Raw genomic sequence first — 144179 nt, forward strand, 5'->3', positions numbered from 1 at the left:
TTTTTCGATGGCAAACTTTAGCTCAGATTAAATTAAGAGGGTTATGGATTTGTGGTTACTTGCAGAGTAAGGCAATGAATATTAATGGTTCTAGACGTGGAAAGGTGTGGAAACCGTTGGTGATCTCAATAAGGAGGTGGCTGGTTTTTTTATATTGTCAACCCCGGGTTTGGTTTGAATGGAACGTATACGCAATTCGGAATATGTATAGACGTTTCTTTTTTGGGCCTAGTGAGTTGTATCGATTTGTCAATGCAAGTAGGCCGTTAATATCCTCAAAACGAATAGGTATTTCAAGTGTAAAAAATTGGTATTTTGGTGCAATAAACTGTTTTGCTGTAGATATTAACTGTGATGATGAAATTGATTTTCATGGGTATATAATAGTTGGATCTTGCGGTTCACGAGATTGCAGATCTCCTTTTGCTTATGAAACCGGTTTTACACTCTTATGGAGGATAAGTGATAACAATTGGACCATATTAGTGGTATCACTTTGGATTGTTATGGAATGGTTTGGATCACAAATAAAGGAAAATATTTGGAATGTGGATATAGGGTATCATTACACCCATAAACTAGGCTCTTCGGAGCACAAAAAGAACAATTTTTTAAATGCGGGTATTGAGTTGGAATTGTCGAGGAATGGGAAGTAAATGGACTTTAAGCTATTTGAGCGAGATAAGGCATAAACATAAGCCGGATTTTTTGTTTTTAGCAGAGACAAAACAAGAGCCAGAGTTTGTCCAAAAATGGCAAGCTCACTTTGGATATGATAATCTGGTCACAATAGACCAAGTGGGGAGAAGTGGAGGATTAGCGCTTTTCTATAATAATGAGTATCAGGTAAAGGTATTATATTCTAGCAACCGAATGATTGATGTGGAAGCGGAGGCACTGGGTAAAATGGTTTACCTTACCTTTGTATATGGGGACCCGGTTCAACAAATGCGGGAACACGTGTGGGAACGGTTAACTAGATATGGACTGGCGAGGTCTGAACCCTGGTTTATTATTGGTGATCTCAACGAGATTACTGGAAATCATGAAAAAGATGGAGGGTCTATAAGGAGTGCGGATTCTTTTATCCCTTTCAATAACATGATAAGGAATAGTGGTTTACTAGAATTTCCGGCTAAAGGAAATAAATGGTCCTGGCAAGGGAGAAGAGGAAAAGGAAAATGGCAGTGATGGTTAGATGTCGATTGGACCGTGCTCTAGCAAATGAAGAGTGGCATACTCTATTTCCATGTTCCTTTACAGAGTATCTTGGGATGGTGGCTTCTGATCATCGGCCAGTGGTGGCTTATTTAGAAGATAAAGTACCCAGAAGGAAAGGACAATTTCGGTTCGATAAGAGGTGGATTGGACAAGCGGGTCTCCTGGAATCAATAACAATGGGTTGGCTAGACCATAGCGAAGGAAGATCAGGAGGGGGAGCAGAGAGTATCGTAGGAAAAATTAGTAATTGTCGTCATGAAATTGCTAAATGGCGGAAAAATATTCCACCCTACGGAAAAGAAAAAATAAATGAGCTACAACAGGCACTTGAAGAGGTACAAATGGATAATAACAGATCTCAAGAGGATATTTTGGAGGTGTCTAGGAAATTACAGGACGCATACAAGGATGAAGAAGATTATTGGCACCAAAAAAGTAGGAACATGTGGTATTCTTCTGGTGATCTTAACACAAAATTTTATCATGCTTGGACTAAGCAAAGGAGGGTCCGTAATAGAATTGTAGGATTACATGATGCTAATGGGAATTGGATTACAGAGGATAATGGTGTGGAAAAGGTGGCAGTAGGCTATTTTGAAGATTTATTTAGTACCACCTCTCCATCGGAATTCGATAGTTTCCTGACAGAGATTACACCGGGTATCACTCCTCAGATGAATCAACGTCTATTAAGGATGGCGACGGAGGAGGAGGTTAAGGAGGCTTTGTTTATGATGCACCCAGGAAAAGCGCCCGGACCGGACGGCATGACAGCATTATTTTTTCAACACTCCTGGCATATTATTAAGAATGATTTGGTCGAGATGGTGAATAATTTTTTGGTTTCGGGGGCAATGGATGCACGATTAAATATTACTAATATCTGTATGATACCAAAAACGGAGAGACCTACAAGGATGACAGAACTGCGGCCAATCAGTCTCTGTAATGTGGGATATAAAATCATTTCCAAGGTTTTGTGTCAGCGATTGAAAATTTATCTTCCCTTACTCATATCTGAAACTCAATCGGCATTTGTGGCAGGAAGAGTGATTTCTGATAATATTCTTATCGCCCAGGAAATGTTTCACGGATTGCGGACCAATAAAGCATGTCAAGGAAAGTATATGGCAATAAAAACGGATATGAGCAAAGCATATGATAGAGTCGAATGGGATTTTATTAAGGCTTTATTGCAGAAAATGGGTTTTGATCTTCATTGGATTAAATTGATGATGGAATGTATTTCATCGGTTCAATATCGGGTTCTTATAAATGGTCAACCACGTGGCCTCATTGTTCCACATAGGGGTTTACGTCAAGGAGATCCTTTATCGCCTTACTTATTTATTCTTTGCACTGAGGCTTTAATTGCAAATATAAAAAAGGCAGAGAGAGGGCAACAAATTTCGGGAATGAAGGTGGCTCGAGCTTGCCCATCGATTTCTCATTTGCTTTTTGCGGATGATAGTCTTTTTTTTGTAAAGCTCAAAAGGAAGAGTGTCAAACTATTCTTCGGATTTTAAAAGAATATGAGGCAGTTTCAGGGCAGCTAATTAATTTTGATAAGTCATCCATTCAATTTGGATATAAGATTGAAGAATCTGTCAGACAAGAATTAAGGGATATTTTGGGTATTCAGAATCTTGGAGGAATGGGATCATACCTTGGTTTATCAGAAAATCTGGGGGGATCAAAGATTCAAGTTTTCAACTTTATACAAGATCGTTTAAGTAATAGAGTCAATGGGTGGACTTTCAAGTTTTTCACAAAAGGTGGAAAGGAAGTGATCATTAAAACAGTGATTACGGCATTACCAAATCATACGATGTCCTGCTATCGATTGCCTAAAGCAACGGTGAAAAAACTGACAAGCGCGGTATCACAATTTTGGTGGAGTCCAGGGGGAAGTACAAGAGGCATACACTGGAAATCATGGGACAAGGTCTGTGTAGACAAAGAGGATGGAGGTCTGGGGTTTAAAGATATCATTGATTTCAACACAGCGATGCTTGGTAAACAGTTATGGCGTTTAATAGAGAAACCAGACACCTTATTTTCTCGGGTTTTCAAAGGCCGGTATTTTAGGAATGCTTCACCCTTGGAACCGATTCGTTCATATTCTCCGTCATACGGCTGGCGGAGTATTATTTCTGCTAGATCTCTGGTTAGCAAAGGACTAATCAAAAGGGTGGGATCAGGGTCTTCTATATCAGTATGGAATGACCCTTGGCTCCCAACCACTCGCCCGAGACCAGCTAATAAAAATCAACATAATTTATACCCGGACCTTACAGTAGAGTCCCTCATTGACTCTACCTCGCGTACTTGGAATTCAGACGCAATTCGGGCTTTGGTGGACCCTCAGGATGCGAAACTTATAGAAAGTATTCCCCTAAGCAGGACTCAGCGGGTTGATAGAGATGGATGGCACTTTACAAAAAATGGAAAATATACGGTCAAATCAGGATATCAGGTAGAGCGGATTTATCCAGATAGAGAAAGAGTACCAATACTGATTGGTCCCACAGTGGATGTATTGAAGGCTTTCTGCTGAAAAATACGGTGTTCGCCAAAGCTAAAACATTTCCTATGGCAACTAGTGACAGGGTGTATAGGAGTGCGGAAGAATTTACAAGCAAGGGGGATTCAAGGGGATATTTGTTGTGCAAGATGTGGAGCTCCTGAGGAATCAATAAATCACGTGTTTTTTGAATGCCCTCCAGCTCTCCAAGTTTGGGCTCTTTCGAAGATACCATCAAATCCAACTATTTTCCCAACAAGTTCTCTCTTCACAAACATGGATCATATATTCTGGAGAGTTTTACCACAGATGGAGGATCACCAGTTTGTATGGATACTATGGTACATCTGGAAAGCTAGGAATAATAAAGTTTTCAGCAATTTGGATATGGACCCTATGGATACGCTTAAATTGGCGGAAACAGAATCGACATTGTGGGCTGAGGCACAAGTTGTGAATGACCAGAGGATGCCACCACCAATAATAGATATGATATTGCCGTCGATCCCAGGAAGATGGTGTTTCACAGATGGCTCGTGGAAAGAGGGGGTTACTTTTTCAGGGCAAGGTTGGCTTAGTACTTTGGAAGGTTTTAATGGATTGTTGGGGGCGAGGAATGTTCGGGCTAGTCTTTCGCCTCTTCATGCGGAGATGGAAGCGCTACTATGGGCAATGGAATGTATGAGGAATTTACGTCAATTTCAGGTCACGTTTGCAACAGATTGTTCTCAATTGGTGAAGATGGTTTCGGAACCAGAAGAATGGCCAGCTTTTGCAAATTATTTGGATGATATCAAGATCCTGAAAGAGAGTTTCTCCCGATCAGAGCTTATCTATGTACCACGAACGCACAATTCAAAGGCGGATAGTCTAGCACGCAGTGCTAGAAAGCAATCGTCTTTCGTCGTTCACATGGATGAGGATTACCCGGTTTGGTTTACAGAGTCAGTATGAGTCTGTATTGTTGATGACAAAAAAAAAAGATCACTTGTAAACTTGATTTTTTTTGTTTTTGTTTTTAAGCGACGTGGGATTGCATAACCATATCTTTGACATTCTTATATTATCACTTTTCATGAAAACATTCGGTTGTACATTCCTACACTTTGGGGATACATATTTAAATTAGTTTTCAGTTATTTGTACACGAGAAAAGAATAAAATGTTAAACTCATAAATTATAAAAATTAAAATTCAATATTATATATGTAAATATTGTAATATAAGACATTTAAACAGTAAATTTACTTACCATATATACCCCTATATACATCAGTATTGATAACTATACGGTAATTTGTCATCCGGCTAGCGTATAACGTATTTTAGACCACTACTAACAAGTAACAACGAAGTTTTTAAGAAAATTGAAAGAGTAACAAATAAACCAGATTAATCTAGGGTAAACAAGAAAGCAATAAACAAGAAAACAATTAAGCTTAGATAATCAATGATGGAAATTAAAGACCACTGACAATTAGGGATGTACAAAATATCCATAAATGTTTATTCAATTCCTCATACGTTTCAATCTAAACTGGAAATTTTGGATATTCCTAACTCTGCGAATCAAAGCAAATAAAATAATATAATACCTGTTAAAATGAATCAAATAACAAATATTAATATTTTTAGGAACAAATATCAGATCCGATTTATTATATGCATATATATACCTATAAAATATTATTATTTCATATTAGTTTTGGATTATTTTTTATATACATATATATATTATTATTTCATATTAGTTTTGAATTTTTTTTAACATTTTATTTTATTTGAATAGATTGAATGAAATATCCGGTTAAAAACATATAAATTTCCATATATTTGGACACTGAATATCTGAATGGTTAAATCGAATCGAATCGTATCAAATGGCTACAAATCAAATCGAATCATATCAGAATGTTGATAATCTCGACGAAACCAATCTGATCACGAATACCTCCAAAATCTAGATATTCTATCCATGCCCATATCTACTAGCACTCCGTTAAATAAAGGACAGAACTTAGGGGGTGAACCTTTAAATCCACCTCACCCTTTATGACCAATCAAAGTGACACATAGATTATTAATTAAAAAATATTAAATTAAACAAAAAATAGCTACAATAAATAAAAACGCTAATTTTAACGACGCTAACGCTTCAAGCTAAACCCTAAACCCTAAATCTTAAATTCTAAACCTTATACCCTAAATTCTAAATCCAAATTCAAACCCTAAATCCAAACCCTATACCCTAAACTCTAATCATAGACCCTAAACCCAAATTATATACCCTAAACCCAAAAACTAGACTATAAACCTAAACTCTATACCCTAAACCCAAGTCCTACACCCTAAACCCAAACCGTAAACCTTAAACTCTAATCCTAGATCCTAAACCCTAATCCTAGACCCCAAACCCAAATTATATACCTTAAACCCAAAAAATAGACTATAAACCTAAACCCTATACCCTAAACCCAAGTCTTAGACTCTAAACCCAAACCGTAAACCTTAACCCAAACCCTATAGCATCTAAGTTTGGGGTTTGAGTTTAGGGTTTACCATTTGGGTTTTAGGTCTAGGATTTGGGTTTAGGGTATAGGTTTTGGGTTTAGGATTTACGGTTTGGGTTTAGGATTTACCGTTTGGACTTATAGTTAATGTTTTGGATTTAGGATATATAATTTGGGTTTAAGGTTTACGGTTTGGGTTTAGGGTCTAGGACCTTGGTTCAGGGTATATAATTTGGGTTTAGGGTCTAGGATTAGGGTTTAGGGTATAGGGTTTGGGTTTAGGAGTTTGGATTTGGGTTTAGAATTTAGGGTATAGGGTTTAGAATTTAAGATTTAGGGTTTAGGGTTTAGCTGGAAGCGTTAGTGTCGTTAAAATTAGCGTTTTTATTTTTTGTAGCTATTTTTTTTTTAATTTAATATTTTTTAATTAATAATCTATGTGTCACTTTGATTGGTCATAAATGGTGAGGTTAATTTAAAGGTTCACCCCGGGTGAACTTAAGTTCTGTCCTTAAATAAATCATCCGATTAGTTTATGGTGAAAGGACAAAAAAAGAAGTTCTAAAACTTGACTAGCAAGAGCATCATTATCCCATATACCCATTTTAGGGGTTCTTAGTTATTCTTTAATACTTTTAAGTAGGAAAAGTGAGTTTAAAAAACTTAGTTAAGAGACTTAGTTAAAAGCATCAGTATCCCAAAAACCCTTTTAGGATCCCTTAACAACCTACATTGATAAGCTCTACCATGAAACAACACCTATCTAGTTCATGCTTGTCAAAAAAAAATATGAATACTAAGAAAGCTTCTTCGGTCTCATCAAGATGTGTTTGTCACTTACCAATTGACCTCTTCTTGGTTCTGAGTTTGTAAAAAGACCAACAAGATACACCTGCTGGAAACCCGTCAGCCACGGCTCATATCTGCTTGTCCTGCACCCATTGACGTTGTCATCCACAACTCGACCATTGCTGATCACTCTCTTACTGCAACATCCATGAGTGTTTACAAAGTATATTGGTTAAGTTACGCAAGAATACATAACAAATAAAACAAGTATGTGAATTATCTGAGAACAAAGCAGCACACACAAGTAAAATCCAAATACTTTCAATCATGTTCATCATCTTATCAAACACTCCAAGAACCAAACCTATTACTAACTTCACTCATACTCAAAACAATATTTGCTCATTCCAAAGAAATCGATGAACATAATAAAAAAAAGGAAACTTCAAATAATTCAAATCAACACAGTGGAAAATTCCTATTTATTTACAAAGAAGTATGAAACATCACTCAAACGCCGTACCTTGAATGGTATCTACAAGTTCCTTGACCTGAAAAACACACACACACACTGAATGATGATTCCAAAGTCTCAAATTTTAACCAAAAAAAAGACCTTTACTTACTGGGATTGATGGAAGTGAGAGCAGCGTTGTTGTTGAAACTACAAGCCTCGTCAGCGAGTCCGTTCTTCAAGTAATTGTTGTTGAAAACATACGAGGCCATCTTCTGGATATCCGTCGGGAGTTACAAGCTCCACCTCGCTGAATCTGACTGGAGTGGGAAGCTGAAGCTAGAGAAGCGTTACCAAGACGTAGCATGTAGGCCTTAATTATAACGAAGAAAGAATAGATCTTTTTGTTAGATCTCATCATTCAAAATCTGAGAATTAATCGCTGCAGAAGAGAGTCAGATTTATCATTCAAAATCTGAGAATTACAGAGGAAGGAGAGACGAAATAAACTCACATGGTCTGGTTTGGGCTTGTGGTGAATGGTTCCGACGATGATCAACTTCTCTTGCGTTTCAAATCTATACCAAAAGGAACGCAAGCTCAGTACAGCGATAGTAAAACGAAATTGAGGATTGATGATACCGGCGATGATTCACACCGGCCAAGAAAAACAGAGGAGAGATGAGAGAGAGAAGGACGAGTGTCCCATAAGAGACAGTCTCTTCCTCTCCTTAATTAAGCGACGGTTCTTCTGCTAAAAGATAATTTTTTTTTTAAATCACAATTAATTTAAAAAACTCCCTAAACAACCCCGATAATGATGCTCTAAACATATAATAACAAAGTAATAGTGCGTAATAAAATTTGTGTTAAAAATGCTTAATAGAAAGTTAGGGCTGGATCTAAGATTTATTTGCCATAAAAGTTTTGGTTAATTTAATATTTTTATTTGATAATTTTGAAAGTATGCGACTTATGTATAATAACGTTAATAAATGTGGGAGTAAAGCTAGTGTTTCATTCTGTTTTGCCACAACTAGTAATAACCATATGTCAAAAAAAAATTATGTTTCAATTTGTATATATTTTGCCGGATAGAATTGTAAATAATCTGTAGATTATAAAATGTATAATGTAGTAGTTACTCATTTATTATATCATATTTATAATATATATATTCTCTTGATTTTTTTATATTTTGTAGGAAATATTACTTTACATTTAATTTTATATATCTGTTAAGTCTTAAATTTAAAATAGTGATAAATCTTAGTTTCAATTATATAAATTATATTTTAATATAAATTTAATTCTAATATAAAAATGTAAATTATTTTAAGACTGTTGACATTTTAAATTAAAATCTATACAAAAAATAATGTAAAAATTAAAAAATGAATATTTGTATAAAATTTTATTGGTCCACGTGTTTAATAAACAAAAGTTGATTGAATGATAAAACAATGTTTTTTTTTAAAACTGAACCAAGTAAGACTTAAAACCCAGGTCATAAAGTATATCAATATTCAGAAAACATGCTAGTAAATACAATAAATATGAATATATATATAACTAATACAATCATCAATAAATTGTCTATTAAGTCAAGATTACATATACACTTTCAGTTGTATGGTACATATCTGCGACTAATCCATCAGTAAACGGCCCAGCCCATTAACAGTAGCTTGTCAAATTTTGATGACCGTTGTGCACAAAGTGAATCAAGCTGACTTCAAGTTCAACGATGAACTCAATTTTTTGTTTTTTATGTGCAGCTTTCAGTTGCAGAAGGCAATCAAATAAAGAGAAACCGAAGAGGTGTTTTGTTTCAATCAATAAGCCACCTCATATCAGTTACAAAAAAATTAAATAAGCCACATCACAGCTATTTCAAGAACACCGGTGCTAAGTGAGATGAGAGGGACGTTACAATCAGTAAGCATTATTTTGATGACTATTAGATATATGAACTTGATGGTAGCAATATTTTGGTTTCTATTGGCTTATTTATCTCCTAGTGGGTTCTTGACTTTCTATCGAATTAACACTTTGGGTTTGGGGTAGATGAAAATATGTAACTGTTGGTAGTAAATGAACATTTTGTTGCGTAGTTTAGAGATTCTTAGTCTCAGTTTTTGTTTTCTTGACGTTTTTTTTTAGTAACGATTCTTTATGTATGAAGCAACAATCTACAATGCGATCTTTTATTTGATGCAGATTTTGGTAGCTCCAACTATAGCCGCAAGTATCATCATTTTAGTTTAGACTAGTAGCTCCATTGTTGCAAGAAGGCATTCATTGTGGGTTAATAAAATTTTGCCAGTTTACTCATTTTCCAGAATTCGATTGATGTTTTTGACTAGTGTATCCAACAGATGTAAACTATGTGTATTATTGTATACATGTATAGAGGGAGATTTTAGATTGCCAGATTATATAATGAAACTTAATTGTTATACATAGTGTGGACACAACCCAAACATGGAGTCCCAAAAATTTCTAATTGATTGTTAGAGATGCCATGCACGTTTTGTTTTCACATCATAATGTAAGATAATTGGGTAAACGACCTATTTCTCTCTTAGAAGTATCATATAGTAACAGTTTCACACAATGTTTCACCCTCGTCTTAATTCCCCATTTATTGAATTTAAAAACGTATATCCCCATCGTTTGAATGTTCGAAACATATTTACACATAATAACTGGTTTGAATGGTTTAGAACAAAACCGTGATATGAAATCACTTATACCAAATATCAAACTAAATTAAAACATGACCCAGCTTTAATTTGATTTGTAGATCAACCAAATTGACAATAAACCGAACCTAACTGTTTCTCCTTTCCTGTGATGAATAAAAAAAATCACCTTCTTCTCATCATCTCTACCCAATATTTTTCTCTCCTCTGTGTGATGAGTAACAAAATTCACTCGCTTCTCTTTCATCTCTTCCACTTTGATTGATCAATGATTATTATTTGTTTCATTTCTTTCGCTTCTCTACATTTTTCATGAGTGATTTTCTTTTGAAGCAAACAAATGGGAGAAAAAAAAAACTGTAATCTCTGGTCTTTAGAAGAATCTGATGGAGAAATACATATAACAAACTTAACAAGAGAATGAATATCCAGCTTCATCATGTCTTACAGCTTCAAGTTCAAAGGTTTCTCTCCCTCTCTCTCTCTCTCTCTCTCTCTCTCTCTCTCTCTCTCTCTCTCTCTCTCTCTCTCTCTCTCTCTCTCTCTCTCTCTTCTTCCGCCTCTCGCCGTGGCGTTAATGGCGATATCGGACAAGAATCCCACTGCGTCGGCGTTACCGGTGCCGTCTTCACGAAGAATCCTCTTCGTGGTGGGGATATATGTTTTTAAATTCAATACATGAGGAATTAGGACGAGGGTGAAACATTGTGTGGAACTATTACTATATGATACTTTTGGTGGGGAAACAAGTCGTTTACCCAAGATAATTAGATTTTAATTAGTTTAGAATATAAAATATTATTGTCCCCCCCCCCCTAGTTAAGCAAGATCAAAGTCTCCTAGAATAAAAAAAGTAGTCTGTCGTAGATGTGTTTGATTCAATATTTATAGAGGAGGATTTAGATTTGTGGATTAAATAATGAAACTTAATTGTTAAGCATAGTTATGAAGACAACCCAAACATGAAGCCTTTTCAAGTCTAATTTTTTAATACAAAAATAAATCAAAGAGATTTAGTGATAAGCAGTAGGGGTGTCAAAATGATCTATAGGTCATGATCTGGCTCAGCTCAGCTCATTTTTTCATAAGCACGATCTCTATATTTTAAACTCATTTAATAAATGAGTTTAATGATCAAGCTTAAATTAGATCACGAGTTATATGAACGATCTTTAATAAACATGAGCTGACTCATGAGCTTGTTCATTTTTTACTTACAATAATATATTTTATATATTATATTTGGATAATTTCTATTTTTTATGTAAAAAAGAGATAATTTCTATATTTATCATATTTATCTTCTAAAATTAAAATGTCAAACCAAATCTTCTTAAAAGATAATATCTATATTAATCATATTTATCTTCTAAAATTAAAACGTAAAACATACATATAAGATATTGAAGATGAATTGGCTCAAGACTCTCACGAATAATAGGGATTTGGATCATTAGTTTTGTTTTAATTTAATTTATATTAGGTGTTGTATTTTTTATTTTTGTCATGTGTTGGTTTCTATTTAGTATTTAATATTTATGTTTTGGATTTTTTAATATTTAAATTTTGAACAATATTATAGAAGTTATTCTATCACTATTTTATTTTATAATTATTATTTTTATTTAGATCACGAGTTAAAAAAAAAACTAGACCAATCGCGGGTCGCCACGACACGTGGGACCGCTACAGTGATGAACTTCAGGAAAGAGGGGTTCAGCCCAGAGAGCTTTAGGAGAGAGGAGTTCATGGGATTGAATTATTTTTTTTTTCCTTGATTTCTGTGTGATCTCTCCCCATAAACCCTCAATGCGGATTCTCCGAGTACCCACGTTTTCTATAAGACAAAATTCAAACTATTTTAAATTTTTATTTTTTTTAAATAGTTTTTTTCCCAGTGGAGTTGAACCAATACCCCTTAAATTTTTACTAGATATTCAAGATAACAAGAACCTACATATGGGAAGACCAATTTACCTGTTGTGGGAAATCACCATTATCCAACTGTGAATTAATCAAAACTTTGGCAGCACGGTGAACAGGCAAAGGGTCTCTCTCCATTTGACCACCCATAATTAGAGCCATCATTGCTTGTCCTGTATTCACCACATTGGTCTTGTTTCCATCCAAGGGAGTATATTTCTTTCTGGGACAAGAGAGATAACTCTCTCCCCAACCACCTTCAATGTTCTGTGTCTCGATAAGAAACCGAACCGCTCTACGGATCGTCTCACAATTATGGTAAGTCTTGCCTGCAGCCACCAAACCTCGGACCGCAAAGAAGGTCCCATAAATGAAGCATACACCCCAGTTTCCATACCATGAACCATTAGGCATTTGCAAGTCCTCTATATATTTCACTCCTTTTGTTACAAACCCTTCGATTTCTTCCCGTCTATGGTCGGAAAACTGTTTCATAAATTGCATTAATGCCACTATGGCCGACCCCGTGCATTCTAGAGACCTTAAAAACGTTGTGTACCATACTTTAAATTAGTTTTAAAAAACACAAGATTTATTAACTAATAAAAATAGAAACAAGTAGGAAGTCAAGAAGGTTGCATACTCATGTTCGACGGTCGACTCCTCAACAAATTCCACAGGATTAAGCCACTGCATTTTAGTTTTAGGCATCGTTACATTATGCCCATTAGCCTCTTTTCATTTTTATCACAAAAATAAAACTTGAAACATATATTAAATCAGAACAATTAAAATAAATAAATGGTACCTCTAGCCAGGTTTTTCCAGGCGCTGGCTCCCATATTGCTATACCTCCGTTATTGCCCTGTTTGTATTTTACGCAAACAAATCGTTACTAACAAACTCTTAACATTTTGTTTAAGAGAAATCAAATGAAACCTTAATTAAAAGTTAATACTAATGATTTCTTTATCATAGATTTTTCTTGCATTAATTGTTAGTATAACGCATAGTATAGCTAACTATTGATTTTTTAATATAAAAAATTAAACTCTTTGTTAGAACTTAATCAAAAACTCACAAAAGTACCCTTAATGAGAAAAATAAAATAGCTACCTGCAAATAGAGAAGCATATTGATGGCATCATAAAGCCTCTCCACATCCATTTTCTCGCCAGTGAACTCAGACGGCATGCTTTCAAAGATCAGGCAACACTAGCCACATATATACATGATTTGTCAATAATCATGTTAAAACCTCATATAAGTACGATGGGACCAAAATATATTATATAGAATGTTTTGAAAAATCTACTCATCATTATCAATTAGTTTTGAATCAAAATTCCATTAGAAAATAGAAACAAAAATTGTATATCAGGAGTTTATTGACATCACAAATTTTGTTAGCTAAAGAAGGAATCCAAAAGAGATAAGACACACACCTTTAAACTCTCAGAAATACAATCACTAACATGCAACCCTTGATCTTTGTCTGAAATACTCCAACCTCCTTTTGATATGTCTCAAAACATTTTGATAAAGTCACCAGGAGGGTTCTCTAATCTGAGATTTCCTCAAGTAGGAGTATCCCTTTATAAGCGTTGACCTAATCTCATCATTAACATCAGCAGCTAACATCACTTGTAGCAAGAAGGCTGTATCCCATATTTGGCTACCAAAAGTCTACACAAGTATAATGTAGTATTAACTAAAAGAAAAATATTAATAGTGTGGAGAGTCTTCTTGATTTTGATTTGAAATATAGGAGTATGAGTTAACTAATTACCTGGATTTTCAGGCCATCCTCGCCAATCCATAAGAAGCCTGGGACTCTAGCGAGATGTTTCTTAAAATAATCACTCTTTGGGTCTTCAACCCAACAGGCAAGCATGTGAAATGGCTAGATATATCAAAAAGGAACATTTACAACTTGTTACACATAAAAGAAAATTATAACATCATACAAAAATGTTTACCTTTGGGATAGCTCCACCGGTTATGTATTGGGTGGCTTCGTCATGGTAGTGAATGATTTCCATTGTTTTCTGGAGAGCTTTATGCCTTATGAGCTTGTTGAAAGGCCAAAGGTTGAAGATATTCTCCGAAAACATATGAACAATGTTCCAAAACCAGTCTTGTACAAATGACTGTGGAAAGTAAAGATCTTCCTGCATATCATAATCACACTTTCATATATATCTGACATCGGAAGATGCATTTTACCCTAACACAACATGTACTTATGGTTTAAGTTACCTTTGCGCATAGATTGCGAGCTTGGCTCCAACAAATCTCTTCGTAAGGCTGATCATAAAACTCTTCACGGACCTGTAGAATGAGTGGTGTAGGTGTGGCTACGAACTTTTTACTATACAAGTCTGATAAACCCATGAAAACGTCCCGCAAATAAATCCATACAGTGCCTGCACGCATGATTATTTTATATATGAATACATTCTAAACAGCTACGCAGTAAAACTGAAATTGTATACATTGTTTGTTACTAATTCAATGGTAATCTGTCAATGCCATCATATATTAAGGGAGTCAAATTCAAACCTCCATTAATAGGAGAAGAATACGGAAGGAGCCAGAACTCAGGCGGGATGGGCTTGCAGCCAGACCAATGATACACTCCAAGAACCTAATTGTTAGACTTATTCTTGGGTTCACCTCCTAGGATGAACTTCTAGGTTTACCAACCAATAATATTGAGTTATTTCATATTCGATATCTTTTAAAAAAGGAAACAAAATATTGCCAAATTATATTATCTTTTTAAAATTAAAAGGTAAAAAAGAAATAAAAAAAAATAGTAGTAATTACAAAAATAAATATTTTTAACGTCGTCAGCAAAACATTAAACCCTAAATCCTAATCCCTAAACCCTAAACCCTTGGGTAAACCCTAAACTCTTGGGTAAACTCTAAACCCTTGGGTAAACTCTAAACCCTTGGGTAAATCCTAAACCCTTGGATAAATCCTAAACTCTAAATAAAAACACTAAATCCTAAAACTCTAAACCCTAAATCGTAAACCCTAAACCCTTGAGTGTTTTAGTGTTTAGTGATTTTGATTTAGAGTTTAAGATTTATCCTAGAGTTTAAAATTTATCCTAGAGTTTAGGGTTTACCCAAGGGTTTAGGGTTTAGGGATTAGGATTTAGGGTTTAGTATTTTGCTGACGACGTTAAAAATATTTTTTTAATTTTTTTTTTCTGTAGCTGCTATTTTTTTAATTTTTTTAATTTTAAAAACATAATATAACTTGATAATATTTTGTTTACTTTTTTTAAAGATATCGAATTTGAAATAATGAAATTCTATTGGCCGGTGAACCTTCATCCTAGGGGGTGAACCCAAGAATAACTCTAATTGTTATCACTTATAAGTAGCAATTAATATTAACAAATTAATAATGAGTGACTTTGAAAATATATAACCCCAGAGATAGAGAGTCGTAAATACCGAAAGCCAAGCTTTTCCGAGCAGTGGCGTATAGGTAGCACCACCATGGTCGAGGATCCATTTACGAGCCATTGCACAAGCACTCTTTATACCGTCATGATCTTCTTCTTCCCCAAATATTCTTAGGCAAATATAATTAAGGACCGTGCTGAACATAAAACTGTGGCTTTCTACGTGTATTCCCCAGCCACCATCCTCGTTCTAGATAAGAAGAATGAAATACTACTCGGTCAAAAAAAACAAGAATGAAATACTATTGACGTCACGTAGCGAATATTACTAAAATGGTGCATAATATGAGAATACCAATTTTTATATAACTTCAAAATAATCCCAAACATTAACTAATAAATACTCCTCTCTCTCTTCTCTGTTTCACTCTTTTTTTTCTTAGATTGTTTACCTTTTAATATAAGCACAAACAGTGTGATGTCTTTGATAAGAAATTTCAATCATTTAAATATCGATTAGTGATTCACCAATAACCAAAAAAATTACATATAAAGTTTTTGTTAACAGGGCGCATGCACAGTTCTATAGATGTTATATACGTCCTGATCGTTTATTCTGGAAGACAGCTATATGAACACACAACCTATGTCATTAATCAAATATCTGATGGTTATAGATGTAACGTAACAACATCTCTTTTCGATTGTTTGACTAAACTCAATATCTATCTATATATATAAAATCATGTTTACTCTCTCCCAGTGCAGCCACATAGGATGTCACGTCAGAAACTCAGCTCCTGTACGCGCGACACGTGTCCCTGTATGATGAAACTCATCGTTTTATTTATTCTGAAGTTTAATGGGCTTTCACGAGAGTCTTTGTTTTTGGTTAATTGGGCTGAAGAGATAAGCAAAAGCTTAGCCCATTTTTATCGTCACCTTCCTCAAGACGTCGGCACTAGATTTCTAGGGTTCTTTGTGTGTTTTGATTTTCATTCATCTCCGACGATGGAGGGAGATTCTGGAGAGTAATTTGTGATGAATCGTCATGTAAATTCCTTGGAGCGTGATGTTTTAGTGTCGTTTCGTCTCATGTTCTTCTCCAAGGAAGCGTTACAGGCTCAATTAATTCAATGCCATTAAAGAGGTTCTTAATTCCTTGACCCACTTCAACCACAATCTCTCATTCATTTCATCTTCCTCTCTTCCAAGCGGTGCATCTACAGCTATAAAAAGGTACATCTACATACCGTAAACATCATCCTCACAAATCTTAATAACAATTGAAACTTCTTTTATCAGTAGAATGGCGAATGCATCTCTCTCAGAAAAAAAGGAGGATGATACAGAGGAGTAATCTTGGGTTAAGAGCGATGGTGATAAAGAAATTTTTGATCTGAGACCTGGGCCAACTCTGAAGAATCTAAAGAGGGTTAATCTGAGGTAAATATTACACTGTAAAAAGCAACGCTTGATCTGAAATTAAGATATGTCCTTATAACCTTTCTCTTAAATCCTTTGGAATTTTTATTTTTGCTGCTTTAAAAGCATTAAGAGATTGGGACGGACCAGTGAAAAAATGCAAAAAAGTCAATGGAAAATGCTATATACTTAGATGAGATCATCATCATCATCATGTTCAATATCTCCAGAAGGCAAGTTGAGGCAAGTAATGAAACCATCATTCTCTGATTCACTATTTGCTTCAAATCTTAAGACTCTTTCTGATTTGGAAATTATAATTTTTACTGGAAATCCCTTTAAACGTTTCGATGCTATCACCATGAAACTGTGTATTCTGTTCTTCAGAGTTTAAGGGTGTGTGTTTCTACTTGATGTGTTTCAGGGTATTGTGAAACATCCTTTCAATGAGAAGTTATTGCTAGCTACAAGGAAGTTTGAAGAAACATTAGCGAGGTTTGAACTCATCTTCACTCTAATTACATGCATTACATATGGTCAAAACTGCATATCTCCAGGAAAACTATAATTATTTATGTAAGATAAATTCTTGGACCCGTATAATGTTGTTTTTGTTAGTTATCAAGATTTCTCTAGCCTTCAGTTTTAATGTCACTGTCTTGTTGTAAGTAAAATTGAAATTTGTTATGTTTGAAGTATTCAATATAGAATCAATCTCCCAGAATGAAAAATCTGAATCTATTTCTATTTTCTACTACAACTTACGAGACAAACGCCTTACTTGGAAGTGAGTAGCCAATAACCTAATCACCCAACATAATTATTAACTCTGACGCTATTAGGCAACACATTGTCTTTGCTTTGCTTTGGTAAGTCTAATCTGACTTGCTTTGTGTGTGTTAATAATTTCTAAGCTGGTTAAACAATATTTGAAGATATTATCATGAATTCTTTCAGGTACCAGTTGATAAGAGTACCTTCTAGAGGCTTCCGTAAACTACAAATTTGTAGATTTGTTTTAAGTTGTTAGGAAGGTTATGTTTACATTAAAAATATCTAACGTATATGGTGACCACTTTCGTGTGTATATATTATTTCACATTTATGTTAATTGATTAGAATTCAGTTTGGAGCGTTAATCTCTTCTTTGAACTTAACCATTGGAGCCCTTTGTAAAGTAACCATGACATTAAGCCTTCTAACCATCGAAAGTTCTAAACTGGACACTTGCATTACATACTAACAATTTTAACAGTCTACGGTGGGACCACCAGGAATATAATAACCAGCTCACCACAAATGTAACAATCCAAAAATCCCACTATTCCTTCAATCTATCAAACAAAACAACACATCCTTCCTACCTTTAATCGCTTCATTCATACTAATGATACTTTAACCTCTTTCTGGAGAGAACTTCTAACGTAAGCCTTTCTCTTTTCTTCTTACATGAGCTTCAAGACATTGGAGAACTCTGTGAAACAGTGCATCCTACGTGAAAGTATGCATGAGCTACAAACTTTATGTACTCCCCTAGCAACATGTAACACGAACTAAGAAATATTAGTTATTTATTGTTTTTCTTAATTTAGTTAAGGATAAAATAAATAAATCAATAAAATACTGTATTGAAATTGTGTAGAAAAAAGTTTTATTCTACAAAGAAATTAAATTAAAACAGAAAGAATACTTGATTAACTACATTCAGTAACCAAAACGTCTTTTATAAAACAGTTCTCTTTGAATTTTCCCTGCAGATACTATATGAGTTTACATAATAAAACCCGAGGAGAAAAATGAAAGCCAACAAAGAAATTTACATATTAGGGAAGAGCCGTACAAATAGAAGTTGTAGAATATAATATGCTCGCTGTAAAAAAAATATATATATAATATGCTCTTGATTTCTTTATTTTGATTTCACTTTGCAACATTAAAACAAAAGCAATGACATGATTCTCATGTATATTCCTCTTGATCATTATATCTTCCATTATTGTATAAATACAAATACTTTTTTTTTAGCAAAAAAAATACTTTTCTTTCCATCATTGTCTTAATATATAAATAAATCCATATAAGAAGACGTAAAAAGAGAATACGATTTCTAAAACCGCAATTAATGTTTTATAGTCAACCTTATGTATCATCGTTAGCTTAAAGGTCAAGTGATTACATAGTTCTATTTTATAAAATTGCAAATAAGAAACCCAATGATCCTAAAGCCGAGAACAAAAAGTTAAAGTGAGAATTCAAGTAGATAAAATAGAAGACTAATTAGATAACAATTAAATTTTATTTTAATTAAATTTATCTTTCACTAGCTGATGTATATGCTTTAGATATTAAAAATGATACTTCAAATTCATAAATTAGTTTTATTCTTATAATACAGTGGCAATATAAATGTATTATATACACTCAAATAAAATCATATATAAATTTAAATTTACTCAACAACCACAAAAGTAACGACATGATTCTAAAAATACAAAACTAGAGACGTAATACAAAACAACATAACATATAACATATAAACACATAAGTAAAACATATGCGCTAAAAAATAAAAGAGAACAATACCACCAAAATAAATATAACATAGTTTCATTAAACCAATCTCACAGTTGAATTATAGAATTCGAATATCATTTTTAATCGAAACGGATGGTCAAGAATGTTGAATCACATGAAATATATAACCAAACACTTTCAAATAACTTATTAAGTTAAATAAAATACTTAAATTTTCTGCACGTAGCGCGATTAATAATGAAAACCCTTAAATTCGTAAAATATGTTAGCCCAACACTTCTTCTCCAATTCAAACTATTTTTCAAAATCAAATTCACCAGTATTGTGTACTATAAATCATCTCCGGACGCATACGAAATAACTCATATCACAAAGTCAACCATGTTTGGTTCGAATGTAGGAACGAAAGTGAAAACAATGAATAAAGTGAAACACGATCTAGACATATTTAAATAGCCTATCTTGGTTGTATTATATTGTTTTGTTCTAAAATAAAAACCTCAGTTACATTCTGATTTAGTGCATTATCGTTTGACATAACAACTACGATATAAATAAAAACCACAACACGTGTTCAAAAAAAAATAAAAAAAAATTAAAAAAAAATAAAAACCACAACACAAAATTTGTTATACTCTGGTGATAACTTTTTTAATCAACATAAAATTTTGAAATGAAAATAGGATTATATATATATATATATATTATATAAATGGTGCATTTTTGATCAAAAAAATAATGTAAATGGTGTATTTACATCAAAACATACTTTGGACGAAGTGTAACAAAATTTTGAAAAGGTACATTTTCAAACATCTGTGAAAATAAGATAAATAATATTTAGATAATGGATCTGATTAGTTGGGTTATAAATGCAAAAATTTTATTGTGAGAACTCAGTTTGCAATTTTTAGTGACATAGTTGCAAGTTATCTGATCTTGAAAATAATACAATTTTAAATGTCTGATTTAGGAAAAAAACATAAAAATAAATAGGATTGTAAACTTAAAGGGAGAGAATCCATTAAATTAAGTACAGACTAATTGAAAACAAACGTTATAGTCTTATAGATGGTTTTAAGTGAAATGAAACATGTCCACAACTCAACCAATTAAATACCATAACGAAAATTTAATTAGTTTTTGTTTATTTTGCCTTTCACCTTATATATAATTTCAAATAACAAAAGAAAGTTAGATACTAAAGCTTTTGAATTGCGTAAGACAAAAGCAAAGAAATGATTTAAAATTATTTTATATTTTTCTAAGCTACTTATATTTTTATAATAGATTCTAAATTATATTTATATATATATATATATATATATATATATTAAAATAAATATGCTAAATATATAATCAAAATTAAAATTTAAACAGAAAACCCGGGCGTATATACATATATATTAGTTTTAAAACGGGACCATGCATCGTTTTATATATGTTATTTAGGGCATCGGAAGAAACTAACTTCAGTTTTTCAAAAATAAAATTAATATTTTGATTATATGGTTATGTTTTTTTTATGTGTAAATTGAATCTCTAATTAACACTTATGACATAGTCTATCTCACGAGAAATTGTCTTTGCTTTATTACCGAAAGAATCCTATGAGATATTCTCACCGGTGATGATCTTATGTCCTCGTTAGATTATCGATTATTTTAAAAGACAGATAAGCTATATTATAAAATAACTATATTATTAATCAAGAACCTGATGGTTGTACATGTAACGTAACATCTCTTTCCGATGTTCTTGAGAGAAGATTTTATCCAGATGGCCAGTGATATACAAGCATATGACCTGATATATTTTGAATTGTTGATTTGTTTTTATTCTCAGATAGACTTTTAATTATGATTTAGTTGTGAGAGTAGTAAAACATATAGCTCACAAAGGGGGCGATAAAGAACATGCAACCAGAGTTTTCAGCCGGCCAGTGTCCATCATCAGCCTGCAACGCAGCCATATAGAGTATCCCTCTTCTTAGTGCTTTCTCTGCGTCTTCATACGCTATTTTCTCTGCATCATCTATTACCACTCGCGGAATATTTTGCTCGAATTTTTTCTCTCTTAGAAACTTTTCAATAAATAAAAATATAAAAATAATATTATGCTCTACAACGTTACAGAAATTGATGTTAATGTGAAGGGTTTTACCTGCATACGCCATAGGAGATCTGCACTGGCCTTGTAGTGTGACCTATTGGCTGCGAAATTCCGTCGAGCCTCCTCGACCTCGGCTAATTCCTCTGCAGAGCCTGCGTCAGCATCGAACTCCCAAATTTGCCTCCCGAGATAATTGTTGGTGCTGAACAAGTAAGGGTCTTGTCCCGCCTCAGCTCCTATCCTCAGCTTCCACATTTTGTACCAATTCTTGTACCTACAAAGAACAAGTTAGTATGTACCAAATCTCTTGCCGAGGTGACTTTGTAAATCGTAACTCTTCAGCAACAGCTTGTCCTTTACTAATTAACTATATACTATATACTGTTCCAATATGAAAACTAATTGATGAGTTAAGTGATTCATATTCTTATATATTTTAACAAAGTTATGGAAAAGAAAGACTGTAAAAGTTAACCAACAAAGTCAAATTTGCGTTCTCAGATCCTCCTCTTTCACGTTTTAAATCTATTAATCTGTTTTTGGCTCTCAAATAAAATCAAAGGTTAGAGAATCCTCTGTAAATAACCCTTTTTTTGGAATGTAATATCTTAACCATAAAAATAAAACATTTTTAACTTTCAACATTATAAGTTAATATAGTAATTTAATGCATGATGATAAAAAAAGACAATAACAATCAGTACATATATGTAAAATGTAATTGCAAATCTATCTTAACAAAAATAAAACCAAGTCAAAATTAATAAAACATCTATAACTAGATTCTTATAAACACATTAATGAAAAAGGAAAATAAAACCAAGTCAAAATTAATAAAACATCTAAAACCAATTATTTGTGTAGTGATGATAACAAGTAAAGTGACACTATACAAATTCATGTGTTTTCTCGACATTTTTTCGCACAATGTCTTTGATCCTTTTGTAACACAAAGTAAATATTTGTTATCGTTAAAGGTGTGTTTATCATTGTCACATGTCATATTTGTGGGATTCCTAAAAGCACATTTGAATTTTCTTACAAGAATTCTCAATTTTTTTTTTATCATAATTAAACTGATCATGTAATTAAATTTTAATCAGACATAAAAGATTGAATCTTCCATTGATAGACATGTGTTTTCTAAAAACATTTTCAGTGGATAGTATCTTTAATTAAGTATCTCAAATACAAAATATCATTATTTATATACTAGGGTCGGTCCGCGTTACGCGCGGGATATGATTCACATGTGTTATGTATAACTATATCATTATATATTTTATTGTATGTGTTTTATGATAGCATTTACAAAAAAAAAGTGTACAATAACTTTCATGGTATTTAAGAATGTTTGGACGTAAAGGGATTAAATAAAAACGTTTTGCATTATTTATAGAATCAATTCGCAAAAATATATATGGCTACTCAAATTTTTGGAACTTTGTATAGAAATAGTTTTAAACCTCGTAGACATATAAACACAATTTTTTTTTGAATTATCAAATTAGGATTAATTTCAAAGAATCAGGTACTTTCACCCATCTTCATCATCACATTCTTTTTAGGGTGTAACTGGTAACAACTAAAAAGAATATGTGAAATGATAGGAATTACTATTTCTGGAATTTAATGGAATGAAATCAGTATTCCACTTATTCCAAAACGTTTTTGATTTGGAATGATTTTTCAAATGATAGTTAATTTTTTTCTGCAATGTTATGAAATGAAATGAAATACACATTCCACTTTTTAATTGTAACTGGTGAATTTTTTTTTGAATGCACATGAATTCTAAAAAATGCATTCCAGTTGCATCCTTAATCTCAAGAAATCTCTTTTTCAAGTTGAGGTTCTTTTTTATATAATACTTTTTTTTGTTACACTTCAAGATGAAGGTTCAATTTCATAATTTTGGCCTCGTTCTGTTCTACCAGAGATTTCAAAACATTCAATACCAAGTATTGTATATGTTTTTCTTCGATTAAACAAAATATCAAAATTATTAAGTAGTAAAAATTATTAAGTAATAACATTTTAATTAGTTTACATTTTTAAATCCACCAATATTAAAAATTATTAAATATTCTGAAACCTATTTTTTGAATACCAAGTATTATATATGTGTTTCTTCGATTAAACAAAATATCAAAATTATTAATTAGTAAAAAATATTAAGTAATAACATTTTAATTAGTTTAAATTATTAAACTCACCAATATTACAAAATAATGAAATATTCTGAAACTTATTTTTGACAAATCAATTCTTAAAATATCTAACAACAATATTTTTAAAATAAGATATTTACAACCAATATTATAGTTTTACCCAAAGACAACTATCTGATGATTTTGTTTTAAAGAAAATTGTATTAGCTATACTCTAAAATATAATCTTTCACATACAATAAGAAAATTTAAAACATCAATTATTCTTATTCGGAATGAATGAGTAATAGATTTCATTTTATATCCATAAAAGAAATTTATCAACCAAAAATTGAACAACAATCATCGATTTGGAAAAAGTTAAATATACATATAGAGAAAGAAATAACATGTTTACCTACCTAATTTATTTCAATATATAAAAGACTCAACATAAAATGTCATACATCCAAAGATTAGACAAAGACATGTGTGAATACACAAATCTGAATCCAGATCTAGTATCAAACGGACCTAAACAAACTAAATCATCATCACAGGTGTTCAGCTTTGAGCAGTCGGGCTGAAAGTAAAGTGAAGTAAAATTAATCAAACCATCAGAAGATTGTTGGAAACCGTTAACCGTGTATTCATGGTTTGGTCAAAAGCTAATAAGAGTCCCTTCCTTTTTGTTTTTTCAAATCGCCAAAAAAATCCAATAACCATATGCAGCTGGACAATGATGGACAGTTGGACACAGTCTATAAAATACGATAAAACTTTGATGCATAGTCTAACACAAAATAAATAATGGAAAAGAGATTTGCAAATTGCAAAGGTAAAAGAAATCTCATCCAAGTTCAAAACTTTTATAAAAAAGAAGTAAACAACACAACCGAAGGATATTACTAATCAAATGAACAATAATAGTAATCATGTGCGAACAAACTCAGAAGCCAAAAACTAAGTTTTAACTCTCTTCCTTTAAATACTCAAAACAACAGTTTAAGCTGATGAAGCCGCTGCCTTGTTCCTTGGCTTAGCTTCGGTACCTTCCCTGAAACTGGTCTTGAACCTGCGAGGCACATTGCGAAGATACCTCATCCTTCCAGTTCCTGTAGTCTTTCTACGGATTGTCTTCACACTCCAGTTGTAGGTCTCTTGCGAGTAAGCACAGGTGAAGCAACGGCTCTTCTGGATGTGGAAGCTGCGACGGCCACATCTCTCACACAGAGTGTGTGACTCTTGTTCCTCCTCTTTCCGAAACTCCCTGTTTCCTTCGTCATTGAAGCGGATGTGCGTTAACAAAACTTTAACAAAATAATAAGGTATAATATCCTGCAATCTAAATCAGAGTTGTCAGCAAAATCTAACACTCTTGAGCAAATTTATAAAAGAAAAATAATACAAAATGAAGGGTGTCAGTAAACCGTAGGTATGGCGACGGTAACATAAACAAAACCGGTCTCGTTTGACCAACTATTCATCTTAGCTACAAATTAACCAAGCGATCAAAAGGTGAAAGGTGGAAGTAGTATGGTACCGATTGAGTCTCAAAGAGTTTGAATTCTTGCATAGAGGCTTGAAGAGAAGATGATGATAATCCCGAGGAAGAGGAGGTGGAGCCTCCGTTCTCCATTGATGGCGATAAGGTTATTTACTAAATTCCCAAAAAATCAAATCAAAAGATGCTCATAAGAGATCAAAGGTCGTTACTTTTTTTCACTCAATACACGAATCTGGTATCAATGACTTACCCAATTCCGTGTTCGAGATCGACTGGGATGTGATTTTGGTTGATGGACTGCGTGTGTACGCCGGAGATTCACCGGGAAGGATGTCTCCGATTTTTAAGGCGATCGCGGTTTTGGCGAAGTATTACGGCGAGAAGAAGAGACGACAGAAAGAGAAAAAAAAAAGAGAACAAAGACGAAATGCAGTGTTTGAAAGAGGGACAGATGTCGCGACGTCAGGCTTCGAATTAGCGAGGTGGACGATGACGTGGATACCCTAGGAGCGAAGCAAACCTTCTTTCATATATATAGATAGATAGATAGATAGATAGATTTGTAATATACAATTAATTTCCACTTTTACAAAGATAAAATTAATATTAATAAATGGCTCAAAAATATCTATGGAGAGTATCCCATGAATTCTCATTTAATATACTTACAAAAAATCTACCTTTTGTAATTTCTAATATTTTTTAGAGATATCTTCCTACAAACTTTAGCATTGTATAAACGAAACAAGAAAAAAAAACTTTAGCATTGAAGATACTCTAAATTTTATTTAAAGATTTAGCCTATAAAAAACTCTTTTTACTCTTATTTTAATCACAACATCTAACAATGTCCACACAAATTTTTTTTCTGATAAACCCTATCGATCGGCTCCAGGAGGAACGCACTTAGTGCTACAAAGTGGACTAATCCGAAAGCGTACAACACTGCCTGACCCGAGTTTGGAATACCTTCCGACTAATGCCATGAGGTGGACCAATCATCTGTTATGACCCACCATGTAAACCACTTGGACCAAAACCCAAGCCCAGACTTGCCAAAAAGTGATAATTTAGTTTCCATGGCAAATCGAACCCATGACTGATGTGGATACACACCAAGCCCCAAGAGATTGCCACTAGGCTACCATCACTTGGTTATGTACACAACACATGTTCAAACTATAACAGCAGAAATTTTATTTATTTAATCAAAATGAAGGTTGCGTTGTGAAGTAATCATTGAGACTTGAGAGACAGCGCACGATGAGTTTCATGTGGAACGTTGAGATATTAATCATAGCTTTAGTGGTTGTGAGGATCAGCCAGTGGTTGTACCGATGGTCGAACCCAAACGTCAGGTGCAATGGCAAGTTACCGCCAGGTTCAATGGGTTTTCCTATCATCGGAGAGACAATAGAATTCTTTAAGCCTTGTGAATTGCTCGAGATCCCATCTTTTTTTCAGAATAGGATGCAAAGGTCAGATTCTAGTCCCTCTTTAAATACACACACATATATATATGTAGATTCTTTTTTAGCCGAGAGGAAATGTTGTTTATATCTACGTTTATTGTGTTTGCATGAATTTTATAGGTACGGGTCGTTGTTTCGGTCCAATATTATATTAGCTTAGCTTATGAACACTCAAGATTATATAAGAATTCTCTTCTTATTAACTTAGGAAAATCACTCAAAACCTAAGCTCTCACAAATAATCTCTAATCTCACAAGTTCATGACACATCTCACCATCTTCTTATATAGAGATATATTTATCCTAAACATATTAGTAAAACCTATTTTATCCTAAACATAACTCGAATAGGATTGTAATAACTTATTCTCTAAGTTATCTTCAAACTTCAAGTTTATCTCCAACAATCACCCCCTTAAACTTGAAGTCTACTTTCTTCACTTCTTCAACTCCGATAAGGTCTCGCATTTCTTTGAACTTAATCCTTCCAAGTGCCTTGGTTAGTATGTCCGCTTTCTGCTTGTTGCCAGGCACGTGAAGGACCTCTATCTGCTCGTTCTCGACGCATTCCCTTATGAAGTGATAGCGCTTGTGTATGTGTTTACTGCGTCCGTGGAAAATAGGATTTTTTGTCAATGCTATCGCTGATTTGTTGTCAATGTAGATGGTGGTTCTCTTGCACATCTCCTTACTGACCTCTTCTAGTAACTCCTGCAACCAAATCGCCTGTTTGGCAGCTTCGGTGGCAGCCATGAATTCAGCCTCGCAGGATGAGAGAGCTACGGTCTCTTGCTTCGTCGAGTACCACGAAATTGGACAGTCATCGAGATAGAAAATGTGACCTGTGGTACTTCTTCCATCATCCTCGTCGATATTGTGTCCACTGTCCACATAACCTTCTAGTTCTCTCCTACCCGCTTTCTTGTACGAGAGACCATAAGACATAGATCCCTTTAGATACCTAAGTACCTGCTTGAGGGCTCCTGCGTGAGATACTTTTGGTTCATGCATGTATCTGCTCAATACACCCACAGAATAAGACAAGTCTGGCCGTGTATGAATCAGATATCGTAAGCACCCTATTTGCCTTCTGTACTCCTTCTCGTCTACTGATTGCTCATCTTTGGCCATAGAGAGCTTCAGTCCCGAGTCCATTGGAGCTTGTACAGCGTTGCACTCACTCATACCTGACTCCTCCAATATCTTCTTTGCATATCTTTCTTGCACAATCTTAATCCCTCCATCGTATTGAATGACCTCAATACCTAGGTAATAGGTTAACAGCCCGAGATCACTCATCTCAAAACATGCTGACATTCCCGCTTTGAACTCCTCTATCATGTCAATACTTGATCCTGTGACCAAGAGATCATCTACGTAGACAGCAACGAGTAGGAGATGCTTTTTCTCCTGCTTTCGATACAATGATGGTTCTTTCGAACACTTGATAAACTTCATCTCCCCAAGCACCTTGTTTAACTTCTCATTCCAAGCTCTTGGAGCCTGCTTCAAACCGTAAAGCGCCTTGTGTAACTTGTAGACCTTGTGTTCACTACCTTCAACTACAAACCCTTCTGGTTGCGTGACATAAACGTCTTCTTTTAATTCTCCATTGAGGAAAGCAGTTTTAACATCTAAGTGATGTATCTGCCATCTGTGAGATGCAGCCAGAGCAATGAGGAAGCGAACGGTTTCAATTCGAGCTACTGGAGCAAATACTTCTTCGGAATCAATCCCATGTCTTTGGATATATCCCTTTGCAACAAGCCTGGATTTATATTTGTTTATACTCTCATCCGAGTTCCGTTTTATCTTGAATATCCACTTGAGTCCAATGGCCTTAGCTCCAGGTGGTAACTCGACTAAATCCCATGTCTTGTTCCGGAAGATCGATGATATCTCTTCCTCACATGCATCTCTCCACACTTTCTCTTCTACGGCTGTTCTAAACTCCCATGGCTCCTCGTTTATCAACAGCAACAGACGTTCTCCTTCCTCCTCTGCTAGACAAACGTAATCGTCAAGGTACCCTGGTTTCTTACTTACTCTTGTAGATCTTCTCAACTCACTTGTCTCAGTTACATCATCGTTACTCTTATCGGGTAGGTTGTGCTCTATTTCGGCTGTCTCATCATTGCCTTCCTCTGTTTCTTCTTTATCTTCATCTTTTCTTACTCCTCTGTTTCCATATTGACCAAACGAGATCACTAACGTTCCTGGTTTGTCTTCTTCGGAGCTTGATGATGTCCATTCCCACGTCTTCTTCTCATCAAAGCACACATCGCGGCTCACTACTACCCGTTTACGAGATGGATCATATAATCAGTAAGCTTTAGAGCCCGGCTCTGTGCCTAGATGAACCAAAGTCCTTGATCTGTCATCGAGTTTCTTTGGGAACGGAGTGTCGACCTTCGCATAGCCTATGCATCCAAAGATTCGCAAGTGCTCAATATTAGGTTTTCTCCCCTTTAGAGCCTCGTACGGCTTCTGATCAGTCAGAGACTTCGTACCAACTCGGTTGATGAGGTACGTAGCATGACGCACAGCCTCGCCCCACAGATGATTCGGTAATGACATATGCTTTAGCAGGGTTCTTGTCATCTCCATGAGAGTTTTGTTTCTTCTCTCGACGACCCCGTTCTGCTGCGGAGAGTACGGAGCAGTTAATTGTCGCACTATTCTTATTCCTCACAGAAACCATTGAACGCTGTGGATGTGAACTCACCACCCCTATCAGTTCTGAAACACTTAATCTTAGATTTAGTCTCAAGCTCCACACTCGCTTTGAATTTTTGAAATTTTTCAAACGCTTCTCCTTTTTCTTTTAAGAGAATAGACCACATGTATCTGGAATGATCATCTATAATCACAAAGATGTATCTGCTTCTTGATGCTGTTGACGGGGAGATTGGTCCACAAAGGTCGCCGTGCATAAGTTCCAAGATTCCTTTAGCTCGATATGAAGTTGTCAGCGGAAACGGTTGTCTTGCCTGCTTGCCAAGTAAGCATGATTTACATGTTTCCTTTTCAACGGTTAACTTAGGTAATGCGACGACAAGCTCCTTTCTAACCATAGTTTTCAATGATTCAGCTCCGATGTGACCGAGTCGTGTGTGCCAAGTTGTAGTATCATCTTGTCCAATGGCTTGGAGGCACTTACTTTCGACGATTTCCATCACAACTTTGTACAGACGATTCTGTGATCGTTTTGCCTTAGTGATCAAGTTACCATCCTTGTCATGCAGAGTAAGATATTCCTCTTTCATATGGACATCGCAGCCTGACTCAGTAGCCTGTCCTAGGCTGATAATGTTACTTTTAAGCTCGGGAATGAAGTATACATCTGCCAAAGTCTTTCGATCACCGTTCTTGGTACAAAATAGAATTGATCCCTTTCCTTTGATGTCAATCCTTGAGTCATCGTCGAACCTAACTTTTCCTGTAATGGTTTCATCGAGAGCTTTGAAGTAATGTCGATTACCCGTCATATGATTACTCGCGCCATTGTCCAAGTACCATATGTTGTCTCTACTCGTATATGTTTCAAACTCCTTTGGCTTCACGTTTCTTTCGTTCAGATATACCACTTCGTGCATCATCAATGCATCCTCTTCATGTGTGTCGTCTTCTTTAGTCTCATATGCCTCTTGTAGCTTAAGCAATCTGTCCGGGCAGCTTGATGCAAAGTGGCCCTTTTTATCGCATCGAAAACATGTGATCTTCGAGATATCAAAATCTCTATACGTTCTGCCACGGCCTCGTCCTCCTCTGTTATAATAACGTCCTCCTCGACCTCTGTTTCTTTAATCTCCTTGATAATCTTGATATGCTCTCGCAGGTTGTGATTGTGATGCCTCATTCGATGTATACATCAGTTTGTTTTGACTATCTGGAGCATCTTCTTCTTCTTCTGCACACACTCGCTCCTCGTATGCTTTCAGACGACCAATAATATCCTCAAAACTCGTTGTTTTGAGGTCCAAGACTTGTTCAAGTGAAGCAACTATGTGGATATACCTCTTTCATGGGAGGGAAGAAAGAAATTTCCTTACCAATTTTGTTTCTTCGATAATTTCTCCTAACGCGCTGGATTTTGATGCAATCTCTGATAGTTTCCCAACAAAGTTATCAATAGTGTCATTGTCTTTCATCTTTAAACGATCAAATTCGGCCATTAGGGTTTGAAGTCTAGCTTCTTTGACTCTATCCGCTCCTATATGTCTCGCTTTGATTGCCTCCCACACCTTCTTAGCATTGTCTATGTCTCCAACTTGTAACACCAGAGCTTCAGGTATCGACTGAAAAATCAATGCAATCGCCATGTCATTCTTCTCGATTTCCTCTGTTTCTTGCTCGATCACGTCCCATGCTTTGTGTACTTTCAACAGGGTTTTCATCCGGATAGCCCACACCGTGTAGTTAGTAGTGCTCAGCATTGGACAGTTGATCGAAGAAGTTCCTCCTTCTCGTGCTTTCACCGGCGAACCAGAAACTGTCGTGATATCTCCCACTGTCGTAATGGCTCTGATACCAAATATTAGCTTAGCTTATGAACACTCAAGATTATATAAGAACTCTCTTCTTATTAACTTAGGAAAATCACTCAAAACCTAAGCTCTCACAAATAATCTCTAATTTCACAAGTTCATGGCACATCTCACCATCTTCTTATATAGAGATATATTTATCCTAAACATATTAGTAAAACCTATTTTATCCTAAACATAACTCGAATAGGATTATGATAACTTATTCTCTAAGTTATCTTCAAACTTCAAGTTTATCTCCAACATATTATGGGTTAAAAAACTGTGATTTCTACGGACTCAGATGTTATCTTCGAGATATTCCGGCAAGAGAACCAGTCTTTTGAACTTAGCTATCCGGATGTTTTTGTCAGAGTTTTTGGAAAAGATAACTTGTTTTTCCAGACCGGAAACATCCACAAGCACATTAAAAAATCCACTATGCAGCTTATTGGCTCTGAAGGTTTAAAGAGAAAGATGATACAAAGCATGAACCAGGCGACCCGCGAGCAACTTAAATGGAAGGCTAGCGAAGGCACATTCGACCTTCGGGATGCAGTTTCAAGTGTAAGTTAATATACAACATACATGTTTTTGTTTTTGTTTTAACCAATATTCAGTTTTTAAACAAATAAAACTCTTCCCTTTTGTAGTTGATAGCATCCTACCTGACACCGAAGCTGATAAGTAACCTAAAACCAGAGACTCAAGCAGAACTTATAGACCATTTCAAGGCCTTTAATATTGATTGGTTTAGGTCACCCTTTGCTCCCTTCACCTGGAAGATTATCTACAAAGTCCTTAAGGTGACACCATTTCTCTGAATTTTCTATGATAGTAACTACTAAGTTAACTCACCCACTTATTGTTTTGTCTAGGCGCGCAGAGAAGCAATGCAGTTGATAAAGGAAGCTCTTAAGAAGAGGAAAGAGTCAAGAGAAAAACACGGAGACTTCCTAGACACGTTACTAGAGGACATGGAGAAAGAAGACAGCATTTATGACGAGGCGTCTGTTATAAACCTTCTATTAATTATTGGAGTCGTCTCTAAAGATACTACTTCTGTCGCTACTGCCTTGATGGTGAACTTGCTATCCAAAAATCCAAAAGTGCTTGCAGAGTTGAAGGTAATAAGATAAGGCCATGCATGGTTACTTTAAGCATCAATTTAACCTTTTCATTATTCCTTTATTCAAAAAAAAAAAGATAATTAAGGCCATGCATGGATGTTTGTAGTGCTAGGATGGTTTTTGGCTTTTTATATATTTTTTTAACCTTTTGCTTCTTGGATTAATTTTGGGTAAATTCTTAAATTATTTAAAATGAAAAAAAAAGTATTGAAAAGGACGATATTTACAATTCACTAAGTAAAATTTATTTTTTTTCAAATTCTTGAATGGGTATAAAAATTTACTTTTCAAAACTAAAACCAATCGAAAACTAAAAATATTCAAAGTGTAACTCTGCTTGAATTGATACGCTCATCCATGTAATGTCAGAGAGAGCATGGTGCGATCTTACAAAAGAGAAAAGATAAGGAAGCTGAACTTAGCTGGGAAGAATACGCATGATGTCTCACAATCTATATACGTTATGTGTGTGTAGGTTATCAATGAGTCGCTTCGATTGTCAAACTTGGGTTCCATATTATTTAGAAAGGCCCTGAAAGATGTCGAAATCAAAGGCGAGTTATTCGTACTCATATAACAACATATAAAGTCTCCAATCTCCTATATTATTGATTAGAAATTAGATGGGGACAATATTCTTGCCAACAGGATATACAATTCCCGCGGGATGGATCGTGGCCGTTGCACCATCTGTGGTTCACTATAACTCTGAAATATATGAGAATCCGTTGGAGTTCAATCCATGGAGATGGGAGGTATTTTATATTACTTAATGTAACATTTTAATACACGCCATTAGCAAAGAAGAATCACACAGTAGAGATTTGTCTGGCAGGGGAAAGATTTTGCGGTCAGTGACTAAAACTTTGATGGTGTTTGGAGGTGGAACAAGACAGTGTGTAGGAGCAGATTTTGCGAGGCTTCAAATGACAGTCTTCCTTTACCATCTTGTGACCACTTACGATTTCGTGGTGGTCCAAGAATGTGAGATGACTCGGACACCATTACCTTGCTTCACCAAGGACCTGCTTATTAACATTTCCCCGACTCTCTAAAATATATCGTTAAATAATGTTAAAACTTAATTAAGTTGGCTCCAAATTATTTAGTTATTTAACTTTTCCCTTGAATTTTTTTTGAAAAATTATTTGAACATGTGATAAATTAAACTCTTTGACTTCATAAAAATTAATACCCGATGCTAGAAATTTATAGAGTTTTTTTTTAAACCCGACCTTTTTTGTTAATGGATCTCTAACTAGTAACTATGTGCTTTATAAGAAAAACCAGAAAGCTAAAATCAGCAAAGAAAACTTGATTAATTCTGTGTGGCGGGGGGGATCTGATGCGTCAAAAGAATAATGTTGGGGTTTTAAATCATGCAAGATTCAAAGGAAACACTGAGAAAGATCAAAACAGCAACACGCACAATTAAGAAAAAGAAACATGGCAAACCGACTTTTAAAACAAATAGAATCCGTAAAGAAATGAAATTTGAAAAGAAAAAAATGAACAAGCAAATGTTTCAGGATCATTGGCCACGCGTGGTGATGCGACTGCTATCTGCATTTCTAATCGGGTTGAAATACGGATGTGCCTGTAAAACAAATCCACATATTCTCAACTCCAGTATTATATAATAATCTAACGAAACTCGTTAACTATAATATTAAAACGTGATTTATTACCATTGCTTCTTTAGCAGTTGGCCTTTCTTGGTGATCATATTTCAGTAACTTGTCCACAAAATCAACAGCCTTTCCAAAGGACAATAAACCAAAACAACTGGGTCATCACCAAAAGCTTCTTAAATATATAGAGAAAAGAAAAGTACGTATATACCTCAGGAACTGCCAAGTGCTGGTTTTCAGAATTGATGAACTTTGACCATGCCTTCCGGCTATGTCTACATAGAATCAACAAGGCAATCATTCAAAACTCTGAAATGGGAAGACTAAATAAAATAAAAACAAAAACTTTCTAAAACGGGGGATACCTCCCCACGAGGGATGCAAGATTAGGGTCCAACTCTATGCGGTATCTGTTTAGGTAGGTATTGAGTTCGTCTGTGCCAAGTACCTTCCATAGTTAACAAAAACACATGTTATTGTACCATTACAAGATTTATATGTACTTGTTAACTACAACTTAGAGGAACATGATGATTCAAAGATCTTACCTTTGCGATTTTGACCAATTGATCATAGTTGTCATGACCATAAAAGAAGGGTTCTTTGCGGAATATCTGCATAAAATATTCAGCATCAGACACCACGAATGTTGTATAAACAAAGCATGGTGAAATTAAACGAATCGCACCAAAGTTCTTATCAATAAACCACAAACCAAACTAAACACCTTAAAACGCGTACCATTCCTGCAAACATACAGCCAAGACTCCACAAGTCTAAGGAATAGTCATAGTCCATTAAATCTACCAGCAGCTCTGGACCTTTGAAGTATCTGTCCATCACATGAATATGAATATCAGGGAAATGCTTCATATCAGCTTAGATGAAGTATAAAAGTATATATTATGCAGAATCTCAATATACAAAGAAACCCATTGTTTAATAGTTACAACAACGAGAATTTTGCAGAGAACAGAGAGATTTGTAAATGACAAAGGGAATACCTTGAAGCAACACGAACATTGTATTCTTTTCCAGGATGATAGAACTCTGCCAAACCCCAGTCAATTAAGCGTAGCTTCCGTTGCTCGTGATCAATCATAACATTATGCGGTTTTACATCTCTGTGCATAATGCCACGCGAATGGCAGAAATCCAACGCCTGCAAACACATCATCAAAAGAAAAGAAACAATTAGAACTATCGAAAACAAATTAACAGCTTTCTTTACTGAAGAGTAGTGATTCACAAGTCAAATAACGTCGGACTATGTAATTAATCACTGTCTATGTAAGTAAAGATGAACACACCCACCCTTTCACAATGAAGCATGGATACATAAGCTACATTCATATTAACAAGCATCTGTTTGAATATTTGATTATTTTCTACATAAAGAACTGAGTTCTAAACACCAATACCTAAACTAAGTGGGCAGCACAAAACATAATAAAGAGGAAAAGACAATCAATTATAAGGTTGAAAAGGGCAAAGGCTGTGATAGTACAACGCATTCCTTACAAACATAAGACCACCTCAATAACATAATACATAGAACATTACTTGTCATTTTCACAAGCAAGAGAAAGCTTTTGCTCAAGTTTGACATAGCAAGCAAAACAGACATGAAATGACTCTAGGAAACGCAGTGAAAGATAAAACATGGAAGCTAAGAGCGATTGGAACCAAATAATTCAAGAAACTTAATAACGTACCTTCAGAAGTTCATAGATGTAATAACGAACATCATAGTCTGAGAGAGTTGGGTAGAGGACTTTAAAATCCTTATTGTTCACATGCTCAAATATCAAGCTCGGCGTCTTGGACTGCTGATCTCTAACGATGTCGAGCAACTTGACAATATTCGGCCCGCCGCAGAGGTTCTGCAGAATCTTAATCTCTCTCTTAATCTGCGCCAAAGAGGAGGGAAAAAACACATTAGAGATGAATCCGAAATGCAGCTTCATCCTGAGCACAAACCTTCTTCTTCTTGACAGGCTTCAAGATCTTGATAACGCATTTCTCGTTATCAGTGGCATGGATGCCTTCAAAGACCTCACTGTATTTCCCCCTTCCCACCTTCCTCACCACCTCATAATCATCCTGTGAACTGCATCATCATCAACGAAGCTAACTCAAACATCAACACACAAAACTCCAATTCAAAGAAACCTAAATCTACATTCCATAATTGACTCAGCCGTAACCAATCAATATTCCTAAATACCTAAATTTATATTCCACCTTGATTCTAGCAAAAATTGATGTTAATAAATGAAACAAATAAAATCGAAAGGTGAGAGAGAGGATACCCCCATTGAACAGCGAGGGACTCGTAATCCCAATAGTCCTTGGGTTTTATGACGTTGACATCGGCGTAAACCCTAGCCTTCGACGGCGCACCGGCACGCCGGATAGATTTACCGATCTTCTGCGCCAGCGTTTCCGATTTATTCACGCGGGATTGTTGTTGTTGCTGACGGTAGAGAGAGGCGAATCCGCGGAGAAAGGAGAGGAGGCTCTTCTTCGCCGGAGAAGAAGGAGAGATGGAGAGGAAGGAGAAGCGGAGGTCGTTGGCGGCGGAAGCGTTGCGAAGAGAGGAGATTGTGAATCCGATAGGCCTAAAGGCCATTTAACATTTTAATTAATTAAAAATTCTTAAGGAAATGAAAGACAGGGTAACGACTTGCTTCTCTCTCTCTCTCTTTTTTTTTTTTTTTTCTTTTTTTTTTTTTTGGCTGTTGTTATTATATAGAGTCGGTAATGTTTTGGACCTCTTTGTAAACTTTTTTTTTTTTTTTGAACTTAACCTCTTTGTAAACTTTCTATCAGATATTGTCTCTACTCTAGATTTAGGAAAATTACCGTAAAAATTGTTAGCAATTATTAGTACTAGTAAATCATTTTTGCTATTGTAAAATTTTCCGTTATTGTTCCTCACTAAGGATCGTTACCCGAGACTTGGCGCGGGGTTTTTGCATTTTAATCTATTTTTATCTCTTGCTTACTAATCTAGCATTCAGTTTTTCAATGCATTTTAGCTTCACCATCTCCTCTTGTCTTGTTTACATTTGTTTTCACGTTCTGTCGTTTGATTTGTCTTAGTTTTGGTTTGTGTAATAACTTAACCCTGCTCATTATTCTTTCATTCTTTATTGATTGATATTTTTATCTCGCTTAGCTTTGTGTTGCCACTAATTTGCTCGAATCATTTTTCATCATCTACTTCGTATTCTTTTCATATTCATTAACTATTGTCTCCAATCTCTTTAAATCCTAAAAATCCTACATGTTCTTTTGTTTATTAAATCACATATTAAATATTGTTGAAACTGTTTATTTATTATAATAAATCCTTACGATTATAACTAAGATGATATGGATAAAAGACTGATTATAATTTAGTTGAAATTAAAGTCTAAAGTAGAAGTTATTAAACTTGCAATCCTTCTTTTTGTCATCCAAAATAGCTTTAGTCAAATCAATTATATTAATTTAAAAAATCCATAAGCTATTTCAATCCCAAACAACAACAAAAACAGGCGCATTTGTTATTGACGCTGCAGCGGGTTTCCTTTACTATAAACATAATTGTTTGTCACAACTGTTAATAAACCCAAATGTGTTTACAAAAGCTACCCATATAAGAGTTTCATACTCATTTCTCTTTCTCTAGTCATCTCCTATGTTAGTAGCTATCATAATACAATCATCAAACAAATGACATATCTCTTGGTTCCATATAGAATATGCAAAAGGACTGTTTTCAGCAGACTCCATGATCACTGAGTATTATAAATATCAAACTCTGTCTATAGTCTATTTATATGTTGAGGAAATGCCTCGAAATGTAACTTCCAAATAATGATTTTCAGGTCAACACATTGCATGTTAACCTCCACAATGGGATCAACGGATTTGTAGATACCGCTACATGTCGAGTCGAACGCAGCTACACATATGTTCCCTGCTTGTGCCTTTCATTCACAATCTGCAATTCTCCCAAGAACCAGAATCAATGTTAAATGAGGTAAAAGCTTTAGAGTCACAACAGACTTTGTATAGCCAAGCCCAATAAACCAAGCACCCAACGTAACATCCCCACTTGCCTATTTGTGCAGAAAGTGACTTGATCAATATATAGTAGCAGCGAGAAGTTAGATGGAGAATAAGGTATGAATGCAAAGTAGACAAAACAGTTAAAATCTTACTGATTATGGGAAATATAAGAAATCAATTCTCTTGAAATGGCGTATAACTGTCCAATAGCGTGACAAAAGTACTTGTTCCTGTTCTCACCAAACTTCCAATTCTAAATGTATATATAAATCTATTAGAGTTATTGCCAGCACTCTGTTGCGATATTTGTTAGCTAAAATAATTCATCCAACATAATAGGAAAAAGAAACCAACGAAATTGTAAAGCTAACCATCAGCTGAGATGTTTTTGTTGTCCTGACACATTGCAAGCTTAGTGATTTCACTGTCAAAAGCAACAAACTAAGCAGTCATATACATCCGAGACATTTATTTACAAACGGTTCCTAGCACAGAAAAAACATATTATTATGTTACGGATGATAAGTTTGATGCATAAATACAGTTTAGAATTTTTTTCAACTGAGCATTTGTGCCTACTGAATTACCTTACAACACCCACTGCATTGTGATTTTGACATGTTAAAGCTGAGAATCAACATTGGAGCTTGCGTTAGCATTTGGAACATGAAATATAACACCATCAATTTTCAGTGTTAATTCCATTGACAATAGCTGTGCAAAAGAACTCTGCTAGTAAGGTAATCGTGATTAGTAATTCTTTACATCTTAGTGTCGTACAACTTCAAAACGATAGACACTTACAATCGACGGCTCTCAAAGATGGACCGCAAACCATCTAATGATATGCTTACCTCGTCGTATAAGTAATACATGTCACTTCCCTCCCACGGGTAACGTTGTTGGTGCAGATCAATTCCCTCCACCTCTTCCTCATCATTAGGATGCTCTGCAATATACCCTCTGTAAGGTTCAAATTTATGTCGCTAGAATTATTAGAGAAAGAAATATAAAGTACCCTCCAAATCTTCAGGAGCATCGACATTTTCTTTATTCAATGATCTTCATTCAACCTAACAACCATCAAAATAAAAAGAATGTGAGGCACAAAATCTTCAAAATTCAAGTTTAATGAATGGAAAAAAAAACTCAGGAAGACAGAAAATGTCAAACACTCACTGGCTTCTTCTTCTTTTACTTCTTGGCTCCCGTGAATGAACTGTCAAAGCTATCATTATTTGCAGGAAAAAAGATTAAACAAAGCAACTGATGAAAAAAAATAAATATGTTTCACAGCACATAAACTCTTCTTGAACAATCAGGCAACGAATCGTATGTCTCCCGTGTGACTCAGCTGAGTCCTCGATGGCATCCTGAACGACAAATGTCTTCTTCTTCTTCTTGGTTAGATCAAAGGGTGCAAGCTAAGGATGAGCAAAGAAAATTAAAACCACACAATCATGATTTATCAGGCAAAATAAAAGAACCGATGATGAATTTATTAAAGATGAGGAGATGTAGAGACTAAAGAAGAAAAAATGATTCATGAAACTCAAAGAGTCAATCTGTGTTTCTTAGATGAGTCATGAACCGATGATTAAAAATTGAAAGCCCTAAACTTCCATTGAAGAGAACGCTTACAGACCAAAGATGTTTATTGGCTTTTTTTTTTAACGAATCTCATTTCAAAACGTGAGTTATAAAGTATTTATTAAATCATTAGATAAAATAAATAAGTATGAGTCCCACAGAGAAAACCGAAGAAGCAAAGGTTTCCAACCTTCATAAATATATATTTGTTTCAGCCATCAATGTACAAAGTATCCTTTAGCTCAGTGGTATAAATGTTGTTGTTTAGATCTCAATAACCCGGGTTCGAGTCACACATTTGACACATTTTTCACACTTTTTAAAAGTGGAACCCACATATCGCTGACGTGTCGCATCAGAAGTGATGCAACTGCCCTATTATAATGTAGATTCAAGAAACAGTTAGGTTTAATATTTTTCAAAGGTGCTTGGATTTAGTTCAATTTGATTCCAATCTTTTAATTTATAAAAATATCAATTTAAAAAAAAAAACATATGTATTCAGTAAATATTTATGTATAATATGTTTTAAGGATTAAAATTGAAGTTATATAGTGTAGCAAGGGTTTATATAAAAAAGCTTTTTTCTTACTAATCTAGCGGCACATATATATGAATTCTTCCTAAAATTTTGGAAGATAGGTCAATGTGTTATTGTTGCGCAAAAAAAAAAAAAAAAAGGTCAATGTGTTATTAACATATACTCAAGATCGGCCCTGCAAAGATGGTCAGTTTGAATACAATTTAGTTTCAGTTCAGTTTTTTATTCACAAAAATAAAAATCACATTAAAAACTTTTGGTTTGGATATTCAGTTTTAGTTTTACTGGTTTTAAGTGAAATTTATATTTTATTTGATATAAGATCTTATGAATTATAATTCACTTGTTAGAATTTTTGGGTAATTCTATGATCTTAATGAATTTGATTTCTTATGGTAAAAATTTTGGTTATCAACACGTCTGTGACTGTTTTCCTAACATACAAGGATTCCAAATTTAATTTTGTATTTTTTTACTAACACTTGACTTCTACGAGAGAAATCTAGGTTAAGTGTGATAATCAATTGCTTCAATAAAGTGAAGTAGCTACTTTCACAAGTCTATTTTTTTATTGATCGAAATCAAAACTAAGATTTGAAAATAAAAGAATTTTAAGAAACCAAAGCACCAAATCAACTATTTTGACATAGAATATCATTTTCAATTAAAAGATTATTAAAATACAAGCGAAAGTAATTATAAGGTGATGAATAAATAAAAATATTAGAAAATGATAGTAGATGAGAAAATACATAATAAAGGCCACAAAAGAATAGAAAAATGTTTGCACATAGTACAATACTTGTACACTGTATAGAGATGTCATTAACTTACGACATCAATAAATTATCTCAAAGTTGCAAAACGCCTTTCAAGATCTAGCATTATGTGGGTGACAATAACATTTTCATGCACTATGCAGTTAAACTGAAAAATGGTTTTAAATAAGAGAAACATGGTTTGAAAGAATTATGGAGCATGGAAATGGTCACTGTGGATTTATCTTAATCCGATATGGTTTTCATTCTCTTTTGATCTTGATATTTATATTAAACGTTGTTTTAATTTATTTTGTCTGAATACTATGAAGATATTTGGGATTGAATGTTAAATTTGGAGAAGGTCATAGAGTTGGATCTTTTGAGTTGTTATATTCTCATCTTCACATATTCATGCAATCAATGAGGTAATATTTACTATACATTATTCTTATTGTAAAAGATATTTTTCAGAAAAAGAATAATGTATAATTATTGAACTCCGACGTTGGTTTCGAATTTTTAACGTTCCACCCTTTTTGGATCAATCTATTTATAGTTTTTATGATAGGATGGTCGAAACATTCAATGAGTTGTTCTTAAGCTTCCCACATCCCTCATCCGATCTCAACAACAAAGAAGCATGAATTATTGTCTTTAATGTTCTTCTTATGCCGAATGAATTTAGATAACATGAGAATACAATAATCTCACCTCAAGATGCAGATGGTGAAGTTGGAGGAGCTACTAGGGTTAGGAGAGCTACTGGGGTTGGAGGAGCTATTGGTGTCGGTGACACTTCTTTGGTTTCTTCATTTGTAGAGTATGTTTTGAAAGAATAAACATACGAGGCGTTAGAATTCTCAATATTGAACCTAGTTTGCTCACAAGAGGTGTTAGTTTTGGAATGTTTTAAACATTGACCAAATGTTCTTTTTCACTTGTTTAGATTCTTAAGATTTTTGTGGTTAACGTTATTTTCCATTTTTTAGTTATTAAGCTATTTTTATGTTTGACTAGAAAAGTTTAAATTTTTGTCATTTTTGAAAATATCAAGTTTGCTTGTTTAAATGATTTTCACATTTCAATTTCAAATTCAAAAGTTCACCGAATTCATGAACATTTAATTGCCCTAGAGGATTTACTCTCTTTAATGTGACTAATTTAGCATCCAAAATATAGTACTTCTTTCTTTCTACGAAGATAGTCATAAAAGTATTGAGTTTTTCGCGTATTTTTAATAATAGATTTGCAATGTCAAAAATAATTCTCATTAATACTATAATTTCAGAGAAAAAGAATCAGTTATTTCAATATTAGTTGTATTAATTAATATGAGTAAAATGGATAAACAACTTAAAAATTACCTTATCAATTTTAGGAAACAAATAAAAAATTTCAAAACTTCTATCTTGGTGGTTATTTGGCCAAAGATTATTAACAAACATCTGGTGCCAGTAACTGAAGTTAATTGGGCCTTTAAGATCGTGTACTGAATTGATATTAGTATTGGAGAGGGGACTATACTCCAAGAAGATTGGGAACTCTACGATGATGGCTCTTGGTGCTGTTTCTTTATTCACTGCATCTGGTTGTGTATGTATATTTATTTGAGACGATGGGGGAAGTCACCACACCAAGATTGGCACAAACTATGATTGCCCTTTTGGGACTTGTCCACTTAAGGGGAAGCAAGACAGGGCAAATCAAACATGTTTCCTAACAAAACTCAAGTTGGTTTGTGATCTTGTCTTAATGCTCTTGTAGTGGCAGCGTGAAGTGAGCAAACACACTAACCTCTGAAGCTCAGAAGATGCAATGAAAAAGTTCTTTTTATTTTGAAAGTAATTTTTTCAAATGTTACGAAGATCTTCTTTGGACCTTTTAGGACTTCAAATTATTGTTTTACTAGTAAATATGAATTCAAACTTTTCACGTTTTACGTTATATGATTGGTCTCTTTTCCAGTTGTAGCAACTCATTTCTCACCATTGAGAGATCTCTGCAACAACAAAAACCAAAACCAAAACTCAAGACTTTGCATGCATACAATAAGCTAGTCTTACAAAAAATATACTAGGAGTTTACCTGCACGATACGCAGAAACAATCATTTTTAATGTAATATTTTTTTTTTTGAAAGAAAAATTTAATTTACATTTGGACATAATTATTTTTATATTTTAACTTTAAGGGTTTGAAAAAAATCATAAAACGTATTTTTGTGATCTTATTTCTTTTGATTTAGTTTAACTACTTCAATTTGATTTTATTTAAATTTTAATAAAGTTAAAATTAAATTTTATTAAATTAAAATTTCATATTTAATTATAATTTATTTTAAATATTTCTCTTACCATTTAGTTTAATATATATATATATATATATATTAAACTAAATGGTAAGAGAAAATATATTAAACTATTAGTTTAATATATATATATATATATATATATATATATATATTAAAATTTATATATATTCTAATAAATTTTAGATTTTTGTTTGTTTTAGTTAAAATATGTTAAACTGAGAAAATTAATTTGTTAATTACCTAATGAACCGATAAATTTAAATAAATTTTAATCATTTACCAATAAAAAAGTATTTGATTAATGTTGCTTTAGTTTTGTATTTGTTGATCATTTACAATTTATTTTGGTGACATGTATATTTATATAAAATATGATATATAAGTTCGTGTAAAAAATTATATTCGCAACTATATATACTTTTAATAGTAATATATGAGTTATTAGTTTAATATATTTAGTAGTCTTACCAAAAATAAATAATTATATAGAAAATTAGCATTAATGATGATATAGAAGTTAATAGTTATTACCATATTAAAAAAAAAAACTTACCAAAAATAAATAAGACTTTATAAGAAAAATTGTACATGTCACAATTATGTTAATGTCATGTCACATTTTTCCAAAGACATGTTATCATTTTTTCCTTAAAGTGATTTTACTGATGACACATGTACAAATCACTTGGTAAATAATGTCTAAGGGATGATAGGCTATGACCGGTAAAATAGAAGAATAAAAGTGAGGGAAGAAAAAATAATATCTGGAGTAAAGATTACTATATCTCTCTTCTCTTTCAGCTATAAATACTTTTACTAACATTAGCTTTGATTGGAGAAATGTTCACTTATATATTTTTTGAGAATTATTATAACATTTTATTCATGTCATGTGTCATCATTAGAATTTTTTTTTAGAGTACTTGGAAAAATAAGTTGGTTCATCTAAACATATATTTCTTTAATTATTAATTTATAAAAATATCTTTCTTTTTCCATAAATAAAAACTACAGAATTACCTAATGTGGTTAAAATATATATCACAATTAATTATTTTGGATAAATAAAGATTTAATAATAATTTGTGCATCTTTTATTATTTTTTTGAATTTTATATTATTTAAATTAATTAAACAATTACATTAACCATATAATAAGAATTCTAATTTTTTCATAAATGTTATATTTTGAATTTTTAAAAAGACTATAAATTACTAAAATTAATAAAAAAATCCACACTAAAATTGCGATCAATGATTTAAAATTGTTTGTTAAAAATATATAAATTATCATAAAACCATATGAATAAGAAATCTCAAAAAAATAAATTAGTTTCAAAATTTACAATGAAAAATTATTGTGAACTTAATACTTTAAGTTCAAAATATTGTCATTGAATTTTTTAAAATAATTAAAATTACTATAATTATTAAAAGTCTCGTAATGAAAATTTTGTTATCAATAGTTTAATCTTATAAAAAAATACAAATGATCGTAAAACTATATAAGTAGGAATCCTCATTTAATAGATAATTATATTAAAATATATTATATATCTATGTTAGTATCATTTAAATTTAATTATATACCATATCAAATAGAAAAAGCAATTGTTTGAATTTATTTACCATAAAATGACTGTAAATAAATAAAAATACTTATTTAATATATGTGTTTGCGCCAATTTATTATATATAACCAGAGCCCCACCTTACGGGCGGGATGAAAATTTAAAAACAATTTAAACAGTTAGAATGAATGTTTAATATAAATTTGTATCATATAAAGATATTCATATTTGTTAAATATTGTACATGTTAATGTATATGAATACTAAATAGACTATGAAGCTACCAATACTTGCTTTGATTAGAGATATTTGCTTGCTTTGATTACTGTTGAATGAACTATGTAAATTAATTGGTTGGTAAGCTGTTAGTACAAAACTATATGTCATGTCTTGGGATTTTTGCTCTTATACCATCTTTTTTTTGAGGTTGAGACGTTCATCGGGTTTAGTTGTACGTGGTTATTGTTTTGATTAAGTTATTTAAAGTAGTTTTCTTTTCATGGTTATATACATGCAGGTTTCATTTTTCTTTATTTGGCCAAATATTAGAAATTATAAGTATACCCTACCACTAAAAATATTTCTATGTATATATAATTTTAAAAAAAAAATATTATTCAATGTTTATTCCACCTTGATTAGGACAATAAGTTGAATATATCTTAGACCACAAATCATAAATATTCTCAGTCTTATACATTTTGTTCTTCAAGTTATTGTTACTTTTATTTCCTTTTATACATTTCTCTTAATATTTATGTATGCATCCATAATATTTTTTAAAAAGGATTTTTCATTAACTAATGTATTTATTGTAGTTTAAATATATTATAGTTTTCGTGCACTTGATTTAATTTTTTTGGCATTGGTGGTATTTGAAGTGGTTGAGAACCTGAATGGATATTTACTTTCAGAAAGTTTTTGGTGTATGTTTAAAAATAAAAATTTGTAAAGTCTTTTAAATCATATGAATATAATATTCAACACACTACAGTTGACTGTTTATATACTTAAAATTCTGACGTAAGTAATTGCAAATTTGTTGAACTCATAGATTCGTTGCTACTTTATAAATTATCACAAGATGAGGTACATAGGGTAAATATTGCTTTGATGATAATATAACGTCCATATCGTAATGTGTGTTTTTTTTATGTACTATGTAATAAGAAATAATTAACACATTCAATAATATTAAAGAGTAAAAAGCTCTGTCAATTGTTCATAGTATAAGCCCAAAGTTAAACTCAAACCCAGCCAAAGAAATAAAACCCAGTACCAAGAAGCTCAAGTGATGCGCCGCTTTTCACAGAAGACGGACACGTGTCGGCCTGTCAGAGAGTGACTTTCCACGTGGATAGCTTAGGAGAGAGGCAAACATATTTTTATATATATAGATAGATGTTTTCTAAATTATTTAATATGTTAATTATTTTATTATTTTCACAATACGTAAAATAAATAATAGTATGTAAAATGTTATGAACTAGATTGTGGATGGCTCATAACCAAGAGATTATGATTTGTAATCTTTCCATTTATCTATGACGGTGTAATCTCCTATATAAGGAACCTCTATGTTATGAATAAAGATAGACTTTTTCATTACTTTTATAATACGTTATCAGCACGAAACTCTAAATCACTAAGCTAATGCCCAAATCGAAAAACCCTAAAACCCTAACCCTAGCTGGCGATCCGACGAACCCTAAACCCCGATTGCGTCTCTTGTTCCCGCATCTGTTCCAGCTCGCGTCCCCGATCAGCTTCAGCCCAAGGCGTTCCTGACCCTAGCTCAGACGTTCGCAATCCGAGAGCAGCTCCAGCACGCGACCTCTTCCTCGTTCACGACATCATCAGATAGCTCGCGTCCGACGATCAAGGCGTTCCCGATCAAGCAACAAAGGACGTCTGGGACCTGATAGAAGCGACTCGATCCATTCCAGCTCGCGTCCCGTTCGTGTCCAGCTCGCGGCTCTACTCCTTTGGTGGTCCGATTCAACAATCATCTAAGGTTAAAAGGTAATCCAAAACCTAAGAACCCATAATCGAACATGGATTGATTGATAAAGAATGAAACCCTAAAACCCTAATCTTTATGAATCAAAACCATAGGGTAATAGATCAAAAATCCTAATTGAGTAAATCGAAGCTCTAAAAGTTCGATACCCCAAACCCTAAATCATGTTCCTACATGATTAAAACCCCAAATCGGTTTTTACAAGTTAAAATCCGATAAACCCTAACCCTATATCTATAAATCCTAAATAATATAAGTATCAGAATTAATTATACTATAATTATCAAATCACATATTAAAACCCTAATCGAATATTTTGAAATCAAAACTGTTTTCGGTTTTGATCATTGAGGTTTTAAATCTGATTGAATCTAATGCTATGTTGCTAGAACTGTTTGACCGTTAAATTGATAGATTTATTTTCTCATCCTGCTTGGTTAATTGTTCATCTGATTTAAAATTGTTTAAACCGACCAGCCTGTTAAAACATTGATTGAATCCGATAGGTTGCTAGCTTGCTTTGCTTATATAATCCGATAGGTTGATAGATTGATTGAGGTTTACTTGTTTAAAATCCGAATGATCTGATTGCATGATTCTTGAGGTTTAATATCATCTGCTAGGATTGATAGTTTTGTAATCTGATCTGTTTTAAATAGAAACCCTAAATAATCTGTATGATAAGTTATATTGATCTGATTTGAATGTTTTTGGGAATTGAGAATCCGTATCCTAGGTTGATAGATTCATGATAAAATCTAATGTCTTGAGGTTTAAGATTGTATGCTAAGTTCGATTAAATTGATTGATCTGATTATATGTTTTTGAGGTTTGATAAATTCGGATACTAGATAAATTATTTACACACAGTTTATGCTAAATACCAATCAGCCTTGAAAATGATTCATTAAAATTCATGATTGAAATCTATATTCTAGTATTGCTAAAATCAGCCTTGAAACTGATTGAGTGATTATTAAATCTTTTTAATGTCTTGCTAAAATTCATTCATTGTTAAACCCTAATTGCATGATTAATTGAATCTGTTTTTGTTATTCTTGATAAACCATAATATTATGAGCACGTAGAAATAGTATTGCTGAGACTTGTTAGAAATTTACTGATTGATTAAATGCCTTTAATATTTATAGTTTCTGTTGTGGTCACGAAATCCATGGTTCAACCAGAGTCTCACCAAACCGTCCAAACCGGCCATCTAGGAGGTACCAGCGATCGAGGTTCAGTCCAACGCGTATATCTCCACAACCAGAAGGTCTTTCAACATGAAACTAATTTTATTGGATTCTACACTAAAGAAAGAGTCCATCCCAATTGGAATCGAGCCAAAATATTCACAGGGAAAGAAGTTATGAATTTTACAAGTCAGAGGTTTCCCAACCCGTCCATCTGCGAGTACCCGACTTTAGAAGGAGATTCCAGCCCAAGGAAGGAGCGGACTGAACCAAAGCCCATCATAGGATTCAATAGGGAGCCATCAGCCTTTCAGAAAGCCCTATATCAGGAGAAATTGACACGGAAATCAGAAGTAATGATCCAATCTCCAAAACCGGCCAAACCAGTTCTGCACTTAATTACCTCAATTGGAAGCTAACCAGTTCAATCAGCTTCAAACCAGACATTGGCGACCAGGAGATCATTTAAACCAATCAGGAGGTATTCTAGGTGTCCAGGAGGAGTTCTACATGTTCATACCATGCACCAGAAACCATTGGATCAGGAGGATTCTCATTTACTTTAACTTGCCTTATTTGGAGTCTTTGGCAATAACCCTCTAACAGCTACATTCTAAACAAGTTGTGCACGACTTCAGCACATATCAAGCCATCAAGAAGGTTCCCAGGAAGCTTAGTTATCCCCTCAAACCGTCCAGATACAAGAAGAACACCATCTACATTTATTTGGCCAAGATTCTCATCATTAAGCCTCCAACGGCTAGTTTTCAAGGAGCCATCAATTCCTTTGCTTCCAAGTTTATTATTTCGATTTTATTTCTTTCCTTATGTCATTTTATGACTGTTAGAGAGTCCCAGTAGTCAATCCTATAAATCTCAATTAGTTTGTCTTTGTAAAACACCATTGAACTTTTATGAATGAAAATACAGTTTTTCTAGTTTCTCAAAATTTTTGTTCTAAGTCTTAGAGTATTGTGAGAAGCAGCTCTTGAGCATCCAGACTTATCAAAGCCTCCTTTCACAGAGCTTTGTGGTGTCCATCATCCCATTTCCATCCACCAATCGATCTTGAGAGTGATATACATCCACCAAGACCGGTTCCATCTTCATTCATCTTCCATCCATCGATCCTTGTTGAGAGTGATACACGTCCAGCAACAAAGATCCCATATTCATCAATCTATCCCTTTTCTATTTGTTTTTATTCATATTATCATTTTGATTCATATTCATATTTATTTCTGTTTGCATCATAAAAACTCTAGAACTCATATAAATCGGTTCTCTTTGTTTTTAGGTTGAAACCTTGGTTCCACCAACTATCAATTCGTGGGTTACCCCTCCCTGTACCTACAACATTTTGGTATCAGAGCTGAAGTTCCTGAATCAGGTGATATCTATCCTTGCATCATATTTCATTTGGTTGCATTTGCTTTTTTTTCATCATAAACCGAAAATCCATAAAAACTGTTTCTTTGTTTCAAGTTTTGTTCATGCATTTGTTTTTGTGTTCCTTATGTTCATCCTTTTAAAAGCCACGAAAAAGAAAAGAAAAATTCTTGTTTGATTCATTAAAATTCGAAAATCCCAAAAGAAAATGTTTGTTTCCTTTTTTTGTTTTATTTCCATAATCAAAAACTGTCAAAAAAAAAATCTGCATTTAAATGGTTTCCTTTTTGCTTGCATTGCATATCAAGTCTGAAAAATAAAAAAAAAATCGTCCTAGTTATTTTGTTAGACCATATTTAGTTTTCCATTTCGTGCTTGCATCAGAAAAGAAAAAAAAAATATTTTTTTGAGCATAGTTCATATGATTTGCATATTGTTAGTTTAATTGTTTGCATCATAAGAAAATTCAAAAAAATATCATTGTTAGTTTGCTTTTCATATTCACTTCCCATTTGTGTTTATTATCATATCACATAGTTTCATTTCGAGATTGCATTGAGAAAACCAAAAGAAAAATCATTTTGCATAGTTTATTTTATATCAGTTCAAATTTGCATATTTCTCGGTTTAGTCTAAGTTTGCATTAATTCATTTATTTTCTCTGTTCGACCAGCACTTCCCTATTTTTCACTTGATATTTGAAATTGTTTTCAGGAAGATATGGCAGGAGAAACCCAGAGCCAACTTCTCAAGGAAAACCAAACTCTTTTGGCAGCTTTAAAGAAAGTAAAAGATCAGATTGCTCGGTTGGAGAAAAGACACAAGGCACAAGACCAACGACCACAACAAGGAGAAAGAAGATTTGGACATGCACCAGAGGCTGTCTATGTCGAGCCCACGCCACCAGATCCTTCATGGATCAATCAACATCCAACTTCTCAAACCCATACTCATCATATTGCTAATTCTCGGTTTGATTATAATTCTTTTGCTGATAAAATTGAACTCTTTACATTTTCAGGAGGAAGAATCTACTTAACATGGTAGAGGAACCTTGATGAATGGTTTCACTACAACAACATTCTGAAGGAAGAGAGGCTATCTTATGCCATTGATCAACTAAGACGTAATGCCTTTAAATGGTTGATACAAGAAGAAGATGATAGATGGTTTTACAAGGAGCCAGCTATCAAAACGTGGAGAGCTCTTAAGGAAGTCATGAGGGATGATTTGCACCAGAACTCACGAGTTCTAAGATCAAAAAGATATACCCAAGGAGGTATCTAACTCATGGTTCCAAAGAAAAATCAGAACCTGTTATTGTCCAAGTAAAGGCTAAGGTAAGTCCTATACTTGATAAATTTGTTTATAAATCATCTCCCACTGGTATGAGTCACTTGTCTTTGTCCAAGAATTTTAAGACAGGTCCTGAGGTTCAGAAAGATACGATCTCCCCATCCTTGTTGAGATCAAAAGTTGTCCATGATTTAAGTCCAAGAGACAAGGAGATTTTAAACCCAAATAAAGAAGAGCCATCAAGCCAAGGTAAGTCTTCTAACTCTGAGGATTTGAAATATCAGACATGTTATAAATATCATAAGAAGGGACACTGTGCTGTAGTTTTTTCTAATAAGCAAGCATTGATAGAAACATCACTAGAAAAGAAAACATCACTAAAACTAATAAAAACATGACAAATAAGCAAAATTATCTAAAATCATGGACAACGTGACAAATCAGCAAAATCAATTCATAAATAATAGTATAGATAGTATAGATACGAGAATAAGGAAATAGGAGAATTAGAATTCGTGTAAGAAAAGGAATCCCTAAGCTAGTATAAATAGAAGGCATCGCTGAAGGTTTTGAATTATCCGATTAGAAGAGAGACGAGAGCAATAAATAGAGATTAGCAATTAAGCCAGGTTTTGCTTTGGTTATTACCTTGTGATCTTTATTTTGTTCTTGAGATAAGTTTTGGTATCAAGTTTATTCCAAATTCGATAGCACAAAGTAGGTTTAAATCCTAACAGAGTTGTAGGTAAAGATGTCGAGTTCAACAAATAATGATGTGCAAATCATCGAGCCACATCCAGATTGCAGACTCGTGCTTGAGAGAACGGCACTTTTGGTTTCCAAAAAGGAGTTGGAGATGGAGAGGAGGATCAGGAACAGTAATTTTCGTAATGCAAAATTCAACTTCCTGAATAGCTCCGACCCTTGTCACCCTTTTTACCAGCAAAAGCTTACTGAATACCGTGAGGCTCCTCCGAATCAAGAACCTTATGCCCCAGTAGTAGTTACTACTGATCATCCCGAGTGTAAGGGTCCTCCATCCAGTTTTACTTTTGAACTTGAACCTCCTCACTGGATCACTCTCAAGGAACATGCTACTTTGAAGCTCACTGCGCAGTCTGTGGCCCTCTATGGGATGTCTTTTCTCGAGGCTTTGATCAACAAAGACTCTACCAACCCTCACCTGGGATTTATCAAATTCAATGATCCTAGGTGCTATTATTTTATTCACCTTGTTTCTGCTTATTCGCGAGTACTAAGGCCGAGCGAAACGGATGGTGCTTCTACCGAGACCTTTGTTAAGGGTTTTCTCGAGCAGCTTCAGATTCTACTGGAAAAGGATGATGAAGAAGGACTGGAGATGGCTATGAGTGACTTGGATGCTGTTGTGGGTTGTGTTGATCACATGGAGGATCAAGAGTCTTTTGCTAAGATGCCACTCCCTGATCACCTTTTAATGGGGATGTTGCAACTACAACATCACCAAAGAGAGCCAAAGAGACAATAACTTGTTCTTAGGTGGTAATGGTTTTTTCATTCTTTTTTTTCTTTTTTACATTGCAACTTCCTGATTCGAGTTATATTTGTAATGAAAGAGCATTGACTAATCTTATCAGATAAAAGGATATGGTTTCTAGGAACTTCACAAGCATTAACTTTCGTCTGATGTTTGGGACATCCTTTGTTCCCCACAGGATGATTATTTAGATAATATTGGCACTTATTTCGCAACATAGAAGGATCTCTCTTGCTTTTTCATAATAAGATTAGAGTAGACACCCACATGATGATTATTTATCCCTCTCCTCTTCTTGAATTTAAAAATGTGTAATGTTGGGTCAGGCTGATGGGCGGGAAGCGAATCTTGGATTGATATATCCGTGTTTCTTGGGATCAAGAATGCTTTGGAGTACAGTATTCCCGTGGCTTATGAGCGGACAATCACTGCTAAGGCTTGAAGATTGCTTAGTCTACATATACGCAACACTAGGGATTGTGTTTTCTGTACGAGCCTATGATTATCAGGTAACTTAATTGAGTAGAAAGCTTTAAAAGTCTCGTTGCTATTCATATTGAAGGCCTCACGCACTATATCTTGCAGGAAGTCAGAACTTAAGTAATACTTTTCTGCTTATTCCATGGCTTTGCTGGACTGGTACTGCCTTTGCTTGCAAGATTAATTAAGGACCATGTAATAATATGCCAAGGCTCTTATATACATTCATTCTGATGAATCTTTCATTCTTCTCTAGTGTAGTGAAACTTTTTGTTCTTATTTATAGGTATGTACTGAATACGTTGCGTGGAGGGATGATAAGCCTTTCTCATGTCCACGCTAATGCTGCTATCTTGTCTTGCTTTATGTCCCGTTAAAAACATATATGGCCTCTGTTTCGATCGTGTAACCACACCAAGATTGGCACAAATATGATTACCCTTTTTGGACTTGTCCACTTAAGGGGAAGCAAAACAGGGCAAATCAATATGTTTCCTAACAAAAATCAGGTTGGTATGTGATCTTGTTTGTCTTAATGGTCTTGCTTTTATTTTTTAATGGCAACATGAAGTGAGCAAACACACTAACCTCTGAAGCTCAGAAGATGCAATGAAAAGTTCTCTTTATTTTGAAAGTAATTGTTTTTTTCCAGTTCTTATAAAAAAAAAGGTCTTCAAATTATTGTTTTAATAGTAAATGTGAATTCAAACTTTTTCACGTTATATGACTGGTCTCTTTTCTAGTTGTAGCAACCCGTCTCTCACCATTGAGAGATCTACGCAACAACAAAAACCAAAACTGAAACTCAAGACTTTGCATGCATACAAGAAGCTAGTCTCACAAAAAAAAAACATGTAGGGTATGACTAGTAAAATAGTAGAATGAAAGTGAGGGACGAAGAAATATTATTTGGGGTACAGTTAACTAAGTAAAACTTTCATATTATATCATCTTGAGTAAAAATTTACACTATTTCTCTTCTCTTTCAGCTGTAAAATACTTTTACTAATATTCACTTGATTGGAGAAATAATAGCTCAACTAAACTAAGAGAAACAAATTCTGCTCTTTTTGTGTACTTGACAATATTTTCCAGTCAAGACATTCGAATCATAAAACCATATAAATATATTATATATTTGTAAACTAAAAAGCGGTGAAGAAGACTGATTTCGAAAATTCAACCAACTGGAAAAATAAGTATTTACAAGTAAGGTCGGTCTATTTACGTTTTATTCTTCTAACTGGAATAATTTACTGTATATATGTATTTAATTATAAAACAAAGTCACAAGTTCCGCTGTAGCACACTGGCTAAATTATCTAAGATGAGATGATGTTTCCGGGTTCGAAGCCCGGCAGCGGAAAATAAGTTTTGTGATATTTTTTTCACTAACGTCCCAGTTTTTTTTTAATTAATTAAATTTTACTAAAATTTCCAAAATTATGGTATCATTACGTTTACAAACAAATTAGGATTTATGTAAAAGACAATAATTGATAGCTTTAATTCATTGGACATACAACTAAATTATGTGTACAACTCCATATGCTTCCTTCATCACCATTGCTCCGGTTAATCCAGAACTTTTACAAGTAAGATGTATTAATCTAATATTCTTCTAAACGGAACAATTTACGTTATATTTATTCAATTGTATTTAATAATCACAAGACCTGTTGTAGCACACTGGCAAAAACTTCTCAGACGAGAATAATAATGCCCTAACCAAAAACAGTACAAACACATGTAATCAGCTTTGTTATATAGTCCATCAATGGTTACATATTCTCTCACTCAGTTCACATTCACAACTACAACTGTTTCCTTCAAAAAAACTTTATTAAAACGAAGATCAAAGAATGCAGAGAATCAACAAAATCTTGGGTATATGGAATTATTTGCAGATGAAACCTCTTCTGTACAAAATCACTACTTAGATAAGAAGAACAAACACAGAACAGGCACCAATGAGCCAAAATCTACTCATCATCAGTCATCCATCAGCCTCGCCCAGCATTTCCATGCCTTTGGTTCCTAAAGTAACTGAGCAATGCCTGTGCCTGAACAAAGTTACAACATCCTCCAAAAACGTTAGCACAAGACTGAAGATGAGATATATATATATATTATGAAGTTTGATACCTTTTCTCTGGCTCTGGGAGTACCAGACTGCGAGAGCGCGACAAGAGGAGGAACAGCACCTTCTTGAAGAACCATATTGCAGAACCTCCCACTGTTGGTCGAAAGCTGAAGCAAAGCAGCAGCAGCGTTCTCTTTCCCTCTAGGAGAACCCAACTCAACCACCTCAACAAGCAGACCTATCCCACCTTCTTGACCAATCGCATTTCTCCCTTCCGGGATCGTAGCTAGATTAGCCAACACAGCAACCGCTTTATCCACCATCCCAGCCGCAGGATCCATAAGATCTATCAGATACCTCACAGCCCCAGACTGCACGATCGTTCCCTTGTTCTCTTGATGTATCGACAGGTTAAACAATGCAGTAGCAGCGTCCTTCTTCCCACGTTGAGTACCGTTCCCTAGCAGATCCACCAGAGGCCCTATCGCGCCTGACTGACCGATCTTGATCTTGTTCTCTTCTATCACAGAGAGGCTGAAAAGAGTAGCAGCCGAATTCTCCTTAGCTTCCGAGCCACCGTTCTCAAGAACGTGAATGAGCGGCTCGATGGCACCAGCCTCAGCGATTAAACTCTTGTTGTTGTCGTTGATAGACAAGTTGAGAAGCGCTGTGACAGCGTTCTCCTGCGTAGCTGAGTCTGTTGAGCGAAGCAGTTCAACTAACGAGACGATCGCTCCGGAGTTCCCTATCACAATCCTGTTATCCATGTTGTGCTTAGCCAGCAGCCTTATCTCGGCTGTTGCTCGTCTCTGAACATCTAACAAACTGCTTTTCAACTCCTCCAGGAGTTTCTTGACTTGGCTTTCGACCTCGGCGAGATCACGCCTCGCCGAGTTCGAAGGCGCTGAGACAATCTTTGAAGAACGGCGCCAAAACTGGCTGCCACGGTTATGTCTATCCATAAACCTTGGGGAGTATTCAGACCGAGAAGGAGCTGCTGATGATGAAGTGGTGGTTGCAGCTAGAGGCCCTGATCTAATTTCTCCTGAAACATCACTGGTGTAAGGTGTAGCGTGAGCTGATTCTTCTGAGTTTTCGTTACCATCTGTTCTTGGAAACTCCTCATTAGAAACTGAGCTAGTACTAGCAGAAGGGGACCTATGATGGTGGTGGTGATTCTCAGATGTTTGTCCATTTTCCACTGACCCTCGTGTAGTTGAAGATACAGATAACCTACAAGGTGAAGCATGAATGGAGTCTGTACATGACAAGAGAGGAGAGAGCTCGTTTAAACTCGAAGATTGATTAGGATCAGGGAGCTTGACATCATTAGTATCACACCAGTTAGAGATTAAAGCCTTCACGGTGTAATTAGGTATCAGAGTGGTGTGAGTAAGAGTCTGCCTAGTCTTGGGACAAACTTTTAAACCCAAATCAATCCATCTCTTGATGAAGGCCTTCTCGTATGTTTGTCCTGACGACACAATCACTGGATCAGTCATGACTTCGAGGGAAAGAGGGCAGAAGAAGTCGGCGAGAATGGAGACGCTAGATGTCTGAGTCTGTTTGATCAGAAGAAGACGCTCGTGCATGCGGTTTACGATGACGATCAGCTGGTCGAGGAACTCGACTTCTGCATTGTTCTCGGACTGCTCGGCGATCTCTTTTTGTCTTTCTAGAGCTACAGCTTCGATCAGAATCTCTTGGTTTGATCTTAGACCGGTGTTTTCTCCAATTTTTACTAAGATCTCTGGGGTGGGTCCAACGCCGTCTCTCTGATCACTTAGAGCACCATCAATGACAGAGGATATTTCTTCATAAGTAGGATGTTTAATCTTCTCTAGACATTTCTGTAATCACAATTTTTTGTAAATGAACCATTAGCATCTCCTGAAAAAATGAGTCAATTGCCAATGCAGACAATACGCAAAGCAGTCTATTGCTCTGAAGAAAGCACAGATGTACACCGGATTTGTTACAAAGGAATATGATGCAAGATTCCTCTTTAATGTAAAGAGAAAGTACCTCGAGGGAAGCTGGACTCAGCTCATCAGGTAGGTCGCTCTTAGAAGACTTGAGAAACTGGAAAGTATCTACAATAGTGTCTCGCATCTTTGGTATCAAAGATTCAATTTGGAGGACCTAGACGTGGATATTAAAAGAACTTCAATATCAAGGAAGCGTGCAGAATAACGTACGTGATGGTCATCATTAACTGTATCCTAAAAGCATAAGACAACTTAGCTACAGTGTCTGGAAAGGATCATAGAGATGTATGTAATGTCTTGTATAGAGCAGAGTACTAATACATTGTTATAATAGGGATTCATAGAGCAAGCTAATCGACGCGGTTTCAAAACAACTTAGAGAGGAGACGTTATGGGAACTTACGAAATAGACTTTACTGGAGAAAGGGTGCCAACTCGTGAAAAGGTCTCTGGAGTGATCAACATCTTGAATCAATTCTTGAAATGATTTACAAAGCTTCTCCTCCAAAGCAAGATCAGAGTTGAGAACAGCGGCATCAGCTATAGGCTTCAAGACTCCTAACAACTTTTCGACTCTATTGTAGTATTTATCAAATGGGTCTAAATCGATATGTCTGGAAGACGACAGATTCAGAAACGAAGAGATACTGCCGACAAGAGCCGAGATTTCCATTTCCACCCTGAAAACCAAATGGGTGAGGAATGGGTCTATCGGAGAAGATGAGAGAGCGAGGAGAAACCCTAAGAAGATAGATCGAAACTAAGAGATAGACAAGGAACGGTAGATGAATACTCTGGGGGGAAGAAATCAATCTTTTCTCTTTCTCTCCGCAGATTATCGATTGATGATGATGAGCACGTATCTCCCTTCTCCTCTCTGTATTTTTATTTGTTTTCTTAATTTTCCAACAAAACAGAGGAAAAGATTCTAACAGAATCAGTATGACACTGTTCTCAGGAGAATATAATAAACTACTTCTTAATTTGTTAATAAAAGTATTTTTTTAACTTTTTAATTAAAATTAAAAAATATTTTTTTATATTTTCTTTAAGTTCTGTCCTAAAAAACCATAGATAATGATGCTCTAAAAAGTTTATCTACCGCTTATTCTCCAATTGGTCAGATGCTGGAAATCCCTTCAGCCATTTTTATTTATTTTAAAAAATCAAGACTCTTCTTTAAAAATATATCACAATCCTGAAAAAAAAATATATAGTAGTACTGTCTGTACATAAAATCATCTATGTGCCACGAGTGCGCAACCAGTTTGCTGATTTTTTAGGTAAAACTGCTAAAACATTTCATAGGAAATTATTTTTCATTGGTTGTTCTATTCCGATTTGGTTATCCAGACCACTTCAAGTTTGAGTAATAGAAAGGTCGTTCGGTGTCAAAAAAAAAAAAAACTAATACTCAGAATTTTTTTCTGAAATTTATTGATTAATAAAATTGTCACATTTTCTAATCATAGGGAATTATTGTATCCCCCATACGACCAATCTATTCCATTTATTCAACATTACGTTGACCAAAAATTCATTCCGTTTCCATTCCCGAATTAACTTCTCATATGAGAATGCATTTAATATCATACTTCAAATGGGACAAACAAATTCTACGAAATTAACCCATCTTTTTCATAAATGAGAAAATAAAGAAAGGAAAACAAAATTTCTCCATGGACCTGAAATACCTAAAAAAAAAAAAAAATCTCACTGTTGATTGTTACTATTACCGAAGTTAAAATCCACAACAACAACATCAATAGGAGATTTCTCGATGGTGAAAAGATATTCATTAATTTTCTTCTCTTAACCTACTTGACCTATCTACTAATACATAGGAAGATCTTCTTTAACAGAAGCAGAGCTGCATTCTGATGATACATAAGCTAAACATCTCATTTTCCTAATGATCAAACACACATAGAGTAACACAATACTGTCAGTCTTGGTCCCATTCTCATTGACTAGACTCCGCTTTAGAGCGTCACGGCGTGAATTTATGCCACAAGCAATGATGTCGAATATGAATGCAGCATACAAAGCCGTGAACAGTCACAAAACTGGTATAGATGATGCTATCAACCTCTGAGGAGGAGAACTCAAGCAGTATATAGCCGTTTATCATTATCACTAGAGCGGCAACGAGCCAAGTGATTGAAACTATCCATGTTTTGTTCTTTGGAGACCAAACATATTTGAATGTAGCCACTCGTTTAAGTGTAGCATCCCAATAAATCAAACACTATAGCAATGATAATAGTTGGAATGATTGCAGCTACGAGTGATCGATCAAAGCTCGCAGCCATTTTTTATCTTGAAATTTAGAAACCTGCCCATGATGAACTGTGTCCATCATAAGTAACCACAACCTTTTTCCTTCTAACATAAGTAGTCCACAAGTTTTGGCTTACAAAAACATAACTATATGAAAAAGTTTTTTTTTTTTTGGTTAAATGTTAAATATTATACCAGCTTTTCATTTTTTTTACAGAGATCACGAATACGTGAATAGCGGATTTTCAGAAAATAACTAAACAAAAAAACCTAAGTAGAGAGTAATGAACAAAGAAAATAAACTGAAACTGGGACTTAGAACATGACAGCACCGGAAGAGGACGAGCACGAGCACGCTGCCACAACACTGATCATGCACAAGCAAGGTAGAGACCATGCTACGAGAGTAGATGCTAACCCGACTGTTCATCACACTTTGTAATTGTCACCGAAGACCAGGGGTGTTCAATCCGGATATCGGTTCGGTTTAGGTTCGGTTCTTTTCGGTTTTCGGTATTTCGGTTAGTAAAATATAACTACCATTCTAAATCCATATTTACTTCGATTCGGTTCGGTTTATATACCGTCGGTTTTTGGTTTATTCGGTTTTATACCAAAAAACATAATTATTTAGTTTGAGATCATATAAAATGAATTTTAGAGTCATATTGTCAACTTAGTCATTTATTAAAAATATATTACATGTTCAAATAAATGAACAAAAAACTAAAAATGATTCTACCATCAAATAAAATAATCAAATCTATAATTAAAATCAGAGCCTGAAATTTTGAAAATAAAAATATGAAACAAAACAGAAACATGAAAGAAAAGTTTTTCCACTCTTCTATATTTAGTGTTCATTAAAGTCATGCTTTTTCGATTGAACACGAAACTCTGTTTGTTTATAGATAAGAAAAAAGTTATGAAAATTTTTCATTAATTATTTTCTATCAAATTTATAATCTTCATATTAATTTAGTGAATACTAAAATAAAGCAAAAAGATAAAAAAAAAAACTTAAAAATAAGATGTCTGAATTGCGATGTATTGTTATTTAATTATAGTTCAATTGTTTTACAAATTGTTCTTTATTACTATAACATTATGGTAATAGTTATTAACACAAATTTAACTTATATAACAAATAGATATTCATGTATTGTTATAAAATATATACAAATTTACATGTTTCTACTTTTAGTCGGTTTGTTCGGTTTATTCGGTTTAATCGGTTATATACCAAACCATATCCAAATCCTACGGTTTTTATAAAATTATATCCATTCGGTTTATATGGTATATACCAAAACCAAGGCTATTTCGATTCGGTTCGGTACGGTTCGGTTTTACCATATTGAACAGCCCTACCGAAGACTGCAACTCTGTTTGTCGAAAACTAGGGAAGAAGACAAGAACTCATCATTGGGTTAGTAACAAAGGCTTTTATTAGGCTTTTATTAAATCAAAAAAGTTTCTGTCGGTTTACAAATAAGGAAAGAAGCGGTGAAAGCTAATTCACCGAAAAAGTAGAAGTTGGCTAGAAGAAGAAATAAAACCCTAATTTTAGCCGCCAAGAGTGTGTGTGGTTGATTTCGGATTCCTTTCTTGGAGCTCTCCTTTCTCTTTATATAGTTGATCTCCGTCCATGATTACCCTAGGTCGCTCTATTTCATGGGCCTAGGTCCGTCGGGCTGAACGTTCAGGCCGTCGAGCTTGAGGCACTAAGTACTTTTAGTCGCTTGCTTCAGTCGGTTAAAAGTAGTCACGAACCGAGCTGTCTTTTCGTTGCTTAGCTCCAAGAGCCGAGCTGACACCGAATTGTGATGGGCCGGACCTACTATCTGATGGGCCCAATAGAGAGATGTAATCCACCTCCTACAAACTCTTGGTTAAATAAGCCAAGAAGCATAACTTTTCCACGTGCGCTTGCCAGTGAAGACCAGCGTCAAACCCTTACAAAAACATGGACAACTTTGGCTATGCACCACCACCTATAATAAGTCTATTTATATATGAAAACCAAATAACCTATGAACTATTAAAAATTATCAAGATAATTTTAACTAATTAAAATAAATACCAAACCAAATAATAAATTAGATACTTATGCTATTTGGATCAAATATCTATCTGCATCATTATATCATAATGCACTGCATCTCTGAATTTGCAAAGTAGTTCATAGGATATAATTTGAATTATATCAATCTTGAGTGAGGATTCCTGATTACGGATGGTGGTTGATTCAATCACCGAAGAAATAAGGTAAGTAGATTTTCGTATTGAAAATCTTGTCGGATATCAAATTTAAAATTGACCCGACTCAGACACCCACCATACAAAAAATCATGCTCCGTTCGGATTATTGACATGATTCTTACCCGACCCATACCGTTTTTATCGGATCGTGTTCTGTTCCAGGTTATTGGTTCGGTCCATTTGATTAGGCCTAGAACAAAATCCAGATAAAAACAAATTCCGAAAAACTATGCCAAAAGAAAACAAACAAAACAATAGTCAAGTAGAACTATTTAAAATATCTCAGAATTATTGACTGACCAGAGAGGCAAAGATCAGAGAGTGATGTTTAAACGGGACAAAAGACGACGACTTGAATAGTCACTCCGGTCTTCTTCCCTATCCTTCCACCAATAATTCCAATTCTATGTTTCTCCTTCAATCTCATCTTCTTCCTCGAAATCCTGTTCACATGCATCAACCACACACGTATCTTCATATATTTACCAACATCGAGTTGGTCCAGTGGTAAAGGGGTTGCGGCTGTAATTTCCGCCACCCGGGTTCGATCACGCTGGGAGAGACTATTTACAATGCTTGGGTTCCCGGCAAAGACGTGAAAACACCTTTTTTTTTTTTTTACCAAAAAAAAAAAGTTGACAGATCGATGCAGATGAATTCTTGGCGCTTCCGTTCATTACCAATATCCGCAGTTGCAGTCCTCAGTACTAGTAACAAATCATCTTTTCTTAAATTATTATTGTCAGTCATTTGTAAGATTCATAATTCCTAATTATGACTTGTATTGTTTCCCGTGTGTGGCTCTTAAATTTTCTGTGGCTCTTAATTTTCGAAAATTTCATTGTAAAAGGAGTAAAACCAAATTTGTGGAAAGTTGGCTATTCAACACAAAGCCTTTCACTCTCTTGCTTTAACGTGAATAACACGTCTCGTACAAAGACTAAATAGTGAGTACTAGTAACAAATCATCTCTTCTTGAATTATTTTTCTTTCTCGTCTGTAACTCTCTCAGTCCCTTGTGACTTGTATTCTTTTGTAGTATATTCTCATCTGATTCAAACAAGTTATCATTTACCGTGTTTGGCTCTTAATTTTCGAAATTTTCTATAATACAGAAAAATTGACAATTCAACACAAAAGAAGAGAAATGGTGATGCAAGCTGGGTGGATTTGGATCACTGTATCTGTGTATATATAAGGGAATGAGCATGAAACCATGTTGCCATCACAATTTCTTTTTTCCTTTGTACTTCTTCTTCATTATTGATATTCAAGAAGAAGGAAAATCTCTAGGAACTTAATGAGTACCATTCTTACTACTCTTTCTTTTCTCTTCTTTTTCAATTTTAACTTTCAAGACGTGTTTGCAGTTCCTTCTACTCATTTGTGCCACCCGGAACAAAGAGTTGCACTTCTTGAGATCAAGAAAGAGCTTGAGATTAGTGAATCTTCTTGTCAAGGTTACATTAATGAAAATGGTATTGTTAGCCCTTATCCGAAGACGGAGTCTTGGAAAAATAACACCGACTGTTGTTATTGGGATGGTATCACGTGTGATGCCAAGACCGGGAAAGTGATAGAGCTAAACCTCACTTCCAGCTGCCTCTACGGCAGGTTTCATTCTAATACCCTTCAAAATCTTGGCTTCCTAATCGTTCTAGACCTTTCGTTTAATGAGTTATATGGTCAAATCTTGCCTTCAGTAGCAAAACTTTCACATCTCACATCCTTCGATATTTCTAATAATAAGTTTTCGGGTCAGATTCCATATTCAATTGGAAACCTTTCACGTCTAGCCGCTCTTGATATCTCTGGTAACAATTTTGTTGGTGAAATCCCATCTACTTTTGGCCGTTTGAACCAGTTGACCTACTTACGTGTTGGTTCCAACAAGCTTAGTGGTAACTTTCCTATTGCAATACTAAATTTGACAAATCTGTCAGTTTTATCACTCTACTACAATCAATTCACAGGAACTCTTCCTCCAAATATCACTTCACTCCCCGACTTGGAGTACCTTTATGCAGATAACAACGATTTCGTTGGAACCCTCCATTATTCTCTCTCCACCATCCCTTCTGTGACGAATAATCAACTCGATGGCCCTTTACTTTTACCATCTAAGCTACTAGGGTTAAGTCTTGGCAGTAATAGATTCAGAGGCCCGATCCCAATATCCATTTCCAAATTAGTGAATCTTCAGGTGCTTGACATGTCCCATTGGAACACCCAAGGTCCAGTTGATTTCAATATCTTTTCGCATCTCAAATCGCTCATAACTCTGGACTTATCCTATTTGAACACCACCACCAAGATTGACTTGACTGCAATCTCATAATTTTCCAAGTCGCTCGATACATTAGATCTCTCAGGAAACCATGTTTTAGCCACAAACAAAAGTTCAGTTTCTGATCCTCCTTCGAAGGTTATAAGGCAATTATTATTGCAAGGCTGTGGTATTACCGAATTTCCGGAGCTTCTAAGAACTCAGCAGAATATGGCATTTCTTAAAATTTCTAACAACAAAATCAAAGGTCAAGTGCCTAGCTGGTTATGGACGTTACCAAAACTGTGGTACGTGGATCTTTCCAACAACAATTTCATTGGTATGGAAAGATCTATCAAACATGGAGTATCCTCGAACATTGTGACTCTAGACATTTCCAACAACGAAATCAAAGGTTATGGATGTTCCCAAATCTAGAGTACTTGATTTTTTCCTACAACAAAATTAACGGTCAAGTTCCTGGCTGGTTATGGAAGCTATCAAGTCTGTCGTCTCTGGATCTCTCCTACAATAATCTTATTGGATTTGAAAGATCTACGAAACATGGACTATCCCCTGAGCTACAAATTCTAGACATTTCTAACAACAAAATCAAAGGTCAAGTACCTGGCTGGTTATGGACGCTTCCAAGCCTGTATAACCTGGATTTTTCCAACAATAATTTCATCAGTTTCGGAAGATCACGGAAACTTGGAATATCCTCTGCCTTGCAGTACTTCCAGAAACAATTTCACTGGACATATTCCTTCGCTGGTATGTGAGTTGCGCTCTCTAATCATTCTCGATTTATCAGTCAACGACTTCAATGGATCAATCCCTCATTGTTTGCAAAATCTGAAGAAAAGTCTTTCATATCTCAACCCTCGTCATAATAATCTTAGTGGACGTCTACCGGGGAATGTGATTGAAAGTCTAAAGTCTATAGACGTCGGTTATAACCAACTGGTGGGGAAGCTTCCTAGATCTTTGATGAATTTCTCCTCGCTCGAAGTTTTAAATGTGGAAAGCAGCAGAATCAACAACGTGTTTCCATTATGGTTGAGTTCTCTACAAAATTTGCAAATTCTTATCTTACGATCTAATGAATTCAATGGACCGATACATCAAGCCTCGTTCAGTAAATTGCAAATCGTCGATATATCATACAATCAATTCAGTGGGACTCTACCATCAGATTATTTTGTGGGTTGGAGTGCAATGTCATCCCTTGGGACAAACAAAGATCAGTCGGCTGAAAAGTACATGGGAGATAAATCATCAGGTTATTACCAGGATTCAATAGTTTTGAAAAATAAAGGAAGGGAGATTGAGATTGTACGTATCCTAAAAGTCCTCACAGCACTCGACTTCTCCCAAAACAGATTTGAAGGAGAGATTCCAGAATCCGTCGGCTTACTGAAAGAGCTTCGTTCACTCAGCATGTCAAACAATGCCTTCACTGGACACATCCCCTCATCGATGGGGAATCTGACATCTCTCGAGTCACTTGACGTCTCTCAAAACAAGCTTTCAGGTGAAATTCCGCAAGAGCTAGGAACTCTCTCATTCCTTTCCTACATGAATTTCTCCAATAACCAGCTTGCAGGTCTGGTACCTGGAGGCACTCAGTTTCGAACGCAGTCTTGCTCTTCTTTCGCAAACAACTCGGGACTTTTCGGCCCTGCTCTTGACGAAGCTTGTAGTGATATCCGCAACAGTATAAAACACCAGAGGTTGAGGAAAAAGAAGAAGAAGAAGAAGAAGAGATGTTTAGTTGGATTGCAGCTGCAATAGGATTTGGACCAGGTATTGCGTTTGGATTGACGATTGGATACATATTAGTTTCCCACAAACCAGAGTGGTTCAGAAATCCGTTTGGCCGAAACAAACGCAGAAGCACCACAACACGTTAGAGAGGTAATATTCTGGATTTGTTAGAATAAAGACTATATATATTATAATAGAATGTTTTGGATGAATGAATACGTGAAATAACGTATTAATCTACTTTTCTTTGTGTAGCCTTCTTTACCCCCAAGTTGAAAATTTTTTTATAAAAAAAAATGTATAATGAAGCAAGCAAACCAAATGGACTGTCAAGAAGAAGCTTTGGAGAGGGAAACTCATCTATGTCCTAACGTGTGTTTTAGTGTGTTCTTGTTTTAGCCAATGTTTGTGGTTTCTCTGCAACTGAGCATTGAGCAACTCTGTTTTTAGTGGACATTAATCTACAAAGGACCAAAAAAAAATCTATAACCACCAAAACTAATCTCTTATGGGACAAATGAGTGTAAATTATGATTGTGCCCTTAATGAAAGCTTAATATCAACCATTAAATCTGATTTTTCACGTTATAATATGAGCCGTCCGATCTTTAAGGATGAAATATTTACAATAAGGCCATTAATGAAGCTTGTCTCTCAGCCGACGGATCTTATGAGTGTGTTTTAATCTTGGCCATCAGATTTCGCTTGGGTCCCATAGAAAATTTAATCACTCTTCTTCTTCATTTATTCCTCAACCATACCCAACCACTACGGAAATTCATTCACTTCACCAACCAAACCTCTCTTCTTCAACTCTTCACCCACAAACTTTTACCTCTGTTTCATAGGGTCTTTCTACAGACGTCGTGAAACATCCCATTTGCGTGGTCCTTGGTTCTGAAATCGATTTGTAAGTGTAAACTCTCTTCTTCTCTCTCTTTTGTCTTTCTCTCTTATGTTTTTATTGTTCTTTGTTTCGGTTAAGTCATATAAAATACATGTTAACCGTATTAGTCAGATTATAAGGTTTGATATAATGTTGTTAGAGTATGAAACATGAAATTGTAGAAGAAATTGTTTTTGTCTATGGTACAACCGGTACAACTTGTAACACAAAATTCTTTAACAATTGGTTTCACTGGTACAACTGATGTAGTATTACTGACATTTTTACAGAAAACGTATCATTAGTAAATCTGGTACAACTCGGTGTAACACATTGAATAGGTGGTATTGATACAACTCGTATAACTTATAATAGTCATGTGCAAAGTGAACGTCGTATAACCGGTATTACTAGTATAACTAATAACTACTGTGATATGTAAACCCGTCAAAGTGATAATATTAGTATAACCGATATTTTTAACAACTGTAAAACTCATATAACTTGTACAACTACTCAATGATATTGTTGTTTTTTACTCATTTCAGGAACTATGGATAGTAAAGGATCTGTGGTGATACATTTTGAACATGGTGTAGACCGACAGATTTCTACTTTGGTGATGAAAGGAAGATATGAGGAGATTACTTATTCTCATTTGGTTGATAGAATAGGCAAAAAACTGAAGATTGATGTAGCTGCGACCAAGTTTCAACTGAGTTACTTTCCGCTGGTCTTGAATAATAAAAATTCTTGTTATATCTTGGATGATGAAGATGTTTTAGGATATTTGTTGATGGTAGATAAGAAAAACCGACGTTGTGTCTTGCATGTGGAACTTACCAAAATCGTCTCCGAAAATCAGAGTAACGAGATGTTTTCTATGAATGAGGAAAATCTGAGTGATGCCAGAGCTAATGATGGCATGGTTGGAGTTGGAGAATTGGAAATTGTTCCTCATATTCAGGAGGATGAGTTTGAGCATGAGAAAATCAATGAAGAGGGTGATGAAATGGATGATAGGGAGGAGTTGCCGGCTGTTACAGCAGTTGAACCTCCTGTTGTCAATTCAGAGTGGGATGATGGCATTGATATGAGTTTTCATCAAGAATTTGCGACTAGAGAAGAAGTGAGGGATTCAGTGGACAAAGGTGTGCATTCCAATAGTTTTGAGGTTGATATAGTGAAGTCGAATCCTCGGGTTTACATATTGAAATGTCGTGGGGCTGGATGCATATGGTATTTACGACCTGGAAAGCTGAAGAACTCTGCTTTTTTCTCTATCAGAACTTATAGAAAGATGCATGCGTGCTCTCGTGGAGATGTAAGTGTCATGAAGAAGAAGAAAAGAGGCACACCAAGCTTGGTCGCATCAGTGGTCGCATCCCGGCAAATACAAGACTCTGGATCCAAAGACTCTCATAGATTTGGTGAAGAACAGACTGGGTGTTACGGTTTCATATTCTACGGTTTTGAGAGGGAAAATAAAGCTTTGAGTGATTTGCGTGGTAACCCGGAGGAGAGTTTTGCTAGGCTGCCATCTTACTTGTACATGTTACAAAGGATGAATCCTGATACCATTACACGATTAGAAGTGGATGAGAAGAACCAGTTTAAGTATATGTTCTTTGCGCTCGGAGCTTGCATCGAAGGGTTCAAGGCGATGAGGCAAGTGATAATAATGGATGGAACTCACCTGAAGGGTGTGTACAAAGGAGTGCTTCTCATTGCCACTGCTCAGGATCCAGATCATCATCATTATCCCCTTGCTTTTGCGGTAGTAGATGGTGAGAAAAATGCAAGCTGAGAGTGGTTTTTGACTATATTAAAAACTTTGATACCAGATGATCCTCAGCTTGTATTTTGTACTAATAGAAACCAAAGCATCATCAAGAAAGTACACGAGGTATACCCATTTGCGATCCATGGATATTACAATTATCACTTGTCTAATAATGTAAGCGGAGCTTGCAGCAATGTTAACAAGAAAGGGGTTGCCAAAAAATTTAGAAATATTGCTGGTATTTACAGTGAGGTGGAGTTCAGAAAATGCTACAACGATTTCAGGAAAATGTATCCTCAAGCGGCCGAGTATCTAGATGACAGTGTTCATGAGACAAAATGGGCAAGATGTAAATTTCCGGGAGAAAGGTACAACATAGACACAACCAACACTGTTGAATCTATCAATGGTGTTTTGAAGGAACCACGGAAATATGTGTTGTTGCCAATGCTTGATGTGATCGTGGAAAAAATAACAGAATGGTTCAACAAAAACCGTATATTATCTCTACACGTACCAGAGAGACAGATACTAATCCCACATGTGCATGGGATATTGCATCACATATATCCTACGGCTAAAAAGCTCAAGGTGACCGAGCTAAATACATTTGAAGGTCACTACAATGTGCTTGGCGAGGATGGTCATGGTTATTTGGTTGATTTGAGCAACATAACATGCTATTGTAGGTATTTTGATATTGATCGGTATCCTTGTGTGCATGCACTTGCTACCATCATGGCGTGTGGAGAAATGGCTGAACATTATTGTTCTAGGTATTACTGGATGGAGCAGTGGACTTTGGAATATTACAGGACAATATATCAAGTGTCTCATCATTCAACATGGGAAAGTTCTAAAATTCCTGAGGAAATCCGATCTCAGGTTGTCTTCCCTCCGTATGTGGAGAAAAAAAAAAGAAGACTATAAGTTACTAGATTCACGTCTGCCGGAAAATATCTGAAGAAGAGAAAGAAGAAGTTTCCACCATTGATTGAAAAAAGTGGCAGTGATGGCAGTGGCAGTGATAACAATAGCAGTGGTAGCAGTGACAGCAGTGGTAGCGAGGGAAATGGGGACGAGGGAGGTGACAACGAAGGAAGTGGTAACGAAAAAAATGATGAATGAGTCTTACTTGTTAACTTGCTTATGTGTTGTGGAACTTATTTATGTGTTTTAGAATTTATTTATGTGTTGTGTTGTTTCAATCAGGTAATACAGGTGCAACATGGTAAAACTTCATAAAACATAACACTCATATTTCTGTGTTGTCATACTGGTACAACTAGTAAAACTAAAATAGGTTCGACTGGTATAACTAGTACAACTATGTCTAGTTTACTAAAATAGGTTCTACTGGTATAACTAGTACAACTATGCAGCATCTGAAATTTAATTATTCTTTTGGGCTTTCCATATTAATAAAACAATCAAATAGTCTAATTTTAAGTGTTTGGATATGTTTCTTTGTGTTTTGTATTGGCTTTTTTTTTTTTGGATTTCTAACTCCATCACAAAAGTTTGCTTGATCTACCTTATACTTTTAAGGTTTGTTAACTTGTTTGTCCACATATTTTTTGTAAAACATACGTGACAAGTATTTTAACAATAGTGATGATTTCATTGTATCCGGGCAAACACATGTAAACATAATTAAATGGTACAACTTAGATAATAGTATTTTTTTCTTTGGTACAACTAATATTTCAGGTTTCACTGCCAAAGTACAACTCTGTACAACCTAGTATAACTAAATAACTAGTACAACTTTGTGCAAGCCAGTATAACTAATAAACTAGTACAACTTTGTAGAAACCAGTATAACTAAATAACTAATACAACTTTTTGTGCATAATGTGTTTCAGATAAGTGGATTCCCAGATAAGTCTTACACGTTTTAATTCAACACTAGTTTTTCTAGTTGTACTAATTTTATATTTTTTGGCATAGTTGATGCAGTTTTACTTGGTCTAGTTTCCCACCTGTAAATGCAACATGTTCAACCACCAAATCAATTACACACATACAAGTTTGGATTTAGGTTTTAAAACACACACATACAAGTTTTAGGTTTTAAAACACACACATACAAGTTTGGATTTAGGTTTTAAAACAAACACATACAGGTTCCAAAAACAACAACATAGTTTAGCACTTCGCCAAATCAGTTTGGCGTAAAAGGAGACCTCAACAAATGAGAACGCTTGGGCACCCTCTTTGGCATCTCATTAACTCCAACCGAAGCTGCCTCCTCTAAAGCATCATCAACTCCAACCTCACCTTCCTTCTCTAAAGCATCATCAACTCTAACCTCACCTTCCTTCTCCAAAGCATCATCATCATCTACAACCTCATTTGTCTTGTCCACAACAGCTTTTTCCGCAGCAGCCTTCTCAAATCTCTCTGCAGTGTCTGCCATAATTTGAAGTGTAGATTGCTCATCTCCATCATCATCAAATCTCTCTTCAGTATCTACATTGAACAAAAATACATCATGACTTAGATCATCATCATTAAAAATATAATTTGAACTTATATGTTATCATGACTTACCTTGCATCAACTTCTCAGCCTCTGATCTGTTTCTCACCATCCTTCTCAGCCTCTGCCTCAATCTGTTTCTCACCATCCTTCTCAGCTTCTACCTCATCACCATCCTTCTCAGCCTCTGCCTCATCACCATCCTTGTCACCATTGTCCTCACCCTCCTTATCAGCCTCATCATCATCCCAGCCCTGCTTCTCAGCCTCTTCATCACCCTCCTTATCACCATGCTTCTCAGCCTCTTCATCACCCTCCTTATCACCATGCATCTCAGCCTCTTCATCACCATCATTATCTCTTCTTCTGCCTCCTGAAGCATATCCGGTTTCAATTTCACCAAACTGGAATGACCAACTTTCTCTCTAAATCTTGTCTTGTTCCAACTCCTTTACTCTTGCTGCTAGAAGACGAATTGTTTCGTCTCTCAATGCAAATCCATCGTCCATTCTTTTGTTCAACTTCAACTCTAATTCTCTTAAACTCTCACGACCTGCCTCGCCCCCTGCCTCGCCTCCTGCCTCGCCCCCTGCCTCAACTCCTGGCTCGCCTCCTGCCTCGCCCCCTGCCTCAACTCCTGCCTCGCCCCCTGCCTCGCCTCCTTCCCGCCTCCTGCTTGCTCTTGTTGCTCTCGGGTTCTCACATCCATCTCGAATAGATCCGGGCAGAAAATTTTACTCCCTGGTTCTAGTAGGATCTTGTTCCAACTGTCAACAGCTATGTCTAGCGTATCCGAATCATCTATCAGCTTCAAGTCTTCATAAGTCCATTCATCCATTATTTCATACAAAAGGTCTGCTTCATATCCCTGTGGTTCCAAAATACTGATAATCTCCTGAAATATGACCAACAACAAATTACACATTTAATTAACTATGAACTTGAAGAAAATGACATAAACAACACTTAAAAAAATTATAAGCTTTTACCTTTGTGTTTCCTAGCGTCCGATAAATCATGTCAAGTGGAAATCATGTTGTTCCGGTCCTCTTGAACTTCCATTTGCACATTCTTGGACAACCATCAAGACAGTTTGGAACTGGCTCTCTGAATCTTTCTCTAAGGACAAGGATACATTTAAATGCTAATATCTGCACATCATTTCACACAATCACATTAGTTATATTATAACAAATATGCTTATGAAAAATACAATTCATATACCTCCAAAGGGTTGATAAACCCAGAAATACCCACTCTGCCTTCTCTGGGATCCCATCACGAAACTGATCCCTCACATGAAAAATCTCCTTCATGCAATCATCAAATGTGTAACGGCCCCATGGAAATTCGGTGCAAAACCTCAGATCTTCTGCTGCTTGGAGAGTGAAATACTCAATGAAGTATCCTCCTTTTGACCTTCCTCTTAAAACTCTAGCAAGAAAGTAAAGAACCGCCATCCTCAGACGATCGCCACTACGATCAAACTTCATCTTCTGAAGTTTCTCTAAGACATCCGCTTATGTCACTTGCAGACCCTTTTCCTTCCCATCCTTTGTCTTCTTCACCTTAAAATGCTTTCTCGCAAACTTCATGCTCCCTATGCTCAGATAGTTTTCTGGATATGAGTGGCAGTATAAACCAGAGAGGAGGCTATGTTCCGTGATGGAGTATCTAATTGGAACACCGTTTTCCCCAAACCAAGCTTGTCGACCCTTTCCTGTATGCATAGTACGAAGTAGCAACATCCACAATCCCATCACTTTTCTTGTTGGGGTACAATCCATGTGAAATATATGCTTGAACTGAGGATGATCCTGAAACCAACTCTTCTCTGAGGCCTCAAACTTTTCAACCGTGTTCAGAAAATCGTGTTGATGACACCTTGAGGAGAGCTTGCAACCCTTTCCATAGTCGTTCGGTTTGAAGAAAAAACCAGCAAGTCTGTCAGCTTCTACGGTCATATCATCCCTCTCAACCTGAAAAACACAAACAAAATACACTGAATAAATAACTGAGTTATACAACACAAAATCACTTAGTTGTACCAGTTACACTAATTGAATTAAAAATAATATTACTAGTTCTACCAGCAAGCCTAGTTATACAACGACAACACCATCTCATTAAATAGTTATACAAAATACTTCTCTAGTTATACCAGTCAGACTACGTATAAGAAGCGTAGTTGTACCAATTATATTACTTATAAAAAATGTGGTTTTACTAGTTATACTGAATCTGTTTACAACATATTATTACCAGTTGCACCATTTTCACTCTTTTAGTTGTGCTAGTAATTCAATACTCAGTTGTATTAGTTAGACTAATTATACTTTTCATAATTATACCAGTTATATTAGTTATAAGAAGTGTGGTTGTACTAGTTATAATAGTTCCATTGATTATGTTTTACAACATATTATTACCAGTTGAATTAGTTTCATTCTTTTAGTTATACTAGTTATTCAATACTCAGGTGTATTAGTTAAAATAATTATACTTTTGATAGTTGTACCAGTTATATTATTTATAAGAAGTGTGGTTGTACTAGTTATACTAGTTCCATTGATTATGTTTACAACATATTATTACCAGTTGAACTAGTTTTATTGTTTTAGTTGTACTAGTTACACTACTTATATAATTACTACATATTTCTTAGTTCAACCCTATCATAAATAATTCTAAAACCATTTTAAATGGACTTGTTTACCGTTCTTGGCGAGTCATTATCAACGGCAACCTCGGGTGCGTTTGAATCTCTGTTGTTAGATCCAATCTCCTCATCGTTCTGCTCGTCTACACGATGTGAAGGACTCTTTGTGGAAGAGCCTGAGGTTACTCGAGGTTGTTGTGGATTCTCGGCCTCACTCGCTGCATGAGTTGGTGTTGGCGATTTTTGTGGCTGACTCGGAATCACTGGGCGTGGTGTACCCTCGCTATCGCCCTGAGAAGGCAATTCTGCTGCTGGTGTGGGGGGGGAATGAACGCCTTGATGTTCCGGTGGTGATGTTGCGGTTTCTCTCACACGGCTCCGAGCCCTCTTGGTTGGATTTGTAAATAAGTTAAAGTTTCTTGGTTACTTAGTCTTTTTCCCTTATTTTTGATTTTTTTTTGAAAAAAATTTAATTAAAAATAGAAGAGGTCCGTTCTGAATTTTTTTGACCTCCTTTGTCCCATACCAACATTTGATCCGTTTTTAGTCAATGTTTATGTTTCTTTGTTTTCTTTTGTATTTAAATTTCATGAAATCTTCTTATTATCCTATTTTTCGTTTCAGAATTTATTGGAAATACATGGGATTATCTTAAATTATATTTTTATTAAATATATTAATTAATAAGCATGTGGTTCAACTACTAAAATTAAATCCCGGTTATCGCCGGTTAAAAACAATAATTCTTAAACACAACTTGTGATATAGCCAATGAACGAGTCCAGATTCTGAGCCGATGAACCACCGGGTGCCAACGCCAATCTCGCCGCTTGCTTCAGCTCCGTCGCTCTCCTCCTCATATCCTCCGCTGAAGGTCCTTCCATCACAGCCTCAATACATCTCTCAACCTCCGCAACCTTGAGCTGGCCGTCAACTTCATCGTTCCTCATCCTCACTCCGATCCCAAACACATCCACAAGCAATCTCGCGTCAAGCGGCTGATCGATCCAACTCGGGTACGCCACCACCGGAACACCAGTCACCACCGTCTCCATCGTCGAGTTCCATCCACAGTGCGTGACGAAACAAGAGATCGCCACGTGGCTCAATATCCTCTCTTGAGGACCCCACTCGATAACAACCCCTTGTCCTTCTTGAACCATCTCCTGCAAAACGCCGACGTTTTGAGCCATCTCCTTAGGCCTAATCACCCAGAGAAATGAAATTCCTCTGTTTCTCATAGCCGTTGCTATGCTCTCCACTTGATTCACAGACCATTTGAGCAAGCTTCCGAAAGATATGTAAACGACCGAAAACCTAGCTTGCGTGTCAAGCCACTTTATACAATCACCATCAGATCTCCATAGATCAAGATTTTTCTCATCTAGGGTTTTGTCTTCATCAGCTCGCAATAGAAATGGAGAAACCAGAGGACCCACTGGGATTATTGGCTTTAAATGAGACATCGAATCGATTATCTCTGATTCTAGTTCGTAAAACGAGTTAACCAAAACCCATTTCACATTTTTCAAACAATCAACGAAGTCCAACATTAGGTTATTAAAGTTACTTCCCGAAGAAGGTAACATAAACGAAGGAAGATCTCTAACTTCCAACAATGGTAAAGCTGGTAGATCAACTGTCTGATTCAGATCTTCTAGATCCTCGGGGAAAGTGTTCGTCGCCATGTAGTAACGGTAGTAAACCGAGTAAGCTCCACAAGCTTGGATCCAGAGGAGCGCGCAAGGGATGTTATATGCAGCTGCAACACCTGGAACCCAAGGAGCAAAAGGCACGGTGACAATACAAGAGAATCTATTTGATTCGATGATTTTAGACAAGTTCTTGGCTCCGACATTTCTCAATGACACGAGGAGAGAATCATCGGCTCTTGGGTGGTCTTTTGGTAGCCCATCAGGGAAGAAAGCGAGGTCCACTGGGCTAAGGTGTTCTTCGTCGGCCGTGTTGGCGGCTGAGAGGAGGTCACGGGCTTGTTCGGTGGTGGCGAGAGTGAATCGGAGGTTCGGTCGTGAGAGAAGTTTGGCGAATTTAAGCATTGGATTGAGGTGGCCTTGGACTGGTAGTGCTACCAATAGAACATGCGTTTCTTGACCCACAGTACTTGCCATTATTTAGTAGATAATAAGTTAATAGGTATTAAATTTTGAGTTTTGGATGAAAAAAATTGAGTTGTAAGTGTAGTGTTATATATAAGTAGATAATAAGTCTATGTATAGTAATTGCTAACACAATGAATACTGGTCACTGGTCAATTATAAATAACCATTATTACCAAAAAAATTTAATGTCATTGGTCAATTACATTTACAATTAAGTTTTTTAATTATAGCAAGAACTTTATCAAGAAGAAAAAATGTGGTATAACAAAATCAAAAGTTTTCTAAATCTGTGGAAAATAGAAATGTAATTCGCCAAAATATAAATACATTGTGTGTTGTTTGAGATGCTGAGCCATTTAGCAGACGACATATGCATTTGTTAAAGTTAGCATCCCAGAATATAGAGACTATGGTTATATACTTTAGTCAATTAATTAGCTACTAGTATAGGCTAGCATTGTTTCTTTCTTAATAAAATCCTTACAAAAATACACAAAAAATTATTCAAATACAAAACTTTATATGTGAGATATATACAACTGTAATTTGGTCAAAGATCATATTTCGTAACAAATAAGGAATAAAAATAAAGAGTGTTGAAGTGGCACATATTAATTCGAAAGTCAATTTTCACAAATCTTTGGAAGCAAAGTAATTGGCCAAATATAAATTCACTATGTGTTAATCAAATCACTTAACCATTTAGATAATTTACATGGATTTGTATGCCACGTATCATTTGACTAATGGTCGGGAATATTCTGTGATATATCGTATGAAACCTCCTGAGTTTTTTTTTTCATCCTGTGACACTCTAATGTAAACAAACACAATTAGATAAATGTATTAATACATGATATAAAACGTTTATCTACATCAGTTCATCATATAAGTATACTGTATACAGTGAATAGTGTTCATTCTTGAGGTCATGCGTCTTTCAACCATAGCATCTTCAATGAAACTGTTAAACGGCTCAGGCCATGATGTCTCAAGCAACAATTGAGACGACGTTCTACTCCCAAAGATTCAAGGAATTTGCTGCCAATGCCTAAATCAGAACATCCGGAGAATAAATATTTTTCTCTGCTTTAAACATGAACTTAAATAATAAAGAACAATTTTTGTTAATATAAATTAATCTATGAGCAATTTTCTGAGTTCGAATAGGACACCGATCTCCGGCTTACACGTTTTTGGCTTCCAGTCTTCGGATCAAGTGCTTCTCGTAATCTAAATTTCACCAACGCCTATATAAGAAAGCTCTAAACCTTAAGAAGAGATGATATGCAAAATACACAGCTTTTACTATAAACAGGCAGCTCGATTTAAGGTTTATACTCCATACATTGTACTCATGCTCAAGATCAATAAAACACTGATTTTGATCTTCTAATTTTATTATTTCCTGTTTCTGTAGTTACAAAGAATTCAACACGTTATTTTTCCCTAAAAGTTTACATAGTTTTTTAACATAATAAATATAAATATGGTGATTTCTTTAGATTTTTCAATTAAAAATCACAATAATTTTAATGAATTATTGAACTAAATACAAAAGTAAAGTTAATTTACATATATATATATATATGGTGAACTATATAATTCAACACCTACTGCTTAAAATATATAAGCAAGCTCTAAATTTGTAAGAACATCTTAAATGTATATTTCTATATTTTTCGTTAAAATTAAAAAAAAACTCTATTATAAAAATATATATTGGAGAAAATTCACTTCAAAAATAAAGTTTCTTTATTTAAAAAAAAAACATAGAGATGAATATAGATGTGGGTTGGAAATGGTTTTATATAACTAAATTTTGTTTCTTCAAGAACAACTAAAATATTAACAAAGTGATATGTGTACGAAAACATATTTCATGGGGTTTTAACACATTTCTCAAATATCACTTTCCTTAGATTTTTATTTTTCTAATTATTTATTATTGAGATATCTATATTATTAAAAGAGAAATACCCATTTGAAAATGTCCTTACTTCATTAATTAAACTTTCTATTTTTTTTTTTTTTCAGTTACATTAATGAAATATCCTTAAATAAATTTAAATTACCTATTTTATTTCTTGTCTTTTTAGTTATATTAATGAAATATCCTTAAATGAATTTAAACTACCTATTATATTGAATGTCTTTTTCAGTTACATTAATGAAATATCTTTAAATAAATTTGGACGTAATGTCATTTAATCAACAAAAAAAACTCATAAGTTATCTTTACGTGCATAATTTTAATAATGGAGATTTTTTAAAACGTGCATCATTAAAATGTTATCTAAAACTTGCAGCACTAATATATAACATGCATCAATAAAACTAGATTTTAACCCACATAATCGTACGAGTATTATTTTTCAATTGATTAAATTAAAAAATTATTATTTATTCAAAAAATATTTAAGAATGGATATGTTTTTTAAAAAATTATATGGTATTTGCTCCTATCGGTAGTATAAATTTAAACAAAAATTTAGCATAATATAACTCATTTGTCATTTGCTAAATTTATGGCTTTTATTTATAATTTTTATTATTTAATTTTAATATTTTCATTTTATATTTGAAAGATGAATGAATATTTCTTTCTAACAATATTTTTTTATTTATATTTTTTTTAAAAAAAAAATCAATTTAAATTGTTATTATCATTGAATATAATTATTTTTGACATAATTTTAGTTTTCGTTTACATCAAAACTAATCATATTTTAGGATAATTATAATTAAAAATGTTAATTTTCAGATTTTTCAAAAAACATCTAAAAATATTTTCAAAGATTTTGTTATAATTGTTTTAAAAAAATATTGAGTTGCATTTCAAATAAAAAGGTAAAGATATTTAAAAATATTCTAATTAAAATATGTACAATTTGATATATTTTTTACGAAATGATTCAAATAAAAAAAAATCACGCATGAAAGAAATCATGATTTCTGTTAACTGGGCGGGTCATTGTTTATATGATATCGCACACGAAAGAAAAAATTATATTTTTACAATTTTCTAATTAACTCTATATACTTAATTTTTTATATGATATCGCACATTCGTCAAAAAATAAATAGTTTAAGATGCAAAATAATATGATCAAATATTGCAAATAGATCATTTAATAAATTAAATAATCAAAAATCGAAAATTCATTACCGCGCTGGCGCGCGGATCAGGGTCTAGTTCACCTAAGATCACCATTACTGATAAAATACATTCAAGAGTCTCTACCTAAATAAAATATTAGTATTTTATTAATATTTCATTATTCAAATGTTTTAAAACAAAAATAAAATTATATCAGAAAGGTGAAATATGTACATGGGCAGGGGCGGAGGCAGCCGTAGGAGGTCACCTGACCCCTATAGATTTCGGTCAAAAAAATTTACTTGCATTTTGGAAATGATATTTGGTAAAATAGTGTATAATTAGCATACTGACCCCTATGATATTTTAGAGAACGCGACTTGACCCCATGATTTTTTTCCAAAAACTCTTTTTGTTCATTCAACTCAAAAACTCTATTACATGTTTTTACTTTGGTCAAAGCCGAAAGATACTCGTAATTCTGTAAATATTATTTTCATTTATTTATCTTAATTATTTTCTGTTAATTTTTACAGCTGTCCAATATTGGTATCAACTAAAGAACAATTGATATAACTTTATTTTACACATAAACATTTTTTCTTTCATTCTTTATCATAATTTTGTTTACTTTTTAACCATTTAATTTAAAAAATTGTTTTAAATTACTACTTATTTTTAAAAAATATCAGAATAATAACAATTTTATAAGTCAATATGAATATATATATTTTTCCCTGGGAACTAAATTATCACTACTTGACCAGTCTGGGCTTGGAGTTCGGTCCAAGTGGTTTATATGGTAGGCCATAACAAATGATTGGTCTATTCCCTGGCATTAGTCGATTCCAAACTCGGATTAGGCAGTGTGATACACTTTCGGACTAGTCCACTTTGTAGCACTAAGTGTGTTTCTCCCGGGACCGACCGGATCAGCCGGTTAAACTTATAAAAAAAAAATGAATGTATACATATTACTTTAACCTATTCAATATTTATATTATTTAAATAATTTAATAAATATTAATATTTAATTAATATTAATTAATATTTTTGTTATAAATATAATTAACCCTAGTCAAAACTTTGGCTGGCTCCACCACTGTACATGGGTTTATCAAGTATTTTGAAGTATCTATATGTTTTTTTTGTCATCAAGTTATACAGATTCATACTGACTTTGTGAACCAAACCGAAAGATCTGCATCCATGTCAACGACAAAAGACGGTTGCTTCTTGACACTGCGTGCTAGGCTATCCGCCTATGAATTTTGCGTCTTTGGTAAATAAATGTTCTCTGATCTATATGTTTCTTCCCATTTTACATTTTACAATATTTTATTTTATTTTTAGTGTCTTGTATACTCTAAGAAACATTCGATGACGGTCATAAAGATGAAAGTGATCTAAGTTGGTGGTTACCGCTTAACTTATAATATCAAAAAACCAAATTGTAATAATCTGATAAAAAGATAGGTAAATACCTATTTGTAGTACTTTTTAATATATATTATACTGTTTGGGATTATATTTAAAAAGGAAAACTATTTCTTTTTAAAACATCAAACTTATTTTTTTGTAAATTTTCCTTTTTATGAGTTAATATATATATATACACTAGGTGATTCTCCCGTGCATAAAATTAATATATTATAATTAATTGTTATTTACTTTTGGTTTTAAATCAATTTATAATTTGGTATAATTTATATTAATATTATATTATTTTAATTAGACATATGATTTTGGATCTAGGCGGTTTGGTTTTTTTGGGGTCAATAATTGATTTGTTTATCACTTGGATATATTGGATTGCATTTATTTCTCTGAATTCAACTATAATATTTTATTCTAAATATAGTTAATTTTGATTAAATTATTATTTGCATTTAGATTGGTTATTTTCTTAGATATGTAAATATATTTTAATAAGATTATGTATAACATAATATATCTTGGGCTTAGAATTAAATTAAAAATAAACAGAAGTGTTTGATTGAAAATAACGATAATATTCGGAAATCTTAAAAAATAAACAGAAGTGTTGATTAAAATAATGATAATATTCGGAAGTCTCATGCATGTATATAAAATTATATTGTAACAATTAGATAATATTTTATTCTAATTTATTAATATGTTTTGAGTCATCTTGTAATTTATATGTATAAAAATAAATAGATTCTTTTTTTTGTCATCATAAATAGATTTTTATTATAAAATTATATTTTGTTATTGTAGTTAGATCTTTGATTGGATATAAGTTGGAATATTCGAGTCACTCATGTTGTGAGTATATTGAGTAACATATATTCTTTCAAATTCAAACACAAGTATAATTATTTTTATTCTAATTACGTCAAATCAAATTAGTTTTATTTCTAGGCTAAATTTGCATGTATTTTCATAATATTTAATAAAATTATATGTTGGTATTTTAAAAAATATTAGAAAATAAAGAAATGATCAATAGGAAATTACATACATAAGTGTAGGTGATAGATATTTATAAGCTCATGAACTAATATCAATATTACAATAATTAAAATATTTTATAACTTCTAAATAATTGTATTAGATTAATTGAAAGAAATCTTAAAAAATAGAATTCAGATTTGTTTGGATATTTTAATTATAGGTATATTAAGTTCCAAAAACATAAAGAAAACATAAAACTAAAAAGAAATTAAATATTAAGAAAAAATATTTTTTTAATAATGATAAATAATATACATATATACCTCATTTATAGTATATGCAATTTTAAAAAACATTCTGTAATTATTTGATCAAAATATGCTTATCATAAAAAATATTCTTAGGTTCTGTTTTTAATATCTCTTAAAAAAATATCTCTTAAAAATCATATTATATAATTAAAATATAATAAAAATATATACCTCATTTATAGTATATGCTACAACTGTGATTGTTTCTGTGAAATCATATTATATAATTAAAATATAATTTAGGGTTTTTTGCAAAATTGATCTACAACTCAATGTCAAACACAAAATTAACCTCTTTTTTTGGAAATTAATTTTGCTCTATTCACCCCACAAGTTCATATAATTCACGAAAATGCCATTAATTTTTTTTTTTTTCGAAAATGACATTTTTACTCTCTCACCCTCATCATCTTCAAGTAATTACAAGATTGTCATTGTCATCAATAACCAAACCACCATGAACAACCAATTTGAAGCTCTTAATGCTCCCAAAATCGATTTACTCTTCTTCTTTATTCATTCTTATGAACTAAATACAACATCTCTCTCACTTTCTCTCCACATTAAGCTAAAAAAAACTCAAGATTTTGATTCTACATTTTTTATGGTTCATAGAGTCAAAGAAGCTAACGATTCTGGGTGGGTCACTTTCTTTTGAGATTTTGTGTTCTTGAAGAAGCCTTATGTGTGCTAAAGAAGTTATCTCACCAATTTAAGGTATGAAATCGAATTTTTTTTCAGATCTGTTCGTCCAGGTAAGTCGTCTGGCTGTAGACGACTTACCTGGAAGTCGTCTAGTTAACGCAGAGGTTATTTTTGCAATTGACTTTGAAATTTATTTTCTGAGACGACTGAAAGTTAAGTCATCTGATTTTGTTTGGTTACAAAAAAATCTCCAAAGAACCTAGACGACTTACATTTCAGTCGTCATAGGTTAGTTTTGCATTTGACTGGATTATTTCAGAAGTTTGACTTTCATGGACGACTTACATTTCAGTCTCTGGTGAAAATTGAAATATTAATATTTTATTAAAACTAGACGACTTACAATTAAGTCGTCATAGGTTAGTTTTGCAATTGAAAAAAAAAACTTCAATATTTAATTATACCTAGACAACTTACAATTCAGTCGTCCGCCCGACGACTTACATGTAAGTCGTCCAGGATTTTATTCCAAGATTCTGGTCAAACCTCGTAAATCCTGGACGACTTACATGTAAGTCGTCTGACGGATGACTGAATTGTAAGTCGTCTATATATAATTAAATATTGAAGTTTTATTTTTCAATTTCAAAACTAACCTATGACGACTTAATTGTAACTCGTCTAGTTTTAATAAAATATTAATATTTCAATTTTCACCAGAGACTGAAATGTAAGTCGTCCATGAAAGTCAAACTTCTGAAATAATCCAGTCAAATGCAAAACTAACATATGACGACTGAAATGTAAGTCGTCTAGGTTCTTTGGAGATTTTTTTGTAACCAAACAAAATCAGACGACTTAACTTTCATTCGTCTCAAATAACAGATTTCAAAGTCAATTGCAAAAATAACCTCTGCGTTGACCAGACAACTTATATTTTAGTCGTCTGGAAGACTTAGATTGAAGTCGTCCACGTCGACCTAAATGGAAGACTTCTCTGCAAATCTACTAGATGACCTCCGTGGATGTCGTCTGCGTCAATGTTTAATAAACTTGCATTTTCTCTAAAACTATAAAGACTTTTTAATATTTTCTTGTTAATTCATGTTTATTAATTAATATTTGGGCTACTGAATGAAATTTATAACTTAATTGGTGATATTTATGAGGTTACCAACATTCACTTTAATTAAAGTTTCTAACTGATCCGAGAAGACTTCCGTGCTAGTTTTTGAATAACTTGTATTTTTAAGAGTGATAAGCAACTTCAAGATATGTAAAACTCATATTTTCAAAATATGTTCTCTCCCTTAGTTTTACTAAATTTGACTAAGTTTTTCCACACAAACTTATAAAAAATATGATATGCTTTGGCTAGTTACTATTGTTTGTTTCCATCTCTTAAGTATTATTGTTATAGACACTAATAATGATTATTGTTATGAGTTGGAAGAAGGGTTAAAATGCTTCTTAAAATGTTGTATCAGTATGAAGCTACCAACATTCTTGTTTATTAAGATGAGAAAAAGGCCATTGGAGTTTATTATTGCATATGAGAGATCCAAAGATAAGAAAAAGGCTGATGGAGTCTATTGTTTCATTGATTTGTAAATGTGTAAACACATTGTTAGCACATGTATTATTGTTATAGATTTTATTACTGATTTTACAAAAAATTCACAACTAAAAGAGTAGACATGCAACACAAAACAGACCACAAACAAAACTATTATAGATAATTCATCTACAAAGACAAGCTTGGACTCCACTTGATATGGAAAAAGACTTTGTCAGAAAACTTCCAGGAAGTCCAGACGACTTCTAGGAAGTCCAGACGACTTCTAGGAAGTCCAGACGACTTCCAGGAAGTCCAGACGACTTTCAGGAAGTCCAGACGACTTTCAGGAAGTCCAGACGACTAAAATAGAAGTCGTCTGGAAGACTTCCTGGAAGTCGTCTGGAAGACTTCCTGGAAGTCGTCTAGTGCATTATATTTTAGACGACTAACAGGTAAGTCGTCCCAGAAGTCCTCCAGATCTGAAAAACCTGCATATTAAATCCAGATCTGAAAAACCTGCTTATCCAAAAACGTTCAGATAACTTAAAAACAGAAAAAAATGAGTGGAAGATTAGATAAATCTACCTTTATAGAACACATAAAAATACATATCTAAAATTAATAGAACTACCTTTAAATGAGTGGAAGATGAGTATCATCTGATTAAAAATCTGCAAAAAAGATAGATTAGTAAGAAAGACATGAGACAAAACTGAAGAATTCATATAAATTTTGGTGTTTTCAAGTCAAAGAGATTAGAGTGGGTTTGGAGAGTTTTAGTTTGGGAAAAAAGAAAGAACTTTATACAACAAGAAGTTACCAAATGAAGAAAAATCAGACATAAAAACTTACCAAAACGCTCAGATCTATTATGAAAGGGAGACTTCTTCAGAAGACTTCCATGAAGTCGAGACGACTGAAATGGAAGTCGTCTAGAAGACTTCCTGGAAGTCATCTAGTGCATTATATTTTAGACGACTAAGTCGTCCCAGAAGTCTTCCAGATCTGAAAAACCTACATATCAAATCCAGATCTGAAAAATCTGCATATCCAAAAACGTTCAAATGACTTAAAAACAGAGAAAATGAGTGGAAGATTAGATAAATCTACCTTTATAGAACACACAAAAATACATATCTAAAATTAATAGATCTACCTTTAAATGACTGTAAGATGAGTATCATCTGATTAAAAATCTGCAAAAAAAAGATAGATTAGTAAGAAAGACATGAGACAAAACTCAAAAATTCATATAAAGTTTGGTGTTTTCAAGTCAAAGAGATTAGAGAGAGGTTGAAGAATTTTAGAATGATGAACATTACATTTTTTTTGCAGCAATTTGAGAGGATGAGAGAGAATGTGCAAATTTTTCTTTATATAGGGAGACAAAAAATCCAATTAGGTTAAATATTTTTGGTTCAGACGACTTCCTAGACGACTTACTTGTAAGTTGATCTAAAAATATTTTATTTGATCTAAAATTTTATAAATATCATTTATATTCATAATTTTGATGAAAAATACACTATATTAAGTTTATATATTCTATTTGTGTGTTTTATACAATCTTAAACATGAAAATGTATTAATGTTATACACAATTAAAGATTAACATGTTTTATAACACAGTAAACCATCTAAAAATTCCGCCCCGCATAATTTCCGATTAATCCCCGATTTTCTCTTTAGGCGCTAGGCCCAACCCGACCGCCCGACTAGCGCCTAGCGCGTTCCCGAACAGGGGTAAATACTAGTTAACTAATTTTCAAAAAAATCACTATTACATACCTAGACCAACAAGGTTAGTAGGTTGCAAAAACAAATTTCTCCAGTGCAAACAAAAATGTGTAGCACTGAAATGATCGATGAGACAGGGATTTACTTCAAAAAAAACTAGGACACAGATGGCATTCATTTACTAAGGGTTCAAATGGTGACTAACCAGAACGTACCGCGGTTAATATTAACAAAAAATTCTTTTTATATATATCCATATGTTGAATAATTTTTTTGCCCAAAAAAAAAAAATATATATATCCATATGTTTTTGTTACTATTAGAATCTTACTAAAGTTATTCCGCAGTTGTTTTGTATGTTATCATTTGGAAAGACATATTCGTACCAACACATTTGGGAACAAGTCAGATGTGGGATGCCTTATAATCCTAGTCATCCTATTCACACCAACCCTTGAGTTCACCGTGGATGTCATATTATCATGTTAGATGTCTAAAGTGTGATACGATTAAGTATATCATTGATGTTATATTAGATATGTTTAAACCATATGATTCAGTCTACTTAATTTAATAATTTATACAATCTAAACAAACAAAATGACATATTTTCTCTTATTTACAATGATATGGTAAAAAATACAAAAATGAAATGTTAGTATTATAGATAAGAAATTTGTTTTTACGAAAGATTTGTTGCAGAATTGCGACAAAGTAACAAGAGATGTGTGACAAGAACGCGTTGGTCCAAGTGGTAAAAGGATTCCGGCTGGAAAAACCGTCATCTGGATTAGATTCGCATTGAAAAATTTTATTTACAATATTGAGTTTTCGGCAAAAAAAAAGGTGAAACCACCATTTATTTTACCAAATAAAAACAAGAGATGCGTGGAAAATTAGTTGAAGAGATGTTTGCAGAGTAAGAACGGAAATTATGCAAAGCCTTATCAGTTTTTATTTTGACAAATATTTGTATACACGCGTAATTGTATAATAATAATATAGAAAATAAAAACAAAATAACGTTGCTGCTATAAGAAATTAGATGCATCCGCATATTGTTTTGAAGAATACCTCTTTCCATATTAAAATTTAATTATAACCTATTTTGAGCTAATATTTCTATAAATAATACAAACAAAATTCTTCGTAAAAATAGCATAAAATAATATGCACTAGAATTTGAATTCCAAATATTTTATAGTTTGCATCGAAAAGTCTGCTCCAAACAATGAGAGGGAAAAATCAATGATTTCTTCATCCAGGAAAAGAAAATCATCTTCATTCCTCCTTGATGGCTTTTCTATTGATCCACATGTTTTAAAATAAGGCGACTAAAAGAATAAGTAAGAGGCAACCTCGGTATTTTACCAGGAAGTAGCGTTGTGTTGAATTATAAACTTATGGAGTGAAAGCTGATAAAATTCAGACTTTCTCCTTTCCTTCAAGGCTCTCCATACTGCTATATAATCCAACTCCAACTCCAAGTCCACAAACTCCTCACAATTCACAACAAATTTTCATCATCTCGATATAGACTAGTGATAAATTCAGACGTTTTCTTTTTATTTCTCTAAAACCGCTAAAAGAAAATGATGGTAAACAAGGCTATTTTGGGTTCGATTCTGTTTTTCATATTGGTGGGCTCAGTTCTTGTAGTGGAGGCTCGTCCGCTGAGTTTAACGAAGGCCGAAGAGAAGCAAGCAGCGAAATTCTTTGATGGTTTGTCACTTGGTGCGATCAAGGACTCGGGTCCTGGCTCTGGTGGTGAGGGTCATAAATTCGTGGATCGAAGTGAGCCGGTTGTATATGGTAAGCACTCTGGTCCCAGTCCGAGCGGACCGGGTCACTAACTAAGGAACCAGTGGTTCCGAGTTCTGACCGAACTGGTTAAGGTGGCCGCTTCGGTGTAGCTTCAGAAATTGATTATTTCTTTAGTTTCTTTTATTTGTCATACCTTTCAGATTATTTAATAAGGATTTTTCTCCACCTCCACCATACAAATACAATGATGGAGAACAAATTGGAGGAAACCAAGAATTGGTAGAATGTCATTCTTTTCTCTGTAGTATTGTTTTGTTTGTTAATGGTTGTAGTTTATTTGGAAACAATAAACAATCTAATAAAATTCATTGATTATTTTGTTTAATATATAACTTCATTTTTCATTTTTTGGATATTTTAATTTTATTACAAATTATAACAACAATTAATAACACACAATTTCTGAATTAACAATCGTACTCTTTTCACAAAGATTCACAATATGCAGAATTTACATGCATCATTCTCTGATAGGATATGTATCCTTAGATCTTAATATACGGAATTATGATAAATGGTTCTAGTTTAGAAATTTCATGTATAGTTGTTTTTATTAGTATAAAATTGCATCTGAGAACCAAACTCCAAATTTTATGGTATAAAACAATTAACTATTATGTTAAACCATTATATTAAAAGACTTCCACAACTGATATATAAAATTCATTTAAGTTTAATCTGTAAAAGACTAATGCGCACTTAAATATATAAACCTTGGAAACAAAAGTATATCAAGGGGCAGATTCATGTTAAACCAATGTCCGAAATACAGTCAACAACAGTAATATGCAATCCCACAGGTAGATTGATAGAAATGGCTGGTGAGATTGGCACTCAAAAACTTGGTATTGAAACGTTGGCTTTGATTTGTGATGTATGGGATGGAGATCGCTGGGCGTTTCGTCGATGTCGTGACGTTAGGATGCGAGACACTATCCACATGATCGAGAATCATCGCTTGGCAGAGGACCGTACAGCAGATGATATTGTCTTATGGAGGCATAATGAAACTGAGTTCCGTAACTTCTTCTCAACCTCAGCGACTTGGCATCAGCTTCGTACGCACAGGCCAGCAACATCTCGGAGCAAAGTGATTTGGTTTTCTCTTGGAGTGCCTCGGTTTGCTTTCATAACTTGGCTGGCAATAAGGAATAGATTATCTACTGGAGACCGTATGTGTACCTGGGGTCTAGCTCATGGGTGTTTGTTTTGTGGAGAACCAAATGAGTCTAGAAACCACTTATACTTTGCTTTCCCTTATACCTTCACGCTCTGGAGGTAGGTAACCTACTGAGTAGAGACCCCGACCCACTCTTGATCACTTACAGACTGGTAAGTTTGAACAGCTTCGCTTCATCTTGTTGCGTTTGGTGTTTCAAGTCACAGTTTATATGATCTGGAGGGAGAGAAATGATAGAAAGCACTTTAAGAAACCCAAACAAGTTCATTAGCTGGTAAAGGTCATCGACAAGACAGTGCGGAATAGGCTTTTGTCTATTAGATATTGGAAGAAACCTCGTTTAAGGGGACTAATGCAATGTTGGTACTAGGCATGGGCGTTCGGGTCGGGTTCGGTTCGGTTCTTTTCGGGTCCTAAACATTTAGACCCAATAGGTTTTTTAGAAATTTACGGTTCTGGTTCGGTCCGGGTCGGTTCGGGTCTATAATTAAAATACCCATAAAATACCCATAATTTTTCGGATTCATTTCGGGTTCAGGTATTTAAGATCTGAAAAGAACATGACATACTTAACTTCATCAAATTTAGTCGATATTTGTCATATATATCTAAAATTTTACAAAATAACTTAAATGAAACTATTAATAATTAAAATATAACATTTCAAACTCTAATTTGTTTTGTACATTTTATAGCTTCATATTTCTTAAAAAATGTTATAAAATAATAAAAAAATTTGTTAACAAAATATATTTCAACTAAATCATAAAATAATATATACATAATAGAACACATAAAAATTATAGTTTTGGATATATATGTTTTTAAGTTGGGTACAAACCAATTCTTATCGGGTCGGGTCTATTCGGTTCGGTTCTTTTCGCGTCTGAGTCTATTCGGGGCGGTTCTTTTCGGTTCCGGTTCTTTCGGGTAAAAGAAATTTAGACCCATAAAGTACTTGTAAATTTTCGATTCGGTTCTGAATCGGGTATTTTTAAATCGATTCCGGTTCGGATTTTCGGGTCCGGATTAAAATGCCCAGACCTAGTTGGCACCAAGCACACAGCTAGATAGATAGCTTATTCTTTATTCATGTACATAAACTCTTTTTTATGATGATCAATATATTTAACATTTCATAAAAAAAAAACAGTAATATGCAACCTAAATTGTGTTAACTTGGTTGATCTCTGTTTCTCAAGTTCTAATTCGAATGGTTTGGTTTATTTACGCCTTAAACCGAGAACTGCTACAAAGAGCTTGGCGAGAGTGTTTTTTCTTAGCAAAAAAAAAAAGAGCTTGGCGAGAATGAGAAATTGATTTACACGGACTTTTTTTTGTCAACGATTTACACGAATTAAGTGAACAAATCTCTCTTGTTACCTTTAGTTTCCATGATTTTTTTTTTTAAATGTTGCACTTGCTGAACCATCTAGCTTTTGATGAATATAATTTTACATTCATTCAAAACAAAAAGGTTATGATTCCATCAATTTTTGAAAGCCCATGACAATTATCGAAGCTCCCAATGCTTCTGCAAGTTTCCAACATTTTCGTCCAACAATTTCAGAAAGCTTCCAGAACTTCTGGAGGATTAAACGGTTTCAAAAAAAATGAAAGAAGTCGATGAGAAATCCACTGAATATAATCATGATCTTTGGATAAAATGAGAAAAACTGAGTACAATAAAAATGGGCCGATAAGGAAATTAGGTTTTGATGCGAACTTATATAACGAGAATTTGGGAGCAAGCTGAAGACAAAAGAAAAATACTTACAAAAGCGTCCATGTGCACAATGTAAACCTGATCTCTTCTGCTTTTGATTTCTTCAAAAATTCTTAAATTCTTAGCGGCTTTAATCGAAGCTGTTTTTATTTGTATATAGTTTTTTTTTTGTGGTCAATATTTGTATATAGTTTATGCATGTGGATTGCCAAGTCTATCAAGGTAATGCAACCATAATGATTAAGCACTTGACTGGTGAACTGAAGCCATTTAAATCAAAAGCTGTAGACAGAGTGCCCGGTGGTGCAGAATAATTGTGAAGTTATCTTTCTTCGATGGACTATCATAATTAGGCTACAAAGGCATGGAGTGAATCGACGAAACAGGATTCTACAGTTCACTGAGGAAGCAAACTCTATAATAAACTCTACAGAGATGGCTGAATGAGTTTGGTGAGATTTACAGCAAGACTGTGGTTGTTTTAGCAGTTGCTATTGCCTTACTTGGTCCGATTTTGTTCATATGGCCCTTCCTTGCCATCGCATGTATAGCTGTCCTTTCCTTATTTTGTTAGATGGGTTTCGAGTATTGACTAAGTCTTTAATATGGTTGATGTTTGATGATTATATACAGCATGTAGAGGACCGGTTTGCAGTGCATTGGAACTTATGGTGGCGGAATCACAGTGTGCCTTGGCAGTTGCTTATGCTCCTACTGCTATTAGCTTCTGCTTAGCTCTTTTACTTTCTTGCTACTTGTGATTCTATTTCAGTTCTGAGCGGTGGTTTGTACACATCTGATTATGTCAAAAGACAAACTGAATGATGTCAAAAACATCTCGAGAGACTCAGGTAGTCAGATGAAGTTATTTTTCTTAAATAAGATTATGCTAGAAGAACCATAATAGGCGTAAAAGCTCAGGTGATTGTTATTTGTTTAGGTGGGGGATTAATCTTGGAGGGTGAAGGAATTAACAATGGCCCGGCCTTGCTGATGTCATGCTGCTTCGAGACAACATCACTAGAGTTCAGTTCTGTGTCATGTAAGAATAAAACTCTTACACCATGATTAATCCGGGATTCTTAGAGTGAGGTTGTTAGCGGAAGTTAATCATGCTCTTAGTATTATTAAATTTATCTCACTACTCGATCTTCACAATTTCAATAAAGTTTCTAAACCCTCCTCCGCCTCAGATTCCTAGCTGTAACTCCGCCATGTAACTCCTCACCTCCGTCTTAATCATCTCTTGCACCACCTTCATGAAGTCCCCACTAAATGTTCCCCTCTCCTCCTCTTGTTTCCTCGCTGGAAACAGCTCCGCCGTGTCTCTTCCTTGAGTTGACTCGTTGACCCAAGGCAGAGACAAACTCAGAGAAATCGCCGGATCTTTCACCGCAGATTCAATCACCACACCACCAGCTCTTGCCTTAGGCTTATAAACATGCGAAACTGGTCCGCTAGATTGCTCGCTGACGTCAGATCCCGATGGACTCCCGGGATTCATAAACAGCCCGGTCGACACAACTCCTCCGCCGCCGCCGCTCGCCGTCCGTTTCAACGGCTGTTCATCAGTTAAACTACCATCATACCCTCCGTTTCCACCGTCGTTGGACGTCCAACCGCCGCCACCGCCGCTACATTTCCGCTTCAGCGTGGAGTTCCAATGATTCTTGATGGCGTTATCGGTGCGACCATTGAGAAGCCGAGCGATAGTCGCCCACTTGTTACCGAACCTCGCGTGCGCGAGTAAGATCGTCTCGTCTTCCTCCGGCGAAAAAGCGCGGTGCTCAACCTCCGGAGAAAGCTGGTTGCACCACCGGAGACGGCAAGATTTACCGGAACGTCCAGAGATGGGTTTGCTTATCAGAGACCAGTTTCTTGGTCCGTGCTTTTGCACTAGCGTCTGCAAGAGTTGGTCTTCTTCGGGACTCCATGGACCTTTTATCCGATCCGTTTCTTTTCGGGTCGAACCAGACATCGTCGGATCTCTTTTTTTTTTCCTTTGAATTTTGTCGGAACGTTTTAAACGCGTTCTCTTTGTTTTGGAAGAAGAAACGATTTTGAGAGGATAAGTGAGAGAGGAGTGGCTATTTATACAAGATGTGATGGTAACCGCTCCTACCGGTAATTTTTTTCTCGGTTTTTAACAGCAAATTATTCTTTCAGTTTCAAAATTAGCTGATTTACATATTTTTCTTCTTTTTTTGCCAACACTAATACAGTATTTGTTTTAAAGAGTGAAATGAATTATCTGAATGGAAAATTTAGACTAAATAAATAGCAAAATTTCAAACTAAAACTTCACTATTAGAATTTAAAACTTTATGGTTTAGAACTTAAAATTTTGAGTTTTAAGGTTTAGTTTAAAGTTTCGAGTAAAAATAACAATTTTAATTTTAATTTTAATTAGTTTGTTAAATAAACAAGGGACATCCTCGGAAAAAACAACAAAATAATTTTTTTCTAACTAAAACAACACATAAAGCAGAAAATGACCAAAAAAATCTCATTGAAATCGTAAAAAAGTCTTTTACTTTTAATTTATAGATTTATCTTATTTTATAGATTTATAAACATAAATAATTATTTTTATTTTTGTAATGATTTTTTTTCATGATACATTTTTGAATTCAAAATTTTTTTAAAACAAAAGAAGATTGAAATTTTCTATATTTTCATAATTTTATTTAGAAACCTGAAAAAAAATTAAACTAGTTTAGATTTTTTTTTAATATTTTTTTAAATCTTAAACTTCACCCCTCAAATCTAAACTCTAAGTGTATATTAGGTAATCATATAAGTATAAATGTATATTCATTTTTTTACTAAATTTTCTTGGTCATTTTGATTCTTATTTGCTATATTTATGATAAAATAAATTTATTGGCATCCTACATAATTTCTCAATACACAATTGTATACAATATATTTTCTTAATTTTGGTAAAATAGTATGATTTTTCTTTTTTTTTTTATAAATGACTTTTCTTCTACAAGACTAGAAAGTCTTAATCTACAATAACCTAAAATGAGACAAAAGTTTAAGAGAAACCTCATTTTGCAAGCACTTAAGAACATTTTTAATGGAGATGTTTAAAGGAGTGTTTAGTGGTGGGGTCCACCATAAAAAGGGAAAAAATGGTGCCAAAAACGCCAGATTTAGCATCGATGCTTGTACTGTTTTGCGGGCTCCACTGACACATAGCGATCCGCGATTGGTTCGTTTTTAATTTTTTTTTTTTTAATCAGAGAAAAAACCAAAAAAAAAATATTAAGCATTCCACTTGGGATGCTAGTGTTAATGGTGCTTTGACAAAAATTCAAAATTCGTAGGAGACAATTATTTAATTTTACGTAAACTAGGATAGTTATGTGCGTGATTATGCTTTTGAAGATGTAACGTGAGAAGTCTGATAACACAACGGCTTGTAATGATTGTTACATATTTGAATTCTTTTTTTTTTCAGGACGTTAAAGTTAACTTTTAAATTTGATTTTAAAACAGGTCAGAGATTGGCGGTGCGATTGGTAAGGGCGTCTGTATGTGACGTTAACATCAAAAGAGAATCTTCCAAGAAAACGGTTGGGGATTTGGAATACAGCTGTAAGTGGACACGTGGCAAATGAGAGCGTTTCAGAAGTTGAGCGTTTTCACTACAATCATTTCGTTTTTTTCTCAAAAGTATTAAACCAATTTAAAGAGAGTGTTGAGTTATGGTGTAACAGCTTTTGAGGAATCTAAAACCAATTTGGTTTTTTGAAAGATAAGCGTATATGATTTTTGTTGGATTCTTCAGAGACGTTCTGACTTGTGGAAGCCATAATTATTTAAAGGGGAATTAAAAGAAAAATACTATGATTAATTAAGAGTTTCTGTTATTTTGGATTAAAACCAACAACAAAACGTACAAAATAAGTCGCGATCAGATAACCGATCATAAATAAATATTTCCTATGTTCCTAAATATATGATGTTTAGAATAGTTTTTATGTTTCACAATATGTAGGATGTTCTCATATTTCTAGGTAGTTTTAAGTTTATCAAAAACGGTGTAACCAATCAAATTTAATAGTTCTATTTTGTAAGTGGTTGAATAGTTTTTAGTTTAAAATTTTAATGATACTTTTTAGATAAAAATTAATTTTCTTAATAAGTGTGTTTTACCTAAAAAATCTTATATTTAGGGAGTACTAAGATTTCTTAAAAGAAATTTTGTTACAAAAAATAGATTTTATATATTTTAAAGTATTTTGTATACTTTAAAAAATAATACTATTTTAAATTAATTAAATTAATTAATTGATAATTATTATAAAATAGGTAGTAAAATAAATAATAAATTTTTGTAAACATTCATTTTATTTTTAATATGCATAAATATTTTATAATAATTTGTAAGAAAAGTACATTTTAAAGAAACTTCAGCCCCCTTTTTATTATTTGATGAGCATTTTTATTAAGTAATCTTAATCAATTAACAAAAATGTCATTACTTAGATGTCATTATGAGAACATTTCTCGTACTTTTTTTTAAAAAACTCTCTATTGCCTAGAATAATTACATGTAATGTCATTGCTCATTAAAACTATACATGTATTTTATTTTATATTATGAAAGGCCATTCGTAAATGAATATACAAACATGACGATACGTACATAAATATAATAGAAGTTTCGTTTATAACTTTATATATGAATAACTGTAGAATACATATTATATATGTATATACCCTTCTTATTATTTGAGGAGAACTTTTAATAATAAACTTTGCCGTCATGTATGGTTAACAACTTTACCAATGCTTATGTGTCCTCATTAAAATCCATCTCACACTCTTTATTGAATAATCTTCTATTTCCTAGACTAATTACGTGTCATGCCATTGCCAACTAAAATTAGTAAAAGATTATATTATATGTTTCATTTTATGCATTTTATTCAACTATAGTAAGTATATGTTGCCATATTCAAAATGAATTTCGGTTTCAATTATCACAAATGGAAATAACCATTGATTATAAACAATGAAGTAGAGTTTATGAATATTTTTTGTTATTGGAAAATGCAAATACATAAGGTCCAATCGTCCGACCTATATCTCTAACTTATTGCAACATGTATACTTTAAAAAGTATACTTTAAAAACTATAATTATATTTTTTATTTTTTTTGTAACATCTATACGATTATAATAAACAATTCAAAACCGTAGACAAAGATGGATATCAACCATGTTTATGTTTCACTGCCTGGTTGGTTTTATTTTAACAAAATGTAAAATATTAAAACCAAATTTGTTTCCATGATATTTAAATTTCATTTTGAATCGATGGTTTTTGTTTAAAACGTGAGTAAATCATTCTAAATTGGTTTAAATATATAACGTATACCAAACTAATTTACATTGTGAATATTGATTTCTCTTATAATACATGACATATATGTGAATTGTTTATGTGGTTTATGGTTTACAACGTGGGTAAATCAAACGAACATGGTTTAAATGGCATAAATATATCGAACAATTAACTTGGTGAAATGGATAGCTATTAATACATGTGATATATATGGTTTAAATCTACTGTGGAATATTCGGAATGTAATGTTGATCGTCTATCCTTAAGAAATTTATAGAATATTATGCTACCGCAATTATAGAATTGCATTTAATTAGTGAATGAATCACGAGTATTCGATTTTCCATTCTTCCCAGTCATATCTTTTGATTTATATTATCTTTAATAATCATTTAATTAGGAATGATTCACGCACATTTAATATTTTCTTACCGCAATTGCTGCGGGATCTTTAAATATTTGAACATCAAATATTCATTTTACATATATAAGAAACAAACACTACAATTGTGGGTATTGTTACCGTTTCAATTTAAACCCCATAATATCTTTCTCATAGATGCTTCAATTGCTTTTCGTATCACTATATAAGACCACAATGTGACGTGAATCGAAGACCACAACTACCCAGTACAGAGTCATCTTTCCTTTAGTTAAAATGGCTACATACATCCTATTTCATAGTTGAAGCCTTACAAATCCATGCAGAATATTAATGTTAAGATAATTAAATTTGGAAACAGTACTATGCGGCTGGTGGTCTAACCATTGAGATGATCCTTATTGATTTTAATGCGAAATTACTTCTGTATACATTTTTCTTTTTCTATTTTGTATGATTTTTATTGTTTTATCACACTATATTAAAACCGATTACCATATATTATATCACATAAAATATACTCGATGTCATTTTAATGTAAACTCTATATCACACTATGTCAAAACCATTTATATAAAACCGGCAATTTAAAGATATTCATACGGCAATTATGGCATTGATTCACTTAATATATAATTGTAAATATTTCTGTATTTTTCTAATAATAATTTAAAAATATAAGTTTCCAAAGATCATAAGGGGATTGTCAGTCACGCAATACTTTGTGACAATGCATGATCTTCTTAATATTTCAAATTAGGAATGTATAAAGATAAATATGACACTAATTCTGGTTATATATGTACTCATTAATATTAGACGAATTGGTAAAGGAAAGTCACTCTCGAAACCGATTTATATAGACTTATTTTTATCGTCACTGATTAATTTAAAATTTAATTTCGTTGACCAAATTCTCAGTTTATTTCCTATAATAGTCCAATCAATTCGCATAGCAATGAATAAGGCAAACTTTTGAAATTCAATATTAATTTGAATTATTAATATATATAGTTTTAAAGTTATAATCTCTTTTTAGACCATAATCCTGTGCAGGGCGCGGGTTACCCACTAGTTATACGTAGTATAATAGAAGATCTTATATGGTTTTATAATATAATATTCTATGTATTATATATGTTTATCATTAAGTCGTATATGACTTTTATCTTGGTACTTAACTTCTAATATATGTTTCTTTAATTACCTACATAATATATGCTTTATACATATGCTCTGCTATATATATATCTAAATTAACCAGTCACGTATTATATATGAAAGTGAAGTCTGAGTCATTTGCAAGTTCACATGTAAACAATAGAAGGGTAAATAATATTTAACTTATGGGTTTGACTTTGACCAGTCAAATCAGACTGTTTTTTGAAAATTAAATTTGATTAGTTTCAAAAGAAAATTTTCTACGGTTTTATTATATAGTAAATCAAATAATCTTTTTTTTAATGATAGATAGGTGAAAAATATATGACTTATTAATTTGCCCAGTCAAACTAGTCGGTTAATATGAGGATTACTGTTTATTGGAAATTAATTCGATTTGTTTCAAAAAAAAATAATGGTTTTAATGAAGCAGTATTGAAACAAATATATTTTTTGTATTTTTTATTATTTCAAAAAATAAATTTTGAAGTTGGTTATGTTATATAGTAAGTCAAACAATTTTTTTTTGAAAAGACTATCCGTAGTTTTTGATGAATGCAACATATTTTTTTGTTAACGAAAGGTTTTGTTACTATCCACTACTGCATATGTTACTTGTTAAAACCTTAGTTTATGTTTCTTATAATTCAAATTCAAGTCTAATTAGCTAATAGAGCTGATTTCTTGACTGATTGTACGATATTTAATAATATTGCATGCAATCCCTTAATTTAAGCACCGAGACTTTGTGTTTAAACAATTAACATAAATGGTGACGGGGAGTCATTATCCAATATCTAATATTCAATTCTCATAGTTAATATTGTTTTCTATTTGTTGATTCCTTAATTTACATTCCAAAAAAAAAAAATTATAAAAGTTAGTGATTATTAGAACTAATTATCCGTGATGGAATATTTGTTTTGTCAACAATTTTGATGTATTCGGGAAACAGTTAAAATTTAATAAAACTATAACAAATCAAATATATTAATAAAATTATTATTGTTTGTTGTCCATAACTAGATTGTTGGTTCCCGGATAATCCACTAAATTTCCAAACCCAAATTGTATTTTTTTTTTCACTACTCTTTTTATCAAACGGTACACCTTTTATTCTCTAACATGTATGATATGTGACTATAGCCTTTACATTTTAATATGTATTGATTAAAGAGAAAAAGACAAAAATAGCACTAAATCAAATTTTTGTTCTCAAACTAGCATTCAAGATCAAAAGTCACAAACTTAGGGTTTAGAGTTAAAGAGTGGGGTTTAGGATTTAGGGTTTAGAGTTTAGGGTTTAAGGTTTAGGGTTTAGGGTTTAGCATTTAGGGTTTAAAGTTTAGGGTTTAGGGTTTAGGGTTTAGCGTTTAGCGTTTAGGGTTTAGGATTTAGAAATGAGGTTTTGGGGATAAAATTTCAAATTTCGAAAAATAAAAAAATTAAAATTTTCAAAAGATAAACTTAGAAATGTGCTATTTTGGTTATTTTAGTTTTTGAGTGCTATTTTTATGATATAAACTTAAAAAAATGCTATTTTGGAGATTTGGCCTTGATTAAATGTTATAACTTCTTTTAGTCTATTTACTATGCGCAGGACGGTCACCATCTAATTGTTTATTATTTCAAATGAGAGAATACATGGTGTCTAAACTTAGAGCATTCGTTGAAAATATTTAGTGGATTTTTACCCTTGGAATTTTGAAAATAAGAAAAACAAAGAAAGAAGAAGATGACTTTCAAAATGAGGAACTCAGGGTATTTGCATTAAAGATTTTCAAAAAGAGTTTCTCAAAGCGATAACATTTTAGTGCGAAAAAAAAAACTTATGCTATTTTTTATTTGAGAGACTTTTTCACTGATCTTTCAAGGTTTCGAAAAAAAATTTCACTAAAATTATTATTTTTGATGAGAAAATCTTCTAATTTGGATGACCTCAACAAAAGAATTTAAAAGACTCTTATGCACTTGACATTATACGAATAGCCTATGTTTTTTTATAGTCATAAATTTTATTAAACTGCTAAAATATTTTTTTTTTAAATTATATTGGTGAAATACTTATGTAAACTTTTTTTTACCTTTAATGATGTTTATGTTCTGTTTCTTCAGAATTCAGTTTTCTGCGTGTCAATAACCCACCCACTCCTCTTTTAATTTTTTTTTATCTTTTCTTTCACTAATATTTATAAAACAGAAATGGATATACATATCATATGCCAAATAAATGTATTGTACTGTTTTAGTTTTTACTTATTCTTGGGTTCAACTCCTAGAGTGAACTTCTAGGTTCATCAACCAATATAATTTTGTTATTTTAAATTCGATATCTTTTAAAAAAAGAAACAAAATATTATCAAATTATATTATATTTTTAAAATAAAAAGAAAAGAAAAGAAAATAAATAAATAAATAGTAATAGTTACAAAAAAAGAGGATTTTTTAAACAATATTTTTAACTTCGTCAACAAAACACTAAACCCTAAATCTTAAACCCTAAACTCTTCCGTAAATCTTAAACCCTTGAATAAATCCTAAATTCTAAATCAAAAACACTACACTAAAACATCTCAAGAGTTTAGGGTTTAGGATTTAAGGTTTAGGGTTTAGTGTTTTTGTGTTTAGTGTTTTTGATTTAGAGTTTCGAATTTATCCAAGGGTTCATGATTTACCCAAGGGTTTAGGACGTAGGATTAGGGTTTAGGGTTTAGTGTTTTGTTTATGACGTTAAAAATATATTTTTTAATTCTTTTTTTGTAACTACTATTATTTATTTTTATTTTTTTTTTACTTTTTTATTTTAAAAATATAAAATAACTTGACAATATTTTATTTTTTTTCTAAAAGATATCATATATGAAATAGTCTCATCTAATTCACCAAATCAAACACACATATCTTCAAAAATATGATTTATTAATATATCTCATGCCTCATCTTTGTTTAACAATTTATTTTAGATTAAAATAGAAATTATTTTATTCATACTATCTTTTGGAGAAAAAGACAAAAATAGCACTAAATCAAGTTTTTGTTCCCAAACTAGCACTAAAGGTCAAAAGTCACAAAAATAGCACTTAATGTTTTATCAAAAGTCACAAACTTAGGGTTTAGAGTTAAGGGGTGGGGTTTAGGATTTAGGGTTTAGAGTTTAGGTTTAGAGTTTAGGGTTTAGGGTTTAGAGTTTAGGGTTTAGGGTTTAGGGTTTAGGGTTTAGGGTTAAGGGTTTATAGTTTAGGGTTAAGGGTTTATAGTTTAGGGTTTAGGGTTTATAGTTTAAGGTTTAGAGTTTAGGGTTTAGGGTTTAGAGTTTAGGGTTTAGGGTTTAGGGTTTAGAGTTGAGAAATGAGGTTTTGGGGATAAGATTTCAAATTTTGAAAAATAAAAAAATTAAAATTTCCAAAAGATAAAATGTTATTTTGGTCATTTTAGTTTTTGAGTGCTATTTTTGGGATATAAACTAAGAAAGGTGCTATTTTGGAGATTTGCCCTATCTTTTATAAATATTTTATAAAAAATTATATATATATATCTAGTTTACATATTCAAAATTTTATACTTTTTATTACAATATTTAGTTATATGTGTTATAGGACCAGTAAAAATCATGTATAATATTTACAAATTAATTATCATCTTATAATATTTTCATATAAATTAGTTTAATGAATTCACGCATATAATTCATATTTTAATTGCATATACTTGTAAATTCAAAAGGTTGTTTATTATTACTTAATACTTTTTTTGTACAATGTACATCAAACCTAATTTTTGTTTGTATACATGTATGCATTTATTTATTTTAAAATTTTAGATGAATATCTTGCTGATACAATGTCATATACAAGACTTAACAATGTTATTTCTATTGTTAAACCAAAATGGTATGTAATAAGCAAAAAGTTGATAAAGAAATACTATGACAATCATCAAGAAAATTATCACAAAACTAAGAAAAAAAGTGCTCTTTATAATTTTGTTTGTAACTGTAGTGATTTTAATATAATTTAAATTTCACTATATTTATTAATATGATAATATTATTGCTAGTTTTTCAATATGATATTTATTGCTTATTTATAAAAAGTGGTAATTTTTTTTAGATATTTAATTTTAATTTTTTTCTTTTTACACCATTCAGTCAAATACGATGATTTAGTAAATTAGTATGATCTGCATTTGTTCTGCACAAAACTTTTTATTCTGATCCTTAGGCAATAACATTTCAATATTTTTTTTATAAAAGGTCTATTTTCGGTCGTCTTTTTTTCTTTTTCTAAGCGTTGTCTTAGAGATAAAGTTCTCAACTAAAATAATAGTGGAACAAGCTAAACGGTACATCAGTCGTGTACCGCACAGAACCGAAGCACTTGTTTCGATGCCAGGGCCAGGGGGAGCTTCGCGTAAGCTTCCTTGGAACTGTTCTAAAAGAGGGAGTGAGATTCTGTCCAATTAGTGAAGCCAAATTGTAGAATTAAGACAAGACAGTGTCATTAATGGAGATATGGTAAGAGATTTTCCCTTATTGGTCCAACGTATCTACCACCAAATTATTTCTTCCCATAATCTTGCAATCCTAATTCCTAACTACTAATTATTCCCTAATCTTACTATTTACTTGTATTTTTATTCAAATACTAATGTAATTAGATTAAGATCTGCGCCTTGCGCGGAATAAACATTATATATAAAAATTATTTTATGTATTATATGTTCTTACATATTATGAAATAATTAATATATATTGAATAATTAAAAGTCAGTAACTATTACATATATAATTAAATTGGTGCGAACATATAAATCAATTTTATTAATCCAGAAATTTTTTTAAAAAATTTGATAGAATATGTAATTAAATTTAAATGATATTAACATACATAGTATATTTTTAATATTAATGTCTATTAAATGATGCTTTCTACTCATATGTTTTTAAGATCATGTGCATCTTTAATAGCAAAAAATTTAAATTACTGATAACAAAATTTTCATTGTGGGATTAATAATTTTAGTAATTTATAATTTAAAAACAATTATCAATGTTAGTTCAAAACTTTTATCAAAAAAAAATTATTCAAAGTATATTTTTAAATTAAAATATTTATTTATTCAATATGGTTTATAGTTTAATTTAGAATGATATATATACATATATATTTTAAATCTTAATGATTAATTAAATTAGACTTTTATTTATATGATTTTGTAATCATTTGTATTTTGTCATAACAAAAATTTTAAATAATGAATCGCAAAATTTGAATGTGAGACTTTTAACAGTTTTAGTAATTTAAAGTCGTTTTTTAAAATTCAAAATATAACATATACAGAAAAATCTAAATTTTTATAATATGGCTATTGTGATTTTTTAAAATTATTTTAATAGTTTAAAATTAAACAAATTTGATAGAAGATACATTATTTTTTTATCAGATCTTTATTATTCAAAATCATTAATTGTCATATATATTTTAGCCACATTAGGCAATTCTGTAATCTTTATTTAAGGAAATAATAAATGACATTAATAATGAATTTATGGTTAGTTTAATAAAAAATTTATTATATAATTAGATACATTATTTTTTTTAATTATTTTAATAGTTTAAAATTAAACAAATTTGATAGAAGATACATTATTTTTTTATCAGATCTTTATTATTCAAAATCATTAATTGTCATATATACTTTAGCCATATTAGGTAATTCTGTAATTTTTATTTAAGGAAATAATAAATGACATTAATAATGAATTTATGGTTAGTTTAATAAAAAGCTTATTATATAATTAGATAAACCAACATATTTCTCTAATTATTCTAAGAATCATTATAGTGATGACACGTGGCTACAAAAAAAATCGTAATGTTTCGGAAATAATATATAGGGGATTGACCTACTTACACGCACTAGTAATAAGTCTTTAGTCTGTAACTCTACTTGTATATTTCATTTAATAAGTTCGCATTCGCCCACGTGAAATTTGGATAACGACTCTCACTCTCTTCTTGATACCCTTACACATTTTCTGAAAAAAAACTTACGAAATGGTGTGTGTACATATGGAAATATTTTAGGTGTGTGGGTGTATTTTTTGGTTCTTCTCTTTTTAGAAAATGCATACAAAAAATATCATTGCAAAAAGGTAGGGAAATTTGATCCAATAACAAAAAAGAAACTACATTTCACCAACTAACCATATAACCTCCTCTTTTTTTTTCATATCTCTCTCTATTCTCCCAAAAAATATTGTGGTACAAAAGGGACGACCCATCATGTATAATATTCATACGGAGATGGGGTAACTATGAAAGAGTGAGACAAACAAGTAGTGATGTATCTTTGTTTTTGTTATACTTTTTTATTGTTACTATTAATTTATGCTAGTATATATATTAATGTTTAAAAATTCGTGTCTATGATGTAGATGATGCATTGCATTATTCAGTAGTACGCACTTCAAAATATTCTACTTTTCGATTTTCATAAAATACAAAATACGGATTTTGAGGGGGAATGTACAGTGACTCAGTTCTTAACTTATAGTACTGTTTCACGAGTAAAGAAAATATTCCGTTTGGTCTGGTGAAAGTTCCTATTATATATGCTTTTATCCAGAGAAAAGCATGTGACGATCTCTCATTTTCTTGTCTCGAAACGCCTTTACTTAACTTTCTAAAGTTCGTTTTCAGGTTCAATGTATGGGCAAGCATTTCCCTCAAACCCGGAGAGTAACGATACTGTCTACAATATTTTGTTATCAGAAACCTAACAGATATTGATCCAGTTTAACTAAGAAGATGTGACAAAACTATTTTATATTGAGGCATTAACTGGTGAAACATTAAAAGTCAAGGGACAGCTCATTCATGTAGTTGCACTTCGCTATTGAAAGCAGGTTGTCATCAACTCGATAATATAGGCGAGATTTTGTTTTCAAATATCCTGTATTCTAAATTTCAAATTTATAGGTTAACTACTGTCTATTCTTATTTAAACTAGTCTTATAATTCGACGTAAATGTTTACTTATAAGCTCTCTAATAAAGATCAGTATGTATCATATGTAATTATGTATTACAGTTTCTGTGTTATTATGTGTGATTTTTTTTTAACAATATACTATAATTAAAATATGCTTACTGATTTCTGGTTAATTTAAAATGAATTAATATTTTAATTTAAAATTCTCTGTTTTTAGTTACAGTTTTAATTAGGCCTGGGCGTTCGAGTACCCGTTGGCATTCGGATCGGGTTTTTCGGATTTCGGTTCTTTTTTATAACACTTCATAGGTCTCATTCTAGTAAATTTACGAGTACGGGTCGGGTTCGGATATAACACATCGGGTTCGAATCGGTTTTGTATCACATCATAGAACCCATAAAGTAACCATATATCATTCGGATTCGGGTTATAACGGATCGGTTCGGATATACCCGAAATAAAATCTAAAATTTAAAAGCAAAACATAAGAAATACATACTTATGTATATATAATTAAATATTTAAAGTAGCAATTTAAATTTTAAATACTTATTGTTAGATACCATATCAAAATAAATATGAAATTGAATATTTGAAGTATATATTCATGTTTCATATAATTATATTGTATATTAGTTTGGACATTCGGAACGGTTTCTTCGGATATCTTTTCGGATTTTTTGTTTTTTTTTTTTCGGTTTTTCGGGTTACTCGTTCGGGTTCGGTTAATAACACTTCGGGTTCGGATATGTTTTGTACCACTTTACAAGATCCATTCAAGTATTTTTTACATTTCGGACCGGGTACGGATCGGGTTTTTCGGTTCGGATTTCGGATTATGGATTTTATGCGCATGCCTAGTTTTAATGTAATGTGGATTGTATTCTTAAAAATATAAATACAAGGGTTACAACTTACAATTATGAATGTTAATCAAATATTTGTTTCGTTAATTGTTTGTTCTCATCACCATATATAACTTTAGCATCATATCTTATATCTTATGTCAAACTATATCATCAACATTATAGCATGTCTAATATCCGGATGAAATAAATATTAGAATACTAGCATTTAGAATTGAAATTATTCTAATTTATCTCTATTTCTTTTTCTAAAATAGATAATACTTTTTTTCTCTATATAAAAAAATTAAAAAATTATTCTATATTTAGCAGAATTCTTTTTTTACATCATTTATAAGAATGTTTAGCACGCACATGCATGCATAATCATGTTATAAATATTTATTACTACATTTTATTATTGAAATTTAGAAAATTTGATTTGTTTTAGTTAATTATTATTTATAAACCTTTTGTTTTTTAATTTTATTTTCTTTGATTAAAATAGTTTTCGGATAATAATATTATGTACAAAGTATGGTTTTATTTTAAAATATAAATTTATTTTTTTGGCCAATTTATATATTAATTCATATAATTACTCTAACTTTTAATATGAGAGTTCAAATATAAAAATTACTTCGCAAATAATATTATTTAATTTTACAAAATTTAATTTTTTTTATTTAATTATTGTTTATACATTTCTTAATTTTGATTTCGATATAAAAAAAATTATTTTTAAATAACAACCCGGTATACGTAGAAACATGGGCGGACCTAGGTCGTTGATGGGTGGGGCATGTGCCACATACTAATTATAGGAATTTTTAAAGTAATTAGTCTAACTATGGTCCTTATGTTTTTGGTTATTGGTTGAATCGATATACCCATTTGAAAGTGTTCGACTCTCACCAGTCTCGTTTTTCCCATGTTTCCTTTTTATTATCATTTTTATGGTAGACATATCTCTTTTTTTGTCAACTTTTTCCATGATTTATCAATTAATTTTCAAATATTTTAGAATCTGATTTTATAGAAAACCTATTTTACCATTATCTATATCATTTTTTCAATTATCATTTATTAGTCTTAAATTGTGTAAATATATCTAAACAAATTCAAATTGTTTTATTTATTGTTACTTTTCTAAGACTCATAATTCAAAAAAATTATAAGTTTGAGTTTTATTTTTGAATAAAAATTGCATAGCTATAACTTGAGAAATTGCCACAAATACCACGTTCATAGTATCATTTTTCATGTTTACACTAATCACTTTTACCCTCACTTTTAATGAAGGATAAAAGACAGTTATATCCCTAGAGTTAACTAATCTAGACTTAAGTTTAGAGTTGAGGGGTGAGGTAGGTTTTTTGGAATGTGAAATTTAGGATTCTAATAAATATATAAATAAATACTTATATATATATTTTTTTTAAATAGTTTCAAACATAATTCAAAAATTCTTTTTTTTTTAAAGTTCGAATTTGAAAAGTATAATTCGTAAATATAAAAAAAAGTTTTTTTTTTATTATTAATTTTTATTTAAATAATGATTTATTATATATAGATAACAAGGGTATGAGAGTCTTTTGCCACTTAATGAAAAATATATTTTTGAAAATGTCATTTTAGCTGTGGTAAAGATGAAAAGTGGTACCATGAAAGTGGTAAACATAAAATTTTCCTCTATAACTTTTGTTTGATTTATTTGCATTTTAGGTATATTATTTATTTTAGTTATTATTTATTTGTGCTCCATACAAATTTTTCGTCTAGATCCGCTCATGCATAGAATTATTTTCTTTTTTAAAAGAATATATACATTTTTAGTTTTTGCCCAATTCATTAATTCACAGCTTCCACAATTTCATAATCTGCATCTTTAATTTGTATATATTGTTTCCTCATCTAATACCATCAATACCATCAATAGGGACTAAATTAGCTAGCTTCATGAGAAGATTAGAAATATTTTTCACCGAATAAAAATAAGCTTACTTAGATATTAGAAAATTTATAGCTTTTGAAGTTTTTGAGAACATGGGATTAACTCACGTAAAGTCTTTATATAATTCCAATGATAAAAGGATAATAAAAGAATAAAGATAAAAACAAAACGAAACGTCCACCTAAACCAACCAAATTTATCCTATACTTTGTTTTCTCTATTTTAATATGTAGATAATAAAAGATGTAGATAATTTTGTCTCAATATCCTAGTTGTATAATTCAAATAATTTGCAAAGAAAGCTTATAATAATGATCTATTAACGCATAACATATTGTATAATTAATCATATAATAAATAGTATAATTTATCCATTAAAGATACCAATGTATTTAGTCATTCAAATTTTTAACGTAAGAACTCGAATGCGAAAAATCACTTCGAAAATAATAATATAGATGATATTTTGGAGAATATATTTAAGTAAATTCCACCTCTGCTGTAAAGTTAAAAAAAAAAAACATTGTGGATGGTTTAATGGTGTTAGTTGATATCAATATACAGTATTTATTTATTTCTATAAAATATAGACTACGCATATGTAATTCCATAAAGAAATAAATTTTCCAAATGAATATTAAAAGGTATTAGGTTGAAAAACTTCGTATTAAATAAGCCTTTGAAATTTGAAAGGAAGTTAGGACCTAACTATCATTGGTAATAATGGCCTAATGGGAATAAACTATAGTCACAAATTAAACTGTAGCAAGTTTAGAACCAGGGGTTGGCTAAAGAAAAGTCTCTCATAATAAATCCTATCATAAAGTCTCTGGTAAGTGATAGCTGAGGCAGTTTCGTTATAGACTCAAAGTGGTGGTGGAGCCATGTGCCTATTGGCCGTCCGTCCATAATTAGTCCTTTCAAGTACTTTCAAGCTTTTTTGTCCAGTGAAAAATACTAAATTAATATTTTTGATATAATATTTTCTAATTACAAACTCTTGTATTAAATTAGAGTTCCAACAGGATTAGACGATTACATCCGAATCCGAAGAAACATTCGGCAGCAAGAAGATAAAAGACGAGATCTAAAACATAACAAAAAACAGATATAGCAAAAGCAAAAAGAAACCCATGAAATTTTTAACTAGGAATCTTAAAGTTGGTGTTCGATCGAAAGAACACAATGAAGTCAGTTCAAGACCGATATTGAGAGATCGAACTGATGGGGTATGAGAGCGGTTGGTGGCCGTCTATGATGATACCAGAATTGCTGGGGAGAGAGATGTTGATTGTTCCTCCATGAAAAATACTTGGTGAATGAGACAGCTATGGGCTCGACAGTGTAATGCGACGAAGGAGGAGGTAGATTCACATGGGACAATCTGGGGAAGCTAATAATTATTCAAATTCTAGAGAACTCGTCGTAAAAGACTTAAGCCAATATTTTATGGTAGCTTTGCTCAAATTTATTCAAGCAAAAAAATATATTTTTACATCTTAGTGTATTTATATCTGAGAAATACCCTAGGACAGGGTAAATTTTTTTTTGTCGCAAATATAGATTTTAAAGACCTAAATATTTCATTAAAGAGATAAATATACACTTATATTCATAGGTTTAACTAATGTAAACTTTATGGTTTAGTTAAGAGCCGGAGATTTAAGATTCATTTTAAAATTTTATAAAATAAATATTAAAATTTTGAAAATAAAAATTTGAAAAATAGTTTCAAAAAGTATTTCGAATTACAAAAAAAAATTTGAAAAAAAAATTCAAAAAAAAATTATAAAAAAGTTCGAATTTGAAAACATATAATCTAAAGCTATAAAAAAATATTTTTTTATTTGTATTTATATATCTAGAATACTAAAGTCTTTTTACCTATTAAATGAAATATTTTGGTCATTTTCATTTTTACTGTCTATTTTTGTGACAAAAACTTGAAAATACTCTATTTAGGAGAATTGACCTTTATATTTTGATAGTTTAAATAAATAAACAATTAAGGTGTTTTGTTGAGTGTTGTTGTTGTCGTAGGTGTGATGAGAAACAAGTGGTTTCTTATTTCAGTTGGATGTTGAGACAAACCGCATGATGTGTTTGCATTCACGTTCCAATTTTCCATTCGTTCTCCAGTAGCTAGATGGTCCTTTAGTGCAGTTCCTAAATTGTCTATAAGAAATATATCATAAGTTTTGGTTCGACATAATAGGAGATGGTCTTGCAACAAACTTAGAAACCTTAAATGGTAATTTACTACTCTTTCCCAGATGGCACGACTCACACATCTTCATGGCTACGACAGTTAACAAATATAGACTTATTTTCAAGGAGATAATGTAGAACTTGAGCATGAGAATTAGAAAGCCTTCTATTGCACACTTTGTCACTAGTGGAGGCTTGTCCGTGTAGAGTAGAAGACATGAGACCGAGGCTCTTCAAGTGAATAAAGACCATACAACATTCTTCCAAAACTCATCAACTGCTTTGTTTGCTTTTCCTTTATACAAACACCATCTGAATCAAATTTATAAGACTAAGGATCGTCGGAGGTAACCTTTAAACAGAGAGAAACATCTTATAAATTTGGGGACAAGGACAACCAAATCATCTTTAAGAGGAAGAGTACATAAAAATTTGGGAAGATCAACTGAGCCAACATGTGTAATTAATAAGGAATTTTTTTCATGACCAACGAGATAACATGTGCACTTGCACTAGAATCATGATACCACTCACTACCATAATGATTTGAGACATAGGTGATCCTCATAGTCGCCAAAGCAAGAGAAAAGTACTCGTCTTGATAACTGTTATTGAATTAATGTTAGAAACAAAGAGATTGATGACATGGTTTGCGACATATTAGAAAAATGGGTCGTTCATTGAACTCAGATGAAGCCCTCGATACGAATAAAGTTGTTGATGAAAACCATGCTCTTGATTTGAGAAATAGCCACGATCTCTACCAGTAGAAAATTTACAGTTTATTTGGCCTCTTCTATGTTGTTGTAGTAACTAGAGGTGTGGAATGGGTTAAGCCAAGTGAGGCATAGCTCTCAAGCATGTCGTCAAAGATGGTGAGACAAGGAACAATGTCATTAAAGCTTGGAGATGGAAAGAGATCTAGTGAACCTTCAATACTAGTCTTGATTGGCTTATACTAAAAGGTTTCTATTGAATTGCATGAGAGGATGAGCCCACGGCCCAATTGATTTGTACAAACAATACAAGAAAATAAAAATGAGCCCATAGTTAAAGAAGAACCAGATGGCCAACTGCCAACCAAGTACGAAGAACTATGGTTTCATAGTCTGGGCAAAGGGGTTGCTACGGTGTACCATGTTAAAGGGATACATGATGCATTAGTCGAGTTTTCATCTCTGAAACTCAAAGCTGTATAGAGGTATTTCTAAGCTCTTTCTACACAAATATATATTTTCATATACAGAGATTACTGGCATATCACCATTCATCTTTACATGTACAATTTGTTATAACTATATTGGAATATTAAGATAACATTTCCAATTGTCATTTACATGTACAATTTGCAGCAGATGTTCGATTAAGAACCACGAAAAATTATATTTAATGACACTATAATACATGAAAATGAATACGTTCATAAACACAAATATCTGTTTTTGAAATAGTTACTACGTAAATTGGTATTGCATAATATAGTAATAGTATATATCTCTTCAACCACTAATATCCAACCATGAATATGAAGGTCATCTATATTTTATGTTCGCGGTATGAATATGAAGGTCATCTATATATCTATATTGTTTTTTTCTGAACTAGAGAGTTGTTATAGTTATAATTATATTGGAATATGAAGATAACTGATTTACAGTTTGTGAATATGCTACTAATATTATAAACTACTACTTCTGAATATTAAAAATATTAATAATAGTTAATGTCCAATTGTTTTGGTAAAACCTTGTAAATGCTTTTTTTAACTGTTTACAAGGACAGAGTTGAAGATTAAAATCTTTACATACACACTTGTATGCTGGCTCTCACGTGTTTATGAATTTAATATATTTGACTAACTAGCTTTCAACGAAAGAATAAGATTATAATTTAGTGGGAAATAAATAAGTAATTAGTTAGAATTCTTCTCTGTAATCTCTTATACTCCCTCCGTTTTCTAATATAAATCGTTTTAGAATTGTACAAATAGATTAAGAAATCATTAATTTTTTATATTTTCTAAACAAAAACATCATTAATTATCTATCTAACAACAAATCAACCAATAATAAAATTTAAGGTATATTATCACTGGTCATATAACATTGAATGTTAATAAATTTTACATAAAAAATCGAAAACGTCATATAATTTGGAACATAATTTTTTTTTTAAAATGACTTATATTAAAAACGGAGGGAGTAATTAATAATAATGACAATTGAGTGTCGGACAAACAGCCCAACAAGTGGAATCAGACTTGTGTAACTTTGTAATCACGGGATTAAATCCCTTAACCCAATGCCCTAATTGGTATTTAATTTTGATTATTTCGATGCTACATATTGTCATATCTTGATCACGTGCCGCTGCCAATCCAGACATCCCTTAGACTATATTTACGAAGTGATTTATACACTTGTCGTTACTATAATCATTTTCGCTGAAAAAAATATGACATGATACTTAATATAGATGACATGACATCGTATTAATTGTGAGATGTAAAATTTTTTTATAAAAATTTAAATATTTTTGCAGAAATTTTAAATATGGTAATAAAAATAACTCATATATCATCTTTAATGTCAATTTTCTATATAAATATTTATATAAGGTAAACTATTAAATATATTAATAATTCATATATCACAATTAAAATAATAATATATATGTATCTCACATTAATAAAAATAAACTAAATAAAGAAACACTAATCCAAAAAAAATTTGATAGTTAAATATTTAAACATTATTTAAATATATCTGTTCATATTCATCATTTAAATTAACAAAAGATTTTTCAGTTTAAGTAAAACAAACAAAGTTTCAAATTTATTAGAATTTATATTAATATGTAAATATATATATATTTAAAATTAGATGGGAATATATATATATATATTTAAAATAAATAATCATTAAACACAATAATATAATTAAAACTATTTTTATAAAATCTAATTTTATCTTTATTAAAATTTAAATAGTTATACCAAATCAAAAGAAATAAAATTAAAAAAAATACGTTTATGATTTTTTATAACTATTGAAGTTAAAATATAAATTAATAATGTTGAAATATAAATCAAAATTTTCTTTTAAAATAAAAAATATTATGTTAAAAATTACTATTTCTGCGCATGGCGCATGAAAACTCCTAGTTTTATAGTATACAGAATAAACGATCAATATATACGGAAAATTCCAATGAGATTGATTAATTATAGTTCACGAAACTTGTGAACTTTATTAAAGCACGAAGAGAATTTGAGGAACAAGATCCTGTTTCTAGGCAACAAGTAACGTTTGAGTTCAGACACTTTGCTTCTTACTTCAAAATTACCACTACGTACATAGCCAAGTTCCTACTTTCTAGTTCCCTTGTCCACAAGACTACAACCATACTATTTTTTCTGTAACGAGGAAATAAAAGTCTAATGGAGAAGATAATAAAGAAAAAATAAGTGGCGATAGAGCTAAAAGCAAACACTTTATACTTTTAATTATGAATCAAATTTGATTTGACCTCCACTTGCCTTGGTTTCTTTTGGTTGTACTCTATTTTGCTATTGCAAGCAAAATTAACGTAATTAGCACATAACATGAGTTATCGAAAAACGAACTCTCTTTGGTAATTTAAGTAGTCTTAAACAGCTGAACTATTTTTTGCAATTTATCATGTCAACTCTTGCTTTATTTAGAATCTTGTTTTTTTTTATTTAGAATCTTGTTGAAGGGAGTTAATTTTTGTTGAAAATTAAATATCGACCAATTATATCATTATTTATCTTCTCAAACACGATTAATATTAACACTCTTCCATATTTAGTTTCACTAAGCACACATCTGGATACATCTAGAAATGAATTTGTAAGATTTTCCTCACATCACTGTACTAATTTTTATAAAATGTTGCATGGACGTCCCTGCACCCAAGTGACCCTAGTTAAAGATAAGTGTACACTTGACTAACGTCACTAACCGGATGTTAAATTTTCTGAACTGATAAGCCTCTAATAAGGCAATTTCATCAAATTTTCCAGTGATCTGTTAAGAAAACATATACTATTTTTTGGTCAAACAAACACATACTGATCTCATGCAAAAAAACCCCATTAACAACTAACAAGACAGTTTGTGGCTTTTACTGTTAGATTTAGCTGCAGTTAAAGTATGCCAACAACTTTTGAATTTTATCAACTTAATCAGTTATTTTATTTAGGAGTGGGTAAAGCTAACACACCGACCTTTTACTAAACAGTATATTAAAAATGGAAGAATACAAGAAAGCTGAAGATAAAAATAAAGGAAAAAGAACAGCAATCGAGTGAAATGATGAACGTACACACCCATTTTATTTTATATGGATGATTTTAATATTGCGGGGCCACGCTTTCTTATCCGTGGTCATAAGAGATTTAATAATTGGTTATTGGTTACCAAGGACAAGGTCTAGGGTGAGATATTTGTTCTTCAACTTGTATACTAATTAAGAGGAACTTCTTATAGAAAGGTTGAAACTATTTTTGTATTTTCCTCATATACTAATAAATTAATAAAATAATAGTTTCTCTAAATAGAATAAAACAAATAAACTATACAAGTAGAAATAAAAACAAATAAAATAATATTTTTGTTAAAATACAAATAAAAAGATTAGTAGTTTAGTTCTTTAACAAAAAAATATTTACCTTTTTATTTATTTTTGTTTATCAAAGTAGTTACAATGATAAAATGTTAATCATATAATATAATATCATTATATTATTAGTCGATAAGAGTAAAAACAACAAATAAATAAATCAACCAAGATTTAAAGAATCAATTAGGACATGTTAGCTCAATAAATGCATTCTAGAAAATAATTATCTGGGATATGCTTATTGAAATTAATAAAATCAATACAAGAGTAGATAATATTGTTTTATCAAAATCTAAAAAAATTATTAATCAAATCAAAATTAACTACAAATTTAGTTCAAACCGGCTACTTATAATAAAATTTTAAATTTAGAAAATTTTAATTTTAAAAGAAAATTATTAAAATTAAAACTATATAAATGAAAAGACAATTTTTAATTATCTCACTACGTCATTTATTACTAAATAATTTAAGGTAATGGAAACAAAACTATATTTAGAAATAGATTGCTAAATATTTTAATGTAGTATAGCTAAAATCATTATAATCAGAGAAAAATAATAATTTATAATGTTCGAAAAGTTTAAAAAAAAATCTTTTAGCTAATTGTAGCAAATTCAAATATATATTTTACATTTCCACATATTTTTAATTTTTCTTCAAGCAGACCTATAATTGTTTTCTAAAAGATGTTAAGAAATTTTTATATTCATTTTTTGACAAAAAAGAAATATATAAAAATTCAACATAAAAAAAATTATAGCTCTGCAACATATTTTTATATTTCATAGTTAATAGTTTAGAATATAAATTGAAACATATTGCAACTTTTCTGAAAAATATTACTAATTATCCGCTTAAATATGATTTAACTAACATTACACCAAAGTACATAATACAAATAGTCATGAAAATTAAATTATTTTTTATTAAATATAAAAGTATCATTAATCTTATTAAAATATGAACATTTTATAGAACTAACGTGTATCGAAGATAGAAAGAAAATATTACATTGTATTAATTTAATTATTTTACTTAATTATATAATTAAAATTTATTATTATTTTATTTTATTTTTAAATTGGTTATTAGTAAATTACAATGATATTTTGCAACTTTGATTACGAGGTTCTGCATGACACAACAATATATTTAGTTATGAGGTGCAAAACTTTCAACTTTAGTTTAATTACGGTTTTCCATTTTATTTTTATTATGAAACAAATTTATGGTTGCTTAGGTAATTGGTAATCTCTGTAATATTATTTTAGAATTTTTTTTTTCATATGTGTTGCATTTACATTAATTCTCACAGTAATATATTACATTAACACTCTAAATGAATTAAACTATATAAAATATATATACCACTATTAACAATTCTGACTTTAATATTTTGCTTAATATTTTTCCCAAATTACATTAATATTAAAGGAAATATATTTAAAGTAATAGTATTTAACAATAGTATTACAAATATGTAAACATGCGATGTCACAAAATTGATATTTCTATTAAATAAATTATGATTGCATAAAAACGTTAAACAAAAAGTAATACTATGTAATTTTACTTTGAAACAGTAATACAATTTTGAATTTCATATTTCGGAAAAACACTCTTCTTTTTTTTGTATTTTTCAGATTTTTCGTTTTGAGTGTTTTTGCTAATCTTTTTCAAATTACATAAATATTAAAAAATAAAATGGATAGTTTTTATACAACGATTAAAAGTATAAAACATTTATCTTTGATTAGTTTTAGCTGAATGTTTAGCTTTGTATCATACACATGATAAGATCTTCATTGAAATGATGGAAAATAAATAAACAAAACTTCCAAAGTAATGAACCCTTGATATGCTTAACAAATCATAATCAACTCTTCATTCTTGATTTGCTATAATGAATCCTTCATATATGAAAGACTATCTCCCTCTAAAAAAAGTTTTACCTATGAGTTGACACTACAAGAAAACGTGCCCATAACAACGAACATTTACGACGAAAATATTTCGTCGTAAATTTACATGGTCTTTACAACGAAATTACGAGGAATCTAACTTTCGTCGTAAACTCCATGTAAGTTTACGACGAATGTACGTAGAATGAGAAATACGTCGTAATCATTACATCGACATTACAACGAAGCATGTTACCGTTATATTTAGGTGAAAACGTGTATTCAATGTGCTTTAACTTACCTAATTTCGTCGTAAAGTCGTTGTAAATAATATGTTAAAACCATGTAAAATCCATGTAAAATATTCCTTGTAAAATCGTTGTTATATTTCAACTACCCAACTCGAAAATTTCTCTATATATATGTCATTTCCCACAACTCTCTTCCTCACAACACACAAACGGGAGAAAAAAAAATCCGAAAAAAAAAATCCGAAAAAAAAAGATTTAAAAAAAAAATTTAAGAAAAAAATGGCCGGTGGCGGTAGTATTTACGAGTTACGGAGTTGGATGTATTTGCACAAAGATTCCGACGGGAGGGTGACAAACGCATTTCTGAGCGGGCTAGAGACATTCATGCACCAGGCGGGCTATACACCGATCACACAGGAAAGCGGTAAGATGTTCTGCCCCTGTCGGAAATGCAAGAATTCAAAATTTGCACGTAGTGAAACTGTATGGAAGCATTTAGTAAACAGAGGATTTACACCACAGTACTACATTTGGTATCAACATGGAGAGGGTTATGGGGGAAATGAAGCTATTAGTAGTAATAATAATTTTAAGGATGGTCATCATAGTGAAGAACCGAATCATTTGCATAATGAATATACTTATCATCAAGATCATGAGCAGATGGTAGATCATGATAGGGTTCAAGATATGATTAGTGATGCATTTTTAGAAACAACTACAACAATAGCTGATGGAACTGGAAATGTAGAAGAACCTAATTTGGATGCAAAAAGGTTTTATGAAATGCTAGATGCTGCAAATCAACCAATCTACACTGGTTGTAGAGAAGGTCTCTCTAAATTGTCTCTAGCAGCTAGGATGATGAATATTAAAACGGATCATAATTTACCTGAGAATTGCATGGATGCATGGGCGGAGTTGTTTAAAGAGTATTTGCCAGAAGACAACGTGTCTGCTGAATCTTATTATGAGATTCAGAAATTGGTTTATAGTCTTGGGTTGCCTTCGGAGATGATTGATGTTTGCATCGACAACTGCATGATCTACTGGAAAGAAGATGACAAGTTAGAAGAGTGTCGATTCTGCAAAAAACCACGATTCAAACCGCAAGGCCGTGGGAGGAATATGGTACCGTACCAAAGGATGTGGTACCTACCAATTACAGACAGATTGAAAAGATTATATCAATCTGAGAGGACTGCTGCATCGATGAGGTGGCATGCGGAACATGTCAAGAGAGATGGTGAGGTTGCACATCCATCAGACGCAAGTGCGTGGAAACATTTCAACAAGGTACACGCAGATTTTGCTACAAATATTCGGAATGTCTATCTTGGGTTACGCACCGATGGATTTAGTTCATTTGGAATGTCTGGTAGACAATATTTTTTGTGGCCAGTCATTCTTACGCCGTACAATTTACCGCCGGATATGTGCATGGAACAAGAATTTCTATTTTTGACCATATTAATCCCTGGGCCGAAGCATCCAAAACGGTCTCTTGATGTTTTTCTTCAACTGTTGATAGAAGAGCTAAAGCAATTGTGGTCAGAAGGGGTGAGGACGCACGATTGTTCCTTGAAAAACAATTTTACGATGCGAGCAGTTCTGCTGTGGACGATAAGTGATTTCCCTGCTTATGAGATGTTGTCTGGCTGGACAACACATGGAAGATTATCTTGTCCATATTGTCTTGGATCGACGGATGCTTTTCAACTGAAGAATGGTAGGAAGAGTTGTTGGTTTGACTGTCATCGTCGCTTTCTTCCACTTGCCCATCCGTACAGAAGAAATAAGACATTGTTTCGGCACAAAAAAATTGTCAGAGACGGTCCTCCTCCATATCTCACCGGCCAGCAGATTGAAGCAGACATTGATTATTACGGAGCTCAGGAAACAGTTAAAGTTGGAGGAAATTGGCATGTTCCTGGAAATATGCCTGATGGATATGGTGTGTCTCACAATTGGCATAAGAAGAGTATATTTTGGGAGCTACCCTATTGGAAGGATCTTCTCTTACGCCACAATCTGGATGTCATGCATATTGAGAAGAACTTTTTTGAGAACATCATGAATACATTACTTAACGTCCCTGGGAAGACAAAAGATAACAAAAAGTCAAGGATGGACTTACCTGATATTTGCTCAAGAAGTGAGTTACATATCAAGAGCAATGGAAACGTTCATGTTCTCATCTTCCGGTTGTCATCAGAAGCCAAAACAACCTTGTTTGACTGGGTTGCATCAGAAGTTAAGTTTCCTGATGGTTATGTTTCAAATCTGTCAAGATGTGTTGAACGAGGTCAAAAGTTCTCCGGAATGAAGAGTCATGATTGTCATGATTGTCATGTGTTTATGCAACGACTACTTCCATTTGCTTTTGCCGAGCTCCTTCCAGCAAATGTCCATGAAGCACTTGCAGGTAATTATAAAACGTTAATATATATACATATGTTATGAAATGTTATTAATTTGATTACTTTTGCAATATACAGCCATCAGCGTTTTTTTCAGAGATCTCAGCACACGTACGTTCAAGGAAGAAGTCATCGAACAACTTCATCATAACATTCTGATCATATTGTGCAACCTGGAGAAGATATTTCCTCCTTCATTTTTTGACATCATGGAGCATCTAGTTGTCCACCTACCGTATGAAGCATTGCTTCGTGGACCTGTTCACAACGGATGGATGTATCCGTATGAGCGACAGATGAAACATTTGAAGGTGAAAGCAAGAAATCTTGCAAAGGTGGAAGGTTCAATAGTTGCAGGAAGTTTGACAGCCGAAACATCTAACTTCACATCATACTACTTTGCTCCAACTGTTCGTACGAGGAAAAGAGTTCCTAGAAGATATGATGATGGTGGAGTACCGACATCATATCCAATTGATGGTGGTAAAACGAAAGAAGTATGGTGGTCATGTGAAGAAGATAAACATAGTGCCCTCACTTATATTCTGCTCAACTGCGAGGATGCAGTGACCCGTTACTTTGAAAGGTAAATATTTTTGTGAATGTTAGTTATATGAATTGCAGTTAATTATGTATGACTTGATTATTTGTTTAATTTGCAGCATGTTTGTATCTCAAGTTGAAGAAGCAATACCAGGAATATCTGCAACTGATGTGGACACACGTAAAGATAAGCACTTTGTCAAGTGGTTAAAATCACAGGTACGTAATATATCTCATACATTGATTAATTAAGTGAGTGTTTTGATACTTCAATATTAATTAAGAATAACTGCTTTTTGCAGGTAGATTATGACGATCCTTATTATCCCGTATGGTTTCACGAATTGGTTCAAGGTCCAGTTGCAAAGGTCACCACATCACCTATGTATTTCACACCAGTCACATTGTCCACCCAAGAGGTCGACAGAATCTTCGAAGAGGTAACTTAAAATTTTAGTTTACATTATTTTAAATATTTTAACATAATTAACTATATTAATATATGTTTTGATTTTATAGGTGGCTCCTAAAAAGAAGGGACGGATAGTCGGTATAGGCTCTGTTAACGAAGTTGCAAGGGCAACTTCGTCATACACTTCGAGACGGGATGAAGAGACTGCTCAGATGAAGGCTCAAATGGATAGCCAGAAGGCTCAAATGGATAGCCAGCAGGTTCGTTTAGACTCTCTTAAGGATTTGCTAGACGTGATGGCCGTGGGAAACCCGGTTATGCAGAGAATGTTGAGTGAGAGACGAGCCACGAGATCCCCAAGAGTCCGATCCAACCCGTCAACAGCCGAGCAACCCCACCAACTACTTCGACAATATGTAGTTTTTTTTTTTTTCTGTTTGTATTATGAATTTAAATATTATTGTATGACTTTTTAAAATATGTTTTCCAATTTCATATTTTGTTTTAAAATTTAAATTATTTTAAATTCTGAATATTAAATATAAATTAAAATCTATTATATACTAATTAATAATAATATAATAAGAAACGATGTAAACTCCTCGTAAACATTACATGGAGTTTACATCGAATGTTTACGAGTGATTAACATCGAAATATTTACGAGGATTTTACATCGAAATGTTTACGAGTGATTTACAACGAAAGTATTTACGTGTACTTTACATCGAAATAATTACGTGGGCTTTACGACGAAGTCTTACGTGGCGTTTACGACGAATCCTTTCTCTGCGCTTTACGAGGAATATATTTCGTCGTAAACATAACGAGTCGTTTACGACGAAACCTCCGTTACGACGGACTTTTAACAACGTTTAACAACGAAACGTCTTTCGACGTTAATTCGTCGTAACACCCCGTTTACGACGAATTTACAACGAATACTGTCCTAGTAAAAAATATGTTTTCTTGTAGTGTGAAGGCAAAACCTTTTTAAAGCAATAAGCAATTTACAGTTTTCTAAGAAAACTATTATATCAGTTAACAATTACTTTGTCAAATTGTAAAAATGATTCAATTTTCGAAGGAGATAAGAAGGAAATCAGTGTAGCCTTTGTTGCTTAGATTGTCTGGACGTCGTTGTTTCTATAAATCAAGGCATCACTATTCACTATAAAGAGTTTTTGAATATAAGCAACAAACTGCACATTGATCTACAATTGCATATGAAGAACAATGTGATGAGGACAATATCACAATCTATGAATAGTTCCAATATCTCACATTTCAGAGAATTAAAGCTAATCAAACAAACATATTTCACATATATCAAACTCTTCTTACAACAATTACGATCAACCCCAAATGAAGACTTCCAATCTAATAAAATAATGGTGGTTATAGAAAAAAAAGAGACTACGTTAGTTTTGGTTACTTGAAATAATGCAACTGCGCAAAATCAAGTAGTTCAAATTATTATATTCATTACATGTATAATAATATAATAGCATAATGATATTTAACACATTTATAAATAAATAAATTGCAAATATTACCTAATTATTTTGTAAATATTCATATCCATCAACGCATGACATCGGAGGAGTTACCGAATTTAATCTATTTACAGCATATCATAATTATTTTGGTAAGTGAATTCTCGTGAATTTATTTTGAGATTCCATTGTCATTGATTCTTGGATTTTAAAATTTTTAATAGAGTCCACCATTATTGGTTTAAGAATTTCAAAAATCTATTCAAATCTTTTGTTATTCAAAAAGTTTATTGATTTTCTAATTCTAACTAAACCTAGTGTTATTGGAAGATGAAGTTTATTCATTTTTACTCATAAAACTCAACTTTCAAAATATTGTATGTATCCATGAGATTTTCAAAATTCATGTGATAAAAAAAACTAGAAAACAAAATAGTTATATTTACCAAATATCTATTGCACTTTAAATCTAAATTATATGACCAAAACTACAATTCTATTACAGTTTATATACTTTTACATTTTGAATATATAATTATATTTATAAATATTAAAAAGTTAAAATGATTTTTTAAATAGTTTCAAAAAGCATTTTTTGAATTTTAAAAAGAAATTTGAAAAAGTTTGCGAAAATAATTTGAAAAAAGTATTAAAAATTAAAAAAAAGTTTAAATTTAAAAACATATAATTCGAAATTTTTAAAAAACTTTTAATTATTTTAATTATTTTTATTATTAATATATCTATAAACAATGGGTAAAATAGTCTTTTGTCTTTTTAATAAAACCTATTTTGGTCATTTTTCTCTCTTATTGTTATTTTTGTGACAAAAACTTAGAAAATATATATAAGAGAATTGCATAATTTTGTATGTATCACTATTATTATTTTTTTTCTAATTTGAAAAAAATAATCATACTATTTTATTAGAAAAATTAATAAATTATATATTTACTTCGCAAAAGAATTATAAAAAAGAGGTAATACAAATTCATGAAAAATTTATACCAATCTAAAAAAGTTATGATCAAATTTCATAAGTCAATGTATATAAATTTTCGTAATCCACATAACTTTTTTAAACCTATTAGTTCTTAAAATTCACAAACTCTATAAAAATTCATCTTCTCGTAACCCCCTAACTTTTTGGATTGGCCTAATTGTGATTGGGTACCAACATTAGATACACACTGTATATTATAAGTTATAATCATAAATAAACACACTAAATGTTTTTATCTATTAGATAATCTTAAAGCATATGGACCTCCAATTAGATCATATAACCTGTAGACAAAACTGATTTTGTCATAAATAAATTGTTTGCAGAATCTCCGTGACGGTTGATATAACAATAAATCATAATAATCATAACCAGCAAATAAATAAAAGCAGCACATGGAAGCCATTTGCGCAAAGATCATTCCTGTAAGAACCCATTACCAAAAAGCTGATAATAATGATAAAAAACAGCAGAGACATTCGAACCATATAATTAAAAACAAATAATTTCCTGTAAAGAAATTAAGCTAGATTCGATTTTGATTGTTTGATCTACTTGGTGTATGAACAAAAGAAACAAAAATAGTAAACAAAACTGAAGGATCTATGTAAAGTCAAAAGGAAAAAATAAATTTAAACAAGCTGTAACTGCAGATCATGATGTCTTGTAGCTATTTAATCCTACGACCTATAAGATTCTGGTTTCTTGTAAGAAATAATAATATAGTTATAACATAAACTTATATACATATATATATACTATGCAGGCTAACCTAATAATTCTTTTAATCAAATTAGCCTAATAATTTATAGGTTTATTTGCTAAATAGCCAAAAAAAAAAAAGTGAAATTAGATTTTTAGAGAGACAGATAAAGAGTAAACAGAGAAAGTAGAAGAGAGGGGATGTTTTTAGTTAGAACATCTCTAAGAACAACCTTCAAATCTCAAATATAAAATATTATGTATTCTAAGAACAACCTCAAAACCTCAAATTATAAGGTTTTGTACAAGGAAATTTTATATTTGAGGTTTCACTGTATAAAACTTTATATTTGAGGTTTCATATTTATTTGGTCATTGTACTTGTATGTTTTTTAAAAAGTCTTGATAACTTTCTTGTTTATCATTTTAATCCATACAATTTTATATCTTTTATATATGTTCTTATAAATTTAACTTCTACATATAAATTTAAATAAATATATAAATGTTTAGATAAAAAACAAAGCAAGATATTTTAATAATATTAAACAAACATTATCACTTTGAAATGCACTAATTGATCATATATGAGAGCATTATAGGAATAATAATAATGAATAATGTATTTTAAGTCTTTTATTTTATATGTAATTTGCTATTAGAACGTAATGGTTTATTAATAAATATTGTTTATAATATTTTTGTTGTATGATTTTAGTTGTTATAAAAGTTTTTTACTTTTATTTGATTTTTGTCTAAAGTAAGGGCTATAATATAAATATATAAAACTTTAATTTTTTTTTAAAAGTTTACCATTGGAGAAGGTCACTTCTAGACCTCAAATATAAAGTTGCTTTTGGGGATGTTTTTAGTCAGTGAATTTTGTTTTTTTTGGTCTATTGGTTGCAATTTCCCATAATTTATTTTTATCAAATTTATGATTGGATATTTTAATTTTATTTTTTTCAGTTTGAAGATTTTTTCAGATAATAAGATGAATTTAAAATACATTTTAATGGCTTTTATTGACAGAAAAATGCAGTTTGATAAAACAAAAAACAAGTAGGTTATTTTCCATATATATTTGATGTTTAATTTTATCATCGGTTATTTGTAAAAGTAGATAATATAGTCGTTTGTATTTTGTGCTATAACTCAGGTGTTTAACTAAAAGTTTTATTTTGTTCAAATACTTTCATTTAATACTATTTTCCCGGCAAATATTATTCATTTATAATGGGTGCTAATTTCAAGAAATAAACTTGTGAATATTCAATGATTAATGAACCCTGGAAACTGAAAGTGCAAAAACGCATTGATTATAGTATTTATAAAACTCTGCATATTTTGCAGAGAGAGCAGGAAGAGAGGTTTGGTTTCGTGTGTGAGCTGTTACCCTTTCACATGCTCTCAGTTCTTCTTTAATTCTCTCTTTTCACCTCTTGTCTCTCTCTCTCTCTAGCGATGCGGTTTCGTCCTTGGAAGCCATGAAAACAGAATTAGTTTCACCGATCTTGTTCTTCTTCTCATTCTCTTGTCTCCTTCTTGTTTCCTCAGGTTTAAACTCTGATGGAGTTCTCTTGATGAGTTTCAAATACTCCGTTCTTCTTGATCCTCTGTCCTTGTTGCAGTCATGGAGCTACGATCACGACAATCCCTGTTCGTGGCGAGGTGTGTTGTGTAATAACGACTTCAGAGTTGTGACCTTGTCTCTCCCGAACTCCAAGCTCGCCGGTTCGATTCCTTCCGATCTGGGTTTCCTCCAAAACCTCCAAAGCCTCGATCTTTCCAACAATTCGCTCAACGGGTCCTTACCGGTTGAGTTTTTCGCCGCCGGTGAGCTCCGTTTTCTAGACCTCTCAAACAACTTGTTCTCCGGCGAGATCCCTGCGTCGGTTGGCGATATGCACAACCTCCAGACGTTAAATCTCTCCGATAATATCTTGGCGGGAAAGTTACCGGCCAATTTGGCGTCTCTTGGAAGCTTAACGGAGGTTTCTCTGAAGAACAACTACTTCTCCGGCGAGCTTCCCGGCGGATGGAGATCGGTTCAGTTTCTAGACATCTCCTCGAATCTGATCAACGGTTCATTACCGCCGGATTTCTCCGGCGACAGTCTCCGGTACCTGAATGTCTCCTATAACCAAATCTCCGGCGAGGTTCCTCCTGATGTCGGCGACGGTTTCCCTCGAAACGCCACCGTGGATTTCTCCTTTAACAATCTAACCGGTTCGATCCCAGATTCTCCGGTTTTCCTTAACCAGAAGTCAATTTCGTTTTCTGGAAACCCGGGTTTATGCGGAACTCCGACCCGGAACCCATGTCCTATTCCCTCCTCTCCAGCCGCCGTCACACCGACGTCTACGCCTGCACTCGCAGCCATACCGAAAACACTCGGGTCAAATCCAGAATCTGACTCGGTCGGACCGGAAAATAACAAATCAAATAACCGAACCGGTTTAAGACCTGGAGTTATAATCGGGATCATAGTCGGAGATATCGCCGGAATCGGAATCCTTGCTCTTGTTTTCTTCTACGTTTATAGATACAAGAAGAAGAATAACATGCAGAAGAACGCACAAAGTTTAGAAGCTAACGAGGTTAAAGACACAACTTCATTATCACCATCATCGTCAACAACTACGTCCTCTTCCTCTCCAGAACAATCCAATAGATTCGTTAAATGGTCATGTCTACGTAAGAGTCAAGAAACAGATGAAACCGAAGAGGAAGACGAAGAAGAAGAACATCAAGGGCCAGGAGAGGCCAAGAAAGGGACGTTGGTGACCATTGATGGAGGAGAGAAGGAGCTCGAAGTAGAGACTTTGCTTAAGGCCTCTGCTTACATTTTAGGAGCCACCGGTTCGAGTATAATGTACAAGACGGTTCTCGAGGACGGTACGGTTCTAGCGGTTCGTCGGTTAGGTGAGAACGGTATGAGTCAACAACGCCGGTTTAAGGACTTTGAGGCACATGTGCGAGCGATTGGCAAATTGGTACACCCGAATTTGGTTCGTCTCCGTGGATTCTATTGGGGCACCGACGAAAAGTTGGTCATTTACGATTTTGTCCCTAATGGTAGTCTCGTCAACGCACGTTACAGTGAGTCAACATCATCTCTATTTCATTTCAACCACTCTCTTTTCATGACAAAAGCGCATGTTAGCATTATATCGTATGGTAAAGGCACATGTTAGTGTAACTTGCCAGGATCTTGTTTAGGTTGGTGGTAGTTAGATATGTTTTCATAAGTCAATTGTGGGCCAAACTTTGCTACTTTGCTTTCTCCTGCTATCTTGCGCATATTTGCTGACTTTGTTTTGCGATTGGATAGGGAAAGGAGGGTCGTCGCCGTGCCATTTACCGTGGGAGACTCGGCTCAAGATAGCAAAAGGTTTGGCTCGTGGGCTTGCTTACCTTCACGAGAAGAAACATGTGCACGGTCACTTAAAGCCTAGTAACATACTTTTGGGGCAAGACATGGAGCCTAAGATTGGTGATTTTGGTCTCGAAAGGCTTCTTGCTGGAGATACTAGCTATAACCGAGCTAGTGGGTCATCTAGAATTTTCAGTAGCAAGCGATCCGCATCAGCGTCCACACGTGAATTCGGGCCTACACCGAGCCCAAGTCCAAGCTCGGTCGGGCCAGTATCGCCTTATTGCGCACCTGAGTCGCTCCGCAACCTCAAACCGAACCCGAAATGGGACGTTTTCGGGTTCGGAGTGATCCTCCTCGAGCTTCTTACAGGGAAAATCGTGTCGGTAGATGAGGTCGGGATTGGAAATGGGCTAACAGTAGAAGATGGCAACCGTGCGCTGATAATGGCTGATGTGGCGATCCGGTCCGAGTTGGAAGGCAAAGAAGACTTATTACTTGGTCTATTCAAATTGGGTTATAGTTGTGCATCTCAAGTTCCACAAAAGAGGCCGACCATGAAGGAGGCTTTAGTAGTATTTGAGAGATTCCCTATGAGTTCTTCTGCTAAGTCTCCATCGTACCGTTACGGACACTATTAATCTTCGTTCACACACTAACTTTGCAAATTGCAAGCCTCTCTGTGAAGGCCGAAGTATATATACATTAAGCAACTCGTTCTTGTTATGTGTTCACTATAATATTTTTGTATTATTTTTAGGATATCACCAACTTTGTTTTACTTTTAATTTTTAAATTAGTGTTTGTGTTGGCAAGAAAAGAGTATTCGTTATGATTTTCTGTTGATATAATAATTTGTACTAGTGTTTGTCTTGTCGTTGTATCATAACTCGAGTTTAAACTCGGTAGTAGTATTTGACTATTTGTAAGTTAAATCTCGGAGCTACTTAATTAGTGAAAGCATCTCCAAATTATTCTAACAATTATAACTAAAAATGAAATAGCTCACAGAAATTTTACTGTGGATAAAGGTAAAAAGAGAAAACCTTAACTTAGAACACATAAGAAAAAAATTTGACTGATTTTGAAGATGGAGGAGAAGCAACTCTCATGTGCTCATAAGAGTCATATTTGTATGTCTAATTACTTGAAAATTTAAAACATTTAATTATTTTTGATATTTAATTACTTGTTGGAACACTAATGCAATTGGATCTTGGAACCTTTAGTACTCCTCCGCAAATTTTGCTGTCGAGTGAAAGTAAAAGGTCAAGTTTGAATGCAGATACCAATGGTTTTGAAAGACCATGATTAGTCGAAGCTCAATTTAAAGTAAGTAGATAACTCTAATCACTTTAAAGAAGTCACTAACGTGAGAATATCTTTAGTTTTTTTTTTACCTACTTGTTGTACAATGAGTCAAAGTTTTTACCCTCTTAACTCAACTAGGCTATTCCATGGCTGAGAGAATTTGCTTCCTACGACTAACATAACTCTACTCATTCTCTGCTTCCTATTTATATACCACCAAGACTCTGCATTTCAATCTGACATTCTCGTTGGCATTCCAGGGAGCAGCTAATGTGGATGCAGCAAAACATTGTATTGTACATCAAAAGTGACAAAATATAGCATATATGAACACGTCCTTATCAACCAAGTCAGACATTAATTTAGCTTCACGATTCCCAGCCTATACATTATTCTAACCTATGCAACAGTGTTCTTCTCAAAATACAAACCGATAAGTTTTACCCTCTGTTCAGTCTCAGATCAAAAACCAGACATAACTTAAGTATAGTAATGAAGAAGTATCTTAATACTGTAATAAATGACCAGCGCTTTTCTTGGACACGGCTTTTCTTTCACTTTCCCAATATATATGGGTCTTTTTGTTATGGCTCACGAACAAGATATTTTATGGAGTCTAGCTCCATCTCTTCTTCGATGGTGTGTTAGTTTCCTCCATCTCCAAAAGGTCGTGAATCAACATGATTCTGAGAAAATTTCTTTACATCTACTTGCTTGAAGCTTCGAGAGGGCCAAGAATCATCTAGAGTTTTTTTTTTTTTAAACCCACTAATGCACTATTTATAACACAAGCATAAGTTAGAAGAAGGAAAGAACATATAAATCTCAATTCGCCTAAGCTCTGATACCATACATGAAAGCATTTCCAAAACAAGAAGACTTGTAGCATATCCAAAACAAGAAAACTTATGCTCTAATAGAGGTATAAAAATGAAACTGAAAATGAAACAGCTCATAAGAGTTGTATCATGTGCATAGATCTAAAGAAAGAAAAACTTAATTTAGATTATAGGTTGATATTAAAGATAAAGGAGGAGAGTTGTTTTAGAGGTAACTCTCAACATTCAAACAAAAAACATAGTTGTTCTGCAAGAGTCGCATTTCACTAATGGATTTGAGTTTTGGATGTTGTAATTAGGTCTGGGCATAAAAACTGAGAACCGAGAACCGAACAAAAAAAACTGAATCCGAAACCGAACCAAAGTTCAAAAACAACCGAGCGGTTCCTATATTCTATAACCAGATAAACAAAAAAGAACTGAATCGAGAACCGAATGGGTATCCGAATATCTGAAATACAATTTATATACCTAAAAATATTAATTATATTTAATAATAAAAATACCAAATATTCTAAACATATTACTTATACACCGAACTATCCAAAAAAAATTGAAAACCCCAAATATTTTTTATCTAACATATTTTAAAATTATCCTAAAGAACCTAATTACCCGAATAGCTTTATCCAAAATATCAAAATTTATCCTAATTACCCGATTTTTTTAAATACGAAAACCCCAAAAAATCTGTTTTTACCTCGAATTATCCAAAATTATCCGAAAACTGGAACCGAACCGTAATCACCAAAATTTATCGGACATCGGTCGGTTCTTACAATTGTTACCCGAACCAACCCGGAAACCAAAAGAACCGAACCCAATCCGAACCTAATTTCATAGATAACCGAATGGTTCATATATCTCTAGAACCAAAAAACCGAAAACCAAAAGAACCGAACTAGAACCGAACCGATAACTGAATGCCCAGGCGTAGGCCTATTGGTAATATTGTACTTGGAAGTCGGAAGTTAGAATGCAAACCAAACCCAATACTAAAGTGGCAATAAATTTCCCATAAATTTTACCGGTAAGAAAGTTAATTGTCGTTGTTAAAAACAAAAATTTAATTGTAAACCGGATTTGGTTACCGGTTCGAAAGTAAGTTATAAACCGGATACCACTAGCTTGTTTTTTTTTTTTTTGAATGGATGTTAAATTATATTCATTAAAAAAACCTGATTACATCTAGTGCACCTTTATGTAAAACCTATTCCTTCCCCCTTTACAATACCAGATTATAATCCCCAACCAAAATTTATTTCTATTTACAATCTAGCACCAAACCAATACTGCAAAACTCTTTGCATCCCTTTTCCACCCTTAATTCTCATCAGACTTAGCTTATTGCGAACACCTTTCTCAACCAGCTTCTGTAGAACTGGCAGTGGCAATGGCTTATCATCATGCTTGATCTTGTTTCTCTCCCTCCATAACGCATGTACCGCAGCTTGAAACGCATATCTTATGCAGAAGAGTTTCTTTCTTTCCATGGACTGATCTGTGATCAAGAGTACTACAGCGTTCCAGTCGTTTGTATAAGCACTACCCAAAATCCCTTTCACAAGATATTCCCATAACTGAGAAGAGAAGGAACAACCAAAGAAGAGATGATTCTTTGTTTCAGGAGCACACTTACACAAGACACATGTTTCATCAACCCCTCTACTCCAACTTGAAATTCTATCCATAGTTGATAACCTGTTTAACATCGCAAGCCACACTATGAACAAGAACTTGGGAGTTGCCTGCGGAAACCAGACGCTTCTTGACCAACTACATTGAGTATAATTTACTCTCAATATTCTCCAAGTCTCATTAGTTGAGAAACTAGTTTTATATCCCGACCCCCTGCGCCACATACTCCTATCCTCAGTAGAGGGACAAAGATTTTCCTTTAGCTCTGTTATGTCAGCTTCAATCTCATTTAGAATATCAGCACGATGCCTACGCCTTCTACGCACATTCATCACAGCCTCCTCTACCGTTGCACCTCTCCTAATCCCCATATCAATGATTCCACGATCACCCAAAATGTCGATAAGAACTCCTCTATCCGACCATCTATCATACCAGAATGAGATGTGCTGACCATTGCCCACTGCTATTTTGTAAAAATGATCTTGCCACCTCTCTCAATTTAAGCATCTTCTTCCACATCCATGATCCCATTTGAGTATTTTCCTTTACTTCCCAAAAGCTTTTCTGCTTCAGTAGCCTAATCTTAATCCATTTTCCCCATAGAGATACACCAGATAGCATTCTCCACCATAAACAATGTTTACTTCCTTCAACTGTCTAATACCCAACCCTCCTTCGTTTTGTAGCTTACATATGTCTCTCCAAGCAACTTTCGCACCAGTTGACTTCAGCTCAGGTCCAGACCAAAGAAATGATGAACAGAGTTGTTCAATCTCTTTCATTCACTTACTAGGAAGCCTATAACCCCCTGCCCAAAAATTGACAATACTCATCAGAACTGATTTGATCAGCTGAAGTCTTCCAGCATATGAAAGAAATCTACAGGTCCAAGAGTTGATCCTGCTCCTGATCTTTTCCACCAGAGGTAGATAATCTTGCTTCTTCATCCCTTGAGTCATCAGTGGAAGTCCCAAATATCGAACCGGAAGGTCCCCATCCGCAAACGGGAAATTATTTAAGATCCTCCTCTTCTCTTCTACTGAGACACCAGCCATATAAACTGTGGACTTCTCTATACTGATACAGAGACCTGACCATATAGCAAATTCATCAAATACCGAGAGGGCCCCCTCTATAGACTCCTTAGAACCTTCTACGAACACAATCAGGTCGTCCGCAAAACAAAGATGAGTAAGTGATAGCTCTTGGGTGGAACTTGAACTTACCCTGCTCCACTGCTTTATCAATTTTATGTGAGAGAATGTTCATACACAACACAAACAAGTATGGCGAGCGAGAGCATCCCTGCCTCAAACCTCTTGAACTTTGAAAGTAGCCAGCAAGGTCCCCATTGACTTGTACTGAGAATGATGGAGTAGTAATACACAGTTTGATCCAGTGAATAAATTTCTCTGGCACTCCAAGAGCTTCCAAACTCTTCAGTACAAAGGACCATTGAACTGAGTCAAAGGCCTTTGATATATCGATCTTCATCATACACCTCGGAGAGACTTCCTCTCTGTGGTAGTTTTTGACAAGCTCTGAAGCCAACAACACATTTTTCATCAGTAACCTCCCCTTTACAAATGCTGACTGATTCTCCGTGATCACTCTATGAAGAAGCCCCTTCAGCCTATTTGCTAGGATCTTAGAGACAACTTTGTAAAGGACATTGCAACAGGCAATGGGCCTGTAATCCTTCATCTCCATAGAGTCTGTCTTCTTAGGTACCGAGCTAAAATTGTAGAGTTGACCCCTTTAGGAAGAAAGCCAAACCGAAATACCGACTGCACTGCGATGATAAACTCCTTACCCAGAACAGACCAAGTAGCTTTAAAGAACTCACAGGGAAAGCCATCAGGCCCTGGTGATTTGTACGATGGCATAGAGAACAGAACCTTACGCACCTCCTCCTCAGTAACTTCCAACTCTTGCAACCTACAATCCTCAGCAGAACATCTAAACTCAAAGAGACTTTGCAACTCTTCCACCGAAGTACCCTGGTAACTTTCGGGAATCTGGTTTAAGAACTCTGAGAAGAATCTCTCAGATTCCTTCTTAATGTCTGAGTGGGTAGAGACTGTGTTACCATCCGAACATCTGAGCTCACGAATAGCGTTCTGAGCCTGCCTGCTTTTGATAGAATTGTGGAACATCTTATTGTTCTGATCCCCCACATCTAACCAATGAAGCTTCGCCCGCTGCTTGAGAAAGTCCTCTTCTAAACCCGCTACATGTAGCCATTTTCCATACGCATCAGCCTCCTCTTGAATGGAACTACTACACGGATTTAATAGGGTCTGATTCTGCTTGTCACAAAGAATAACATGCGCCTCTTTTGCTCTCTTTGATAGGTTGCCTAGCTTCTCACGACCCAACTCCCTGATAAGAGGCTTCAAGGCTTTCAGTTTTTTTGAGAATCTAAACATCGCAGAAGTGGAATGAAAAGTATTTTCTGTTGTGTCCCAATACTCCTTTACCATAGGAAGAAACTGAGGGAGACTTCCTATGGCGTTGACATACTTGAAAGGTCTTCGGATTTTTTCACTAGGTGCCAACAGTTGAATCTTGCATCTCATATGATCTGAGCATCCTCCTGACTCAAATTCCGAAAATGCACTTGGAAATATTTGCAGCCCAACATCATTTATCAACACTCTATCTAACTTCTTGCAGATCACTCCCTCTTCTCTTTTATTACACCATGTAAACAATGGACCTGGTAGCCCATGTCTGACAGATTACAGTGAAGCACCATACTTTGAAAGTCTCTCATTCCACAAGGAAGCCTTCCCAAATCAGTGAATCCTGAGTTTTCCTCACCTTCTAATATTTCGTTGAAGTCTCCCATAAGCATCCACGCCTTATTTTGGAACAATGGGGAATTCTTGTGGTGACAAATATCCTCCCATAACTCCTTCCTACCTTCCACCAAATTACTTGCATAAATGAAGGTGCAGAAGAACTCCTCTTCACCTTGAATACCCACGGAACATGTAATCATTTGATCTGATTTGTAAACCAGAGTGACACAGATTGTATCCTTCCAGACTAGCCAGTTTCGACCCCCTTGACTGTGCTCATAGTTTGTAATAGAACTCCAATCTCGAAACACCTTCTTTAAAATCCTTTCTACCTTTCTTTCTTTTACCCTTGTCTCCAAAATACATCCAAATTTCAAATCATTTCCATTTACCCAATCTCTTACCACGGAATGCTTCAAAGGTTTGTTGAATCCGCGCACATTCCAGAAGAAACACGACATAATTATAGATTTCGTCGAGAAGACCTTGTGCTCATGAGATTTGCATCTTGAGCTATAGCCTTCCGACCTCTCTTCTTCCCCTTTTTCTGTACTGACTTATCCTTCTCTTTACTCTGCTGATCCAGGATGTGATCTTCCAACAGATCCGCATCAGAATCCCCCTCTGGCTCACTAACTTCAACTTCATTCATTTGATTTCCTTGCTGCTTTTCTACCGGAATTTCCCCTTCCTCTACTTCATCACTTAGAATGGAAAACTTTGAAGCAGATACCATGACTTCATCAGTTGGCTTACTTGGTGATTGTACCTGAGCTCTACCCACTTTAGATGGAGATACTAGCGACCAAGCTTTTTCTGAAGCCTCCTGAGTCACCACAGTATCTGACACTGCCCTCCCTGCAATAGTTTCTTTACTGCCCTCTTCCTCCATTACTTTCTCATTGACATTTGCCACAACTTCTGTATTGACATCAGCCGGACCATCTATTCGAATGTTGCTTCTTTCATTTAGCTTCTTCCCTTTGTTCTTCATCACACATACTTTCTCCACATGCCCCCATTTTTCACACAAGTTACATCTCGAAGGTAGCCATGGGTAGTGAAATTCCACCATAAATTCCTTCCCATTCTTTGTAAAGTTGATTTTCTTTGGTAAGGCTTTAGAGACATCAACATTTACAAACACCTTGGCTTTTTCGAAGTTTGAACACGCCACAATTTCAGGGTGAAGTCTAGCAGAGAATCCAACATCACTAGTGATGAAACTGAGACCCTTCCACGAATACATGTGAAGAGGGACTTTCCTGAGATGAACCCACATGGGAATCGCCTCTTCATCCTGCTTTTCTTCCTCCGTTTTTGGTGTCCATTTCGTGACCACCATTGGCACACCAGCAATGTTCCACATACCTCTTCTTAGAACCTTCTCTCTTGCTTTTGGATTGGAGACCCTAAAGCGCATAGTTGTAGCATATACTTCATAGACTTCCACCTTTGAATCTAGCTCACCATAACTCCAAATCTTGTTTAGCACCATATGGACCTTAGCTACATGAGGCGCCAGATCCAAAAACTTCCCCACTATGAAATCTTCCCAAAGCGAAGTTGAATCAGAGATAACCTCGTTCGGAATCTCCACCGTATGCTTCTCATCCTTCGCTGACACATCGATGTCGTATTTCTGCAAAACCTTCTTATCTTTGGCCGCTGAGACCCAACTCTTCAAGTCCAGAACTTTCTTGTCTACCCCATCTTCCTCCCGATCTACTAGAACCTCCTCTCGAACAACCACAACCTCCTCACGATTAACCTCAACCCCCTTGCCCACCAAATCACTACCCAGAAGATCAGATCGATCCGGCGGAATAGCCGAATCAGAACTCAGATCGGAAATCGCACTCAGAGTTGCCTTTTCGCCTCTTCTCTCAAAACTCAGCGTTCTCTTATGTAATGTATTCCACTAGCTTGTTTCACAGTTGACACTAATCACATTTACTTGATTCGATTTACGTGTCTCTCGTTTTGCTGTCATCCTTTCAACATTTAGAATCTTCGTCGCTAACATAGTTTGCTTTCGAGTTTATGTACTCTGTAATCCTTTTCGATTTGCCGTAGAAAAACAAACCGATAAGTAAACCGGTTCAGAAAATAAACCGTAAACTGGATTTAGTCTGACCCCAAAAAAAATCCCCGATCCGAATCTACCAAATCTCCGCCTCTTCCGTTGCAGTTCCCAAGGCAGAGAGAGACGAAACAGTTAGAGAGAAGTTGAGAGAGAGAGAGAGAGAGAGTGCTTCCATGGAATCCGAACCCGCGGTTGGTGTCTCTGCATCAGCACCACCACCACCAGCCACCGATGATCTCCAATCGAGCAACGCATCGTCTCCAGCCGACGCCGCCGCGCGTTTGATCCACGCCGTGGAGCAGCGCCAACAGCATCTTCTCGACAAGACGGTGCCTCACGTTCTCTACCGATGGATCGCCTGCCTCGTCGTCGTGTTGATCTACTTCGTTCGCGTCTACTTGGTGGAAGGCTTCTACATCATCACCTACGCAATCGGAATCTACCTTCTGAACCTCATCATCGCCTTCCTCTCCCCTCAAGAAGATCCCGAGGCTTCGCTCAGCGGCGGGACGCTTCCTACTCGTAGATCGGATGAGTATCGACCGTTCGTTCGCCGTCTCCCCGAGTTCAAATTCTGGTAACAGATCTCTTGATAGCAATTGATTGAATTGTTAGATCTCATCGTGTTGAAATTGAGCATGGCCACTGAATCTTTAGAATCACTGTATCGACTTGTATGCTATGATGATTACTTGCTTGTTGAGGTTCTCTCGGTTACTGTAGACTTTGATATAGTTGATTGAGCATTTTTGCAGAGAAGCTTCAGCAATCAACAAGTTTTATCTCTAGAGTACATATCATTCTTGCGTTTGTTATTTGTTTCTTGTATTATCTTCTTACATCCTCCGTTGTAACAGATGCCGTTTTGGAGTTTGTCACTGTTTGATTGATTCATTTTTTGTGTGTGTGTGTTTTGTCTAGGTTATCGATCATTAGGGCATTTGTCATCGGTTTTATGATGACGTTCTTTGAGGTCTTTGACGTACCTGTTTTCTGGCCAATACTTCTTTTCTACTGGGTGATGCTTTTTATCCTCACCATGAGGAAACAGATACAGCATATGATCAAATACAGATATGTTCCTTTCTCTTTCGGCAAACAGGTATGTGTTTTTTTCTGTTGTACTTTGCAGAATGTTGCGTACTTGACAATAGTTTTGTAACTTTTGTCCTCGGTTTCATCTTCTAGCAGAAATATGGAAAGAAACCTGCTCCAGCAGAGAGCAGTGAATGATCAAATCAACCGTTCTGTTCAGCAGGTCTTTTCTTTTCTTTTGATTGCCTGAAACTTTGTTAGGGATGAAATAGAAGAAACAATCAAGCAGGTAGACCCTCGTAGCCTGTCTCAGACAAGTGTTTTTTTTACTCTTTTATCACCCTGACTATGTACTGGTTTCACCCGAAGACAATGTATCTTATTATTCCAGTTTTTTGTCAGTGAGAATAATGTTTTTTGTACTTGACTCGTAACCATCATGGTGGAAGCATGGACAAAGCGTGTGTGCGGTTCAATCGATGTTCACCAAAATAGTCCTCGTTTTGAAAGAAGAGGGTAACTTAGACAAAACATGAACTATCTCCAGCGACAGAAGCTCAAAATAGGGAGTTAAAACACCCAAACGTAGGAGCCAGAAAGAAACGAGATTACAAAGACTCTAAGAACAAGGTTTATAATTTGATTGATAAGATGTTTCAGTGAATGAGAATGATACTCTGTTACTCGGAATCTAGAGGAACGACTAGTTGATAAACAGTTCGCTAATTACAAATTCATCATCACTTAGTAAAACGAAATAATTTTAGTAAGAAGTACACACTAATCTCCCTATTTCGAGCTTCTGTTGGTGGAGACAGTTCATGTTTTCTATATAGTACCCTTAAAGATCTCTATGTGACGATTGTAGTGATAGAGTTTCAATCTTGGTTTGCTTAAAAACCATTATATAAATTATATTTTTATTAGTATAATTAACAGATCTCAACCAACATGACTTTGATATTCTTAACTAGCCAAATTCAGATAAATTGTATTGTTAATTTAGATTGTAATATATTTTAATATAATTATGTATATTTCTGTTATTAATTATTATGATTTTAATTAAAATAAGGTTTTAAATTGAAACTACAAAACTGAAAATAAGGAAAAAAGCATTTTTTTTCAAAAACATATTAAATAAAATTTTCTTTTTGGATTAATATTTTTTCAAAAAAAAATCATCAAAACATCCAAAAAACATATTAAAAACAAATTAAACTTTAAGATATGTTTCAAAAAAATATTAATAAAAACAAAAATTTCTCTCATATATTTTAATCAACATCTTTATTTCTATAATTATCCACTACTAGGTGCAGACTAACAAATACACCCAACATATTTTAAATTAATATTATATATAAATTATCTAATTTAAATATTTATATTGATTATTGATTTAAAAGAAATGCTCATATTGACAATTAAATAATAAATTATGTTATCATTTTTGTTTAGGGAGTGTAGATCTTGGATCAAAATTTTCTCCTTAATAATAACCTAATTATCATTAAGCAACTTAGATCCAGAATCTAAGACTTCTTGTAGTTCTGACTAAAAAGAATTTTAGTGGCACTAAGGCATTAAAGGCAATTCCAACTAGTAAATCAACAACAAAATAACAATAGCCAATTGACATTATATATTATCAACAATTTAAATTGTAGAAACTTTACCACAAAAAAAAAAACAAAGAGAATAAATTATAAAACATTACCTTCATCTTTTTTTGCACACAAACAAATCAACCAAAATATAAGATGAAATTAAGTATGATATAATCACTAGAATTTATCTATGTTAATTTATTAATTATCTCAAGTATATCTTGATAAATATATATTAAGATAGATACTGTTTAATATTAGCAAAACAAAGTATAATATAATTTAACTATGAAATATCTTGACGGGATGAGGTAGCTCACTTGGTAAGGACCCTGTAGGCCAATTGTCATGCTCACAGGTTCGACGCCAGGCGGAGGTGAACTGCCCATTCTGTCACCAAATGCGGTACTGGGTGTTGGGCCTTGTTCCCAGCCCAGGTAAAGCCCTCCCGGGTGAAGTGGACCGCTGCCTAACCGGACCCAGGGGAATGACCCACGTAAGTGGGGAACCCCTGGATCATAAAAAAAAAAAAAAAAACTATGAAATATCTTTCATTTGTTCGGTGTTATTTTTTCTGAAGTGAGAAATTATAACTGCATTGAGAATCAATACTATAAAAAAGATGCACAAATTGGACCAACTTATTTCTAAGTAGAATTTTTTTAAAATACTATATAACTAGATGAGAACTCATGCATATGCGCGAAGGGAGGTTTTATACTAATGTGTTAACTAAAGATTATAAAATGACGAATACAAATGTTGGTTTCTTAAATGTATCATCGTTGTTGAAGAATTAACGTATTACACTCATTATAATTATTTTTAAGACTTCATATGCACAGAAAAAAATAGTTTGGCGGCTGACACAAATCATAAAAACCAGATAGCAACATCGATTGTAAAATGACAAAATGAGATTAGGTTTTATGTTCTCGATTTGTTTACTATTGACTCTCCCTAAGTGATTTCATTTTCTACTATAAAACTGTGTTTTCGTTTTCGTTTTTGTTTCACTGATATGTGTTTTGTATCTTTTTTTAACTTCTTCTGTGAATTCGGTGAATTACATAAGTGTCAGTTTAAAAACATGGACTTCTGTAAAAATTATTTCTGTTCCAGATACATATATAAGAATCAAATTTTTGAAGAAAATACCGGCAAACTCCATTCACAGGTTAGTGTTCAAATTTAATATATCAACTTGTTATAGAATATAAGTGCACACTCGAAATATATATGTATGTCTAGTATATATTCACCAGTTCGATCTAAAAATCATCTAATCTTGAAACAATAAAACAAAATTACTTATTTTATTAACCTATGCTTTTGAGGTTTAGTTACTTAAGAATATACCGATAAAAGTATATATAATACTTTACCATTCTAGTATATGTGAACTATGTATAAAGTAAGAATTGTTTGATTTATTAAATGATAAACCAAAAAACTTATAATAAATAGTTCAAAACTCTTATTCTTACAATTATAATAGCTAGATAGAGTATTAGGGATAAACAAATATTAGACGAATGATTAAATCTCTCATTTTTCGAACGAACTCAAAAGAAGCTGATTGGAATCTTGTCATGATATTTCATTAAAAGCTTTTTAGAAATAAAAATCAAGACTAAAATATTTAATCTGAATGAAATAATATATATATATATATATATATATGCTTCCAATATTAAAAATCACTTCAATTTGAAGAAGTGTATTTATGGGATTGTCAAGATCAAATTACATATTAGAAACCATCTATTTGAAAAATAATTTGTATACATAAAAATATATACATTAGAGTAAGCACAAAAATAAAAAAAAATACATTTTGTTTATTTACAATCATGTTTTTGTTAAATAAATCAAAACAATCATTTTATTTACTTTATATGTTACATAATTAAAATTAGTGATATTGACATATATATATATATATAATATTTTGATATAAATATTTATTATTGATGTTTTCTACTCATATGATTTTATTAACATTTGTATATTTGCTGTAACAAAAATTTAAACTGTTAATCACAAAACTTTTAATGTGAGATTTATCAATACAAATTTCAAAATTAAAATATTAAAATCTTAATAATTTTTCAATGCAAATTTTTCAATTAATATATTTTTATATTTTTATATATAATTTAATTTAAATGAATGGAAGAGAGGAGAATAAAAAGTGTAGATTTAGCCAGTTTATCTGTTGCAGAATTTGAAAGTCTAGCTGGGAACTTAAAAGAGACAGAACTGAAAGATGAAAATAGATACGTTGGCAAAAAAAGAAAAAAAAGATGAAAATAGATGATCGATGTCCTTCATGATCCCGTAGAGACCCGCCGAAGAAGTTGTTGAGGTAAGCGCTGCAAAGAGCGATTGACAATCTGTGTTGAAATAAATTTTTGAGTAATCCAAAGAGAGGGCTGTAAGTAGTGCTCATCGTAGTGCCAAGGCTTCCGCTATCAGCGGTGAAGGGGCATTTCTCCCCACTCGGGAAGCTTGAGAGATAATAATCCCCTGTTTATTCTTGAAGATGCAACCAAGCCGCCATGTTAGTATCACTTTTCCAAGCTGCATCTGACCAAGTGGAACGATTAATTCACAACTTACAACCAAACTTGAACCATTGGTTCGAAGTCACATGCTACTTTGTTTCCCCATTTTGTACTGCGACCTCCAGTACACAAGATGGAGACTATTGTGATGTTGTAAAAGATGTACCACCCACTATAGTTTTCATTTACTCTGTTAAATTCTTATCTATAGTTTTCCCTGATAACACAGAATAACTATTTATAATATCGTATTTAGGACATAAATTATTCCGCTTTAACAAGATTAAACTTAAGATTACTGAATAGCCATATGGCTGAATAGTAAGAACTATTAGGTCAGCATATCTATCGCTAGCAGAACCTAAAACATTGTGATTTTCTAATAATACAATTTTTATGTCACATTATTATCTGACCCGCTCAAAGCCTTAAAACTAAACTTTCTTATTTGAATCTGAATGTATTTAAAACATTAGTTTGGTGATGGAAACATTTGTTAAGATATATCATAAACAAAAGTTTTAAATACAATATGTGAGCATAGATGAAGAGTGGGAACTTTCGGTGGAGGAAAAGAAACATCAAACACGTTTTTTGGAAGAATAAAAGGGATTTCGTCAGCTTTCCGTCTTTGACTTTGAGTGTCTCTCAGTCAAGTTTTGTGTGTACTTGATTTTCTAAACTCTCTTTTTGTAGCGCCTCTAATTCTTTTATTTTGATTAATTGCAACTTTATTTTCCAACATATTTTATTTAAAAACTAATCAGTAAAATACTAACATCTAGAAAGCTAATTAACAGTCATCTATAATCCGTCATTTTTACAAATTGCATAAACATTTATAAACAAAAATGAAATGAAAATCTATGTATATTTTCAATTGTGATTATTTTAGTTCTGGTATCAGTGAAATCCAAAGACAATCAAACCAACTAAACTAGTGAGTTTTTCAACAAAAATATTTCTCCATCTTCGCCTATTATTACTGAAATCGACAACCTACAGTAAGGGGCTGTTTGTTTCACCATTTGTCATCTCCATCCAAATGATTCATTTGTATGATCTATTCAAATGATCCATTCAGATTTTTGTGATTGTTTGTTTGTCCATCCACATAGCTCATCAATGGATCTTATGTTTGTTTCTTTATTTTCATTTTCATTCAAATGAGTTTAGTAAAGAAATTACCAAAATATCTTTGTGTTGATTTAATCATATGTTTAATATTAATTTTAACTATATTACATTTAATTATTTAGTTTAATATATTTACATTAGAATTATTTCAAAATTAACGAGTTTTCTTTTTGCGGTTTGGGCGGGAAAACAAGTTTTTTCGGTTTTAGCGAGAAAACACATTTTTTATGTTTTGGCGGAAAACAAGATTTTTCGGTTCTGGCGGGAAAACGATATTTTTCGGTTTTGGCGGGAAAATACAAATTTTTGGTTTTGGCGAGAAAACAAGTTTTTGCGGTTTTGGCGGGAAAACACGTTTTTGGCGAGAAAACATGTTTTTGCGGTTTTGGAGGGAACCACATTTTTGTGATTTTGGCGGAAAAAAGCGTTTTTGCGGTTTTGTCGGGAAAACACGTTTTTGGCGAGAAAACACATTTTTTGCGTGTTTGGAGGAAAACACATTTTTGCGATTTTGGCGGGAAAACATGCTTTTGCGGTTTTGGCGGGAAACCGCGTTTTTGCGGTTTTGGCGGGAAAACGCGTTTTTGCGGTTTTGGCTAGAAAACGCGTTTTTGCGGTTTTGGCGGGAAAACGCGTTTTTGCGGTTTTGGCGGAAAAACGCGTTTTCCAGTTTTGGCTGGAAAACACGTTTTTGGCGGGAACACATTTTTACAGTTTTCGCGGGAAAACGAGATTTTTCGGTTTTGGCGGGAAAATACAAATTTTCGGTTTTGGCAAGATAACACGTTTTTTGGTTTTGGCGGAAAAACACATTTTTTGGTTTTGGCGGGAAAACACGTTTTTGCAATTTTGGCGGGAAAACACGGTTTGCGACTTTGGCGGGAAAACGTGTTTTTTGTGTTTTGACGGAAAAATGTATTTTGGGGTATTGGCGTGAAAACATTTTTTTGTGATTTTGGCATGAAAACATGTTTTCGGTTTTTGAGGAAAAACACGTTTTTGCAATTTTGACGGGAAAATATTTTTTTGCAATTTTAGCGGAAAAATGCGTTTTGGGGTTTTGACATGAAAAAGTAGTTTTTAGCACGGGAAAAAGTGTTTTTATAGTTTTGTCAGTTTTCGTTTGTGATAAAAATGTTATTATGTTTAGGTTTGTAATTTGTGAATTACATTAGGGGTATAATAGACATTATACCATTTTGAATGAACCATCTTCATTCAAATGATCCAAATTGGTTCAGCTGAATGGACTTTAAAATTAAGCCTAAATTTTCAAAAGTCATCCGGATGATCCATCTGTATGAGTTGCACTTTTAGTGCCTAAACAAACAAAACTCTCATCTTCATCCAGATGGCTCATCCACATGGAGAAACAAACAGATCCTAAATTAAATTATCATAACTAATTCGGCCAATTCAAACCTAATTCACTGAATACAAATACTCCTGAATATAACCAGGACATTTGGTTGGATACCGTTTTCACAATAAAAGTACATGTTCAAGTACTAATGTACATGTGTGTGTAGATTTAAGGGATTTCCACAACAACCAACCTAAAACCTTAAGTGTCATCATAAATTCTCATCAGAAAATATAACTAGTACAAACGGCGTTTAAACATATACAATTCCACAGACATTGAGACACAAACAATCCCATAATCAAACACACAGAAACAAAGAAACTCTAACTAGAGACGACCAAAGCGGAATATAATTTAACTTAAATCATCATTCAAAAGTTGAGAAGCAAGAAAAATAGACGTAAAATAAAGAAAAATAATGAAATACTATAACGAAAAGGAAGCTGGCGAAAGGTCAACTCCACCAAGCTGGCGAGGACAAAACTTCTGCGATTACGTTAAAATCGGGTCCCACTTCTAAATCAGATCTTATGGCTGACGACCAAAGTTTGACCCGCTGCTCTCTCCGCAACTGCTCCTCTCTCTCTCTTTTTCGTCCGTTATGACTTATGCTCTTACCAGTTATCATTATTTTTATTTTTTTGTCTGCATCAAAAAGTGTATTCTGTGTTACATTTCCAAGAAATCACATGCATTCTTCATCTAATCAGAGGGATTAAGATGATGAAATCACATGCACTTTTACTGTATAAATTTCACACTCATGGGATCCGCTTAGACTGGATCAATTTATTAGTTGTTCAAGTCTTAGAAACTTCAGAGGTGAATAGGGTTTGATTTTTTTTTTCATTCTTTCATTACAGTTATGATTTAACCACTATGCATATCTTAAATAACAAAGCCACTTAACATTAGACATAGGAATTTAACATTAACCAGGACAGTTATCAGCCAAAATTTCTATTTATCAACCACTAATATTATAAACTAATGTATAATAGCTAATATGCGTATAGTTAGTTGCGGCCAATAGCTACTTCCAAGCGATCAGAATTATATACATTGCTACTTGTATAAGTTATAGCTTTGTAAGAAATACAATGGTTTCGTGATACAACAGTCCATATTTTATCTTCTATCATTCTATATTCGATTTCATCTTTTAACACTTTGATTACCAAACGGTGCTTTTTCCGTTTTGACAAATATTGACTTTTTAATATAACAATTAAGGAAATTGACTTCTTAATCCTCAAGACATTAAAGAGAAGCAAAGAATCAAACCCTATTTATGAACATAGAAAAGTCTAACGTGACACATTAGTCAAGCCATTTAACCATCTTTTTCTAATTTTTTTTTTCCTCTCTTACTTATTAGTCCCTTCAAATCTCAAGAAGTCCACAAGTCTCTCTCTCTCTCTCTCTCTCCATTATTCTTCTTGTAGAGAGAGCTTTTATGGCGGTGGAGCTCATGACTAGAAACTACATCTCCGGCGTCGGAGTCGACAGCGTAGCCGTACAAGAAGCAGCTGCTTCAGGTCTCAAAAGTATGGAGAATTTTATTGGTTTAATGTCTCATGAAAGCTTTAACTCCAGTCAACCATCTTCTTCCTCCTCCGCCGCCATCACCGATCTTGAACTAGCTCGTAATACAACGGCGGACGCGGCGGTCTCCAAGTTCAAAAGAGTCATATCTCTCTTAGATCGTACTCCAACCGGACACGCCCGGTTTAGACGCGCTCCGGTTATTTCACCAATTCAAGAAATTAAACCGACGCCGTTTCAAGCTCCGCCGCAGATCCATAAAGGTTCGTTTTCTTCACCGATTAAAACGATCGAGTTCTCTTCTCTCTCCTCCGTAACGGCGGAGTCTGAGCACACGAAACACCACTACCGTCGTGAAACGGCGCCGTTTGGTGCTCAAAGCCTCTCTACAACAGTTTCTTCACATCGCCACCGTCCTTCTGAAACGGTGCCGTTTAATACTCAAAGCATCTCCACAACGGAAACGGCACCGTTTGGTAATCAAAGCCTCTCTACAACAGTTTCTTCTTTCTCCAAATCAACGAAGAGAAAGTGCCACTCGGAGAATCATATCGCCGGAAAATGCGCCTCTGCTTCATCCGGTCGTTGTCATTGCTCCAAGAAAAGGTATTATATTACAAGATTCGACATTCCAACACTTCAAAGTCAGGTCTTGTCGTAATAGAACGGTTTCTTGTCTGCTACAGGAAGACAAAACAGAGGAGAGTAATTAGGGTTCCGGCGATAAGTGCTAAAATGTCCGATGTACCT

The 144179-nt window shown here is 33.3% G+C and overlaps 16 protein-coding genes, 1 long non-coding RNA gene and 3 pseudogenes across 24 annotated transcripts in view; 9 read left to right on the plus strand and 11 right to left on the minus strand.

The window, feature by feature from the left end:
* Positions 1-6904: 6904 nt before the first annotated feature.
* On the minus strand, positions 6905-8285 carry LOC125574956 (PLASMODESMATA CALLOSE-BINDING PROTEIN 5-like). 5 transcript variants are annotated; one of them, XM_048756343.1, is made up of 5 exons: positions 8141-8239; positions 8013-8076; positions 7671-7926; positions 7568-7595; positions 6905-7244 (listed from the first exon to the last, which is right to left on the minus strand). In XM_048756343.1, the coding sequence occupies exons 3-5, from the start codon at positions 7768-7770 to the stop codon at positions 7052-7054; spliced, it is 321 nt and encodes a 106-aa protein (XP_048612300.1). In that variant the 5' UTR covers positions 7771-7926; positions 8013-8076; positions 8141-8239; the 3' UTR covers positions 6905-7051. The 5 variants fall into 5 exon arrangements, with proteins under 5 accessions (XP_048612300.1, XP_048612301.1, XP_048612299.1 ...); XM_048756344.1 differs by having other exon boundaries at positions 7671-7871; positions 8141-8156; XM_048756342.1 differs by having other exon boundaries at positions 8013-8285.
* A 3871-nt stretch (positions 8286-12156) lies between these two features.
* On the minus strand, positions 12157-22387 carry LOC106394291 (annotated as a pseudogene).
* Positions 22388-24617: 2230 nt separating this feature from the next.
* Positions 24618-25303, minus strand: LOC125586336 (annotated as a pseudogene).
* A 1088-nt stretch (positions 25304-26391) lies between these two features.
* LOC106395697 lies at positions 26392-33459 on the plus strand (annotated as a pseudogene).
* A 288-nt stretch (positions 33460-33747) lies between these two features.
* Positions 33748-36751, minus strand: LOC106392142 (casein kinase II subunit alpha-4, chloroplastic). The gene is made up of 10 exons (XM_013832920.3): positions 36348-36751; positions 36016-36145; positions 35751-35945; positions 35040-35197; positions 34777-34867; positions 34584-34649; positions 34401-34483; positions 34247-34310; positions 34093-34161; positions 33748-34001 (listed from the first exon to the last, which is right to left on the minus strand). Exons 1-10 carry the CDS (start codon positions 36665-36667, stop codon positions 33936-33938), a joined length of 1242 nt encoding a protein of 413 aa, XP_013688374.2. The 5' UTR covers positions 36668-36751; the 3' UTR covers positions 33748-33935.
* A 2054-nt stretch (positions 36752-38805) lies between these two features.
* Positions 38806-39438, minus strand: LOC125586337. The gene is made up of 3 exons (XR_007322829.1): positions 39274-39438; positions 39113-39167; positions 38806-39043 (listed from the first exon to the last, which is right to left on the minus strand). It is a non-coding gene; the product is annotated as an uncharacterized LOC125586337 (long non-coding RNA).
* A 15065-nt stretch (positions 39439-54503) lies between these two features.
* LOC125586338 (U-box domain-containing protein 4-like) lies at positions 54504-57642 on the minus strand. 2 transcript variants are annotated; one of them, XM_048756348.1, is made up of 4 exons: positions 57236-57642; positions 56870-56986; positions 54907-56694; positions 54504-54824 (listed from the first exon to the last, which is right to left on the minus strand). In XM_048756348.1, exons 1-4 carry the CDS (start codon positions 57503-57505, stop codon positions 54765-54767), a joined length of 2235 nt encoding a protein of 744 aa, XP_048612305.1. In that variant the 5' UTR covers positions 57506-57642; the 3' UTR covers positions 54504-54764. The 2 variants fall into 2 exon arrangements, with proteins under 2 accessions (XP_048612305.1, XP_048612306.1); XM_048756349.1 differs by having other exon boundaries at positions 56870-57066; positions 57236-57440.
* Positions 57643-60549: 2907 nt separating this feature from the next.
* On the plus strand, positions 60550-65232 carry LOC125586340 (receptor-like protein 33). Its single transcript, XM_048756353.1, has 2 exons — positions 60550-62321; positions 62490-65232. The coding sequence occupies exon 2, from the start codon at positions 62675-62677 to the stop codon at positions 63710-63712; it is 1038 nt and encodes a 345-aa protein (XP_048612310.1). The 5' UTR covers positions 60550-62321; positions 62490-62674; the 3' UTR covers positions 63713-65232.
* Positions 65233-65260: 28 nt separating this feature from the next.
* On the plus strand, positions 65261-69186 carry LOC106436304. 2 transcript variants are annotated; one of them, XM_048756351.1, is made up of 3 exons: positions 65261-65557; positions 65663-66317; positions 66842-69186. In XM_048756351.1, the coding sequence occupies exon 3, from the start codon at positions 66847-66849 to the stop codon at positions 68098-68100; it is 1254 nt and encodes a 417-aa protein (XP_048612308.1). In that variant the 5' UTR covers positions 65261-65557; positions 65663-66317; positions 66842-66846; the 3' UTR covers positions 68101-69186. The 2 variants fall into 2 exon arrangements, with proteins under 2 accessions (XP_048612308.1, XP_048612307.1); XM_048756350.1 differs by having other exon boundaries at positions 65663-69186.
* On the plus strand, positions 68365-69311 carry LOC125586146. The gene is made up of 3 exons (XM_048755962.1): positions 68365-68975; positions 69096-69181; positions 69289-69311. Exons 1-3 carry the CDS (start codon positions 68365-68367, stop codon positions 69309-69311), a joined length of 720 nt encoding a protein of 239 aa, XP_048611919.1.
* A 1686-nt stretch (positions 69312-70997) lies between these two features.
* LOC125586339 lies at positions 70998-71720 on the minus strand. The gene is made up of 2 exons (XM_048756352.1): positions 71547-71720; positions 70998-71452 (listed from the first exon to the last, which is right to left on the minus strand). Exons 1-2 carry the CDS (start codon positions 71574-71576, stop codon positions 71096-71098), a joined length of 387 nt encoding a protein of 128 aa, XP_048612309.1. The 5' UTR covers positions 71577-71720; the 3' UTR covers positions 70998-71095.
* A 357-nt stretch (positions 71721-72077) lies between these two features.
* On the minus strand, positions 72078-72831 carry LOC125586147 (uncharacterized protein At3g43530-like). The gene is made up of 2 exons (XM_048755963.1): positions 72820-72831; positions 72078-72536 (listed from the first exon to the last, which is right to left on the minus strand). The coding sequence occupies exons 1-2, from the start codon at positions 72829-72831 to the stop codon at positions 72078-72080; spliced, it is 471 nt and encodes a 156-aa protein (XP_048611920.1).
* A 1086-nt stretch (positions 72832-73917) lies between these two features.
* Positions 73918-75742, minus strand: LOC106449816 (UDP-glycosyltransferase 84B2-like). The gene has a single exon (XM_013891510.3). The coding sequence runs from the start codon at positions 75343-75345 to the stop codon at positions 73963-73965; it is 1383 nt and encodes a 460-aa protein (XP_013746964.2). The 5' UTR covers positions 75346-75742; the 3' UTR covers positions 73918-73962.
* Positions 75743-86570: 10828 nt separating this feature from the next.
* LOC106449818 (PAMP-induced secreted peptide 2) lies at positions 86571-87330 on the plus strand. The gene has a single exon (XM_013891512.3). The coding sequence runs from the start codon at positions 86698-86700 to the stop codon at positions 86956-86958; it is 261 nt and encodes an 86-aa protein (XP_013746966.2). The 5' UTR covers positions 86571-86697; the 3' UTR covers positions 86959-87330.
* Positions 87331-87743: 413 nt separating this feature from the next.
* On the plus strand, positions 87744-90596 carry LOC125586148. Its single transcript, XM_048755964.1, has 3 exons — positions 87744-88207; positions 90301-90380; positions 90469-90596. Exons 1-3 carry the CDS (start codon positions 87744-87746, stop codon positions 90594-90596), a joined length of 672 nt encoding a protein of 223 aa, XP_048611921.1.
* A 335-nt stretch (positions 90597-90931) lies between these two features.
* LOC106449819 (transcription factor MYB73) lies at positions 90932-91910 on the minus strand. Its single transcript, XM_013891513.3, has one exon. The coding sequence runs from the start codon at positions 91811-91813 to the stop codon at positions 91025-91027; it is 789 nt and encodes a 262-aa protein (XP_013746967.2). The 5' UTR covers positions 91814-91910; the 3' UTR covers positions 90932-91024.
* A 31437-nt stretch (positions 91911-123347) lies between these two features.
* LOC106396885 (probable LRR receptor-like serine/threonine-protein kinase At4g37250) lies at positions 123348-126423 on the plus strand. Its single transcript, XM_013837388.3, has 2 exons — positions 123348-125214; positions 125447-126423. The coding sequence occupies exons 1-2, from the start codon at positions 123600-123602 to the stop codon at positions 126127-126129; spliced, it is 2298 nt and encodes a 765-aa protein (XP_013692842.2). The 5' UTR covers positions 123348-123599; the 3' UTR covers positions 126130-126423.
* A 2483-nt stretch (positions 126424-128906) lies between these two features.
* On the minus strand, positions 128907-134076 carry LOC106393077. The gene is made up of 8 exons (XM_048755965.1): positions 134041-134076; positions 132569-133986; positions 132040-132353; positions 131104-131998; positions 130430-131014; positions 129503-129702; positions 129278-129339; positions 128907-129218 (listed from the first exon to the last, which is right to left on the minus strand). The coding sequence occupies exons 1-8, from the start codon at positions 134074-134076 to the stop codon at positions 128907-128909; spliced, it is 3822 nt and encodes a 1273-aa protein (XP_048611922.1).
* Positions 134077-134162: 86 nt separating this feature from the next.
* LOC106390148 (protein RER1C) lies at positions 134163-135626 on the plus strand. 2 transcript variants are annotated; one of them, XM_048756355.1, is made up of 3 exons: positions 134163-134746; positions 135091-135271; positions 135361-135626. In XM_048756355.1, the coding sequence occupies exons 1-3, from the start codon at positions 134343-134345 to the stop codon at positions 135400-135402; spliced, it is 627 nt and encodes a 208-aa protein (XP_048612312.1). In that variant the 5' UTR covers positions 134163-134342; the 3' UTR covers positions 135403-135626. The 2 variants fall into 2 exon arrangements, with proteins under 2 accessions (XP_048612312.1, XP_048612311.1); XM_048756354.1 differs by having other exon boundaries at positions 134219-134746; positions 135358-135626.
* A 7596-nt stretch (positions 135627-143222) lies between these two features.
* LOC106390291 (probable WRKY transcription factor 15) overlaps positions 143223-144179 on the plus strand; it is a 1443-nt gene continuing 486 nt past the window's right edge. The window contains exons 1-2 of the mRNA XM_013830723.3: positions 143223-144035; positions 144116-144179. The exon at positions 144116-144179 is cut by the window's right edge and continues 62 nt beyond it. Coding sequence (XP_013686177.2) covers positions 143341-144035; positions 144116-144179 — 759 coding nt within the window. The 5' untranslated portion in view covers positions 143223-143340. The remainder of the gene's footprint in view (positions 144036-144115) is intronic.

This window comes from Brassica napus, chromosome C4 (assembly GCF_020379485.1).
Source record: "Brassica napus cultivar Da-Ae chromosome C4, Da-Ae, whole genome shotgun sequence".
In the NCBI taxonomy this organism is placed as follows: Eukaryota; Viridiplantae; Streptophyta; class Magnoliopsida; order Brassicales; family Brassicaceae; genus Brassica; species Brassica napus.

Excerpts from the sequence above, each read along its gene's own strand:
- LOC106390148 (XM_048756354.1), top strand. The coding sequence starts at position 134,343 with ATGGAATCCGAACCCGCGGTTGGTGTCTCTGCATCAGCACCACCACCA. Across the intron at positions 134,747-135,090 it reads CTCCCCGAGTTCAAATTCTG|GTTATCGATCATTAGGGCAT; the intron begins GTAACAGATCTC and ends TGTTTTGTCTAG. Across the intron at positions 135,272-135,357 it reads CTTTCTCTTTCGGCAAACAG|CAGAAATATGGAAAGAAACC; the intron begins GTATGTGTTTTT and ends TTCATCTTCTAG.
- LOC106393077 (XM_048755965.1), bottom strand. The coding sequence starts at position 134,076 with ATGACAGCAAAACGAGAGACACGTAAATCGAATCAA. Across the intron at positions 133,987-134,040 it reads AGACACGTAAATCGAATCAA|AGAACGCTGAGTTTTGAGAG; the intron begins GTAAATGTGATT and ends ACATTACATAAG. Across the intron at positions 131,999-132,039 it reads TGGAATGAGAGACTTTCAAA|GTCCATTGTTTACATGGTGT; the intron begins GTATGGTGCTTC and ends ATGGGCTACCAG.
- LOC125586340 (XM_048756353.1), top strand. The coding sequence starts at position 62,675 with ATGAGTACCATTCTTACTACTCTTTCTTTTCTCTTCTTTTTCAATTTT.
- LOC106396885 (XM_013837388.3), top strand. The coding sequence starts at position 123,600 with ATGAAAACAGAATTAGTTTCACCGATCTTGTTCTTCTTCTCATTCTCT. Across the intron at positions 125,215-125,446 it reads TCTCGTCAACGCACGTTACA|GGAAAGGAGGGTCGTCGCCG; the intron begins GTGAGTCAACAT and ends GCGATTGGATAG.
- LOC125586146 (XM_048755962.1), top strand. The coding sequence starts at position 68,365 with ATGTATCCTCAAGCGGCCGAGTATCTAGATGACAGTGTTCATGAGACA. Across the intron at positions 68,976-69,095 it reads TCTCAGGTTGTCTTCCCTCC|TGGCAGTGATAACAATAGCA; the intron begins GTATGTGGAGAA and ends CAGTGATGGCAG. Across the intron at positions 69,182-69,288 it reads AGGTGACAACGAAGGAAGTG|GTAATACAGGTGCAACATGG; the intron begins GTAACGAAAAAA and ends TGTTTCAATCAG.
- LOC106449816 (XM_013891510.3), bottom strand. The coding sequence starts at position 75,345 with ATGGCAAGTACTGTGGGTCAAGAAACGCATGTTCTATTGGTAGCACTA.
- LOC106392142 (XM_013832920.3), bottom strand. The coding sequence starts at position 36,667 with ATGGCCTTTAGGCCTATCGGATTCACAATCTCCTCTCTTCGCAACGCT. Across the intron at positions 34,311-34,400 it reads CTTGCATCCCTCGTGGGGAG|ACATAGCCGGAAGGCATGGT; the intron begins GTATCCCCCGTT and ends GATTCTATGTAG. Across the intron at positions 34,002-34,092 it reads CAACTGCTAAAGAAGCAATG|GCACATCCGTATTTCAACCC; the intron begins GTAATAAATCAC and ends TTTGTTTTACAG.
- LOC125574956 (XM_048756342.1), bottom strand. The coding sequence starts at position 7,770 with ATGGCCTCGTATGTTTTCAACAACAATTACTTGAAGAACGGACTCGCT. Across the intron at positions 7,596-7,670 it reads TCTCACTTCCATCAATCCCA|GTCAAGGAACTTGTAGATAC; the intron begins GTAAGTAAAGGT and ends TGTGTTTTTCAG. Across the intron at positions 7,245-7,567 it reads ACTTGTAGATACCATTCAAG|CAGTAAGAGAGTGATCAGCA; the intron begins GTACGGCGTTTG and ends TCATGGATGTTG.
- LOC125586148 (XM_048755964.1), top strand. The coding sequence starts at position 87,744 with ATGGCTGGTGAGATTGGCACTCAAAAACTTGGTATTGAAACGTTGGCT. Across the intron at positions 88,208-90,300 it reads TATACCTTCACGCTCTGGAG|CAAGACTGTGGTTGTTTTAG; the intron begins GTAGGTAACCTA and ends TGAGATTTACAG. Across the intron at positions 90,381-90,468 it reads GCCCTTCCTTGCCATCGCAT|CATGTAGAGGACCGGTTTGC; the intron begins GTATAGCTGTCC and ends GATTATATACAG.
- LOC106436304 (XM_048756350.1), top strand. The coding sequence starts at position 66,847 with ATGGATAGTAAAGGATCTGTGGTGATACATTTTGAACATGGTGTAGAC.
- LOC125586338 (XM_048756348.1), bottom strand. The coding sequence starts at position 57,505 with ATGGAAATCTCGGCTCTTGTCGGCAGTATCTCTTCGTTTCTGAATCTG. Across the intron at positions 56,987-57,235 it reads TCTCCAGTAAAGTCTATTTC|GTCCTCCAAATTGAATCTTT; the intron begins GTAAGTTCCCAT and ends ATCCACGTCTAG. Across the intron at positions 56,695-56,869 it reads TGAGTCCAGCTTCCCTCGAG|AAATGTCTAGAGAAGATTAA; the intron begins GTACTTTCTCTT and ends TTGTGATTACAG.
- LOC125586339 (XM_048756352.1), bottom strand. The coding sequence starts at position 71,576 with ATGATTTATCGGACGCTAGGAAACACAAAG. Across the intron at positions 71,453-71,546 it reads GGACGCTAGGAAACACAAAG|GAGATTATCAGTATTTTGGA; the intron begins GTAAAAGCTTAT and ends GTCATATTTCAG.
- LOC106449819 (XM_013891513.3), bottom strand. The coding sequence starts at position 91,813 with ATGTCTGGTTCGACCCGAAAAGAAACGGATCGGATAAAAGGTCCATGG.
- LOC106449818 (XM_013891512.3), top strand. The coding sequence starts at position 86,698 with ATGATGGTAAACAAGGCTATTTTGGGTTCGATTCTGTTTTTCATATTG.